General features: G+C 32.7%; 8 protein-coding genes and 2 non-coding genes across 22 annotated transcripts; 7 read left to right on the forward strand and 3 right to left on the reverse strand.

Annotated features, from left to right (window-relative positions):
- The first annotated feature begins 1,902 nt into the window (after window positions 1–1,902).
- Window positions 1,903–1,974, forward strand: TRNAH-GUG (transfer RNA histidin (anticodon GUG)). Its single transcript has one exon. It is a non-coding gene; the product is annotated as a tRNA-His (tRNA).
- Window positions 1,975–3,613: 1,639 nt separating this feature from the next.
- LOC112280126 (uncharacterized) lies at window positions 3,614–5,207 on the forward strand. 2 transcript variants are annotated; one of them, XR_016502242.1, is made up of 3 exons: window positions 3,614–3,945; window positions 4,197–4,808; window positions 4,955–5,207. XR_016502242.1 is itself a non-coding variant. In XM_090249123.1 (2 exons), the coding sequence occupies exons 1-2, from the start codon at window positions 3,846–3,848 to the stop codon at window positions 4,649–4,651; spliced, it is 555 nt and encodes a 184-aa protein (XP_090105249.1). In that variant the 5' UTR covers window positions 3,614–3,845; the 3' UTR covers window positions 4,652–5,207. The 2 variants fall into 2 exon arrangements, 1 of the variants encoding a protein (XP_090105249.1); XM_090249123.1 differs by having other exon boundaries at window positions 4,197–5,207.
- Window positions 5,208–7,004: 1,797 nt separating this feature from the next.
- On the reverse strand, window positions 7,005–7,077 carry TRNAR-CCU (transfer RNA arginine (anticodon CCU)). Its single transcript has one exon. It is a non-coding gene; the product is annotated as a tRNA-Arg (tRNA).
- Window positions 7,078–7,575: 498 nt separating this feature from the next.
- Window positions 7,576–8,820, reverse strand: LOC112280127 (uncharacterized). The gene has a single exon (XM_024515218.3). The coding sequence runs from the start codon at window positions 8,229–8,231 to the stop codon at window positions 7,644–7,646; it is 588 nt and encodes a 195-aa protein (XP_024370986.1). The 5' UTR covers window positions 8,232–8,820; the 3' UTR covers window positions 7,576–7,643.
- Window positions 8,821–33,549: 24,729 nt separating this feature from the next.
- Window positions 33,550–37,012, forward strand: LOC112279616 (nudix hydrolase 20, chloroplastic). 3 transcript variants are annotated; one of them, XR_016502241.1, is made up of 10 exons: window positions 33,559–33,980; window positions 34,503–34,567; window positions 34,728–34,917; window positions 35,016–35,096; window positions 35,211–35,336; window positions 35,588–35,667; window positions 35,833–35,948; window positions 36,133–36,253; window positions 36,374–36,591; window positions 36,826–37,012. XR_016502241.1 is itself a non-coding variant. In XM_024514241.3 (9 exons), exons 1-9 carry the CDS (start codon window positions 33,970–33,972, stop codon window positions 36,441–36,443), a joined length of 867 nt encoding a protein of 288 aa, XP_024370009.1. In that variant the 5' UTR covers window positions 33,550–33,969; the 3' UTR covers window positions 36,444–37,012. The 3 variants fall into 3 exon arrangements, 2 of the variants coding, with proteins under 2 accessions (XP_024370009.1, XP_024370007.1); XM_024514241.3 differs by having other exon boundaries at window positions 33,550–33,980; window positions 34,721–34,917; window positions 36,374–37,012; XM_024514239.3 differs by having other exon boundaries at window positions 36,374–37,012.
- A 2,877-nt stretch (window positions 37,013–39,889) lies between these two features.
- Window positions 39,890–47,566, forward strand: LOC112280131 (golgin candidate 6). Of its 4 annotated transcripts, none has more exons than XM_024515224.3 (20): window positions 39,890–40,115; window positions 40,440–40,499; window positions 40,874–40,929; window positions 41,076–41,203; window positions 41,361–41,413; window positions 41,677–41,823; window positions 42,035–42,108; window positions 42,313–42,382; window positions 42,971–43,024; window positions 43,232–43,327; window positions 43,478–43,528; window positions 43,693–43,782; window positions 43,914–44,027; window positions 44,299–44,370; window positions 44,566–44,751; window positions 44,977–45,089; window positions 45,190–45,238; window positions 45,504–45,569; window positions 45,757–46,539; window positions 46,763–47,566. In XM_024515224.3, the coding sequence occupies exons 2-20, from the start codon at window positions 40,455–40,457 to the stop codon at window positions 47,336–47,338; spliced, it is 2,823 nt and encodes a 940-aa protein (XP_024370992.1). In that variant the 5' UTR covers window positions 39,890–40,115; window positions 40,440–40,454; the 3' UTR covers window positions 47,339–47,566. The 4 variants fall into 4 exon arrangements, with proteins under 4 accessions (XP_024370992.1, XP_024370993.1, XP_024370991.1 ...); XM_024515225.3 differs by having other exon boundaries at window positions 39,891–40,115; window positions 41,321–41,413; XM_024515223.3 differs by having other exon boundaries at window positions 40,097–40,324.
- Window positions 47,567–74,129: 26,563 nt separating this feature from the next.
- Window positions 74,130–82,783, forward strand: LOC112280082 (protein ENHANCED DISEASE RESISTANCE 2). 6 transcript variants are annotated; one of them, XM_024515095.3, is made up of 22 exons: window positions 74,168–75,492; window positions 75,873–75,947; window positions 76,109–76,162; window positions 76,334–76,399; window positions 76,528–76,586; window positions 76,739–76,815; window positions 76,991–77,119; window positions 77,526–77,560; window positions 77,672–77,772; window positions 78,114–78,209; window positions 78,544–78,608; window positions 78,806–78,877; window positions 79,053–79,223; window positions 79,355–79,608; window positions 79,979–80,045; window positions 80,302–80,477; window positions 80,620–80,721; window positions 80,871–80,918; window positions 81,157–81,300; window positions 81,549–81,644; window positions 81,816–81,917; window positions 82,089–82,783. In XM_024515095.3, exons 1-22 carry the CDS (start codon window positions 75,094–75,096, stop codon window positions 82,218–82,220), a joined length of 2,520 nt encoding a protein of 839 aa, XP_024370863.1. In that variant the 5' UTR covers window positions 74,168–75,093; the 3' UTR covers window positions 82,221–82,783. The 6 variants fall into 6 exon arrangements, with proteins under 6 accessions (XP_024370867.1, XP_090105253.1, XP_024370863.1 ...); XM_024515098.3 differs by having other exon boundaries at window positions 74,173–75,492; window positions 80,384–80,477; window positions 80,613–80,721; XM_024515097.3 differs by having other exon boundaries at window positions 74,173–75,492; window positions 78,114–78,197.
- A 1,646-nt stretch (window positions 82,784–84,429) lies between these two features.
- Window positions 84,430–85,357, forward strand: LOC112279258 (ubiquitin-like protein 5). Its single transcript, XM_024513505.3, has 2 exons — window positions 84,430–84,517; window positions 84,837–85,357. Exon 2 carries the CDS (start codon window positions 84,863–84,865, stop codon window positions 85,082–85,084), a length of 222 nt encoding a protein of 73 aa, XP_024369273.1. The 5' UTR covers window positions 84,430–84,517; window positions 84,837–84,862; the 3' UTR covers window positions 85,085–85,357.
- Window positions 85,358–88,784: 3,427 nt separating this feature from the next.
- LOC112280326 (putative WD repeat-containing protein C2A9.03) lies at window positions 88,785–94,269 on the reverse strand. Of its 2 annotated transcripts, none has more exons than XM_024515695.3 (10): window positions 94,171–94,269; window positions 92,649–92,794; window positions 92,124–92,291; window positions 91,617–91,703; window positions 91,276–91,413; window positions 90,821–90,931; window positions 90,602–90,693; window positions 90,355–90,460; window positions 90,110–90,196; window positions 88,785–89,880 (listed from the first exon to the last, which is right to left on the reverse strand). In XM_024515695.3, the coding sequence occupies exons 1-10, from the start codon at window positions 94,187–94,189 to the stop codon at window positions 89,467–89,469; spliced, it is 1,368 nt and encodes a 455-aa protein (XP_024371463.1). In that variant the 5' UTR covers window positions 94,190–94,269; the 3' UTR covers window positions 88,785–89,466. The 2 variants fall into 2 exon arrangements, with proteins under 2 accessions (XP_024371463.1, XP_024371464.1); XM_024515696.3 differs by having other exon boundaries at window positions 93,729–94,180.
- A 9,358-nt stretch (window positions 94,270–103,627) lies between these two features.
- LOC112279861 (chloroplast envelope quinone oxidoreductase homolog) lies at window positions 103,628–104,377 on the forward strand. Its single transcript, XM_024514595.2, has one exon. The coding sequence runs from the start codon at window positions 103,628–103,630 to the stop codon at window positions 104,375–104,377; it is 750 nt and encodes a 249-aa protein (XP_024370363.2).
- The last annotated feature ends 6,808 nt before the right edge of the window (window positions 104,378–111,185 follow it).

The following is a 111,185-nucleotide window of genomic DNA, read 5'->3' on the forward strand; positions in this document are numbered from 1 at the left end:
TGGATTGCTGGACGCGTGTAATTTTTTTGTCGTACCTTATCAAACAAATTTTTATTCAAAAAAAGTTAAGAAAACGTATCTAATAGCATTGCTAGTTAGATATGAAGACTTTGAGCTAGAAATTCTTGTGCAATTACATTATATTTATTTTTTCTTGCATTTTCGATTCATGTTTTAAATTTATATATATATATATATATATATATATATATCAGGTTTCATGTTTGATATAATTAACAAATAAAAAATACAAATATATTTAAGACTATAGAAAATACAATGATATACTGGAAAAAGTCTAACAATAAATATGATTTAATAGTATTGCAGATAAATCAATATTAAAAAATACAAAACACATTATACATATTTTTGTAATGGCAGAAACAATGTGGCTGATCATCTTTGAATGGTACAAAACAAATAATCATCTATGATATGATTCTTTAATTAATGAATGAATAATGCTATATTTGATAAGCATAATGAATAAGTAATTTTCTCATGCAATTACATAAATAATATTATGATTATAGAATTACATGAGTAATTAATGAATGAATAATGATATATTTGAAAAACATAAAGTAAAATTTGCATTCAATTGATTTTTTTTCAATTAAGTGGTAATAAGGTAAGTTGCTGAAGGTTTAAAATACAACAAAGTACATACATCAACGGTGGTGGGAGCTTGTCTAAAACTAGTAGACTATACAGATATCATAATTATGAATATTTGAAACAAGCTTAATAATTAGAGTATTGCCATAGAAGCTCTCGAAACTTAATATTTGAACAGCAAGTAAAGGTTTTGGTATTAATGTTTGAACACGACTTCACATCTTTGAATATATTGGAATTTAAAGACATACAATGAATAAAGCTGTACATTGTATGTGAAGTCCATGTATTGGTTAACCATGTAGATGTGAGAACCTTGTTGTTGTGGGAAGGACATGAGGAACGGTTTTGCGATTCCTACATTCACGTGTTTAAAGTTGTCCTATGTTGCCAGATAAAGAATCGGTAAGGATTGGGCATGAAGTATGGAACGATATTTGTTTCATGATTCTACACAAGTAAAGCAAGCGTGCACAGTGATTCCTAACAAGGTCAGGTTATGGTTGGGCTGTCTGGGATGGAGATAAGGCCATCTTAAGAAATCAGTATGATGGTGATCCGGAGACAAATTTGCGAGCGTCGTGTCGCAGACCTTTCCTTGGTGACTCAGATAAAGCTGATGCAAATTAAGCAGTAATGTAGGAAGATACAAATAGGAAGTAGATACAAGGACAGCGGGAGACATACTCTCTAATGAAACTCAGTGCGCTTGGAACAGCACTGGGAACTCAAAAGCAGTACCACTAAGGGCCAAATTCGTAGCCAAGTCCAAAAGAGGCGCCATGGAATTGAACATTCTGTTCTAAAATCCAGTAAGTAATGTCAGAACAGTGGAATTTCCGAGCATTATCCACTCGAGCTTGGATAGAACCAAAGTTCATGCTCGTGAACAGTAATCCATAGACTCAGTTATCCACCTGAAATTTCTGGCGAATGGTGTGGAGACAAGTTTTCTAAGCAAGTGGTAAATTCAACATCTACCCTAGAACTTTGCCTCCCTATCGAAACCTACAACTTGCACAAGTTGCACGACTATTTAAACTAAGATATTCACATCACCAGCGAGATTCAGATCCTGTCTTTATCTGCAATTGTTCGTCAATTCACCAAATACACCTCATGCTGGATAATGTATCGTATTGAGATGATGTCATTCAAAAAGCAAGTCCTAGGTTTTAACAGGTGAGGGTCCAAAGTAAGTCTACTACTACATAAAAAACTGTTATGTCAATCTTTTCTTATAATAAGTAATTTAATTCGAAAGCGAGCCTGCATCTTCATGTGGCTGTAGTTTAGTGGTGAGAATTCCACGTTGTGGCCGTGGAGACCTGGGCTCGAATCCCAGCAGCCACAAGAATTTTTGGAGGGTGCTTTTTCGATATCTACACAGTATGAGAGGTTGGTCATGATAATTCTCCTCTTCCGCTGTGAATAGTGCGGAAGTGCCAGGTAGTTGTGATTGCGGTTATTATTTGTACAACTTTTTATTTTATTTGTTTGTCTTATAACATACTATCAACACACATTTTATAGGAGTCTTATTAATCTGATTGTTGATAAAATTTGCTTGTAGATTTAGCAACGATTGAAAATTATAATTACATATACATACAGAACAGATTTTTAAATATTTGTTGAAAACTTTATTGTCAAACATGCTAGTAAAATAAATTAGATATTGGAGAACAATTATAAAGCGAAAAAAAATAGCAAGACTTTTTGTGAAAATCATTGCAAATCTTTTGATGCGATGTTATTAACGCTTGGAGATCAATATTTGTACACATGCTAAAGAAAAGTGAGTGTGGACAAGAAGTGAATGTAACAAACTATGTTAAAAGAGACAATTATAAAGCAGGAACAGTAAATGGCTTCAGGAATAATTTATTATTTTCCAGAAAATATAGCCAAAAGCAGTTTTAAAAAGTTTATTACTACAGTATCTAAATTTTACATCTAATTATATATTTCGATCGAAGCAATTCAACCTAAAATTGAATGAGAGTTTGCTTTCAACCCTTTGAAGAACTTAAGTCAATATCAGTATTGCCTCTAGTTTCGCAACTTTTCAGATTTTGAAAAGATGTTGAGAAACACTTGCAGTACCATATTAGACGTATGGCCATAAAATTGAATGTTTGCTATTAAGAATTTAATGAATTCCCAAATTTTTGGTTTACTATAATAACGTTTAAATATTGTAGGATACATTTAATCAAAGGTCTTATTTTAAATCATTAAAGTTGTTCATATGAAAATTCCTCATCAAATAAGTCGACAAGTTTTTTTTTATACACGATGAAGAATGTGATGATTGACGCTTCATTATTTATTTATTTCATTTTTTGCTACAAATACCAGGAATAGCACAACCCAACTAATTGATATTTGGAGCCTCTTTCATTCTACTATGCAGATTTCATATACTTCAACAATTGTTCTTTGAACTTTGTCCTCGTTTCCTAAAACATTCTGTGTGGTCACTGAATATGGACATTTCAAATATATTATCTTCCAGTCCACATTCAAGGTCATAACAGATCCAAGAATTATCAAGCATGAGTATCTCGACCCTCAAAACGAAGTCTTCTAGTGAAAGATATTACTTAGAGCAACATAGATTTGCCAAGCCAGTCTGTAATTAAATTATTTAATACAAAGTCAAGTTAAACATCCTCATTAGTTTGTTGCATAGATATTAACAACCGGACCTGAACACGGTTTTCAAATGTAGAATAAATAACCCTAAACCCTAAATCCACAACTTGTGGAACAAGCAAACCAAATCACAAAACAAAGTCACCAGTGGCCGAAAGGTCAAGTGGAACGCGTCAACGATGGATGAATGTATGAATTCGTCGGACGGCACAAGCACCGTCGTCATCGGCATTGCTTCCGTTGCTTCGCGGGAAAGGGTGTTCGGCGGTATCGGTCTAAGCCCGCAGCCTTTTATGCACCTCAGCCGTCTCCGTTACTTTCACTATGTTTTGTCTCTGTGATTGTTGTGGCTGCTGCTGTTGTCGTTGTTGCTGCATTCATGCGTAAGTGTTCTAGTGTTCTTGTGTTCGGGAATATTTAGGGTTTCTGTGGTTGAGTATTTCTCGAGGTGTTGCTTGTGAACGCTGTCATTGGTTAGGTGCTTGGGGCACAAGGGTGTGTGGTGTTTCCTTGGTCCGAAAGGTTCGTATCTTCTGTGGTGGATATAGCCATGGTTGCGAGCATGGATGCTGGATCGCAACACCTCGGATATCTTGTTGCGCCGTTCGGTGCTGCTCTGTTTCAGCGCCAGTGGCGGGGCAAGGGTGCGAAACGCATCGATCAAAGGTATACCGTGAACACTCGTAGTGTAGTGAGAGGGAAGAGTCAGGGTCTCGATTATTCTAGGGTGAAAGATTTGCAAAAAAACAATCGTTTGCATCCCCGAAAGTTCCACAGGAAGAGAAAATCGGTTTTTCGTACCGTTCCTAGGGCCCCTTATAACGACAACTCTTTTCTTATGCGAGTTCGAAGGTCCGGAGGTTTAGACTGTACTATCTCCCCCGCGCCTTCTTCTGACCTTTTATCGTCTCCTGCAGTTTCTTATCATGAATCAAGTCCTGGTGAGGATTATGGCTATGGCTCAATGACAGGCCTTATCCGTCTTCGACCTGCCCCAGATTGTGATCGTACCAGTAGTAGCAGCAGAAGTAATGTTGAAAACAACAGTTCTGCTGATGACATGTGTGTGGAGCCACCTTCAGTCATTCCTTCGGATTCCGCAGATGAAGTGATGCAGCGGATAGGCAACAATCTTAGCCAGTTCGAGATGATTGGCTCTTCGCCCCGGCATTCGGATTACGCGCTCACCGAAGCGCGCCTGACAAGGCAGGATGCTCATATAGAATTTTTAGAGAATGAAAATTTTGTCATGAAAGAGCGTCTTTCCTTGATACAGCAAGAATCCAACGAACTTAGGAAAAGATTTACAGGAGGTCAAACTGGTGAATACGTGGACGAAAGTGATGATTCGCAGTCGTGTATTTGCAGTTAGGCTCAGCATGCGCTATGTGCATGCATGGTTGTGCTCACTTGACCTGCGGTTTGCTTGTGTTGCCTTCGAAAATATGGTAGCATCGAGGAGCTCGCGGATACATATCGGGATTCGTTCGTAAAGAGCAAGCCTGTTTCTTGGTGATGTCTAACATCATGTAAGTCAGAGCTTTGAGTGTTTACTAGTTAGATAGGCATAGTTTTTGGGGGGGTTATCCAAAGCTCATGCAGATGATATCTGTTCCTCGTTCTAGGATTTAGTGATCACTCCTGGAGAAAATCTTGATGTTGGATTCTTGTACAGGTGGACTTCGCTGTCACGTACACGATCTCAAGGTTGCTACTGGTGTGACTGAGCTGGTAAGCCAACACATAAACTTACGCAGGGGATTGTTAGACATCCAGTTTTGTATGTATATGTACAGATGTGGGAATTTCCATAGGTGAAATTGAAGCGTAGTTAGTGATGTAAATTTCTTGAGAACAAGAGCCATTTATCATGTATTGTACTTTCACTTGGATCAATGGAACATATTGACTGCTTTGTTGCAACGAAACGCTGTCCTGTTGTCTCCGATTTCTATGTTTGTCATGCGTTTATTGACAACTTTTTTTGTTCGTGCCATACTGCTTCATCATGAAAGTTCGCGTTACCTGCAGACGTGAAGAATAATTTGACTGTTGATAGTTTAATTGCAAATGGTGTTGCTGGACCAAGATATATTCGTAACTAGATGTCAGGACTCACTGTGACAGTCTCACGCTTGCCTGACACCTCGCAAGCTTGATTAATTCTGTAACTCCTAACAAATCTTACTGCTCCATCGTTATGACAATTGGAAACGCCAACTTGGACGGGCCGATGATGACATGGAGACTTTCTGAATTTTTACATGTCTTAACAAGCAAACATTTATCTTGAGTTACACAAAGTAATTGTGACGTCTTGTTTGACATGAACTGCTGCCTAATGTCTTGTACTGTGTGTTTCATTATTGTAATTGTTGATTGATGAATCTTTGGTTGATCATGGCGAGAAAGACGTAGTGTAGTTTGGTTTAATCCTTTGCCAGCCTTGGAGGCCAAAGCAACAGTTTTATGTTAACGGTGCTTGTTCTTACTTAAAATTTGGCAGTTTCAAAAATTGATAAATGGATTATCATGGTCTTTTGTCAGGACATGATCAGCCGCGCTCACGCGATGGATACCTGCACAACTCAACACTCCCTACTCTTTTGTCTCGTGTACCCCATCAAAACAAGTGAATCCTTGGATAAACACATCTAAAGAGTTTGCTCACGATTTTGCAGAACAGGCACCTAGCTCTCATTCCCACCATTTTACCCCATCCGTCATCCATGTATGTCTACAATCATGATGTCGTGAACTGATCACTATCACGCAACCAATTGTTGGGAGTCTCAAATTTTAGAAGAATCCGTTTTCTTAAACGAAATCAGAAAATCATTTATGAGCAATTAGTGAGGGTCAAATATTAAAATAGGCTAGTGCGGGGATACATTTGGATTTTCTGTTCATCTTGTACCAGGTGGGAACTATTCCGCGACGGCCGCTCGCTCGAACACATTTGTGGCAAAAACGACAGTGATTGGCTCACGTGAAGTCCGATGGATTGCGGAAGCTGTGACTGTAATGGTTATCTGCACCATCGCAGGCAATTGTTGACAAAAGTTCTACTCTCCAGTGTTTGACCTTTTTTTCGTTCGACCTTCATAGTATCGCAGCATCCACACCCTTCAGGGTACCTAACCCGAAGGTGGATAGCCCCTCCTTCAAACCTTCTCGGTGGGGAGCTTCTATCCTTCACGCCCCATCGCATCGTGGATAACGGCGTCGCACCTCCTGAGACAGAATGCTTGACCACAGTTGTGCGGGTTACAGCGCGAACCAGGTGGTATCTCAGAATAGATCTGCCAACAAAACTATTCATTCTAGAAGATTGCAAGCATGTGTCACATGCAAGATACTTGTGTTCTATTTTGTAAAAATACACTTTCAAATCCTAGTTTGCGAAAGCTTTTTTTATGCTTTTTCAATTGCAGTTCAATGTGTGTTCATGTCTTGACAGCTCATTTCAGGACGGCCAAGCTCCATTCTCCGTCTGTGTGATGTAATCCGGATTAGCCACATGGACTTTTCGCACATTAACCGAATCATGAAACAAAAGTTAGAGCAAGAAGGCAATTCTGAAGGGTTATCTAAATATATAATGTAACAAAGGAAATGGAGCCACATCATCTTCAACTAACTGATGAAAGTATATAGCTGTAGATATGAACCTCTGAACGCAGCCACAACTTATATTTTTCCAAAGATTAAGTGATTAGCTGTGTCGCGCCAGGTAGGGGTCGAACCTACGACTTTCTGCTTAGGAAACAGACGCTCTATCCACTGAGCTACAGGCGCCCACTGACAACGGCAATTACATGACTTTATTTGTAGTATACTTCAAAAATTGCAGTGCATGCTACAAGTGCACAATAACTTACTGCAGATATCCGACAGCCACTCCCTCAGCTAACCCCCCAAATCACCTCTTGTCGTGCACACAGGCAACTCTGCAATGACTGGTTTATCTAGTTCCTCCCTTGGGGAAAACTTAAAACTCCACACCATCAACCCACCACGTCAAATCTCTGCATGAAATCTCTCCATTCCATTACCCGTGTCCCAGCCTTCACAGGCAGAGTCTGGACCTACGCAATCATCTTTCCACATTTGGCTATTGCATCGTAACATAAAAAACCAACCCTTCGTCGAAGAAAATTGCACTGTCAACACTTCTGTCCATTCATCGTCAGACATCAAGCTATAGGAAGCAGTCAATTGACAGTAACGTAGCATGAATGGAGAAAGTAGAAAAGAAGGACGAAGAAGAAAGAGCAGAAAAGCTTACATGTGAAATACTGAGATACAGAAAAATTCTTATAAATTGCAACACTTACAAGATGCACCATGGGACCTACCAAAACTCATTCCATTACAACTGTAGCTCCTACTGACTTCAACTTCTCAATAATTTGATCTGCTTCTTCTTTACTAACTCCAGCCTTCAGCACGATTGGTGCCTTTTCAACTAGTTCTTTCGCTTCTTTCAGCCCCAATGCAGTGAATGTGCGCACCTCTTTAATAATTTTGATCTTGGAGGCAGCATCGAATTTTTCTAGCTTCACATCAAAAGAAGTCTTCTCCGGCTTCTTCTCCTCTGCTGCTGCAGCTGCACCACTCGAACCAGGCATCCCCATTCCTGGTGGCATCATGCCCATTGGCATCATTCCCATCCCAGCTGGCAGCCCTAACTTTTTCTTCAACAAAGTGGAAAGATCCACGGCTTCGACCATCGAAAGCGTTGAGATTTCGTCCGCAATCCTCTGGACCTTCTCAGATGGAGGTGTTCTAGCCTCCGAAGGATCATAATCAAGTTCAATTACAGCGGCGCTGCCAAGAAGCCTTACCCTTGATGGTCCAAAATGAGAGCCTTGCAACGAAAGACGCGCTGCAATAATCCGAGAGGATCGCACTAACGGGGACCTCGCAGAACATGACCACAATCGACCCATTGTACTCTTATTCTGCGCGCGCAAATCCTTCTCTCTTTCCCAATACCGAATACACGTATGTATGTCAAGCACACGAAAGCGTACTCTCCTCACGACATCGTCCCCGTCCTCCTCAATGATCCAAAAGCCAGCTTCTACTCAAGTAATCCGCCGCCTAACCTCCTACAGCTCAGGATTCCATGGCCACCCCTTAAACCCTAAACCCTAAAACTCTCTATCCAGCCCAAACCCTTGCTAAAGATCGAACCCACCAAGCACACGCATACGCATCCGCAATTCGCACAACTAATGATATCTCTCTTTCTCCTCAAATGCGAGATGAGATTCCACGAGCACTGCAACAATCTCACGATGATCAAACACTGGACGATGACATAGAAAAGCAGCAGCAGCCACGTAAGGAGATGCAGACAGGACTATTATACATGAGTCCCGAAAAACGGAGCCAGGAAACTGAAATAACAGCAGAGAAATCGGGAGAGGAGTGGGAGAGGGTCACGGTGGCGCCGCAGACACACACAGTCCCCGTGTAGCCCTCCCTGGCCTTGGAAATTTGGCCTCCTTTGCTTCTTGCTCACACTCGGCCTCACTCACTTCACTTGAGGGCAGGAAAGGAAGAAAGAAAAGAAAGGAAAGGAAGGAAAGGGAGAACTCTCTCTATCTCTCTCTCTCTCTCTTGCTCGCTTTCTTTCATTTCATTTCTTTCATCAGCCTTCCTTCCTTCCTTCCCTGTGGTCTCTTCCTGAGTGCCCAGGGGCGCTGCTTCTCCGCAACTACCTGGTGCTCCGCGAATCTACATAAACTGGATGGATGTGGAATCGACTCCGTAGATGATTATGACCTTGGGAAGAGTGCTCCCCATTGAGAACCCTCTTTGTATTGTACCCGTTCCTTGCTCTTCTGATCCAAGCACCATTTATTCTTAAAGGGGGGGGGGGGTGGTTGAATTTTGATTTTGTTACAACATGTGTGGATTGATTTTTGGTTTTTTGAATTTTTTTATTTAACATCTTCAAATCCATTCTATTTAAATTTTTATGACATTAAAATTCTAAAAAAATTATAATTAAAATTTTGCACATTTTATTTTGAAACATGTTAAAATGACCCAACTATTTACTAAATCAATCCACCACAAAATGGATAACAAGAAAGGTTGGGATGAGAGTTGGGAACAAGGAAGGGAGAATGGTGGGGTCACAATGAAGAAGGCTAAGAACAAAGGGAGTATGGGCTGGGAACAAGGGAGGTCATGGTTGTAATAATGGTTTTTGGACATAATCCATTTTTTTAATGATGGTTATGATAGGATTGGTCAATTTAGTCAATGTCTGGGTCATTTTAACATTTTCTATTGTAATAGATATTTGAAATAAAAAGAAGATATGATTTTTTTAGAAGTATATAAAAAAATAAGAAGAAAAAATTAGGATTAAATATATATATATATATACATATATTTTTTAAGATTTTTTTTTATATACTTAAATTATATTTTTTACTATATATATATTTTAAATTTCTTTGTTGTAAAATATCTAAGCCCTTTCTACAATTATATTAAATTCAATTTAGCTCATAGAAAGATAAAAAGAAAAAACAAATACAACCTTAACATTACTTTATTTTTTTTTGTAGTATTCATGAGACTAGTGTTAGACTATTCTCATGAATACTACAAATTTTTAGTACTTATTTATATGATTATTTATATGTAAATAAATCTTTGATTTTTTGAACAAAGACATGGAATGGCAATATAGATACATAATTTAAAAAATATACAAAATTAACATTAAAAAAACATGAATAAAAAAATTAATGATAAGATGGATTATGACTTTTAAAAAAAATCAAGACCTAAAAAATATTTGATAATCAATTTTTAAAAAAAAACAAGACCTAAAAAGTATTTGATAATTAATTTAAACATAAAATCTTTCCTATATTGAATTAATTATAAATATACTGGATAAATAATAAGTAGATTAAATTTATTTTATAATATATTTTTTATTCTTAAATTTGCATTAACAAGAAGTATTAGAACACATTATTATGAAATAATTCAAATTGAAGAAGATAAATTTATTAAATAAAATGATGAAAGTAATATACACATCAAATCATATCATGTATATTATTGACATTTATTAAGGACATGAATTTAAAAAAACCAAAGAATTAATACATTCATGTTTCATTCAAAAAGAATAGATAATTATTCAAAGATAGTATAATACTAAACTAGAATAACCATTGTTTAAGATAAAAAACTACAATCTTTTAAAATAAGATAAGGGATATGAAAGATGTTTAACAAAAATAAAAAAAGGCTTTATTCTTGTCTCTATATATACTACCTAACTTGGAGCTATGTTGCAACATTATATAAGACTTCTAATACTTGATCTACTTGTAAAACATATATCTAATTTACAAGACAAGTTTTACAAATGCGCCACATGACAAACTTCTATGACAAATAGCCAACATATGCCATACATAGTCAACTTGTTGGCCAAGTTTTTTAACCTATTAATTACCTACAAACATGTATAAAGCCATATTGTGTCTATAATACTTTCAAGAAGCTATTTCACAAGATAATATTTAAACTAATTACTTCTATTTATTTCTATTAAATTCTCTTAATCATTATATATATATATATATATATATATATATATATGTAAAATTATTTCTTCTTTTTTTTAGAATCAAGTTCCATAAGGATCAATAATTACAAATTAAAGAAGTCTAAGATGCAATGAATTATATTTTCCACATACTCTAATCTTTGCTCCATTTAAAGGTAGTTAATAAGTCCTCTTAGTCATCAATGATGCCCTATACTAAGGCAAAAAGACCACCATTGTCATATTATGTGTCATCCTATTTGGAAATGCATTGAGCATCTGGTTGTGGAAGGCGGGATTGTATTTTATAAGTATCCAAGTATCTTAACATGTTTTGCCCTTATAAGAAGAATGCAATTTGAATTTTAATTCAAAAGTGCTTAAATCTAATACAAAGTACTCAAAAACACTCTTCTTAGTAATTTTAACCATACATAAACTCCAATTGCTTTATCACTTTCATAATCAAGCAATTTTGATTTTTCTTTGCAAGCTCTAACCTTAATCAAAAAGCTTTAGTGACTTATAGTTCTTAATCTAAATATCCACTTGAAGTAAAATTTTGCACACAAATGCTACTATAAGTCTTTTATATGTTTGAAAAGAACTTATTCCAATCTAATATATAGATTGTGAAAAAATATCCAGAAACCACATTAATATAACTTGGCCACCAACTTAAAAGTTGATGCAAATGTTCTAGTAGTGATTTCTCCTTCTCCAACTATTAATTTCAATTCAAGATTGGTATATAGCTTAATCTTTAAGTCTTCTAAGACTATGGAAAATTTCACTTTGATCTAACTAGTATATCTTAGGATATCATAGAAATCCTATCCAACCCTAATCTACTAACTTCCGATACTTGCTTGTACCAAAATCCAAATATCTCCCAACCGGACTATTAGATTATTATAAAATTTCACATATACTTAACATACCTAATTAACTAAATATTATTAAATTTTGAATCATAGATGTAATACTAATTTCACAAACTAACCAAGAATACTAGCTCTAATTTTATTACATAGATTCGAAGTTGCTAATACAAATCCTGACTTTGAACAACAATTGCCTTATCAAAAAAAATCCTACAAAAATAAGCTTTATGTTTCTAGAATAAATTCCAAGCTAGCTCTTCAATCCTAATCATTGATCTTCAAATGTCCCCATATTTGTCTTGAGTCATCATTTTAGTAGCTAAAGGTTTGATTTTGATTTTATTTCACAAATGGTCAATCCTTAGATATTAATCTAACTTATCCTAGGGGCTTTTTAATCCAACCCTATTTTCAACTTAATTCTAATATCAACTATGCTAATCATTTACCTCTTCTAACTTGATTTTATTAATTTATGGTCTTTCAAAGGTAGTAAAAGAGTCTCTATTGCCTAGAAGGTAAAATTACTAATCAACATTTAACCTACTAACTATCAAGACAAGAAAATAAACTAAGAGGCTTTTATAAAAGCCATGTTTAAATAACTTAAATTATTATTGAATAAAAATAATTAGATATTAATTATAAATTTATTTTTTTATTATATTTTCATTATGTTATCTTGAAGATTGAGACAATTGCAACGTTCCATCAAATAACTCAGCAAATAACAGTTTATGAATTGAATTTGTTAGATATTAGTTCTTAATGTCCATAGTTATAAGTATACAAAAATTACAAAAAATGATAGAAGGTAGAATATAATCTTTCTTAAATCTTGTTTCTTTTATAGCAAAGATTTGTTACTCTTCATCTTGTTTTTGATGGATATTTTTAATAAAAAATATCAAATCTTTTTGCTAAATTTATAATATTTTTGACTAGTTTCTATGTGCATTTATTGATATCATATCTCCATCAATGTAGAAGATATTTGAAGTTGTTTTGAAGCTTTTTTGAGTCTAAAACTTTTTCAACTTCAAACTCTTGATTATTATCAATATACAATTCTTAAATCTTTTGGTGTTGGATTATTAACTTTTGAGAAGCCAAAAATATAAAGTTGTTGATGATAATTATAATTTGCAAAGAAGGATATTTTTTAAATAAAAAATATACCATATTATTATAAAAAAATTCTTTCAAAAACAAAAGAGTTGTCTAATCATCTAAATGATAGTCAATAGTACTTCTTAAATATTATTCCAAAACTTGATTGACTTATTTGGCTTGTCAATAAATTTGATGATAGAAAGCCAAAGATAGTTTTATTTTGATAATTTTGATTGATAATATTTATATAAATTTATTTCAATTATTTTTTTATAATTATCTTATAAAATATTCACCAAAAAAAATAAATAGATATTTTTTTCTTATTTCATAATACGGTTTGATTTTTTTTATATTAATTCTAATAATGATTTTGTCAAGTAATATTATTATTTTTTTTTATTAAAATGATCCAAATTGACTATATAAGGTCCCATATATTTATATTAAATTTTTTTTTTCCTTGTAGAGGTTTTTTTAATCATAAAATTAATTGATATTTTTTATATTTATTAATTTTTTAAAGAATATTTTTATTTTTTTATTGTAAATTGTTCTACCATACATGTTGATCAATATGGTATGGTTTTCTTTCTAAAACCTATCAAATAACTTAGTTACTATCTTTACTAAGACAAAAAATATGCTCATGTTGAAATTATTGTTGTAATTGAATTCATATTATATTTTCTTCAGCTTTTGCTCTTCATAAATCCATCTTACAAACTTGATGAAGTCTATTTTTTTTTTTTTTATTTTTTATTATAGTCACATATTAAAAATTTAAGTTTCTTTTTCAATTTCATTTATGTATTGAATAGGCAAAAGTATTTCTATGCCATAAACTAAGAAATTTATTAATCAATTTAGCTTATCCATTTCTTTAAGGATAATAAGTGGTGGATTTCTAATGTTGAATCATAAATTTTATTGTCAATAATTGAATTGTTTCATTAATAAAATGTACTTGCTGATTATTCATTAATTCAATAGGATATCCATAACATGTTATAATTTCTTCATATAAATTTTTTGCCATTGATTTAGTTGTATTATCCTTTAATATTCTTACCTCTATCTACATGGTGTATAATTAATTATGGTTATAATATATTAATTCCTTGTTAAATTAGCTGGTAAATCTATTGGTCCCACAAAATCAATTTTTCATCTTTAAAATACTTCAAGTGGTAATATTGAATATATAATATTTTTGTATTTATTTGGCATAATTATTTTTCATTGGAAAACATCAATTTTTTTTAATAATTATATATATTTTGTCTTAACATTAGCCACCAAAATAAAGCATTAAGAATTTTATATAAATTTATTATTGCCAAAAAACAACTTCTAACAAGTCTTTCAAGTGCTTCAATAATAATAGTTTTTATGATAGGCCCTACTAAAGAAATTTATTTTATTCTATTTGAACATGTTTTCATTAATTTTTTTGTTTTATTGACTTTGCATCTACTTCATATGTCAATTTTTTATTTGACATTAATTGAATTAGTTGTAGTAAGTCGTCCATTCTTCAAAAAATCAATAAAAAGTGTGCTTCAATTCATGAAAGATAATGGATGCTATTCTTTTTTTGGATTAAGTTGGACCATAATTAAATTTGTGTCTAAAAAAATATCTACTATACTTATAGAAGCTTCTACAATGGTTATTTGAAACTAATGATTTGCTATCACATGTTATTGTCCTAGTTTGTAAAAAGTTTCAAAATCATATTCTTGTAACAGTAACATCCATCTTTCTACTCATCTTGAAACTATTGGTCTATTAATTAAATATAATAATACTAGATGATTGTCAAAAAATATAAAATAACTTGTCAGCAAATAATGAAAAAAAATTTGAACTAAATAAATCATTATCAATGATTCTTTTTTCATGATAGTATAATTTTTAGCTTAATTTAGTAATTATCTTGTACTATTACAAGAATATGATTATGAGTCTAATTGTCTAATAATATTTTGAGCCAAAACACAACCAATTGCTTCATTTGAAGTATCACAATGTACATAGAAAATTTTATCTCAATGTGGTGTGATTAAAATTGATGTATTTAATTTTTTTTCTAGAACATTAAATGCTTATTGACATTCTTTAGTCCATACATTCTTTACACTTGATTTTATTAAGTTTGTCAAAGATTGTGAAAATTGACAAAAGTATTCTTACTTGCTAATTTTCTCTTAATATCTTTAAGTGCATTTGATTCCAAAATTGGAATTTTTCTAAATCTCTTTTGTAATTTTTGTACTTCTTCAATTAAATCTTTGTATATTCACCTTTCATTGGCCCATTCTTCAGATGCTTTTTGCTATAGTTTATTTGAATTTATAAACTCAAGTTGCTTCCTACTTTTGTCTTTCTCGTCTTTGTCACTACTACTATTGCTTGTTATTTTATTCTCTATTTTATTTATTTTTATTTGTTTAGCTTGAATAATTATACAAAATTCTGAAATTATTACATTTGTGGCTACAACCGGTTGTCCTTGTCTTTGTGCCTCACTGACTTCTTTTTGGTGTTTGATCCATAGTAAAAAATCTACTTTTATATGTCCATTCTAATGGCAATAATAACACTTAGGATTACCCTCTTATGCTTGATTTATATAAATTTTTTTTAGTAAATTTGCACTCCTATCTCTTTCATATCTCCCTTCATATCTTGGTTGTAATCTATCTTCATAATAGTTGAGTTTATATCCTTCTCTATAAAGATAAATTTTTCTCCCTTTAAAAGTGTTATTTCTCATAGTATCTTCTTTCTTTTAATATTATTGATTCAAGGATTTCCAACCTCTATCTTAATTTGTAATTTTTATTTTCATAGGTTGTCTTCTTTTTATATTATTTAATTATGGTTGTACTTGATGAATTGCTAAACTTTTATCTCTATATCATTGAATATAAGTACCATCATTAGTTTGATGTATGTATGTATTGCAATTTGTATAAAATTTCATATTAGACTTAAAAGGAAAATGTCCTTCATTATTGCACTTCCTACAAACAACATCTTTTCTAAATTGCTTTCATCCAATGCTTGATTGAACCATCTCTTTTTTTTAATTTTCTTAAATTTTTTTTAGTAGTCTTTTTTTTCTTTCTTCTACTTATTTTTTTTTTTTTTTTTTTTCATCTAAATCTTCATTCAAATCTTCCGATTTTGTATTGTAAGAACTTTCTTCCCTATATATATTTAATTCAACTTTTCTTGCTCATTTTAGAGCTTCTTCTAATATATTTATTGGTAATAAAGCTACATATTTACTTACTTTTCTTTTTAATCTATTTAAAATTTATATTTTTTTAAATAAGTCATAAAATTAAAGAACAAGTTTATTAGCTATATGTATTACTCTTTCAAAGAATTCTTTTACATCTTCACCCTTCTTTGCTTGAAATGAGAAAGTTTATCAATAACTTATCTATCATTTTCTTTTCTCTGAAATAATAAATGCATCTCTAAGATCTTTTCAAGATTTAAAATATCTTGTAGAATACATAGCATATTATTTAAAGTATCTTTTTTAAGTATTACTAAAAAATATGCTAATTTGTCTTCATATGCTATTTCTTTGTTAGCTTGATAAATATTATTAAATTCCTTGATGTTAATATTTAGATCCTCTTTGCTTTTAAATTTAAATAATCTTGCTTTAATATGTCTAATAGTTAATACCATATTAGTTATTGCTCTTTGTTATAATGGTGGAGGTAAATTAAAAAATTTTATTAAAAATTGGATTGATTCTATACTTATAATAGAATTTATTGAATTTAACTGTCTTATAAATTCTTCTATAATTGAAGAACATCTTCTTTTTTCTTTACTATTTGAATTTGAGTTGTTTTGACTATTAGAACATAAATCTTGTATTAAGTTTTTTAACTCAAGTTCTCAAAAAGAATCTTTTTTTCTATCGTAATATTTGTTTTTTCAATGTTTTGCCAATCAACTCATTCCTTTCTTTCTTCTTTTTCTTTTTGCTTATATATTCTATAAATATATTATTCTTTAGTAGTTTATTTTTTTGGAGTTTTTGGACATCTAAGAGATTTAGTTTTTTGATTCATTATCTAATATAATATCTGATTTTTATAATCATTTTGTGATTTCTTGATTGCCAAAATTTTCTTTTATATTACATTCTTTAATATAAATCTTTCTTCAATATGTATCTTATTTTTGTCTTTTTTATATTAAATTTAGATATATATATATATATATATATATATATATATATATATATATATTTTCTTTTGCTCTATTTATTCAATCCTTCTAGTTTGGTGTACACCATAGAATTGTTGTGTACCATCTTTATTTATGGTTCTTCATACTTGTGATAAAATTAATAAGTTCCATTCATAAACATCATTTATTTTTTTAAATAACCTTTTTTAATTCTATAAATTTCATGAACTTAATTAGTAGAGATGGCAATGTATCTCCAATATGGTTACTATATGAACACTTAGAATCTCAATTATCCCTTCTGTGTTTCTAAATAGGAATTATCCTTGTACTTATCTTAAACTTCTACAATTCTTGGTTTTGTCATGGTCAAATAATTCAACCTTAAGAATAGCTTTAATTTATCTTTCAATTTTATCTTATCTTCTTCAACCTAGTCTTTATACATCTTTATCTTCATTAACTTCATCTTCACTTTGTCTTCTTCAACCATCTATATCTTTATTAACTTCTTCTTTTTATCACCTTCTTCAACATAAACTTCAAATATCTATAACTTCATTTTAACTTGCAAATCTTAAAATTCAATATTAAACCAAAAATATATTAAATTTCAAATAAACATATTAATTTTAATCTCTTTAGTATGATTTTTTTTATCCTTAAAATATAACTTTGAATCTATTTATAGATTTTATATACTCAATTATTTTCTTAAATTATTCAAATATAATAAAAATAATTTGTTTTTAACTACCATAACTACCAAAAAAAGATTTCAACCACCTTATCTATTAAATATATAGGCGGCTAACCTCTTTGCATTTTTATACTTTCTTATCTTTCTCTAAAGTTACTTATACTTACTTCTATGATTTTTTTTTCTATACCAAATTTTATTTCTTTTTTATCTTTTATTTCTTTCTTATTTTTTTATATAATATTTTTATTTTATTAATTATAATTTCTATGATTAATAAATATCTTTGATAGTTTGATAAAAGTCCTAACTTATTGTTTTTATTTTATTCTAAAAATGAGTGGATTACTTCACATCTATTGTTGTATATTTAAAGGTTGTGGACCATCCACCTTTAAACTAATTTATAGATTACTAAGATTGATTTTTTCATTAAAGAGAAAAAATTATCTTTTTTTGTGGAAATTTTTATTTGATATTAGAAATTACAAATAATTCTTTTTTATTTAATTTTTTGAATTTATTTGAATTACTTATAGAAAAAACTATAGATACTATTTTTAGTATAAATGAACATAAATTTGTAATTATTACAGATCTTCATGAGCTTATAAATAGTCTTAGGATAAAAATCTCACATATTTTCAACATGAATCATGGATGTACTATTCCTATGCCTATGAAAGGAGTCAATAATGAGGTTCAAAGTTTATAAAAAAATATATATATATAATATAAAGAAGAAAATAGATCAAGTTCACAATTAAATCCAAAAGTCTTTTTATTACAAGTATAAAGGAAGTAAGTATAAGTATATCTAATTTTTTTGATGGAATAAGATCAAAGTTTTGAGGATTTCTACAACAAGTAAAGCTCTATCTAAAGTTATATCCTTCTCAATATCTTGATGGATTTATTCAAATCAAATTTATAGAAGCACTCATCTTTGGAAGTGGTCTTTTTTTATTTGCACCTTTGATGGAAAAAGATTTATAATTACTTTATGATTTAAATTCATTCTTTAAAATATTTATAGCTACATTTGAAAAAAGTAATCAAGAAAGAGTGGCAAAGACCTAATTCATATCTCTATGACAAAGATTATATTTAGCTACCATAAATATGTTGTTGAGTTTCAAAACCTTGCTTGATATGTAGATTGAAATGATAAAATCTTTATTAATCAATTTCAATATAGTTTAAAAGACAATGTCAAAGATTTATTATTGACAATACTTATATACTTATTAGAGTAGTTTATTGCTCAAGCCATTACATGCAAAAATTAACTCTTTGAAAGATGTCAAGGATAAAAATTTGGTTGAAGAGATACAAATTAAGTCATGGCAATACCTTCTAAATTTTTACTAGCATATTCATTTAGGCTACAGCCAATGCAAATTGATATGGTATATTTTAAACCTCTTATTAAGCAAGAAAAGACTTGTTGCTATAAAGAAGATTTATCCCTATATTGATGAGGATTTAAGCACACTGTTTAACATTATCCAAAGAAACAAAATAATCACAGAATGAAGAGTATGGTTGCCAAAAAAGATGTGTCAAAAAATAAAATTTTCCAGCTATAATAAAAATTGTGCAAGTAAAATCTTGTGTTATCATAGTAAAGATCTAATTCTCTCCTAAGATTCTTCACTTTATTTCATAATAAAAGATTGTTTAGGACCATAAATTATAAAGTCTTAGCCTTTTTAGATTCAAGAGCCTCAGCTTGTTTCATAAATAAAGATTTTATTAAAAAAATTAAAAAAACTTTAATTTAAAAAAATCAAATCTATGCATATAGAAGTAATAAATAGTCGTTTGTTATTTTTTTAAGATGTTATTAATTAACCTATTCTTTTAGTTATAATAATTAGTGGCAATAATAGCTAAATAATATATAATGTGATTAGATTTCATTCTAACTTAATTATTTTAGGATTACTTTAGCTAAAAAAGTATAATCCTCAAATAGCATACATTTCTTGAAACCTTGATTTTTTCTATAGTTTAGCCAAAGATTTTGTTAATAAAATTAATAAATCTAAATCCTTATTGGTAGGTGTAAGAGCTTCATGCATGCTACAAAAGAAAATTTAACTTTTGTTGTATATGCTACACATGTTTTTGATAGAAAAAAAACCTCAATTGGCATTTCAAGCCAATACCAAGATTATCAAGATATTTTTGAAAAAAAAATGTAGATATTCTTTTAGAACATTATCTATATGATTTTTGTATTGTTATTTAAGAATAAATTCAATTACCATCTAAATCAATCTATAATATATCACAAAATGAGTTGGTTGCATTTAAAGAGTACATTGATAAGAATATGGTTTAAAACTTCATACACCATTCTTAATCTCTAGTAGGGACTCCCAACTTATTTGTAAAGAAAAAAGATGAATCTTTACAGATATATATAAATTATTGAGGATTCAACAAGATCATTATAAAAATAGGTATTATCTACTTTTGATTTCAAGACTTTTTGATCAAGTCAATCAAATATAAATCTACAAAAAATTAGATCTATGAGATGCATACAACTTAATATGCATTAAAGACAAAGATGAATTAAAAATTACATTTCAAACCGAATATGGATACTTTGAATGTAATTTCATGCCATTTGGATTCATGAATGTATCAATTTTGTTTTAACATCTAATAAATGATATCCTTTGTGAATTTTTTGATGACATTATCATTTGTTATTAAAATGACATCTTAAAATATTCTAAAAATATAGAATATAAATTTTATGTTTATTGTGTATTATAAAAACTAAAAGATTGAGGATTATATGTAAAGATGAAAAAATATGTATTTCACAATATTTAAGTTGATTTCTTAGGATACATCATTTTAAATCATGGCCCTATGATAGATTTTAAAAATATCTAGACTATCATGGATTAGAAGATCTTAAAAATAATTAAAGATGTACAATATTTTTAAAAATTTGTTCATTATTACTAAATCTTCATCAAGAGTTTTTTTTTCAAATTGAGGCTCTTCTTACATGCATGACATATAAAAAAAACTTAAGTAGAATAAAGAAGCTAAGACACCTTTGGAAGTCTTTGAAAAATCATTTATTATCACACTAATTTTATATTGCATTCATTTTTCTAAGGTATTTTTTTATAAAAAAAAACACATAAAATTTTGTTGTGAATGTTATTTTGTTATGAATGTTATTTTGTTATGAATAAAAGTAGATGAAAAACTCCACTCGGTAGCTTTCAATTCCAAAAAACATTTAGCAATTAAGATTAATTACAAGATCTACTACAAAGAATTTTTTGCAATCATGGATTTATTTTAAGAATGGCATTATTATTTGGAATACACTTTAAATCCAATCATCATGTATTCAAATCACAAGAACCTCTAGTACTTCATGTGAGCACATATTTTGAATTATTGCCAAGTCCATTTGAACATGTTCTTATCAAGATTTGTTTTCAAGATTACTTATTAATCTAAAAAATAACAAGGTTTGTTAGATGCTGATTATATACATTTTTATCTTATATGAATAGATGGAGATGCAGCTTTTGATCAACAAAGAATGATTTTTTTAAAGCCAAAGCATTTTTATCTTTGAGCAATGAAATCAATATTAATTGTCAATTTTCAAGCAAGTACAATTGCGTATGTCTTTTCATCTTCTTGTTTATAATATTAAAAATAATTCTTTGAAGTCTCATAATAATTTTAACCTTTAATTTAAAAATAATCTATTATATTTTGAAGGACAATTAATTACTCTAGAAAGCAAAATATAATTAAGTATTCTTTGAATTTGTCACAACTTTCTAGTAGCCAAAAATTTTAGATAAAATAAGACTTTGGAGTTAACATCTAGAGATTTTTGATGGCTTGAAATATAAAAGATATTCAAAGACTTTATACAATCATATAATATTTTTTCAAGATAAAAAATTCCTTGTGATTGACCTTATCGACTTTTTCAACCATTATCTATTTTGAAACAACTATGGTCTTTTGTTTCTATAGATTTTACTATGGATCTTCCAATCTCACGATTATATGATTTTATATTTGTCATAATAGATTATTTTACTAAGATGGCATATTTTGTACTTTGTAAAATATGTGACATTGGTGAAAAATTGGCTAAGCTTTTTCTTGACAATATCTATTGCTATTATAGATTATCCAAGGATATTATATTAGATAAGAGTACTTAATTTGTATCAATATTTTAGAAAAGTATTTTCAACATTCTAAAAGAAGATATAAAGCTCTCTTTTACTTTTCATCCTCAAATTGATAGATAGATAGAGGGCATAAATCAAATTTTCGAATACTATTTAAGATATACCATCAACTTTTAATAAGATGATTAGAAAATATTTTTGCCATTGGTAGAATTTTCTTATGATAATTTGATTTTTTTTACATAATAAATATCTTTTTTTTATTAATTATAATTATCATCTTTAACTTGATACTTTTGACTTCTTAAAAGTTGATAATCTTAGAACATAAGATTTGACAAATTATTTATTTGAGCTCCATATAAAAATGAAGGCATAATTAAAAATATTTCAAGAATAATAAAAAAAACTTGTATAAATATCCACTGCAAGGAGCAACATTAATTTTATTTAAGCAACAAGATATAATTATTTTATTGCAATATCAAGACTAGTTATTTTTGTGACAAGTTGGATTATTGTAGGATTGAATTATTTCTTATTTGTAAATATATTAATTTTATTGTCTATTAATTACATCTACCAAAGTCTAAAAAGATCCAACATGTATTCTCCTTATCTCTTCTTGAGCCATATAAGACAATAAATATATTAAGAAGAAGACAAATGCCACCTCTTCTAATAGAAGTAGATAATAATTAAGAATTTGTATTAGAAAAAGTCTTAGATTCAAGGCAACACCAAAATAGGTTGGAATATCTTGTTCATTAGCATAGATATAGTATTAGTAAACTTACAAAGGAGCTAATAAAGAATCTTGCAAATACAACAAAGAAGGTTGATATTTTTTTTATTAATAATATCCATCAAAATCAAAATAAAGAATAAAAAATCTTTGCTATTAAAGAAACAAGATTGAGAAAAGATTGCATTCTACCTTTTATCATAATTTGTAATTTTTGTATATTTGTAGCACTAAAATAATAGAAAATAAAAAAAATTAATATAAGATCTAGTATTTGCTAACTTACCAAACAAGACATTGTAATTTCCATAGATTTAAGATGACATACTAGAGATAGAGATATTTAAGAATGACATAAGCTTTTTTAAATAGATGATAAAATATAACACATTTGATATCACAACTTTGGAAGAAATTATTGATATTTTGTGATTTTATTAGAAGTAGTGACAACTCTTGATGGTATTATAAATGTATTGTTTAAAAGAAGCTACAAAGGCTTCAATATGGATCAAATAAAAGAGTGGTTATTTTATCTTAGAATAAGATATTAATAATAGCAAACCAGACCTATTAATTATCTTTGAAGGGAACAAAGCTCAAAGTATATAGCCAATATAATTTATTGTATCTTGGACTATATCAATATGTAATCATTGCTCTTCATAGAACTTATCCCCAAAAGAGAGGATAATATCACAAATCAACATATTTATTCCAATAATTACCTATATGATTATATAGAAGTATATAAAAGTAGATTAATTAGATAATATCTTATAGAAAAGCTTTTTAGAAGCTTCATAGATGAGGCTTTGATTTTACACGTGTTTATAATTAATTGATAGATTAAAAATTTGATCAATTAGTTAGCCACGTATTACAAATATTAGTAGCTTATAAAACAATCTAACTATGTGATATACATATAGAAAAATTACTTTGCAAGTTAAGACATGTATCTTGTAATCCGGATACAACTTAGAGATTCTATAAAATGTTGCCACGTAGCTCCTAGTTAGATAATATACATTGAGGCATGAGTGAAGTTTTTTTCACTCTTATCAATGTCTTTCTAGTCCTTAGTCTTGTTTTAAGACTTTCTACTCTTCTTGTCTTTAGTAATATCTATCTTCATTTAACATAATACCAACTTTGAGTGATTATGAAATCTTTTTGAGTCACAAAAGAGTGTCTTGATCTTTCAATTCTTTGAGATTCATGTTCTTGACAAGTAATGATTGAAAACATTTACAAAAATAATGATGAAAATTTTTTGATCTTGAAAAAATATCACATGATTGTACAAGGTCTTTAATTGTCTTCTACATTTGAGATCATTAAAAATCTCTTGATTTTAACTCCAAGATTTTATTTTATTTTAAATGTCTTGCAATTAAAAAGTTGTCACAAGTTTGAAGAGTACATAATTGTCCTTCATCTTTTAAAACATATAAGTATCATTTGAAATAGAATAAATTATTTTTAAAATTATACTTAGAAGTATTACAAGATTTAAAATATTTTTTTTTAAAATTTTGAACAAGAAAATTAGAAAACACATTCTATTGAAATTTCTTAAAAAAATTTAAATCAACAACCTATTTTGATTTTATTTCTCAAAGATGAAATTGCTCTAGCCTCAAAAGAATAGATTGTAATTGATTAAAGTTGTTGTTGTTTTTTCTTTTTTTCTTTTTTTTGTATAATATAAAAATACCTTATAAATAGTGTTATTTTCTTAATTGATAAATAATCTTAAATTAAAATTTTAAAATTAAAAATATTCTCTAATGAATTTGATAATGATTTAAAATATGTATTGATATAAAATACTCAAAATTACTTGAATGAAAAGATATTAGATTAAGTTTATTACTTGCTCTCATTTTTAATAATATTATATCTAAGATAAATTTTGATGTGTTTTTTTTTAATAAAAAATTCCTTAAAAAAGTGAATACAATATAAAATTTGTTTAAAAAAAGTCAACTCAAAAGATTCAAATAGTTTTTTTTTTTTTTTTTTTTTTTTTCCACTCAAATTTGTGTTTCCAAGTCAAATGTAAAAATAGAGATACAATTTGAAAAAATTTCTTGATAAATATCCAATTGTAATTGGAAAATCTCAAAAAATATTCAATCTATGATAGTTTGAAATTTCTTAGGATCTACCATAAGACCATCATTTGAAACAATGTATCTTAAAAAATCAATTTAAAAAGTTAGAAATACAAACTTTTTTATCTTAGCATATAGTCCTATATTTCTAAGTTTTTATAACACAAGACAAACATGAAGTTCATGTTATTTTGTATTCTCAAAATTAATTAAAATATCGACTTCATAATAGATAACAAAAACATGAAGAAATTCTTTAAAATTTTACTTATAAGATATTAAAAGTAACTAATGCATTAATAAATCTAAAAAGAATAATAATATATTTGAAATATTTATATATGATTTGAAATGTAGTCTTCAATTCATCTCTTTTTTTATGCATATTAAATTATAGGTTCCTTATAGATCTATTTTAATGTAGATCTTTGCTTTATTGAATTAATTAAAAAGTCTTAGTATTTAAGATAGAGAGTATATATTTTTTATGATAATTTTATTGAGTTTTATATAATTTATATTTATTTATAATTATCTCTCTTTTTTCTATAAATAAAATAAGATTTTTTATTAGGAATTTTAAATGGCATAAAAAATTATTTGCTAGGTTTTGATTAATATATTCTTTGAGTAAAACCAACTTATTTTGTGATAAGCTATATATTAATTCAAATGGAGATTGAACTCTTTCAATTGAACAATCATATGAACAATGCTTTATAAAAAAATTATTATTCTTTTCTTAAAAATATCTTAATAATCTTTATATTGACTTGGAATGCTATTTGAAGTATATCCACTATCAAAAATGGATGTGGCATAAATAATAAAAGGTGACTATTCTTTTCTTGCATGAATACAAGCTCTTGCATCTATTAATAAAAATTTGGCTGTATTAGACTTATGACTTTTTATTTTGATAACAAAATTCTAAATTATGCGTTTATAAAATCAAGGCTTAAAGAAATCTTATCTATTTGAAGATTATACTTCTTTAGCTATAATAAATCTAAAATAACTAGATTTGAGGGATATTTAATCACACTTCATATTACTAAACTATTATATCTATTAGTTGGTATATTTATAAGGAGTAATTTTATAGATAACATCTTTAGAAGACAACAAATGTCTATCTATTATTTCTACATATATAGGCTTAGTTTTCTTGACTAAAGAAATTTCTTGTTTTTTAACAAGTCTTTGTATATAAAAGAAGTTGAAGCTCTCAAATCTAACAAAACAAAGACTTTGTGATTTTTTTATTCTAAATAAACATCTATTGTAAAGAAAAATAAATCTTAGAAAAAGAATAAATATTAAAAAATAAAAATATTAGATTAATTTGAATATTTATTAATTTTCAAAATATATAAAAAATAAAATAATTAATTCACTTTTAAATATAAGAAAAAAAATGAATTAAGGCTCTTATCAAATCATCAAAGATATGAATGTTAAAAAATCAAAGGATCAATATACTCTTTTGTTATTTAAAGTAATAGATAATCACTCAATGATGATATATTATTGAACTAGAATAGCTATTATCAAAGACAAAGAATAAAAATAAAAGACAAAAAAGACAAAAAAGACATTTAACAAGAATAAAAAAGGCTTCACTCTTGTCTTCATATATACTATCTAACTAAGAACTATGTTACAAAATTCTATAGGACCTTCAACACTTTTCTCACTTACAAGATAAGTATCTAATTTGCAAGATAAGTATCTAATTTACTAGACAAGTTTCACATGTGTACTACATAACAAACTTCTATTACAAATAGCCGACATGTGTGACCTGTAGACAACTTGTGGGCCAAGTTTTCAAACTACTAATCACCACCAAATATGAATAAAGAAAAATTGTACGTATAGAACTTTTAAGAAAATATTTCACAAAATATTATTAAAATTATTTACTTCTAATTATTTTTATTTACTTCTATTTACTTTTATTTACTTCTATTTACTTCTATTGAATTCTTGTAATTTAATTAAACATGCATGTCCACGAAAAAATTTTATATTTATTTGATTGATTTCTTAAATAATTAAGACTAAAAATATTGTATCAAAATTAAATAAATATATACTACTAATTTATTTATTATTAAAATAAATTTAATATTATTCTATTTAAAAATTAAATAAATATTTATAATCAGATTATTTACTATTAATATATTTATTTAATATTAAATTAATCATCATTAAAATACATGTTTATTATTTACATGTATTCACTATTAAAATTTTATTCCATTACTTCTCAATTTACGGTTGTTATTTTTTCTATTTAAGCTTCTTCTAACTTCTTTAAGTTTCTTTAAATTTATTTATATGGTTCTTCAACTTCTTTCTTTTATTTTTTTAATGTTTTCTTTTGACTTTTCAAGTTTTCTTTTAAGCTTCAAGTATGTTTACACTTTTTATTATTATTTTTGTAATGATTATTATTTCTAATTTAAAAATATTAATTAAAATTCAAATTTTATTTTTTATAATTAAAATACTATATGAAATCTAAATATATTAATTCTATGATCTATGATTTACTAAATATTTATTTACTTATTTTAATTTTTTTTAGTATAAGAGGCCTTAATTTTATCATATCATAGATCAAAGTACTATTTGGTATTTATATTTATTGATTCCAATAATTTCAATTATATTGCTAAAGAAGATATTTAGAAAACAAAGTTCTAAAGTTCTTAAGATCAAACTTATAATAGACTACTGAGGAATAATCATATAAAAATTATATTATATGTATTCAAGAAATTAAATTAAAATATATATATTATAAATAAATTCAAAGATATTAAAATAAACAAAACTTTAATAAGTTAATATACTTATTAACGACATTGAAGAAAGAAATATACTGAAGAAGAGATTTATATGCTAAAAGAAAGAACTAAAATAACTTATTATAATTATAAAGAAACTAAAAGGACTTAAAGCAAGATTGAAATAAAAAAATAGAAAATAAATAAAAAATTCTAATCACAATACTAATAGAACAAACATTAAATCATAATTTTTCTATAATACAACTTCTTAAAAATAAGAAAATTTTAGAATGAATATAAATAACCATGTGACATATCTATAGTTATTTAAATATCCAATTTGCATCTAAAAAACCCTCTTAAAGTTTTGAAAGAAGGTATTATCAATCCAAAATATTTCTACTATTTCTATTTACTTCTATTTACTTAAATAATACATATATATATATATATATATATATATATATATATATATATATATATATATATATCACATTAAGTTTTTATATTAGTATATATATATATATATATGAATGATTCACACAAAAAATTGTAGATAATTTATTTTTTATATAATTTATATAAAGATAATATCTAAAAAAAAATCAAATCAGAAAAATATATAATTCTTAATTAAAAATATACAATATATATATATAGATGTCTTTTATAAAATAATATAAATATTCTATATTTTATTTTTTAATTTGACTAATTATTATATCCTAAATCATATTAAGAAAATATTATTAATTTTAAATATTTTAATCATAAAATAATTAAATAAATGTAACGAATTTAGATTAATATGATTTATCACTATCAAATAAAATTTTATTTTAATTTTACTAAGTTTTAACTTTGTAAGAAAGTTAGTAATTATACTTTACAATCATTACATTATAATTTCTTTTTTGAGTATACTATTAAAAATATTTAAGTGATTTAAATTTAATAAAATTTATATAAGTTGTAATAATTTAAATTAATTAAATGTTAAGTCCTTATAATATTTATAAGTCCATCTTGTTTATATATGTTATAAACAAACTTTGATGCTTGAACCAAGATAGTTGTATCTACCATGGCAAAATATTATTAATATAAACCTTGACTTTAGATAATCATTATGATAATTTATAAAAGATATTATAAATATACTTATTTTTCCTTAAAAGATAGGAAAATAAAATTTAAACATAAAAAACACAAAAAAATTGTTATAGAGACATTATTTTATTTTCAAGAATATACAAAAGAATATTATCGATTTAGAAATACAAAAACTTATAGGTGTGTTTAAGAATTAGCATAGAATATTAAAAACTCTAATATTAACTTTGATACTATTTTAAAATATATTGAAATTATTTTTAGATGTTAAGTTAAAATCTTTGTAAATAGAATAGAAGTTTATATTATATTATTTGATAGTATGATAATTTAAAGTCTTTAAGGTATTTTATCTTTATATATATCTATATATACATATATATATTCTTACAAGATGCATTAGTATATGGTTTCTATATACATGTCCTATGTAGGATAATAAAATCAGGTTAATAAATATTTATATTCTTTTTAAAGTTTTTAATTTTATAATCATGACTACATAGGCATAATAAATCATAATTATCTAGTCTATTATGCTAATTACTTGGTTTTCTAAACATTATTGCATACATAGTGTAATTTTTATTTTATTTTTAAAAACTTTGTGTTCTTGATCAGAAATACATACATTTTGTGATTTTAGAATGTAATTAAATTTTTATAACATTGCAAGAGGAAAATATAATACTTGTGGCATTTTAAAACAATTATAGTAATTTATTGATTAAAATAGATATTTAATTTACTATGTGCATTTCTTAGAAGAAGCTATAGTATTATACATAAGAATCTTTAAAATTGACATTTAATATTAATTAATTAAGGACAATTACATAAAAGATTTACAATTGAAGATATTTGTATGATAATTTGAAGTTACTTATATCTTAAATACAAATATTATTGATTTCTAAATTCTATCTTATCAAGATGTTTTTAAAATTAAATGCTCTAAAATTATTGCATAAATATTTTATACTTTAATATCAAATTTTATTAATTTTCTATCTTTATTAAATGATTGAAATGAAGAATGCGACTCTCAACAATATCTAAGTAATTTATCATAATATTATATAAAATTAAATACAAATATGTTAACTTTGTCACAAATAGGACTTCTTAATTCATTATTAGTTTCTTTAAAATGCATAATATTTTCTTCAATTACCAAAAACTTTAACAATATTAAAATTACTATTAAGTTTGTAATTATAATTTTTATACAAAACTCTTAAATTTTTCTTATGAAAAGAATATGAATATATTCTATTCAAAATTAGCAAGTATCAACAATGATTGATTTTAAAATAGCCACTCCTAGTATTTCTTACATCTAGTTATTCTCTAAAGTGTACAACTTCCTTCATTCCTAAATTACTAAACACGAGCCAATATTAATCACTTCTAAAAGACTTCTAAAAATATCTAGGATTTTTTATTATTATTAATAATTTCTTATAATATAATATTGTAATCATGGCTATTAATTTTTATTTTTGAATTGTGTTTACTTTTCAAAAGTTTAATTAATACATTTGTATAATCAAATAATCTTATAACCTAAGGTATTTCATGCCATTCTTTAAAACTAACTTTTATATTTTGAAGTTCTTTTAAGCTCCGCACTTCACAAAAGTTGATCGGTACAATAAAAGTATCTAATAAAAACTCTCCATATGTATACAACAGAGTATATACAATTTCTTTTTAAAAATAATATGTGTTAATTGTATGAATGGCTTTTGATGTATCATTTTAGATATCTCAAATATTGATTTTGTAAAATCACTTGTTCCTAGTAGTAAAAGAAGAAAAAAAAATTGTTTAGAGACATTCAAATAATAACCAACAAAATATTGAAAATTTGATAGATATTTTATTTAAATTTTGGAACTAATAAGTTGTGCAAATAATAAAAAATAGTATTTAAAATCTATGTATGTGGCAAAACTTCTTTGACTTATCAACTAACATAGTTGTAATAAATTAGCTCTACAAAAGATTGAATGTAATTTTATATACCATGACTTCTATTTATGCCATACATATATAATATCTATGTCATCTTATAATCAATTTATCTAGTATTTTTTTATTTTTTTTAAATTAACTTATTAAATATTTTATCTTTAATTTCTATGAATTATAAGTTTTAGACAATCAAGCAATAGATGGAAGATAGAAGATTTTAGAATTAATCACTTTAATTATGATACAAAAATTATAATACTAATAACAAGATTAAATAAATGGAGCTTAAAAATATATATTGAAAAAAATGCTTTCAAAATATTCTTATCTTAAAGAAAGTAGATTTTCTTTTAAATAATAAATATTTTATTTTTACTACAAACTTATGCTTTTTTGAGTTAATATTTATAAGATATTAAATTGATATTTTATGATTTATTTCTTATAATTAGCTACTTGGTGTATGAATTTAGGAGCTTAAAATTAAATCAAATGCCACTAGAAGCATATTACCTAAAAGTTTCAACATAATCCCAAATTCTTCAAATAATATTGTCAACATCTATTGTTTTTTGTACATTATATCATAACTTGAAAACCTTTGCATTCTTATTGTTTTGATTTATCTTTAATCAATGCAACAAATATATCTTAGTTCTACCAAACATATATATATATATAGAAAAAAAAAAAAAAAAAGAAAGAAAGAAAGAAAGAGAAAGAGAGAAAAATAATAAAGTGGTTCAAATTTTTATTAAATCAATTTACATATTTAAACCATCATCGTACCCTTTCAACTCATATCCATTCCCAGCCATTCTCCTATTCCAAACTATTGCCCTTGACATTTTCAACCCTTGTCTCTATTCTTGACATTTCCAACCTCTACCTCCATTCTCAATATTTCCAACCTCCGCCTCCATTCTCAACATTTCCAACTCTTGCCTCCATTTTCAACATTTCCAACTCCTGCCACCATTCTCGACATTTCCAACCCCTACCTCCATTCTCGATATTTCCAACCCCCGCCTCCATTCTCAACATTTCCAATTCTTGCATCTATTCTTAACATTTCCAATTCTTGCTCCCATTCTCGACATTTCCAATCCCTGTTCCCATTCTCGACATTTCCAATCCCTACTCTCATTCTCGACATTTCCAATTCCTGCTCCCAATCTTGACATTTCCAACCCCCGCCTCCATTCTCGACATTTCCAATCCCTGCTCCCATTCTCGACATTTTCAACTCTCGCCCCCATTCTCGACATTTCCAACCCCTACCTCTATTCTCGATATTTCCAATCTTTGCCTCCATTCTCGACATTTCCAACCCCTACCTCTATTCTTGATATTTCCAATCCTTGCCCTCATTCTCAATATTTCCAATCCCTGTCCCTATTCTCGACATTTCCAACCCCCACCTCTATTCTCGACATTTCCAATCCCTGCCTCTACTCTTTACATTTCCAATCCTTGCCCCCATTCTTGACATTTCCAACCCTTGTCTCTATTCTTGATATTTCCAATCTTTGCCGCCATTCTCAACATTTCCAATCCCTATCCCCATTCTCAACATTTCCAACTCTTGTCTCTATTCTTGACATTTCCAATTCTTGCCCCCATTCTCAACATTTCCAATTCTTGCCCCCATTCTCAACATTTCCAATTCCTGCCCCCATTCTCAACATTTCCACCCCCTGCCTCTATTCTTGACATTTCCAATCCTTGCCTCCATTCTCGACATTTCCAACCCCTGCCTCTATTCTTGACATTTCCAATCTTTGCTCCCATTCTCGATATTTCCAACCCCTACCTCTATTCTTGATATTTCCAATCTTTGCCTCCATTCTCAACATTTCCAATCCCTGCCTCCATTCTCGACATTTCCAACCCCCGCCTCCATTCTCAACATTTCCAACCCCCGCTTCCATTCTCGACATTTCCAACCCTTGCCTTCATTCTCAACATTTCCAACCCCCACCTCTATTGTCGACATTTCCAACCCCCACATCTATTCTTGATATTTCCAACTCTTGCCTCCATTCTCGACATTTCCAACCCCTGCCTCTATTCTTGACATTTCCAATCATTACTCCCATTCTCAACATTTCCAATCTTTGCTCCCATTCTCAACATTTCCAACTCCTGTCCCCATTCTCAATATTTCTAACCCTTGCCTCCATTCTCGACATTTCCAACCCCCGCCTCCATTCTCGACATTTCCAACCCCCACCTCCATTCTCGACATTTCCAACCCCCGCCTCCATTCTCGACATTTCTAACCCCCGCCTCCATTCTCGACATTTCCAACCCTTGCCTCTATTCTTGATATTTCCAATCTTTGCCTCCATTCTCAACATTTCCAACCCGTGCCCCCATTCTCTACATTTCCAACCCTTGCCTTTATTCTCAATATTTCCAACCCTCGCCTCCATTCTCAACATTTCCAACCCCTTTATTCTCAATATTTCCAACCCCTTTATTCTCAATATTTCCAACCCCAGCCTCCATTCTCAACATTTCCAACCCCTGCCTCCATTCTAGACATTTCCAACCCATGTTCTCATTCTCAACATTTCCCACGAAATTATTGTACAAACTGCAAAAATCAGCTTCTCAAATAGTGCAGTGCAGTGTAAGTTTGGGAAGTTACAAAATTATTGTACAAACTGCAAAAATCAGCTTTTCAAATAGTGCAGTGCAGTGCTGGAATGAAACTTCATGGATCACTTTAGAGTAATGACACCATTTGCCTCATTGCGAGGTTCTACATTGGATTGCATCTGGCTAGCACTTCCATGGAATTTGCAACTAGAATTAGTTCTTATTGTCCTGTTACGAACCACATGTTGGTTTATCGACCTGAAGTCACGGAGGATGCGCCTCTGGAGCAGTCAGTCACCTGCTTAAGTTTCCTAACATCAGTTTCCTTGCTATTGAACGCTTCCATGCAAACTGAATGGTTACTTTGAAGCCAAGAGGGTGTAATACCTTTTGGGCTCAAAGTGTTTTAGCAAACTGACGGTTCTTCTACCTTACTCTTTGTGCCCTCTTGATCCCCGCTTGATGCGTTCTGGAAGTGAAAATTGAGCCCAGGTGTTTCATTTTAGGGTTTAATCATGGCCCTGTAGAGGTTTGCAATTTTTTTCACAAAGTAAGGAACCTATGGGGGATCCAGCGATTGAAAGCCTCGGGCCTTTCTGGGAAACAGTGGTCAACAACTGTAATGTTGGCCGGGTGAGTCTCATCCTCCCTCAAGCTGCCCATCAGAAGCAGTGTTGATTGTTTCATGAGCTTTTAGTATCACGAGGAATGTTATTAAATAATTCGGACGATGGAATTGACGCATCTCGTTTATTTTTAGTGTGTAATGTTTGCATTCATAGTTTTCACGGAGTTGAACTGTAAGGTGTATTGTCAGCAACGCTAAAGTGATTTCTGATGTCTGCTTAGGTGCCAGAAACTTGTGAATGCTGAAATGAGTGAATAAGAGACTAATCATTCATATCATCAAACCCAGGGAATGGATTTCTGCACTAATGTTGTTAATTTTAGATCAAAACTATTCTCATCCTGGTAGACATTGCTTCTGCTAGTTTTCAAATATTTTCTCCTTCAACGATTGTCTTTGAGATTTGACGCGCTGGTATGACTTGCCCTATATCTTTCCTTCTAGATACACACAATGTGAAACAGGCTGCAATTCAATATTATGGAGACGTAAATGCGAGACTGACGAGTTTGGGAATGACATTGCAGGAACATAAGAAGTCCTTCATTCCTTTCAAGCTCGAAGGCGAAATCCTTGGCTACATACACCCGAGGTATCGGATTGCAGTATCTTCGTTCTTGAGAAGCCACTGATTCCTGAATTACTTTATTTGAGGTCGAGGACAGGCTCTGTGTCAAAAATAAGCATTATATATTTCCATAAATTGATTTGGGTGTGTCTCACGAAGTTCTGTGGCGGCGAGAAGTATACAGGTTTTGGGAACGCATAAAACGGTTCGAGAAAATTTTCTTCCACGATCCAGGGGATTTGAGAATCGGCACTGGGAATGGGTGGATTACTCTGCATCCTACCTGCAATTCGACTGGCGAACGTACCAGACAAATAGACACAATATTGCGTCTTCTCGAAAATGAAAAAAATATTACGGACTGGCGAAATGAGGTTGCATACACGAACATAAACCGTCTTCCATTTTTGCGGTGGAAGTTACCTGCAAGTTGAAATTAACAAGACAATGTTGACGCTCTGTTTGACTGCAGCTCTGTCCAGTTGTAACTAGGTTTGATGGGCATCGTTATTTTTCCATTGAGCGGGCAGCTCTTCCCTTCTTTGGAATTAAGGTGAAACTTTGTTTTATTTTGTTTTTATGTATTAGCCCGATCTTTTTAAACTTCTCTAGTCTATACTGTTTCCTAATGCCACTCCGAACCACTGGGACCGTTTGCCTGTGACAGTGTTATGGACTGCACATGAACGGGTTCGTCAGAATGAACGGAAAAGATTTTCTGTGGATATCCCGGCGGAGTAAGAAAAAGAAATCATTTGCAGGCATCATGGACAATATGGTTGTGGCAGGCCAGGTTTTTGCTTCATTCCTCGGATCAGTTTGTACATTCTTATCATATTAATTACAACTGCTCTAAAAAGTTGAGAAGTTGCACGCACCTGACTAGCGTGTGGCAACAACTCTCATTGACGCAGTGTCTTAGTCGTGGAAAGAGCACGTACATCAATTTGTAAGTTGACAATGTTTGATGCGGTACCATGTATTTGATTCTGATTAGTCAATATTGATACGTGCAAATGCAATTTGACGAGTGGGTGTGTTCAGACCCCAGGAGGGAACTGTAAGGAGAAGCTAATCCAAAAAGCTTTGGCGAAAGCCAACATACCCGTTCACATGGCTCAGAAGTAGGTTACTGACTCAATTCTGTTGTGAAACACACAACTACATGTATCTCTTTTATAAGAAGCCTTTATTGACTACGTTACCTAAACCCTAAACCCTAAACCTGGTCGCTGCCCTGATTGATTGTTCCGCACGATTTTATCAATTGAAGGATTTGGGGTTTGCAGGGCTGTGTCCTGCGGTCATGTGAGCTATGAGCAGTGTAACGGCTTGAAGATGAAGAGGGATGTGATTTACTGCTATGACTTGGAACTGCCTCCTGATTTCCTTCCCTTCAACAATGGTTTGCACTGCACCAATTCCATCTCTATTGCCTTCAACTAACTGGCAATCTCAAATAAAATTTGTGCATGTTGTCATTGACCGCCCTATTTCCTACTTTGCTGTAAATATTGCGAACACAATCTTGTGCACCACGGTTTATCCTGTTCTCTTATTCCTTTTCTCTGTGTTGCCACTATGTTCAGATGGAGACATCGAGGACTTTAAATTAGTGTCCCTTGCAGATGTTGCAAAACTTGTGTGCACACCGGGTCAATACAAGCTCAACTCCGCTTTAGTTGTAATGGATTTTCTGTTCAGACACGGGTATGTCTTTCTTCATGCTTACATTCAAAGTAACAGGTCATTCTGCTTATGATTCTTAATAGAAACTAACATGAATCTGCATTCCACTCGGATCATAATAGTTTTCCATCTCTGGTGCAGACACATCCACCCTCTTCAAGCTGGTTATATCCGTCTGCACGAAAGCTTGCACAGCGGGGATAACCACTAAACATGCAATGATGCTGGATCTCGGACCGAAACATGACGATTGCAAAAGCTATTACGAGGATCTGCAGCCAGTGTCTCCAAATTGCGCATAATACCAATTTCTATCACAGGCCATGACAATCAACGAATGTTAGTGTTTGTAGAACCTGGTGTGGCCATCTCGATCTCTAAACCCTTGGAAGAAGACTAGTTGCGGTTGTAGCTATATCTTTTCTTGCCCTCAGTATGGTTTAGGATTAAATTGAGCTGGCCAATGTATCTAATCTAGAGCAGAATGTTTCGTTCTTGCACTGAACAAGTGTTCTCGTATATAATTATTGAGTAACTTCAGTGTGACCCCAAACCTGAGAAGTTCACTCTGGTCGAGGTTTACGGTGTAACAGGAAGTCCAGACGATGTTAGAAGTGGAGTTATGTACAGCTAAATGGAACTCATAGAAGAAACTTGGAGGAGCCCAATCTAGCTTTCTCAAATGCTCAAATTTCACCTCAACAGTGTTTACTACTACACCCTAGACAAGAAAGATGAAGTCGGGGTTGAATCCAATGAATCACTGGTATTTTTAAGACATCCTCTACTTGTGAGGATGATTTCGTATGGAGCTTCGGTAGGGGTACGGCAAATTCATGGGAGATTCTCATCCTCGAGCAAAATCTCCGATTTCTGCAGCTTTGCCAACTCTTGAATTGGTTGACAGGGTGAGAAGTTCTTTCATTCCGTGCACAATTTTTTTGCGCAAGAAACCTGTCGGGGACTGTCTCGGTGAGCGAGCTATGAATTGAAAAAGTCCTCTCCGGACGATAAGTAATCAATGTTATCTCTGGAGTGGACGATCACGGGGCTATTTACAGACAAAGATCGTACCTCCAAATGTATTTAGTACCCATGAATCCACGATTAGGTGAGCTTCTTGTGGACGATTCCTTGGTTCTGGGAACTGCTGATTCCAAAACGGCCTCAGGGGGGCTTTAATGAAAAGCAGATCTTGACCTAATGTTGCATAACCGAATTCCGAACTTAACACAAAGCACACATGGTTGCGAAATTCGAGAACTTCGCTCTCAGATTTCAGAAGCTCCCGGAATGCAAAGTTTATTTTGGGGAGCTGCAACTCGTCAGAACCTACATATTTTTGTTCATATGTCGCTCGTGACCGACTAGTCCAGACTTAGACGATCTATGGCATCATGCCAGCGAGATATTCCACAAGACGTACACAGATATGTTAACCTTAAGATTACGTCAACTGCATGGAATTTTTTAACGGGAATTCATCACAACGAAACTAGAATGTATGTTGTCCCTGCACTCATTTCCACATCTATTAATGGTCGGCCACCAAAGAAAAATCCTGCAGCAAATGCACTTCTCACACAGCATCGACATTCGCATTACCAACTGCCCACTGAACTCAACAAAACAAGGCTGGATGCTGAAAGAGTACCATTCAGGATGCCAGGCAATCAGCGACCACGACAGCTAATCGAAGGCCAATTTATAGAAATAGAAAATGAATTCTTTCCATTTCTCACTTTGACGTACTCGCTCGTGGTGTAAAGGATATGAAGGCGGGCCTCACCACCTCCTTGTCTGGCGTGCACGAGAGCAACACGCATCCTGACCGTGAGTAACAGTAAAAGCATCTCGGAGATGCGCAAAAGAGGATTCTCTGCGCTCAAGCACGTGAGTGAATGGTATATCCTAGAGCTCCGACGCTCCAGTGTGGCAGAGTGACGCAACTTACGCAGATTGGGTTGTGCTCAAAGCCGTTGGAAATGCAGAATTCAGCCTGTTTCCTCGACGTCGAATGCAAAATTTGACGCGATGAATTCACGCCAGGGGGCTTCGGCCCAACATTCCGCTTCCGGCGGACATTTCGATGCATCCCAGAAGTTTCGATTTCTGATAAAGATAAAAGTAATGTTGGGATGAAAAGTAACGGGAGCGATGAGCCATCGTCCTTTCTCGACATCCTTACTCATCCAAATTATTCATTCGTTCGTCGTTTTGTTGTTCACCTTGTGGTGAAAGAGAAAAGTCAATTTGTATAAACGCTTCACCAATTTCATTTCTTTTTCTTTTAATAGACTCAATTTAGGACATGCCTGATACGCTTCAACACAAAACAAATAATGTAAGTGTAAATAAAATAAATTGTGTGTGGTATTGAACCGTTTCAATTTTAATTATCAGGTTTACTCCTCTAAAGGCATAAAACAAATACACACCTTTAAACATGAATTTTATGATTCGGGTTTAAACTGAAAATATCTTTATTTTGATGTTGTCAAACTACAGTGACAATTTTCTATACTATAAAAAAAATGATCAAAAAAATGGTATAGTTATTTAAGTAATTTAACATAAACAGAACTTAAATTTTGGGAACTGTTAAATTAATCAAAGCATTTACTAAATCAACCCACCCATCCTAACCATCATCAAAGAATTCTCCATTATTGCTAGTTCCACATTGGTTGGATCCGTAACCAATGATGATGGGTGGATCAATTTAGAAAATTCTTGGGTTGATTTAACAATCCCCTAAATTTATATTTTGTTATGTATAACAAAATCATGAATTTTTTTATATTATTAAAACTTGTGTTTTTTAATTTTATTTTGATGTACTTTTAATGTACATTCTCTCCTTAGGTTGAATTCAATTCAAAATCATGAGTGACATATATATATATATATATATATATATTTAATTGTATCTCCTTACAAGTTACAATAACATAAATAAATAAATAAACATATAATAAAACCACATAATATACATTAAATATATTATGGAAAAATTACCCTCTTCATATCAATATGCAATATAGTATTTTTTTGTAGCTATAGTTGTAATCCAACAAATGTTAAACAATAATATTATATTGTTGGCATGGCTAGGGTCTTATTGTATGTACATGTATGCAATGTATTTGAAAATCAGAAAAATAAAATAAAAATAAAAATAATAACAAGAATGCACGTTTTCTTATTTGTTTCGGAAGAAGTAATAGAAGTCTGATGTGTTATTGAAACATATATCATATCAACGATATTCAATTGAAAAAAAAAGGGGAAAAGGAAAAAAAATGAAAGTGTGCCCTAATCACCATTACTCACGCACATCCAAAAAATTTCAGAATTACGAGTTAATTCAAAAATAGATGAATTCTATTTTTCGTTTGGAATACACTTAATTTCAGGACCTATAATTTACTTGTCAAGAGTTAAAAGGAAAAGGTACATCCCCTATGACCAAGCGTCCGAGTCTCTCAAGACCTATCTAAGACCGTGCCGCGGGACCAGGAATCTTGACATGCGACGCGGGAACGATGGGAACATGGGAATGAAAGTAAGATGGATGCTAAACTTGGATGAACGAAGTGAGGCCTCGGAGCCCTCGCTTGAGTCCGAGGAAGAAGTCGTGAGCAGCATTCACGTCACCGGATTCATCGCATTTTGAAGGTGTTGTTAGTTTCATTTTATTTTATTTTGTTTCCGGACCAGGTTCCGATTGTGGCACTCCGTTCATGTGATCGATCATTCAGAGCTCCAGTAACATCATCGTCAACCGAGGCGGGTGCAGATCACAAGGCTACGAGTTTGACTCGGGACTTTCTTGCAATTAGGGTTTTATTTCTTCAGGCACCGAGGAAACAGATTGCAGCAGGTCCGTGTAGTCATCTCAATGTCGCAGTTTGGGGAGAGCGCATCTGAGTTGGCGCCCTCTTTCTGCATCCTTGAACTTTTTAAAGGGTGTGAGTAGGGGCTAGACGTTTCCACTTGGTGATTTGGGGCTGGCAGAGCGAATATCTTTGTAGGTTGGAGGTTCTGGTGCCAGATTGGGGGAAAGTTTCTAGGGTGCAGATGGATTTGTGGGTGAGGTTTTGATTTTTGATTTCGGCTATTTGTTGTCAGGCAGATTGTATGTTTTGCATGGGTTTTGCGAAGTAGGTTCACTTTTGGATAATTTGTGGTTTGACTAACTGAACAGCGAGGTGAGCGGGCCATGGCGTTTAAGTTGGGGTCTTTGAACCTCAACGCAGTAGCTCAGGTATATGGCTATCATGGTCTCCCACGCAAACGACTTGTTCCTGGTCATGGTTTTACGTCTCTACAGAGATCTCGCTTTGTAATGTTTCATATTTTTTAATTACCTCGATTTTCCCAATGTGTTGAATCTGTTTCTTCATTACGTTATTATACTAATGCTCAATATTGTGGAAATAACATAGGTCAACTCGTTACATTTGCAATGTATGTTTGATTTAGGCCAAATGAATATTATTTTATTTTATGTTTTACAAGGATTTTTTTCCCAGCCGGCCATGGTTCATGTTTTCCTAATGTTTATTATGTCACAATTTTAATTCGAGTATAAATGCAACAGTCTCTATCGTTCCAGTATTGATCTACATGAATGTGTAGGGAGTGGGCGGGCTGGTGTTTGGAACCAACAATTATGGTCGTGATGAAGATGATGGGTAAGAACTGAAAGTTTCTTGTTTCTTCTCTTGCACGAATATTTTAAGGTCGAATATGCTCAGAATATTTGAAAAATGAATATTCGAGCGTGGTAAACACATGTCATTGATATGATGGATAATGGACTGCATACGCATTGCTACAGGGGAGTGGAGGAACTTTTGGAGCGGATTAGCAATGGCAAGCTTGCTGACGATCGACGCAATGCCATGCAAGAATTGGAGGCCGCCGTAGCAGAAAATCGAGCCGCAAAGCTTGCATTTGGAGCAATGGGTAAAACTTGAACGGCATGCTCACGCAATCGTTTTTAATGCTGAATTTGAATTTGTGTTAGGATACGTTTGTAGTAGTTCTTTCTTGGGATTTATTAGATGCATGGGGCTGTTTCAGGTGAATGCTGCTTTGCTGAAGACCCTTTCTGTGTAAACAGGGTTTCCTATTCTTATGGAAGTTTTCAGGGAGGATCGTGAAGACTTAGAATTGGTGAGTTTGAGTGCCTCTCTAAACTTGTTGCTGCTGGTTTTTGGGTTTTCGCAGTCTAATTATTGGCTTTCTCTTGCCAATGTCTTTTGTGTTTGATCGTTCCGGACTTGCTGTTGTCCACTTTGAGATCCGTCATGGCATGCATCAAGCACTCATACAAGAGAGGATAATAGTTCGTTTATTGTCATATTATAGTACCAACTTTGTGGAATTTCAGAGTTAGGAACGGATATCTTGCCTATTATTGAAGTGACAATGTGTAGGTGAGGGGGGCACTGGAGACTCTTCTTCATGCGACAACAACAGAAGATATAGGGCAAGAGGAGCCTGGCCAAGTTCAACCGGGCATTGTGAATTCGGAATTATTTGCACGAGAATCTGCCAGTATCGCACTTGTGTTGAGCCTTCTGGTAGGCTCCCTAATTTACATTATGCGGTCCTCATTTTGTGTTTACGTCGTCGTAAATTACCCTTTTGGATTTTTTGCTTTTAACTCTACGTTTTTAACAATATAGTTTGTTTGACTTGTTTTTGTTTTTGTTTTTTTTTTCTTTTGTCTTTTGTTGTTTTTGGGAAGCATTTAGGATTCAGCCTGATAATGTGAGATGCTCTTTTGTGTAGGATGAACCAGACTTTTATGTGCGGTATCACACACTGCAAATTTTAACCGCCCTGCTTACGAATTGCCCTGAGAGGTGTGCGGAGACTCAAGCCTGAATGATTGCTAAGTGATTTTGCAGGCTTGTAGTCACGTAGGTGCAATCTGGTCTACTTAGATTGCACTTTTCCTACTTGATTCTTAAATCTATTACCCCTTTAAAGTTTCCTAATCATTCTCGTTCTTCTGTATTTTGTCTCAATATTTACATGGATTATTGATGGGGTGGTATGTGGCAAAGGCTGCAGGATCTTATACTCTCTATACCCCAGGGTATCACTCGGTTGATGGACATGCTTGCTGAGCGTGAGGTATATTCACTGCCTTATTCTGTTTGCTTGTATGAGGTTGATGAGGGATCAGTGCAATTGACTGCATTTGTATTATCAGATATATTGGTCTAACTTGATACTTCCTGCTCACAGTGCTTATCCGTTTCGGTTTACGTAAGAGGATAATGTTGAGTGTCCCAGTGATGGTGAAACTTTAACAAGTTTATCGTTCCAATTACCGAATCTTGTGTTGGATATGAAGAGACATCTGAGGGACACCCTGATCTTGTCGCTCTACAGCAGTGAAAATCTTTAATGCTTTCTCCTAGTTATGGACCTCATTCTAGATCCCCTTCCCTGGAAACCTGGTTTCATACGAATAGCTTGCTAATATCGTGGGTTAGATCGCTTGGCCTGTTTGTTTTCACTTCTGTTAGTTCATGCGTGACGTTTCATGATTTTTTTTTTTTTTTTTTTTTTTTTTTTTTTTTTTTTTGAAAGCAGTTTTTTTAATATAAATATTATAGGCGGTTGCGAGATTGGTCTGTTTTGATAATTATAAAGAGTCTGGCATACTGAAACATTTTACGCATCACCTTGCTTTCCTTTTCTTTTGTGCTGATGTAGGTTATACGCAATGAAGCATTAATTGTGCTGGCATATCTCACACGATCGGCTGAGGTATGACATCTTTATATGCAAATATCTTCGTCAAGTTGCGCTTTGTTGTATGTAATGTCGTTCCAACGCTAAAATCTAAATTTTGAGTTGAATGCCTTTGTACGTTGCAGCTTATTTTATCTGGAAAGCTACATATTTAATAATTACTGTTTGAATCATCCAAAAATCGTGTAGTATCTGATCATGGACTCGTCTATGTGTGTACAGGAAATTCAGAAAATAGTTGTATTTGAAGGTGCTTTGGATCGCCTATTCAACATAATCAGAGAGGAAGGAGGCTCAGAAGGAGGTATCATCGTGCAGGTACACTCCTTTAAGATGGTTGCGATTCTAACATTGTTGTAAATATCGAACGGATTTCATTGGTAGTTCTTGTATTCATATACGTATACAACTTTTAATCAATTGTAGGGTACATATTCACGGTTGCGTTGTTGTCCACTGATGTCTCAGGACTGTTTGGAGCTGCTCAACAATCTTTTGCGCAATAATCCGTCCAACCAGGTTAGCAGTATTATTTTGTTCGTTATCTTGTTTTGCTTGTTGCCGATGATGTGAACATGATTTTGTGCAACATAATATGTATGATGGGATGGGCGTAAGATAGATCTATTAGTAAAAGATTGAGCTTGAAAAGTATTGCGTTCTTATGTTGAGATGGCTTGCAGATTTTCTTAAGAGAAACTTTAGGGTTACAATGCGTTGCTCAGCTTCTAAAGTTGCGAAAAGGCAGTGCTGATGGCTTCACGCAGCAGAAGGTAGTTCCTACTCTGATTCTAGTTACTGTCTCGTAAAGTTGAACTCATGAGGCTTTTGATTCACTGTGATGCATATTCATTGGCTTTAGCATGATTACTAATTCACTGTTGGGTTGAATTTGAGGGGACAGTCAATTAATCTGTTATGTGCACTGGAGACCGTTGCGCTTTTACTTTCTGGCGGTCCTGATGCAAAACCAGGGAAAGATGCAAATATTGTTGCAAATCAAACGCTGCTGGCACAGGTTCTTCTTACGTTGATGTCTTTGAGGCTGATCTTTTGTAGTTCAAGTTTGGGGGACATAACCGTGAATATTTTGGTCTGCAGAATTCTTGTGTACTTTCTTCCCAAGATCTTTGTTCTCTAGTACCATGTAGATAAACATTATGTGTAAAATACTTGAGGGTCTCTTGTTTGTTTCTATGCTGGGTGTGACGATTGTTTTAGGAAATTTGTGTTTTTTTTTTCTTATTATCTCGCTTTTGCTGAGTGGTCTGACTTTGAATTCTCTGTAGAACAAGCTGCTGGATATTCTTCTCGCTCTCTCTGTGGAAGGGCGAGTATCAGCCGTTGCCATCCGCTGCTCGGTGAGTTAGATCTGTGAGTCAATACTTGTTGGAATTTTGTTAATATAGGCGAATAGATTATTTCAAGGTTAAGGTACTGCATTGGTGCAAGCTGACATGGGTCACTCGGATAACAATCAGAAAACTCAGATACTATCAGCCATAACTTCGTTTTTTTCTTTACATCTCTGTATTGTAAACTTGGATGTTGTGCAGGCCTTAAGATGCATAGGTGATTTGGTAGTGGGACATCCTGCGAATCAGGTTCTTCTTGGAAGCAAAATGATTGGAGAGGAGCCTGATGCGGAGCCAGCCTTACATTGTGTTTTGAGATCTTTGTTAAAAGCTACAAATTTAAGCGAGTGTATTGCAGCTGAGTATGTCGTAAAGTGTTACTGTGAGGTGAATTCGTTTCTAAGATTTTCTCAAAGTTTGCTTACTTAAGATATTCTTGATATGCTCCAAACGTTCTTGTTGCCGTGCCTAGTTATCCCCGGTTTTTGTAATTAAGCATTCGGTTCTAGTATGTATTTTGCGGTTTCCTATTTAAGATCGACGTGATATGTTTATCATTTCGATGTTTGTCATGTCTGTCACATGGCTGAGTATTGGAATTGTTGGTCGCAGGGGAATTCAGATGGGCAGACTATGCTCGCATCCACCATTACCCCTCTTCCCCAGTCTATTGCTCAAGGGAATGATCGATTGGTTGATGATGAAATTCGCCCCTCGTTTGGGAGGTCAGTCTTTTGAGATAAGAGTTTTTTCCGCTTAGACTCGTGCTTCGGTTGCCTTAGTTATGTGGTTGGACATTTCTAATGTTCTTGTTGCGTAGTGCAGTATGCTTGTGGGGGCTCTTATCTCCAGTGATGGACGAAACGATTTAGAGGTTTGTACTTATTATGATAAAACATTTGTGTCCAATCTACCCTAATCCTGGTTTTTTATCTCGCAAAATTTTGTGTTCTACTTCAAATATTAAGGCATGACGTTCGACCTACGTTGTCATTAATTAGTCTCTGCTCCATGTCTGCTTCGCCATGCTGATCTTTTCGTAGGATTTTAGTGCTGCCGGACTTATCAATAAGATTAGTTTTTATGAAGCTGTTTGATGTATTGACATACTTACGTTGTGAGTGCCGTGCCTATTTCAGGCAAGCTGTAGGGCAGCAAGTGTGTTGTCACATATTTTGAAGAACAACGTCCAGTGTAAAGAGCGGGTACGCACTTCACCTTTTTTAGCACGTTGATTCTACTGTTGTTTCCTTGCATTAGATGCCTGATGAAGAATTAACGTGAAACGGTACTAAAAATTTGTCCTTAACGACTCACAAAGTTATGGTAAGTACGGTATTTTATGCTTCCATTTTTAACCTTTCTCTATTTTGTATCTGTGTATGTAACCAGGTGTTGAAGATTCCGCTTAAGATCCCTTCTTCCTCCGCTTCCCCTCCAGAACTTCTGATGCCTTGTTGCATGAAATACCTCGCAGCCGCATCACCTACTAAGTCTCCTAACAATCCTGAGACTATCTGGCTACAGCCTGTGTTTCTAAGGTTGCTGGTCACGTGGGTCGCTGAATGTCCACCGGCTGTAACTGCTCTTTTCGAGCAACCAGCCCATCTCCCATTCTTGATCGAGCTGCTTGGAAGCACTGGATCGCCTGCCAGTGTACATGTGGCAGGCCTTGCAGCTGTTCTTCTAGGCACGTGCATAATCTTCAACTCAGAGGAAAATTCCACAGACTCTTCTGCGGTTGTAGACCTTATCAGCCAGAAAGTTGGTCTTACAAATTTCTTTGCTAAGTGGGAGGACATGGAAAAGAGCTCGCTCTTCGCTTCTGCTCTGTCATCGTCTAGACTTCCCCAGGCTTTAACAAGATCTACGGCTGCAGCTGCTGCAGCAGGAGATGGAATGGTTTCTGTCCCCTTTGATCAGCAGCAGCAGGTCCAGATGTATGGTGGAAGTGACAAGGAGCCTCTGGTTACTACATTTTATGATGCTGAGTTTGTTACGTTCCTGAAGCAACTAGAGCCACTCATAAAGGAGAGGGTAGTGGATTTATTTTCACGCCCTAAGGCCCGTGTCGTTGTGGATTTCAAGGGGTTCGAGCAAAAGAAAGGGGAGAGTGACTCTGAATATATGCATCGCTTAAAGTCGTTGTTGCAGGCACAAGCACAGGAGCTGCAGGTATGGCTTTTGAGTGATCTGATGCCTAGTCTTTTTATTTGTTTTCACACGTTTTTTTTGTTGACGATAGACATCAGTTTCTCCACTGCACTGTTGATCTAGTGGTGGTGATATCAGCCTAGACTTTGAAGTCTTGTTCCCCATTGATTATCGAGTTTTGACCACTCTTTATCTGACTTCAAATCTAGCAATTCCTTATTTATGTATTGTACGTCCTCTCCAGGAACTTCTCGAGAGGAATTCGGCTATCACAAGCGATCTTCTATTACACTCTAAGGGGGATGGGTCGTCACAATTTGAGGATGGTTGCGCCATTGCGTCTGTTATTCGAGGAAGGAATGGAACATCAGCAAACAGGGCTGAAGTGGAGACCCTAAAGCAACAACTTGAAGTTGCTCAACAGTGGGCTGACGCAGTTCGCGACGAGAAGAACGAAATTGAAAAGGAGTATGCTCAATTCAGACAAATGGCTGCGGAGAAGGAAAATGATTTTAAAGGCCTGTCTGATGCGTATAATGCTCTCGAACAGGAGAATTCTCGTCTTGAAGACGACAACATTACTTTAAGAAAAGCTTTGGAAGGTGGTGGCGTGGTTCCTGCGTCGCTTTCCTCGAAGGAGCTTGAGGACGAGCTGAATGAATTGCTAGTATGTCTCGGTCAAGAAGAAACCAAAGTAGAGAGGTTAAGCGCCCGGTTACGAGAACTTGGCGAAGATGTTGACAAACTTCTCGACGGTATAGGGGACCAGGATGGGGAGGCAGATGCCGAAGACGATGATGAGGACGAAGATGATAACTAATCTAACTATTTGCATCGATGCTCATGTAAAGTAGATGCAAAATGTAATGTGCCATCTTTGAGTGTTCATGATTACCGATTTGGAAATTTAGCCTGTGAATATCAGAAGAATCTCCCACATTTGGGGTGTTGGTGATTAATTGGAGTCAACCATCGGCCTACATGTGGGGTGAGGCACATTGTACTTCTGTTTTTACATGTTCTTTTCAAGTTTCAATAATTATTTGTACAGTATGTGGTATAACAGACATGTGCAGAATGGAACCAGGTGCAGTCTCATGTTATTCTTGTAGTCGTGTGATCCACTAAGTTCATGAATGCATCCAATACGCCTGAGCGTTGCAAGTTACCCTTGCTGTGGAGTATCCGGTAAATGTTATATAATTGTTATATTAAAGTTCTCATGGTTCAAAAACCTCGAACTAAGCACTCCATCCACCAAATATTGCCTAGCTTCTTCAAAACCCTCAACCTGCATTTGTTAATAATAATTATGTATGAATTTATAAATGAATTTGCTTAAAATGCAAAGTGTTGAAAGCACATAATTATAGAAGTTAGTGGCTCTTTGATGAAACAAACAAATATTGTAATCATGAACGCATAACATACCTATAAAATCTTGAAAGTCAAACTAATAAATGAATAAATAAAAACTATTTTCAAACATAATTTATGAACTAGAGAAAATTTTGACAATAGATGATTTCAAAAGTTCTCTACATGTTCTGCAACGTTAATGTTAGACTGAAATATGAAGTTGAAACTTGCTACATAGTCAGAACTTTGAGTCTATTCAAACATAATAAGTATTCATGACTAGTATTACAGTCTCTGAGATAAGGATAGAGCTGTATCATAACAAAGACCTTGACAGGCACCATGTTGTACTGTTGTTGAACAACTTGATGCAAGTTGTCCTTAAAAATTTCCATTTGAGGCCATTAATGCTGACCCATTACTGTTCCTGTGAATGTTCTACTTTGGATAACAAGTAAGGATCCCATTAACGGCTTTTTTTTACCAATATCTATAATGATATGGATGAACAAAGTTATTTTGAGAAGAAATGAAATGCAACTTTCATAGAGAATTTGAAGGACAAGACTGAATAGTCATGCTTTTAAAATTGGTTCTGAAGAATCAATAATGGATTTTGTTGGTGCACCATCATTCTTTCATTTTTGTGTGCCATTCTACTCTTCTTTCGCTCCTCCACTTAACCATAGAAGATAACCAACACTTTTGCTTTTCTTTTGTTCTTTCAATCTCTTCTTATTCTCTTCATAGATTTTATTTATTTATTTTTATTTATTTTATCTATATGCTCTTTATTTCTTTCTTTGTTCTCCATATTAAAGCTTTGTAGTTGTAGTTGCTTTGCAAATTATTTACTTTTTTCACTTCTTTGATTATCAAATCAATTCACTTGAATCTTTTTCATTCTTTACATATATAAGTTTGGTGTGACTGTATTTTAAATTGTCTTACAACTTTTCACTTCTTATAGACAATATCACCAATAGAGTATATTTTAACTATATTAAAAGTAACTTTAATTATGATCTTTAATAAGTATATTAGTTTATTGATACAACAAACAAATAATAATTTGGCAAAGATTAACATTCAACTTTTTTACTAGATATAAAACTAATTTGTAGATGATTCAAGAATATTTTTGCTTTGAAATCTAATAAATTATTTTTGGAAATAAGTATTTTTAATAAAATTAAAAAAGTTTTATTTTATTTTATTATAAAAACTAAAAAATATAAAAAATAAGGTTAATTATTTTTTATAGATGTGTTAGTAAGACATCAATCTTGCATTTACAGGACATCATCTTCTACTTTTGACACTGTTTTTATATAAAAGTGCACAAAGATATATATATATATATATATATTTCAAATACAAATATTATTTGATAAATCTATCATTCTTGCATATGTTTCTCTCATATATTCTTTCAATGCTAATTCCATTGCCATTTGCAAGATTTTGCACACTTGCTATAAAGCTCTACAAATAATGCATGTTCACACATTATAAGTAGCAACTTGGTTATAGTTTCTATAATTTTTATACTTAAGATTATTATCCTTGTTTCTTACTTTGAATCCAAAACGGTTCTTTTATACTAAATATTTAAAAGATTTTCTATAATTATAAATTAATATTGGATTAATTTTTTTGTCAATAACATTAGAGATAACATATAAAAAAATGCAATTGTCCAAATAGTAAACAAAAAAGAATTGACTTTATATGAGTCTACAAAAAAAATCCTATTAAAAGATAAAAAAAATGATGAATACAACAAACTCAAGAATGGATTGTTTCTTTCAAATAATCCTTAAATACAACTAAATACCAAACTATTTTTGGAATCTCAAAATTGTGAATACTTGCTACTTTGAATCCAAGAGATAATATTGTGGCTTATTTTGTGGCAAGAAAAATGAAAATAGACTAGAAGAAAATAACAACTATATTTATGAAAGCTATTATTTTTCTCAAAGTCATTACAAAAATCCTCTCCTTGACTATTTGACCAAAGGTATATGGAAATATTTATAATTAATAAATCACATTAAGTGCAAAAAATTCTCATGGATAAGCAACTAATTCAAACTTGCTAAACATCTTCATCAAAAAAGAAGAAAAATGATATGAGAAGAAATAAAAATGAAAAAATTATGCATTTTTTTTATTACCAAAATCTATTATAGAGATTGCTTAAGAGCATTTATCAAATTCTATTAATTTTTTCAATTGCATGCACAAAAAAACAAATAAGATTCCAAAAGATAATATTATACTTATTATCTCACGTACCTTTTAAGTTACTTCCAATTATTATCATAATAAAAAAATATTAGATGTTATTTGTAAATGAAATGAGTTTTTTTCTACTAACTAGTGCTGCTTACTATTATATTGCTTTGAGAGTGTAGAAGAAAAATCTCATTAGAAATAGACCTTTAAATATATGAAGAAATGTTTTGGCAACTATCTTCTTTAGAATTGCTTAAGTTTTTTTACAAATCAAGGATTAGCCTTGATGATTTTATTTCTAAGTATACTTTTGAATGCTAAAGTATTGCTTTGCATTTCACATATGCATAAGAATGTTGTTACAAAGGTAAAGCCTATCAATACAATAAATGATCAATTTGACAAGTTCATTTAGATGTAACAAACAATGTTCATCATTATGACAAGAAATGAATTTAAAGGTATTTGAACCAATACTAAAGCATTTTTGGTGACACCTGTATACATGTTTTTTTATGTATGCTTATATATGACTTTTGTATAAGAATACATAAAAAATATGTATCATTTACTGAAGCTTGGACCAAATACTTTCTTTATTTGAGCCATGTTAAAACATCTTGTATTTAGAGAAGGCATGCAAAATTGAAAGCATGAATAAGAGTTGTCATGAAACATCTTCTTATTGTATATAGAAAACCATAACTTACAAATTCTTAACAAAAACATGACATCACCTAAAAAGTTTTGAAACAAAATCAAACCTCTTAAACAAGCATAAAGTTAATCTATTTTAGAATGAAATATTGCAAATGTATTATTTGCATTAAATTTTATATAGCCATATCTTCTTCTTTATTATGCATTTCCTATCAAAGTACAAGTTTCTAAACATCAAAATGATTCAATAAGCATTCAACCAATATCATTAATTTTGATTTCTTAGCAATATAGATTAATGCATAAGTATATTGTTTGATTGTTATATATATATATATATATATATATATATATATATAAGAATAATATTTTAAATTCTAAAAATATAAGAATTTATGAATATAATAATATATATATATATATATATATATATATATATATGTTTCTGCATTCTATTTAAATTAAAAATCTAAACATGTTATATCAATGTAAAATTTATGTAGATTGTTTAAAAAATATAAAAAATTACATTGTTAAGTTGTTTGATTTTTAAATAAAATAATTTATATTTTAATTTATAATTTATTAAAAAATGGATTTAAGAAATAAATTATTAAAAATATTAAAAATAATCATAATAGTTAATTGCCTGTAGTTGAGTTTCATTGTTTAAGTCTAATTGCATGCACTAGACAAACCAGACTTAATTACATGCATCATTTGCTCCTAACTTGTAGAGTACAAAAATATTTGTTTTTAAATAACATTTTGGAAAGAAAATTACTCAAATTTATGTTAATAAATTTTAAAAACCTAGCCTATTCCAACTCTACATTTATGTTAATAAATTTTAAAAACCTGGCCTATTCCAACTCTACAACCTTATTGAAGATAATAACATATAGGGATGCATGATGGAAGCAAGTCTACTAGAAATGAAATCCCCAATATGCAAAGTTTATGAAATGTTTTTTATATTTACAGAACTACAAAATATCCAAAATCTTTAGGATTCTCATTTTGAAGCCATATTCAAGGATTATAGGCAGTATGGCCTTGTAGACGGCCAATATTGGATTAATATAGTTTTTAGAGATATATGCCATACTATAATAGTCTTAAAAAATATAAATAATCAAGTGAAATATTTTTCAAAAAGATATCAAAAAAAAAAGGAAGATAAATATGTATATTCAAGAAAAAATTAAAAAAACTATTTCTAAATTCTAAATTCTAAAAAAAATCTTAAAATTAGAGTAAATGCAAGAAAAGAATTGACTGGAGTGAGAAAGGTCTTGCTTTTATATATGCTATCATATTAAGAGCTACATTGCAATGTTCTATAGAACCTTCAGTATGTATCCAACTTGCAAGATACATGTTTGACTTGCAAGACAAGTTTCTTATATGTGTGCTACATGTCCAAATTGTATTACAAGTAGCTAATATGTATGATACATGGTCCATCTATTGGCCAAGTTTTCAACCTATTAATCACTTGCAAATATACATAAAGACAAATTTGAATCTATCTAGCTTTTAAGAAGCTTTTCCATGAGATATTATCAAATTTACATACTTTTTTTTTTTTTACTTCTACCTATTCATATTATCTAGATTATTATTGAAATAACTAACATAGACTCTGATCTTCCATTTGATGGAAAATAGGTCATTTTTGGCAATGATTTATGCCAAGTCTTGTTAATGATTCAAATTTAAAGTTATGTGCAAATTATGAATACTTTAATTATTAAAAATATGCTGTAAAGAAGCATTTGAGTCTTTTGCTTATTAATTAATATGCTTATATGAGATAACAAACAAAAGCCGCTATTTTTAAAGACTTTATTTTACAAGTCGGAGTTGACACAAAACTAGTAAAAAATTACCACATCTAAATTTTCAATTAAATAATCATTGCTACCTTATAAAATCTTTTTTTTTTTTTTTTTTTTTTTTTTTTGTCTTCTTTGATATTTAAGTGAATGCTATCAATGTGAATTGTATTTTGATATATACTATTTTTATTACAATAAATGACTATGCAAACATCATTAATAATAAAGTTGCTTTAATATTATTGGAATAAACAATAATATAGAAGAATTTTGACTTAGCTCTTAAAGACATCAAATTTTTTTATTAGTTTAAAATTTAAAATTTGCTTATAATTATTGACTTATCTCTATTCAAACTTAGACTCAAATTTGGTGCTCCAATTATATGTATTGACTATCAAAAAGTCTTAAGGTCAGATAATACATAATATTGTCATGGATATAAATATTTACCTAGATAAAAAGTGCTATGTTGATAGGTACTAGGAATTGCACACGTGAATAGCTTGTGATACAAGGTAATGATGTAGCATACATATAAGAAACTTGCTTAGCAAATTAAGACATGTGTTGGAAGTCCTACAAGACATCGCCAAATAGCTCCTAATAGATAGTATATATGACAGTAAGAGTGAAGCCTTTTTCACTCTTGTCAATGCCTTTCTAATTCATAGTCTTCTTTTAAGACTTTTCAATCTTCTTGTCTTTAGCAATAGCCATTCCAGTTTAATATTATATCATCTTTAAGTGATTATTTAGTCTTTTCAAGTGATGCAAGAGTTTATTGATCTTCTAGTTCTTTGAGGTTCATCTCCTTGACAATTTGATAAGAGTGGTAGCTCATTGTTCTTTTCTTATTTTTAGAAGTGAGTGGATTATCCTACTTCAAAACATATCTCTTTCATATGTTTTGAAGGTTAAGGACTATCCCCTTTTAATCTAGCATTTTAATTTTCTAATAATGGTTTTTTCTTTAAAAAGACTAAATTATCTTTTTTTAGAAATTTTTATTTAATATTAGAAATTACACATTATTCTCTTCTTATAGATTTATTTAAATTTTCTATAGAAGAAAAATTATGGATGCTACCCTTCATGAAAGTGAGAATAGATTTGTAACAATTGCAAATCTTCATGAACTTATCAATATTCTTAGGATCAAAATCTCATATATCTCTAATATCAACCATGGAAGTAGTATTTTGTGAATCACCAAATCAACTTTTGATTTTTTTTAGGATAAAACAAGATAACAGTAGTGCTAAAAGAAAATTGTTACTTGAAGATGAATGTAGAAGGTGCTAAATGAAAAAAAAAATAGATATTGTGGATTATTTTTAATAATTATTAGAAATTTTAATAAAAAATTCCAAATTAAGAAGATATATTTAAAATCATTAATTGATTATTTTTATAATATTTTAGAAAAAATTTAAAATATTTAATTTTTTTAATATTATAGGATATGTATGTAATTGAAAGAAGACATTTATATGGTCTATATAAAGTCTAAATATAATATTAGCTATGTTATATAAAAGATATAATATAGAATTAAATATATAATATAATATAATATATAGCAGTATATAAGATAGATCATATTATAGTATAGATAATAAAATATAAATATAGTATCTATATGGGGGCCATTGTATACTAGATATATAGCAGTGTATTGCATCCATGTATTGGGCTCCTCTAGTATCATGTGATAATATGACTATATAGTGAAAAATAAAAATATAGATTTTATTATAGAAGAGCCTAGTAGAAAGATGTAATAGAAAAATAAGAATAAATTATAGAAAGATAGTGAAAAGTTTAATCTTAATGCTGCTTTTTTATAGAAGGAACTTCTATTTAATTTGTAAAAGCATAAATTAGCCAAAAAAAAGTAAATGGAATAAGAAATTGATATAAGCATTTTAAAGAAAAAATTAACAATAGGTTAAAATAAAATTTATCTCAAATTAGCAAAATCTGATATCCAGAGAAAACAAGTTGTCAACTTAGATCAAAATTAGTCCTTAAGGCATAAAACTGCACATTTATGACAACTCTAAGATTCTTTTGCAAATTATATAAAAAAAAAAGATTAAAGAGGAAATTAAAAAAAATATTTTAAAATATTAGCTTTATAATATTTAGATTAATATTGAGATTTTGAAGAATTTTCAAATTTAATAATGTATTCAATGGATTTAGATTTTAAAAAATAAAAATAGATTTATGAATTTTAAGATTTTGTAAGTTTTGTAGTATGTTTGTGGATAAAAATTTTACAATGTGTTTTTTTCTCTTATGCATAGCAGCGTTGCACCTATTTTTTTTTGTTTTTTGTTTTGTTTTATTTTGTTTTTTCTTTCTTGTACTTGTTTAAGATTTAGAGCTCTCTTTAGTGGTGAAGAATGTGGTAGTACTGCAATGCAACAACTATAGTAAATTGACAGCAAGGCATTGTGTAATCAATATTAAGGACTAGCAATAGAGTGTAGTGTCATATAATAATACAACCATAAGATAGAAAAAAAGGTATTTCATTATAAAATAATCTAATTAAAAAGATAAAATAAAAAATATAAATAAAAGTTAATAAAATCTTATAATATTAAAATTACTTTTTATGAAAATAGATTCTACTTAATTTGTATTACCATAAATAAGACAAAATAAAATAGATTAGAAAAATAAAAGATATAAGCATATGTAAGAGAGATTTGGAAATTTATTTTATAAAAAATTACTTCAAGAAAATAAGAATTGATAGCCAAAGAGGATTGGTTGCCAATCAAGGTCAAAATCAGACTTTGAAGAACAAAACCAAGCATCTATACTATTTCTAGGATTTTTTTGTCAATCAAATAGTAGTACTAAGAAGAAAACTAGTGAAGAGATTTTAAGAGTTGATTTCAAGTTATTTGAAATAATATTGAGATTTTGAAGGATTTTCAAAGTTAGTGATGTCTTTGATAGGTATAGGTTTTCAAAAATAAAAAATAGTTTATAAATTTCAAAATTTTGTGAATTTTTTGGTATTTTTATAAATAAAATTTGATAATTTATTTTTATATTTTTTGTAAATTTTTGTAAAATATTTGAGATCAATCAATTAGTTAAATTGAATAGTACAAGAATTTGTGTGGATTATAGTCTCGGATAATTGAGATTTAGGATCAAAGAGGGATTCCACAATTTGGCAATATTTACTAATTTAATTAAAGAAAAAAATTAATAAGAGAAATTTAGACTTAAATATCTACATAAAATCTAATTTTTTTCACAAATGAATGATTCAACAAGGAGAAATCTTTGTTGAAAGATCAACATTAAAGTTAGAGAAGGAAAGTGGCTAATGACTCAGAGATTTTGGAATCTTTTCTTGCAACTAATAAGTCCAATTCTTCTCAAATTTAAAATTCTTGTTAATTTCTTGTTGATTGAAGTCTTAGTAAAAATTTAGTCAAGATCTACTATTCAATTAATATTTATTGAGATTTCAAACAACTATTATAATTGATTAAAATTTACTTGGAATTTTCTTGAGGTTATTTAAAATTTGGTTAAGATTTAGGATTATTTTAGAGTTTGATTAAGGTTGGTCTTAGGCTTAGAAATTGATTAGGATTTAGGATTTAATTAGGACTTCATTAAGATTTGACTTAGAATTTGATTAAGGTTCATTATAGTTTCAATTAAGATTTCAATTAGAATTTAATTAGAATTTTACTTAAGATTCATTAAGATTCATTAGGATTTATTAAGATTTCAATTAGGATTTTAATTAATATTTAATTAGAATCTGATCTCAGATTTGATTAAGATTTATTAAGATTTTAATTAAGTTTAAATTAATATTTGATTAGTATTAATTTAAGCTTTTTATTTTTAATATTTTAAAAATAATTTATTTTTTAAAGATTTCTATTTATAGTTTTTAAAAAGATTATTAATATTTCTTTAGGATTTTATTTTTTATATATTTTAAGGATTTCTTTATTATAATCCTTTGATATTAATTTATGCCTTCTTTGTGTTTCTTTTTTAATTTCTTTTAAATTTATTTTTTATTGATTAAATTTTGATTAAGATTATTAAAGATTATTTAAAGTTTATTTAAGATTCTATTAGACTTTGTAGAATTTTTTTTGTATTTCTATTTATCTTCTATAATTAAGTACCTAGTACGTTTGTAAATAAGAATGTATATAATGACATATTTGGTGAATTCAACATGAAAAATTTGAGGTAGAAGGTATTTGTAATTTTAAAAATTTATTTGAATTATAGAAAAGAAAAGCAAGAGAATGGATGGACCAACTTTGGTGGTACTTCAATTGGTACTTCAAGTAGAGTTGGAAGTAGAGCTACCAATGGAGGACAAGGTATGTTTTTTGATTGTAACTTTGTAAATATGTTTGAGACTTTTTCTCTATTTATGCAACAACAATATGTCAAAGACTGCAAAGAAGGTATGGTAAATAAGATTTTACAAGTAATTGTTGATAAAATTGATCAATTTGAAGGATAAGATATTACAAGGTATTTAAGATATTATATTAAATAAATAGAGTTGAAGCATGTTATTGAAAAGGAAATGGCTCAATTATTTGTATTAGCTTCTGCTTCAAAAATAAGAAATTATATTAAGTCCATTATAGGACATTCTAGAGCTTCATGGGAGATATTTTTTTAAGCATTGAAGGATAAATATTTTTTAGAAGATAGTAATTGGATTATAAAAAAGTCTTTTTTTGAGTGAATAGAAAGACCTAAGAAGGATCTTCAAGCCATAAAATTATTGAGACAATTTGAAAGGAATATTCTTATTTATCAAAGAAGCAGAGACATTTACTAGATCAAAGTAAAGTAGAGCTATTTCTTCAAGCAATTGATAGAGGGTTGTAAGGGAAGTTAGAAATTTTACTTAAAAATAAAAAAAAGAAGATAAAGGATTAATAACAAATTAGAAGGAAGTAGAAGAAACAATAGGATTCTTTGTAAAAAAGAAAAAAAAAGAAGAAAAAAGGACAAGGTGGATATTGAAAGACTATTGTAAAATTTAAGGTAAAAATGCCTAATTATCATTCTATGTCTATGATTCAATTTTCAATAACTTCATCAAAGAAAGAAAAAATAAAAATTGATGAAATTATATAGAAGATGAGAGATTTGGAAATAAAATTTACAAAACTTAAAGAGAAAGGTCAAACTTCAAGAGTATTAATAAAACCAAAATCTTGACCAATAAAAGCTGTTGTGCATAGGTGCATGTGGTGTGATAGTATGGACCATTTAAGAAGGGAATATGGAGATTATATAGAGGCATTGTACAAAGGAGTTTTTTTTTTTTTTTTTTTTTTTTTTCAAAGATGGTATGATACACTTAAAAGAAAGTAGAAAAAAATTGGAAACAAACTTTGATAAGAGAGAAATGAAGGTACTTATAAAAGAAGGATTTAAAATCTTAAGCAATGAACCATCAACATATTGGATGGAATCAAATCCCAACATACGTTTGTAAATATAAAAGGAAAATTGTGAAAGAAAAAATAAAGGCTCCTATTTATGAATTATAATTGGATATTAAAGAAATTAAAAATTTGAAGAAGATATTAGAAGAATAGATTTTAGATAGAAAGATTGAATTTATAATTTTTGAAATTCAAGGAATTGCAAAGCATGAATTTCATAAAAGAACAAAAAAAATGACAAGTAGTACAGATGAAGAAGACAAAATGTAAAATTTTAGAAATGTTTCTTAAGCTAGATTTATAAAAGAAAATGTGCTTCAAGCCCCTAGTTATTATTTTTTAAACCATTGAGTAATGGATACTACAAAAACTTTAATAAAATTAGGAGAGTTAGAAGAATCAATTGTAGTATTAATAGATCATGATTTTAAAATAAATTTGATTTCAAAAGAATTATATATATATAAATATATATATATATAAATATATATATATATATATATATATATATGTAAAATTAGCCTATTGATATTAAATATGGGTAGATGATAAAATCAGCAAAAAATTCATAGGGAGATTTATATGGAGCTTGTCAAAATATTAAAATGACAATAAAAGATGTTATTCATGAACAAAATTTCTTTGTACCAGATATGTTTATGTATCCTATTACATTAGGACAACCAAATATTATTGCCACACAAATAAAATCAAAGATTATTAATGATGGTTTGGCCTATGAAAAGATAAAAAGTCAAGATAGAAAATAGGTAATATAATTTTTAATGGTTTATAAATATTATAAAAGAATTTGGCATAGTTTGAAGAAGCATCATTTGCCAAAGATATATAATGAATTTAAAGATCTTAATAACTCAAAGGAATTTTTCTAGAAGCCATTGCAAAGCGGGATTGGAATGATAGAAAAAATAATAGCTTCTTGCCAAATAGAAAAAAATAAGGTCATTATAAAATTATCAAGAGATAGATATATTTCATTCAAAAATATAAATAATTTTAGTAGAATTATTGTTTTATTTTTACTTAGTTTCTACAACTAGGTGTCTAATGTATTTTTAAGCAAGAATATACATAAAATAACAATAGAATATTCAATCAAATCTTTTTGGTATTTCTTCAATAACGTAATTGAATTTTGTAGGGAAGGTTTTTATCATATATGAATGAAGTATCTTACTAAAAATTTTGATCTATATTTCCATTAGGTTTTGTCATCAATGAAACCATCTTATGATAATTAAAGACTTTGGTAATGAACAAAGTTAATTAAAGAGGCTTGTTGTTTCAAAGGATCTTATCTTCCTAGTCGTACTTTAACTTGCTTGAATTAGTTCTTTATGCTGTAATTCAGATAACTGATTCTTTGAATATTTTATTCTTAGTGCATAAAAAAATTTGATTTTTGTACTTGAAATGGTTAGGGAATCTTTTTTGTCGACATCTATTAGAAATATATGCTAAATTTTGAGATAATAAAGATAAGGCGTTTGATTGAGCATTGTTGTCATGTAAAATAGCTAATATGTAAAAAAATAAAGATAATATCATATTTTTGAAGATCTTATTTCAAATTTATAGTAACAAATTATCTTGGAAAAATAGATAGTCAAGGGATAGAAAAATTAAAGGTGCTAATGTTGCTTTTTTGCAAAATAGGCTTCTATTCACTTTGTAGGACCACAAATAGAGCAAAATAAAGTAGATTAGAAAAATTAACAATATAAGCACCTTTAGAAAGAAGTTAAGAGTAGTTTGTAGCAAAAATTACATTAGAAATCCAAGAGTTGATATCCGGAGAGGACTAGTTACTAATCAGGGTCGAAATCAGACCTAGAGGTACAAAACTAAGCCATGACGACAATTTTGGAGTTCTTTTGGAGATCAAAGAATAGTATCTGGGAGTTGACTTGATAAGATTTCTTTAAGCATAAATTTGAAGTGATTTGAGTGTGTATTGACTTTGCAAGAGCTTTGCAAAGTCAGAGTTTGTTTTAGATGACTTTGGATTTGTGAAATAAAATATGTGATACTTTTTAGAGAATTTCGTAAGTTTGGCAATAGATCTATAAGTAAAATTTTAAGAATTTGTGGATACATATGTGTTCAATATATACTATAAGTTTGAGCTTGATCAAAAGATTAAATTGAGGATTATTGAAGTTTAAGTGCATTGGGGTCTCACAAAATAGAATTTTAGATTTAGTGAGAATTTCTAAAATTTCTTGCAATCTACTAGTTGGATTGGAATGAAAGTTATGTATGTGAGTAGTAGACTTCATTTGTTATACATATATAAAATTTGAAAATGATTGAATGATTTTAAAGGGAGATTTTGGTAATAGAATTTCATCATTTAGATTGGAGTAGGAGAGCGGCCGATACTTGAGCAGATTTTAGGATTGATCTTCTTTTAGTGAGTTTGATCTTCTTTATTTTTTTTTTGTGCTTGATGTCAACTTAATTTTTAAGAGGTGTGAAAATTTTGGGTTAAAATCAATAGTTCATTCATTAGTTATCAAGATCTAAATCTGTTGTAGGAATTACTTGAAATTGATTAGAGTTTGAATAGGATTTAGTTAGGATTTAGAATTTGGTTAAAAATTTGATTTGGTTTGGTTAAGATTTGGTTAGGATTTGGTTAGGGTTTAAGATTTGATTAGGATTCGGTTTATGATTTGATTAAGATTCACATAGAATTTGACTATGATTTATCTAGTATTTGTTTGAGATTTGATTAAGGCTTATTTAGGATTTGTTTAGGATTTGGTTAGAGTTTAGGATTTGATTTGATTAGATGTCAACGACAAGAATTCGATGAAAAAGAAATTCAAACAAGTGAACCTTCACTCATAGAAAAGTAATAAAATATAAATAAATAAGTATGTATATTGAAAGAGAAATTGGAATGGCTATTGCCAAAAGACAAGAAAACTAGAAACCCTTGAAACTAGATTGGAAGCAAGAAAGGAGTTGACAAAAGTGAAGAAGGCTTCACTCTTGTCTCTATATATACTATCTAATTAGGGGCTACGTGGCGACGTTCTATAGGACCTCCAATATGTGTTGACTTTGTAGGATACATGCCTTGACTTACAAGGCACGTTCTTCTACCATTTTGATACCAAATGTATTGTATCTTGCCATCTATTCAAGAAAAAACATATCATTTTTGAGGATCTTCATCTTGATTGTGTAGTCTTAAAGCTTGTGACAATCTCAATGTCTCATTCGGTAAGTCAGCAAACAAAGGCTCTTCAGTCGAATCCACTAGTTGTTAGTTCTCTATCTCTTTAGTATCACAAATACAAAGAAGCTACAAACAAGAATTGAAAGTAGAATGTTATCTTGCCTAGATCTAGTTTCTTTTATAGAGAATGTCTTTATTTTGATTTTGATGGATGTTGTCAATGAAAAGCCTCTACCTTCTTTGCTACATTTATAAGATTCTTTGTTGGCTCCCATGTGCATTCATTAATATTATATCCACGAGAAAGAATAAGATATTCTAACTTATTTTGGCACCACCTTGAATCTAAAACTTCTTCCATTTTAAATTCTTTATTATTGTCCACTTCTATAAGAAGAGATGGTACTTGTCTTCTTCTTAGTATGTCCACTGTCTTGTATGATTCAAAAAGAGATACATGGAATATTGGATGGATTTTTATTGACTTTGGTAGTTGTAAATGATATGCAATTAGATTGATTTCTACAAAAATAGGAAATGGTCTAAGCTTACGATAGTCCAACTTGTCATAAGGATGAGTAGTCTTGATATTGCAATGAAGTAATCATACTTTGTCACCCATGTGGAATGATGGTTGTTCCTTTTGATAGACATCTACATTGATCTTTTGTTGTTCTTGAGCTTTTTTTAACTGCACCTTCATTGTTGTATGTACCTCTTAGAAATGATTTGCCAAATCTTTTGCTGCAGGATTATTAACATTTGAAAAGTCAAAAGTATCAATTTTTGGATGATAATCATAATTGACAAAAAAATGCGTATGTTTTATAGAAGAATATATTATATTATTATAAGCAAATTCTCCCAATGGCAAAAGAGTTGTCCAATCATCTTGTTAATAGTTGATGGTACATGTTAAATACTACTCCAAAACTTGATTAATATGCTCTATTTATCCATCAGTTTGAAGATAAAATGCCAAAGATAATTTTATATCTACTTTTAAAATCTTAAAAAGAATGCGCCAAAATCTTGATACAAATTGAGTTCACCTATCGGATATAATATCCTTGGATAATCCATGATAGCAATGGATGTTGTCAAGAAAGAGTTTACCTGTTTCTTCACCTCTGATAGATTTTGTACATAGTATAAAATGTGCCATCTTGATAAAAAGATCTATTATCACAAATATAAAGTCATAAGAACTTAAGATTGGAAGATCTATGATAAAATCCATAGAAATAGAAGACAATGGTTGTTCTGAAATAGGTAATGGTTGAAAAAGTCTATAAAGTTGATGACAAGGAATTTTTGATATTGAACAAATATTGCATGACTGAACAAAGTCTTTCACATCCTTTCACATTTGTGGCCACTAAAAATCTCTAGATATAAGCTCCAAAGTCTTGTTGTATCCAAAATGTCATGTTGTTGGAAAGTCATGATATGCTTGAAGAACACGTAATCCTGCTTTTCCTTTTGGAACATATAATCGACCTATAAAATAGAGTAGGTTGCTTTTGAACTCAAATTTAGAAGTATCTTAGGACTTAGAAGAAGGATTCTTGATATTGTGAATAAGAAGATTAGAAGACATACTTGATTGGATTTATTTCACAAGGGTAGAATCAACAGTCAATATTGATTTCATTACTTGAAGATGAAAATCTTTTAGCTTCAAGAGAATTATTCTTTGTTGATCAAAAGATGCATCTTCTTCTTTTAGTGCAAGATAAGAACGTCTAAAAAGAGCATCTCAGAAACCTTGTTGTTTTTTGGGTCAATATGTGATCTTGAAATCAAATCAGGATAAAGACATGCTCTAATAGATTTGGAGATAATTTAAAATACGCGTTGACATAAAATACTCAAGATTCTTATGGTTTGTATACACGGTGATTGAATTGAAAGTACCTTCTAGATAGTAACATCATTCTTGAAATGAATCTATAATTGCAAGAAGCTCTTTGTCATGGATTTCATAATTAATCTCAGCTGCTAAAAATTATTTGGAATGAAAAGCTAGAGGGTGAAGTTTATCATCTGTTCCTATTTGTGATAATACAACTCTCAAAGCAAAGCTGTCAATGCATTTATTAGTCCACAAGACATGAAGTTGTATTCAAAATGTCCATAATTAATTCAAAATAGAATCTTTCATTCATTGTCAATGACGAGAACTCAATAAAAAAGCAATTCAGACAAGTGAGCCTTCACTCAAAGAAAAGTAACAAAATATAAATAAACAAGTATGTATATTGAAAGAGAAACTGAAATGGCTATTGCCAAAAGACAAGAAAATTAGAGACCCTTGAAACTAAACTAGAAGCAAGAAAGGAGTTGACAAGAGTGAAGAAGGCTTCACTCTTGTCTCTATATATACTATCCAACTATGAGCTACGTGGCAATGTTCTATAGGACCTCCAATATGTGTTGACTTTGTAGGACACATGCCTTGACTTACAAGGCAAGTTTTTCTACGTGTGGGCCACATAGTTAGCTTGGTCTTCAAGCTAACAACATGTGTAGCACATGGCCAACTTGTTGACCATGTTTCAAATTCAAAAAATCAATTAAAGATACCTATGAAGTCAAAGCAACGTCTATGAAGCTTCTAAGAAGCTTTCATATCAAATACTATAGAATTAACTTATTTTTACCTACTTTTACTTACTTTTACTTATTTTTACTTATTTTTATTTATTTGTATATGTAATTACTGGCTTACATGAATATGTCCATGATATTATCCCTCCTTCTAGGAACGAGTTCCACAAGGAGCGATCATCATATATTGAAGAAATCTATGATGTGACGAATTGTATTTGCCACATAATTTGATCTTTGTTCTCTTCGAAGATGATTGATAGGGCCTCTCAACCATCAGTAGTGTCCCCTACCACGGCGAGAAGACCATCCAGTTATTTGATCATTATTGAGACCTTCATAACTTCCTTCAAATAAAACATTTGGAACACCATCAGGAGTTGTTCCTACCTCTAGCAAAATCACCAAACATCGAGAGTCTCTTCCCAAGTCGTGATACCAAACGCGTAGTATCTTGCCATCTATTCGACAAAGAACATATCGTTCTTGAAGATCTTCATCTCGATTGCATCGTCTTGAAGGTTGTGACAATTGTAATGTCTTGTTCGACAGGTGAGGAAATGAAGGTCCTTGAGTCGAATCTGCTGGTTGTTAGTTCTCCATCTCTTGAGCATCACAACTACAAAAAAGCTACAAATAAGGATTGAAAATAGAATGTTATCTTGCCTAGATGTTGTTTCTTTTATAAAGAAGGTTTTCAACTTGATTTTGATGGATGTCGTTGATGAAAAGCCTCCACCGCCTTTGCTGTATTTGTAAGATTCTTTACTGGCTCCCATGTGCGTTTACTAATATCATATCCATGCCAATGGACAAGATATTTTAATTTATTTCGGCGCCGCCTTGAATCTAAGACTTCTTCTACTTCAAACTCTTCATTATTGTCCATTTCTATGGGAGGAGGTGGAGCTTGTTGTCTTCTTCATATACCCACTGTCTTGTATGATTCAAGAAGAGACATGTGGAATACTGGATGGATTTTTATTCACTCTGGTAGATGTAAATGATATGTAACTGCATTGATTTGTGCAGAAATAGAAAATGGTCCAAGCCTTCGATAGTCCAACTTGTCACAAGGACAAATGGTCTTGATATTGCAATGAAGTAGCCATACCTTATCACCCAAGTGGAATGGTGGTTGTTCCTTTTGATAGACATCCGCATTGACCTTTTGTTGTTCTTGAGTCTCTTTTAACTGCGCCTTCATCGTTGCATGTAACTTTGACAAATGAATCGCCAAATCTTTTGCAACAATTATTAACTTTTGAAAAGTTAAAAATATCAAGTCGTGGATGATAACCATAATTAACAAAGAAAGGTGTTTGTTTTGTAGAAGAATGTACTGTATTATTATAATCGAACTCTGCCAATGGCAAAAGAGTTGTCCAATCATATTGTTGGTAGTTAATGGTACATCTTAAATATTGCTCCAAAACTTGATTAACATGCTCCGTTTGTCTATCAGTTTGAGGATGGAATGTTGAAGATAGTTTTATATCCACTTTTAGAATCTTGAAAAGAGTCTGCCAAAATCTCGATACAAATTGAGTTCCCCTATTTGATATAATATCCTTGGATAATTCATGATAGCGATAGATATTGTCAAGAAAGAGCTTAGCTATTTCTTCACCTGTGATAGATTTTGTACATGGTACAAAATATGCCATCTTGGTAAAACAATCTACTATCACGAATATAGAGTCATAAGAACATGAGATTAGAAGATCCATGATGAAGTCCATAGAAACAGTAGACTATGGTTGTTATGGAATAGATAATGGCTGTAGAAGTCCAAAAGGTCGATGACGAGGAGTTTTTGATCTTGAGCAAACATCACATGATTGTACAAAATCTTTGACTGCCTTCCACATTTGAGGCCACCAAAAATCCCTAGATATCAGCTCCAAAGTCTTATTGTATCAAAATGTCATGCTGTTGGAAAGTCGTGACGAGCTTGAAGAATACATAATCGTGCTTCTCCTTCTGAAACATATAGGCATCCTTCAAAATAGAGTATGTTGATCTTGAACTCGAATTTAGAGGGATCATGAGATTTAAAAGAATTATTCTTGATATCATGAATAAGAAGGTCTGAAGACATACTTAATTGGACTTGCTTGAGAAAAGTTAAATCAACAATCAAAGTTGATTTTATTGCTCAAAGATGAAATTGCTCCGGCTTCAAGAGAACCGTTTTTTGTTGCTCAAAAGCTAGATCTTCTTTTTTTGGTGCAAGATAAGAATGTCTAGACAAGGCATCAGACAAATCTTGTTGTTTTTTTAGCCAGTAAGTGATGATGAACTCAAATCTTGATAAAGACATGCTCCAACGAGCTTGACGACAATTTAATATGCGTGCTGACATGAAATACTCGAGGTTCTTATGATCCGTATACACGATGACTGGACTGGAAGCGCCTTCTATATAATGATGCTATTCTTGAAAAGAATCCACAATTGCAAGAAGTTCTTTGTCATGGATCTCATAATTGATTTCTGCTGCTGAGAATTTTCTTGAATGAAAGGCTACTAGATAAAGTTTGTCATCTATTTCTATTTGTGACAAAATCACACCCAGAGCAAAGTCTGATGCATGTGTTTCTATAAAGAACGCTTTGGAAAAATCAACACGATATAAGATTGGTGTAGAAACAAACGCTGTCTTCAAAGATTCAAAAGCAACTTCTGCTTCTTGATTCTATTGCACTTTGTCTTTACAAGTCAAATGTGTAAGTGGAGCTGCAACTCGAGAAAAGTCTTTGATGAAGATCTGATAGTAGTTGGCAAATCCCAAAAAGCATCGAACATCTCTTACCGTTTTTGAGATCTATCAATTTATAATAGTTTGAATTTTTTTAGGATCCATCATAAGTCCATCATTTGAAATGATGTAACCTAAGAAATCGACTTGAGTAGTATGGAATACACACTTTTTTATCTTGGCATAGAATCGTGCATCTCTTAATTTTTGTAACACACGACGAATATGAAGTTCATGTTCTTCTAGATTCTTAGAATAGATCAAGATGTCGTCTAGATAACAGACCACAAAATCATCCAAAAACTCTTGAAAAATATCATTCATTAGATGTTGAAAAGCTGTTGGTGTATTTGTAAGTCCAAAAGGCATGACGTTGTATTCAAAATATCCATACCTAGTTCGAAACACAATCTTCCATTCATCTCTTTCTTTGATGCGTACTAGATTGTATGCTCTTTGGAGATCTATTTTTGTATAGATCTTAGCTTGACTCAGCTGATCAAGAAGTCCAGATATTTAAGGTAGTGGATACCTGTTCTTGATAGTAATCTTGTTGAGTCCTCGATAATCAACACACATCCGCAATGATCCATCTTTTTTTTTTCACAAATAGAATTGGAGCTCCTGCCAGAGATTTAGAATGGTGTATGAAATTCTTGGCTAGATTTTCTTCAATATACTCCTTGAGTTCAGTCAACTCATTTTGTAATAAACTGTAGATTGGTCCGAATGGCAGTTGTGCTCCTTCTTGAAGGTCAATTGAGCAATCATAGGAACGATGTTTCGGGAGTGTATCCACATTTTTTTTTTCCAAATACATCTTAAAATTCTTGATATTGGCTTGGAATGCCACTTGAAGTCTTTCCACCAGTAGAAACAAGTATGGCATAAATAATATATGGTGATTCTTTCATAGCAACATGCAAGAAAGCTTTTATACCTATAAACACGGGTTTAATTGAACTAGACTTATGACTCTCTACTTGATTAACTACACTATTAATTATACTTTTAGAGAAAGTAAGAGTTCGAGAAATCCAATCTATTTGAGGGTTATATTTTTCTAACCACGATAAACCTAAAATGATTGGATTAGAGGGAGATCTAATGATATTAAATACTACAAAGCTATTATGACCATTGATTATTACTTCTATAGGAAGGGTTTCGTGAGTAATATCTCCAAAAGTCAATGGACGACCATCTTTGACTTCTACATGAACAGGTTTAGTTTTCTTTAATAAAGTTATGCTATGTCTTTTAGTAAATTCTTCATCTAAGAAACACACTGAGGCTCCTGAATCTAACAAGGCAGAGGCTTTGTAATATTTAGGTCCTAAAATAACATTTAATGTAAAACAAGCAGAGGGCTCTGAAGAGAGAATAGGACCTTTACTACATGTTGTGCAAGGTTCCAGGCGCATGGTCCCTATTGTAGCTGGACAAACTCGTTTTCTAACATATTGTCTTCTTTCACAGCCATACTCCTCATTTTATGGTTGCGTTGTTTCTTTGGACAATGTTGAGCAGTGTATTTTGATTCTCCACAATATAAACATAATCCTTCTTGACGATGACGAGTCTTTTCTTGCTCAGTAAGAGGTTTGAAACGTACTGCATCAGTTTGCATATCCTCTACTTTCAAATATATGTGTTGAAGAGGTGTTGGTGTTGCCTTTGAATTATAGTAACGTTGAGGTCTACTTGTACGGTTCTTAGATCGAAATTCAAAAAGGTGATTATCGCACTTCATAGCAAAGTCAATTGCTTGACTCAATGTTTGAGGATCAGGTAAGTTAAACATTAATTTTTTTACCTCATATTGTAATTCACAAAGAAATTGGCTAATAAGTACAGCATGATCTCACTTGATATCATTTGCAAGTTGTCAAAATTGTGAAGCATATAACGTTACTGATCGATTGCCTTGTCGTAAAATACGGATCTTATTGGTTGGAACACAAATTACATCATATTTTCCATACATGGATCAAAACTTCGCCAAAAAAGCCTCTAGATTATCGAATATTGGATCTTGTCATTCAAGAAAAGATGAAAACCACAATAGTGCTGAACTTGAAAGAAGCGTACCAATGAATCTAACTTGCGATCCTGGAGTTGGATAGCTTAGGGATTGAAGTTCAATCACAAGTTGCACTTGATTGATAAATCCTTGAAACTTGGATCTGGTGCCATCAAACTTCCAGGATAGGACAATTCTCGATTCTTTAACACTGGAAGGGCATTCCACCACAGGAGAAAGGACATGATTTGGTGTAGATGTTGAAGTAGCTCCAATCATTTCTATATCTTTACTTCTTGCCAATCTTGTTGTTCCTTGTAGTGGTAAATTGAGTTGATGCATCGCAAGCATTAACTCCCTCAATTGCTCTTGCATTTGTGCCATTGCACTTTTATTTCAAGAAGTTTTGCCATGATAACACTTAGAAAAGAGAAGATATCTATTATCGCTCAAGACAAATAGAAGACAGGACTTGAGAACAAAGAAAATACTAAGAACAATATCACTTTTGAAGAGGGCAATCCGTAACTTCTAATATGCTTATATCTTACCAAGAAAAAAAGATAATCCACTCTTAATTAAGATTAGACAAAGCTCTGATATTGTAGGTGTACTCTTGTCAATCTATCAAGGACAAGAACTCGATGAAAAAGTAATTCTAATAAGTGAGCCTTCACTCAAAGAAAAGTAACAAAATATAAATAAACAAGTATGTATATTGAAAGAGAAACTGAAATGGCTATTGCCAAAAGACAAGAAAATTAGAGACCCTTGAAACTAGACTAGAAGCAAGAAAGGAGTTGACAAGAGTGAAGAAGGCTTCACTCTTGTCTCTATATATATTATCTAACTACGAGCTACGTGGCAATGTTCTATAGGACCTCCAATATGTGTTGACTTTGTAGGACACATGCCTTGACTTACAAGGCAAGTTTTTCTACGTGTGGGCCACATAGTTAGCTTGGTCTTCAAGCTAACAACATGTGTGGCACATGGCCAACTTGTTGACCACGTTTCAAATCCAAAAAGTCAATTAAAGACACCTATGAAGTCAAAGCAGCATCTATGAAGCTTCTAAGAAGCTTTTATATCAAATACTATAGAATTAATTTACTTTTACCTACTTTTACTTACTTCTACCTATTTATATATATAATTACTAGCTTATATGAGTATGTCCATGACATTCATCTCCTTTTTTAATACGTATTAGTTTGTATGCTCATTGTAAATCTATTTTTGTATAGATCTTAGCTTGATTCTGTTGATTGAGAAGTTCGGATATCAACTGTAGAGGGTAGCTATTCTTGATGGTAATCTTGTTGAGTCTTCAATAATCAATACAAATCTGCAATGATCCATCTTTCTTCTTTACAAATAAGATTGAAGCTCCTATTGGTGATTTGGAATGGTATATGAAATTCTTGGCTAGATTTTCTTCATTATATTCCTTGAATTCAGCTAATTCATTTTGTAATAAACTATAAATTGGTCCAAATGGTGCTTGTACTCCTTCTTGAAGGTCAATTGAGCAGTCATAGGGATGATGTTCTAGAAGAGTATCTGCATTCTTTTTTTCAAATAAATCTTGAAATTCTTCATATTTGTTGGGAATGCCACTTAAATTCTTTGTATCATTAGAAATAGGTGTGGCATAAATGACACAAGGTGATCCTTCTTATGCAACATGTAAGAAAGCTCTTGCACTTACAAACACAAGTTTTATTATACTAGACTTATGACTTTCTACTGGATTAATTTCAGTCTTAGTTATACTTTTAGAAAAGTTAAAGATACTAAAAATTCAATCTATACAAGGATTATACTTTTCTAATCATGATAAACCTAAAATAACTGGATTAGAGGGAGATCTAATTATATTAAAGATTACACAACTACTATGACCATTTATTGCTATATCTATAGGAAGTATTTTATGAGTAACATTTCCAAAAGACAACGGACAACCATCTATGACTTCTACATGAATATATTTGGTTTTTTATATTAGTGATATTTTATGACTTTTAACAAATTCTATGTCTAAAAAATAAGTTGAGGCTCTTGAATCTATTAAGGTGAAGGCTTTATAATTATTAGGTCCTAAATATACATCTATTATAAAACAAGGAGAGGATTCTGAGGAGACAATAGAACCTTCATTAAAAATTATATAAGATTCCAACCGCACAATTCTTATTGTTATTGGACAAATTCATTTTCTGACACATTATCTTCTTTAATAATTGTGCATCTTATTTTGTGATTTTTTTGTTTTTTTGGATAATGTTGAGCATTGTATTTAGATTCTCTACAATATAAGCATAATCCTTCTTGATGGCAACGAGTCTTTTTTTTCTCAATAAGAAGTTTAAAACATACCACATTAATTTACATATCTTCTACTTCTGAATGTATGTATTGAAGAGATGTTGATATTGCCATCGAATTATAATAATGTTGAGGCCTATTTGTATGACTCTTAGATCGAAATTCAAAAAGTTGATTGTTGAATTTCACAACAAAGTCAATTGCTTGATTCAATGTTTGATGATCAGATAAGTTGAGCATCAATTTCTTTACTTCATATTTTAATCCATTGAAAAATTGGCTAATAAGATCAACATCATTCCACTTGATATCACTTAGAAGTTGTCAAAATTATCAAGCATGTAACGTTACAGATTGATTGCCTTGTCGCAAAATATGGATCTTGTTAGTTGCAACAAAAGTTGCATCATGTTCTCCATATATATACTAGAATTTCACCAAAAATATCTCCAAATTATCCAATATTAAATCTTGTTATTCAAGAAAAGATGAAAATTGTAATAGTACTGAAGCGAAAAGAAGTGTACCAATAAATCTAACTTGTGATCGTGAAATTGGATAGTTTTGAAGTTGAAGTTCAATCACAAATTTTACTTGATTCATAAATCTTCAAAATTTAGATCTTGTACCATCAAACTTCTCGAGCATGAAAATTTGTGGTTCTCTAATACTTGAAGGATGTTCTATCGTGGATGGAGGGACATGATTTAGTGTAGATGTTGAAGCAGCTCTAATCATCTCTATATCTTCACTTTCTGCTATTCTTATTGATCCTTGTGGCGGTAAACTAAGTTGATGCATCGCAAGCATCAACTCCTTTAATTAATCTTACATTTGTGCCATTGCACTCTTCATTTCAACAAGCTCTGCCATAATAACATTCAAAAAAATATCTAATATTACTCAAGATAAGTAAAAAAAAGACTTGAAGACAAAGAAAATATTAAGAACAATATCAGTTTAAAAGAGGGTAATCTACAACTTCTAATAGGCTTATGTCTTATCATGAGAAAGAGATAATCTACTCTTAATCAAGACAAGACAAAGCTCTGATATTGTAAGTGTACTCTTGTCAATGTATCAAGCACATGAACTAAAAGATGATGCATAAACCAATGAAATTTGTGTCAAAGAAAAAGTGACAAAATAGAAATAAGAAAGTATGTATATTAAAAAAAAACTAGAATAGCTTATTGCCAAAAGGCAAGACAACTTGAGACTCTTGAAACTAGACTAGAAGCAAGAAAAGAATTGGCAAGAATGAAGAGGGCTTCATTCTTGTCTCTATATATACTATTTAACTAGGAGTTACGTGGCAATATTTTACAGGACCTCCAATATGTGTTGACTTTGTAAGATACATGCCTTGACTTATAAGGCTAGTTTTTTATGTGTGGACCACATAGTTAGCTTGGTCTTTAAGCTAACAACATGTGTGGCATATGGCCAATGTGTTGACCACTTTTTTAATCCAAAAAATTAATTATAGATACTTATAAAGTCAAAGGAACATCTATGAAGCTTTTAAAAAGCTTCCATAGAAGATATGATAGAATTAACTTATTTTTACTTACTTCTACTTACTTCTACCTATTTATACAGATAATTACTAACTTAGATGTCTATGTCCATGACATAGGATTATTTTTGAAAGTTCTAAGATAGTTGGAGAAAGTATGAATAAGACTAGCAGAGGCTTATAATTTGGATATTGGATTAGGGATGGCTTTGGTCCCTTCCTGTTAATAAAGTTTGGTTTGTATTTTTTCTATTCTATTTTATTCTATTATCTTTTGTTATGTTTTGTCTTTCATCATTCTATTTTGTTTTATTCTAGTTTGCTTTGTCCTACATTGTAATGAGATTTATATTATTATAGAATGGAAGAATTTTAGATCTTAGAGAGACTTCAGTTCCATTTCATTATTTGGTAGAAGTTATATTTTGAAGAAATAATTTCACATGTATAGCTTTCTTTTGTTATAATACTAATCTTCTTTCTTTAAAACTCTAATTGATATAATTACTATTTTCAATACATCTATTTATAATAAGACATCATAAAAAGTCAACAACAAAGAATTATATACTAATCATATTGAAAAGAAAAGTAAAAACAATGTCTAGAATGTCAAATACTTTAGAACTCAAAATACAATGATTTCAATTAAATAGTATTAATGTAGCCAATCCATTTTCAACCACCTCTTTATTTCTAATCTATAGGGTGGTGTATTTTTGATCAATTTAACATGATAATAATAATGAGTTCTAACACCTTATGGTTTCATATTACTTAATTCACATTTCACCTCAATTCCATGGTACTATTGGATAAGAAATTAAGAATTTCATAAAAATTGGCTAGAATCTAGCATTCTCAATTTTATCACCAACTACTAGTTGGAATGAGGTTGGTCTAAATATCAATTTCAAGCCAAAGAGAATCTTTTACTAAAATATTAGTATAACTTCTATTATTGGACAAATTGTGTAAAAACACCTAAAATCCTATTAATTTCTATTTCAACAAGGATATTTTTTATTTTTTCATACACTTCTGGCAAATACGCTACAATGCCTAAGTTAATAGAAATGGGTCAGCTACCTTACTCACATTCACAAAACCCACTGTTCTTATTCTTATTATTCTTTATCATCACCTCCAGCACAAATACCGAGTAAAGTTTAAGATAAGAACTTTTCTAAGTTTAAGAACAGCAAAATAAAAACGCGGAGTGGGGGGAGGAGGCACCCTGGTCCACCACCACGCTCCTCCCGCACGCCCGCACACTCCCTCCCTTCCTCCTTCTGCGATGCGGCGTGGCTCTGGTGTCAGTGAGAGATACCCGGATCCTCGGAATAAGGATATTCCATGGCCAGGGAGGGACCTCCCCACCCCAACCCTACCAGTCGGACAAAATTCACACAGCGACAGAGGGAGACAGATGCAGAGACTCGCATCGAGAGAGATCGAGAGAGCAGGGAATATTCCATCGGGCGGAGCTGGCGATAGGGTGCGCTTTTTCCCCACAAAAGGAGGAGGAGGAGTGAGGGACGGAAGGGAAGGAAAGCGAGGAAAGAGTCAATGGAATGGAGGGAGGAAGAGGAGAGGTCCCCGACTTCCCTCCCCTATTCCTTCCTGCGCAGGAAGGTTGCCGAGGTTTCCAGGCCTAGGAATTCGTGCTTCCATTGTGACTGCGCTGGGTTGAGCGCGCATCCCCTCCCCCACCCCCACAGTCCTTGATGATGCGTCTTCCTTCTCACTGTCGCCTTCTGCGATCGATCCCATGCTCCTCCATACCCCAACATCGCCGCGACTCTGCTGTCCCAGTTGTTACCGTCCCTAATTTACGTCGTATTCATTCGCTGTCCTCTTGCTGTTTATTCTGCCTCCTGGATTACACCTGCTGGAGGAGTGGCGTGTGATAGGGCATTTCAGTGTTGGTTTCGAGATTCTTGGATGTTGGCAAGGGTTGGAAGTTGATCGGGGGTCGTCGTTGTGAGAGCTTGTTATTGGATTTCGAATTATTCGCTGACTGGGGTGGTGGTTTCGAATTCAAGCGTAATTTTGATAGTCCCTTGGGTTGGATTGTGAGAACAGGATGTTTTTGGGCAGTGGTAGAGTTATTTTTGCATCCTGATTGTCTCTGGCTTCCGGGGCTACGTGTATGTGCCGTAATTGGCACTGCTGATTCATCGTCGTTATCCGTTGAGTATCCATAGCTCTTGGTATCTTGCAGCTGATTGAGTTGCTGTTGTGGAAACAAACGTTTTTTCGGGGGTTTGTGTTAGGAAGATGAACACGAGGAAGAGATACATTTTGGCTGGAGAGAATTGAGCAGTATATATGGCCACCGACATGTAATTCTCTGGAATGTTTTTGGGGAGGACGTTCTGGTGCGGTTGATAAACAGGATTTTACAGAGAGGAATCGAGGCTTCTCCACATGAAAGGCTTGCAAGTAGGAGTTGTCACCACGTGAGGTTGAAGTTCATGGCAGTAAAGGTAAGGGTAGCGTTGCAGCCATCCGATAGCAGCAACTGTTCCAGTTTGGAGGACTGGTAATGTTAAATATGGAGACCTACGAGCCGCTGGAGGGTTCGTCCTGTCCATCCTCCCCATCTTTGCCCCGTATGAAAAGGAAGGGGTGTGGAGGTTGTAGCAGCATTCCAGTCGCACGGTGGCTGAGCAATTCCTTGAAGGAGAAGCGGAACGGTTTAATGAGACGTAATTCGGGTGAGCATGGACGGAGTTGGAATCGAGGTCGAGAGGTTGAGATGAAAATAGATTCCAGTATAGGGACCGACAGGGAAGGTTGCAGAGGAACTCCTGGCTATTCTGGTTGGATTTATCACGTCGGAACGAGCTCATTAGGTTACCCGTTCTGCATCGATCGGTTTTTGGTTATCAAGGGAAAATATGTGACCATGTTCAAGCGCAACCCTGTTTTGTTTCCCCGAACTGTATGTCTACGCTTCTTTTCTCTTCGTCCGCTTTCTTATGCTGATTACTTGGAAAGCATGGACTTCCAATTGCCGCATCAATTATTCTAGAAAAAAATTATACTCAGGTTTAGTAGTAATGTATTGTCTCTGCCTTGACACATTTACGACGATTGTCATGGGGACACATAATTTGCTATTTCGTTTGTCAGTCGTGTTTTGTAGACGAATTCAAAACTTCATTTGAAGTAATTTCTGATTCAGCAGTGTTGTCTTCATCTCGAGGATTAAGCTTAAGCATTTGAGCTGCTTTGAACAAATGCTGGCCTGTAAAAATGAAAACATGGGCGAATTTCAAGGGTGCATTTATGAACTAATATTCTTGGATTTCTGTTCTGCAGGTGCCTATCAGAAGCGGGATAGCAGGAACCCATTTGATGGTAGAGGCATTGGGTCGTCGAATTTTTCATGGAAGGGTATTATCCAAATTCTTAACTTCTGAGTCGCATTGTAATTCACCTTGTCGTGAGTATGTTTACATGGTCAATGGCAAGGATGTTCGTTCAAATGCCATTTTTCTTCTTTCATCAGTTCTGTCTGGACCCCTTTTTAATTACACGTCAGTGGTTCTTTACAGGCATTGTATGTTTTGCGGATCTTCAATCGCTTGGATCATAGCAGGCAAGGAGAGGTAATTATTGGAACAATTGGCACAGAATCGATAGTAAACCATTGAACTGTGTATATTTTTGGTAACTACTTGGCCATTTTAGGGTGATTTTGGTTATTTAAATAGTTCAAGAATTCGTCGTGAATCATGTTCGATTTCCTATTTAAATGCCCACTGTTTTGTGCTGTACAGTTAGCATGCAATACCTCCGAAGAAGTCGACAAATTGATATGTGCTTTTAAAGATGCTATGGAAGAGGTTTCGCCAGTTCTATCCCTCCATTTTTCCCTATTGCTCTTATTTTGTCAAGATTCTTGGGAGCTTGTGATTCAGCTCTTGGAATTTAGCTGCTTGCATTTGTGGATAATCCTGTTTCCTTCGTCCAGGCTCAGTCCTCTAGTGAGCGAATTGGCAGCGGGCGCCGAATCGCTCATACTGACGAAGAGTAAGTGGATATGGCTTTAGTCGATATATGAATGGAACAATGGTTTTGGATGCAATTACCTGATAATTCATAATTGGTGGACCTTTCGTACTTTCGAAGGAAATGTTGGCAATCATCAAAGATCTGTTCGCTGATTCTTCACGTTTTAACAGATTCGATATAAACGAGCCACGCACGCATTCAAAATCGGTCACAAGAGGCATCGGGAAGCTTATGACACTTAGCAGGGGTAATATTACACTACTATGGCTGTTTTTTCCCATATAATTTGAAAGATTTTCCTGAGGAATACGTGAATGTGTTTAAATAAAGATTTCGTCCAGACTCCTTTTCTCCGACATAATATCCAAATTCACGATAATGGTATGCCTAAATGCACCAACCTGTAATCATTTTGGGAACAGGCCCAAGTTCGCAATCGAGAAGGTCGTCGATAATTTCGTCGCAGGAGCCTGTTTCATGTGTATGTAATGATTATCAAGAGGGAGAAACGTTTGAACAGGCAGGCTGGAGATCCTTCTGTACAGTAAATGGTAATATTTCTGGTCCTTGCGGACCTTATTATTCGCCCTGAACTAAACTGTCGGGGAAAGTGCGGTTCACTGTCGGGGAAAGTGCGGTTCACTAGACTGTCAAAGTTCAATACGGAAATAAATTCACGTTTATTCTACGTGCATGTTGGATCAATCCCTGAATAAGCACGTGGACTGTCTAGCAAGCGTGGTGATTTTGTGAACTAGTCTACCTTAGCCGATTTCTAACTCTGATTATTTCCCCAAGATACAATTTTCTATTGTTAATGGCTTGTCTTTTCACTCGTGGTGGTTTGTTGGTTATGTGCTCGTAAGTTGTCATGCCTTTATCTTTTTGCTTAGTATCAAATTTCATGTTCATTCTCAATCCTTCTTACTAGTATGTTGGTGACTTGTTGGGAAGCAGGTCTCCGAATTTTCAAAGATACCACAGCCTCTAAGGTGCTTTCAGCTTCTCTATATGTATGCATCTTTGTTACATTCTCACATCGGAGTCAAGTTCCAGTTGCATGGATGATCGTCAGCTTGTCTTACACCTGTTCATGGACTTAGGCAGGGAAGGGCTCAAAAATGAAGGCTGTTGGCGTTATTGAAGCCTCCACTGATGCCATATTTGAGCAGATTATGAGCTTGAACTGTGCTCTTCGATACCAGTAAGGCTTTCAGGACTGTCAGTTGACTTTCCTCCGCGGTTATCGTCGAGTGAATAAAAGTTTGCTTGCTATCAGTATAATGTGTGTGGTTTGCGTAGCAAGGATATTAGCAGCAGGTATGGGTTTGACATGGGAATTACTCATTCCTAATTTGTTGGCAGTGTCTTCCCATGGAATGCATGTACTGTGTTAGAGATCTTTTCATGACCCGCTGAGTTGTTCATCGCGTAGGAGGCTGACAGGCTATTAAATCAGTTCGGGCAGTTCTCTCGGTCAAGAAGTGTATTTGTTGCAATCAACCCTTAAAGTTTGTGATCCTTCTCATTGCCTGTGTGCTATAGATGGGATATACTGACCGGCAATTTGGAGCTTGTTGAGCGAATTGATGGGAATGCGGACATTGTCTATGGTGCGTTTGATCCCAGGTATGTCAGGAGGTGAGGTTCTAGAACCTGCCCGGACTTTGAGTATAATATTGTACAATTCTCGTCAAAGCTCTCGTCAAGATGCATGTTGACAGCATAATTATGATCTTCGCTTTGAACATGAAAGCCAATAATAACCCTTCTTCGTCTTATGCATCTTATATGTTATCAGGTATAGTATTATAACTTCTCCAGCTGGGGTTTCAACCTTCTGTGCAAGATCATTTTTTGACTGCACGGTAGTTGATTTATTGTCAATGAAGTTGGGAATCGCATCCTGTCTCAGTTTCATATGTTTCCAGTAACGATGAGCACATCGGGGTGATGATGAGGGTAAATTGTGCAGGTTTCATGGTAAACGGGACTTCCTTTTCTCACGACGTTGGCGACGCGACCAGGATGGATCATATTGTGAGTACCCTTCTGGTGCTTGATTTAAAAATTTGCGCTAGACTTATTTGGTCTATCCAGTTTAGGATTTTCTTGTTTTGCACCTATTAAATCACATTTGGTAGGTTTGAACTGTGTCTTTTTGGGTTGAAGGGTTTCAAACGAACGGTGTGGAAAGTAGATTGGTCCTGATTGAAACAATCATATGTTGGTTGCAGCAATTACACAGGTTTCAACCACGCACGAAAGTCGGCCAGACAAACCATGCTTCCAACGGATTGATTTGAGTCGTAAGTCTTGATTTCGTTAACATTTGCATGTGACTGTTCAAGAGATGTTTGTGACATGGAATTTCTTGTTTTCCATATTTTGTTTGTTCACGAGAATCTATAAGATCAAGATTGTATTGGGAGATCTATTTCGAACACTTTGGGCCTCATCAAGTAACTTCGTTTCTTTATGCAGCGGGTATTTGGGAGATCATACCTTTACCACCTCGGCCTGGTTCGGGAACTCCTCGATCATTGGTTACGCAAGTTATTGAAGCAAAGCCCACGGGATGGAGCCGATGGAAGCGACGTCATTACTCGAACTTTCACAAGACTATTCCTTGCATTTTGCTCTGCCGCATTGCAGGTAGGCTTTTGCTAATATTCGTGAGTTCTGTGATTTAGATTTCAGATTTATCGTTGATCGAATTATTTTGGATGTTGTGTCACTATGAAATACTAAGGTATACTCATTTTTGTTTGGTGTCGGTAGTTTAGGCCTGAGAGAGCTTCTTGAAGCAAGTCCCGAGCTTATTGTTGTGGAAGCTCAAGATGGAGAAAGAGTGAGCAAAGTGGTGAAAAAGATGTTAGAAACAGCTCACCCATTGCCGGAAGTAACATCCCCGACCTTGATGAAATCCTCTGAGGAATTATCTGTGCTCGAGGCACAGGAAGAGTTTTATGATGCAATTATGTTTGATGATGAAGAGGAAAATGAAGGAGAAGAGAATGGGCTGGTTAATAAGAATCAGGTGTGCTTTAGTAGTTATTCTTTAATGTGATGATATTAAAACTTTGTGTATTGCAAATGCTTGAAGTCTTCGGGAATATTCGACTTGTTAAAGCATAACATTTAAAAAATCTATAGATTTCATAACTTTCAAAGATATCAGTAACATACAACAGATAAGAAGTAGCACCTGTAAATCCACCTTATTCTTAGGACTGAATTTGTCAGTTGGAAGTTGAATGCAACTTGCTGGCCTGTCTGTGTCCTTGAATTGCAATGTCCTTTGTTAAGAATCAATCTAATTAGTTGATCACCAAGCGTCAAATTCTTGCATTCACATCGTTTGTCTCATATCTCATGACTCATAAAGTTTTGTATTCATGTGTTCACAGACCTCATACCTGGAGTGTGAGGGACCTTGGGGTGTTGTGCTCAGTTTACCCTCTAAAATGGTTTCAGGTAATTTCTTCCTAAAATAATCATTTTCGAACATTTAAACATTTTATGAATGTGAATTAGTGGTGCAGAAAAGTTTTCCATCTTATTCTTGGTCGAATTAATGCCTATCTTGGTTGTCCTTTACTCAATCCTTTAGTACCTGAAAGCGTGATATATGCTTTCCTAGTTAGTGCACTTTGCATTAAATCTCTAGGTTGAGATTTTCTACTGCCAGTGTTCTATTCGTGAAAGTCTTACATTTTAACCCATATTACAGCACCTAGAGCTGGCCGAGAGCTTGACTGGAATATACTGCCTTACGAACTAGATCCTAATACCTTCTATTCATCATTGAGAAGAACCACTAGTGATGAAGACTGTGATGGATGGTCTTCTCCTGGAGACGGCGGATTCATGGTTCGTAGTGAGACTTACAATGAGAACAATCTCAAGGTTTGAAATACTCTGTATTTTCTTCACATCAAGCCTTTCAGTCAAAATCTATTCTTTAATGTTCTTGAAGCAACGAGAATGCGTCGATTTGGCGAGTAGCTTGTAATTACAAGTCTCATTGAAAATCGTGTGTAGTGATCAGATATCAGGTGGAGATCCGCTTTTGAAACTAGTGGCTGTGGATTGGCTTAAGTCAGATCAAAAGATCGACCAGATTGCTCTGCACTCAAGCTGCTGCGTGCAGGTGATTGAATGAGTGATATGTTTCATTGAGGACAGAATTGACGAATATTTTACTTACTTTATGTTTTGATAATTTAGTATGATTTCTCTTGATAGAAAAGTGACGAGGGGATGCTTACCGATGCTGCGTTTTTTCCCGTTGTGTATCAGTCAGCAGTAGGGAGGAAAGCACCTTTTATTCTTGTAATCAACCTACAGGTAACTTGAACTCAATCATTTACTATGGGTCTCAGTTTATTTCTCCTTTGATTGCTCGAGATGTCATGCTAATGTGCCCACTTACTTCTTGCTACACTTGCGCTTCTGAACTTGAAGCTTTGTCAGAATTTTTTCGTGAAGTTTGACATTGAGTTGTCTCTTGTAATTTTTGGTTTCCGGTGCTCTACTTTTTCGCTTTTGCCGTGGGAAACCTAAGATAATATGGGTGGTTGGGCAGGTTTGTGCCAAGCCTAAATTTAGCTTGGTGTTGTATTTTGTCGCTGACAAGCCAATCCAACCAGGATCATTGCTTGATCAATTTGCTAACGGACACGACGCATTTAGAAATTCTCGGTTTAAGCTCATCCCAAATATTGTCGAGGTATGTACTGACGTGCATGCAAACTAGTTGTGTAATAACATATCGTTGCTTTGAAGACCAAGATGCTTTGGCAAATTATTTTATCCTCTATGCTCTACTTCAATATAGATCTCAATTTATCACGTTCTTTAATTTGCTTGTATACACATGTTTATTATGGCACGTTTGATTATGTTTTCTCTTTCAAGACGAATAGGTAATACCTACTGCCTTGTGAATCAGTTTCTAACATTACATTGATTTCTTAGGGTTATTGGATGGTGAAGCGTGCTGTTGGTACAAAAGCATGCCTACTGGGCAAAGCTGTCACTTGTAATTACTTGCGTAGAGATAATTTTCTTGAGGTATTTCAATCTACCAATTTGTGGAAGTTGGGTTGACAACATAGATTCTTTTATCAAACACTTGTATTACCCTCGGATATTATTTTATTAAAAACCTATGATTTCAATGCCTTGAGTCCCTAAGAATTCTCAAATTGCTCGTTTGACCTATTAGAAATATCTTATTTTCAGATTGACGTAGATATTGGTTCGTCATCAGTTGCACGGAGTGTAGTGGGCTTGGCTCTGGGTTATGTTACAAGTGTCATAGTGGATCTTGCGATTTTGATCGAGGTATGTTTACTCCTTCATGCAGTCCCACCTCTAATTTTCAACCCATCATTTCTATTTATGTAAATTTCCCCCGCTTGTCACTTTTCTCAATCTCCTAGGAGCTCCTAATTCGTTAGTCTTTTTTGTCATGTTTTCAACTGGCCATAATACGTCAGTGTTTCCTCGTCACAGGCAAAGCATGCGCATGAGCTTCCAGAATATCTATTAGGAACTGTAAGGATAAATCGAATAAAGGTCGACTCAGCGGTTCAATTTGAGGGAGATGCTCAGGGAAGCTCAGGTTATCAGCATCACCAAAGATAGGATTTACAAAGAACACATCTATTAGACCATGTAGGTTTCTGTACCATAGTCTATTTTCATTGGGGAACCAGTTTTTGGGTAGCTCTGTTTTCAAAGCATGATCTGATTTGGGGCTCCTAGATCTTGTACGTGATCTGGAAGCATCTTCCTGATATCCATATGCCACTCTTTGGCATGGTGTTGGTGCATGACCAGCTTGTTATAAACACAACACAATTCACTTTCCTCCTAGAATGTTGCAGGGTTTCTTAGAGCATGCCCAGCAGCAACTTGTCACACAGGTACAGGTTATTTGAAGCTGGCGAGCCATTTGAGGGACATTTTTACCATTGGTGCATGACCAGCTTGTCGTTAACAGTTAATTGACCCAGCAGCACCCACATGTTTGGGTTGGTTGAAGTTGGAACTTTTTTAGTCAAGGTACAATCCAGGTATCCCATGTTGAATTAGACCATGATATTATTAATAGTCTTTTTGTTTAATCAAATTCCGTGCAGGTTTAGAGAAAGATGATCTGAGGCTCTTGTAAATGGCATCGCATTAGTATATCCATTATTATGTTATTTATTGCATTTTATTCCAAACACTCCTTAGCTAACATTACCAATTATCATGATGCACTAACCTTTCACATACAACAGACACCCAAAATTGGCATACCATTCATGACACAATGCCATGAATTGTGATAAGTTTTTTTGCAATGTGTTGATTTGATTGCTCAAGCGTACAAACAAACTGTCCCTCATGTTTAAATTTTATTGCAGTTGCACTTCTATTTCTTATCTTTACTAGGCCTTACTAGTTCTGTTAACCTCTTGTTTCTTTAACATCTATTAAAAGTATTTCAATATTTTTTATTTTAAAAGAAAATTGATTGTTAAATATATTCATGAATATTTGGGAAGCTTTGTAAGAAAAATCCAACATAATTATTTTTGAAAACATGCATTAAATTTTATCTCCTCTATTGACAGATGCAATTAGGTTTTCTTGGTTGTATTATTTTAAGATATATTAAATAAATTATGCCCATGTCAATATCCCTCATTTAAATAAGAAAATGTCTTTGCATTTGTTGCTAAAGTTTTTTAAAACATAATTTTAATGTGTTCTTTTATAAGATTTTTGGAACAATAATTATTTTTTAAGATTTGTGTTTTATGATTGGTGTTTAAATTGTGTAGACATTTTTTAAATTTACCACAAATTGAAGATTTTATGTGGAATTGTTGAAAGACAATGCAAGATAATGATATAAACCTTGTGTAGGGAGAGATTATTATCATTTTTATTTTATCTTAAGTTTTTAACGTAACGGCTATGCACTTATAATGTTAAATAAGGAATAATTTTAATTAAAATAGTATTATCATATTTAAAGTACAAAATTCCAAGAAAAATAAAATAAAATTTCATACAAATTGTTTTTAAATTATCATTTTGATCACTGTTTTCAAATATACAAGATTAGATGAAAATATGATTATTAATAGAATGCAATTAATGCCATTTTAAATATAGAAAGGTTAGCCACAAAATAGCTTTTGATTGTGCATTATAAATTAAATATTAGAAAGCAACTATAGATTTCTACTAATTAATTGACCAATATATATATATATATATATATAGGAATGTTAAATAGATCTAGATTTTTATTAAATTAAACTATCCATGATAAAGAATATGGTAATCACGATAAATGTGGTTGGTCTTCATTGGTTTGAGATCCAGTAGTGAAAAAATAAATCTAAAGGTCATTTTTTGTTTTCATGATGGTTAAGATGAGTGGATCAATTTAATAAAAATCTGAATCTATTTAACATTCCTATAAAATTTAACATATGTATAGATATGTGTATATATATATATATATATATATATAATTGTGAAAATTGAGTATGTGTCATAATAACTAGTGAATGATTTTTTTATTTTTTATTTTTATTTATATTTTCCTCTCAACAATGCCGAGTCAATGGATCAGCTCACTCTTGCAGAAGGAGCCAACCACGAAACTTCACATGGTAGGGGACGGACATCGAGGACCTAATCGAGATCTTCAAATAGGCCCGTCTCATGATTGGCTGATTCGAGGTGTTTATATAATACGAGACCTGGAAGGGGAGGCTTGTAGAAAGTTCTGGACCTCGGGAGCTGTGGCCACTTTGCCGTGCGAGAGGGGGTTTGTTGCAGTTCTGTTTTTGCTTAATAAGGGTTTCGTTTCGATTGTAATTGTGGTGCGTTCTAGTTGCGGATTCTGGTCTCGGGCACTTGCATAACACCTGTTTCAGGTATGTATGATCGCTCCTCGATCTCGCTTTCAACGGCTGCTTATTACTATGGTTTTCGTGGAGAATTTGTTGGGATTATTGTTGATTGTTTGTTGTCTTTAGTTTGGTGAAAGATTGAAAGATATGGAGAGTGAGGTTCCTGGAGGGTTTCGATTTTGGTGAGTGGATTTCTCGCGTACAAGTTAACTATTTTAATTTTGTGACAAGCAGTTGTGGTGGTTTCTGTTGAACTGTTTGGAGCTCTGATTGGCATTGTTACTATTTCAGCGCTCTAATTGTTTTACGAAACTGCCTTGTCGGTGACGGAATTGCGGTACAGGTTAGTGAGAGCAAGCGGCAGGAACGATGATTGAGGTGGTGCTTAACGATAGGTTGGGGAAGAAGGTACGTGTGAAGTGCAACGAAGATGATACAATTGGGGATCTCAAGAAGCTGGTAGCTGCTCAAACAGGAACGCGACCTGAGAAGATTCGCATCCAGAAGTGGTATACCATATATAAGGATCACATCACTTTGAGTGATTACGAAATTCATGATGGCATGGGACTGGAGCTCTACTACAATTAAGGAGCAGTATATGATATAGCGTTTCGGCTGAGATGGGTTGAAAATGTTAACCTTATAACTGTTTAAAGTCTAGACGGAGGAAAGACCAGGGGGTTAGGGTTCGAGATTACTTATCGTATTTGTGTGTTCTGCGTAGACCGATGTGCACGTAAAGCTTTAAATCCGGAGGGGTTTTTGTCTGGCACGTTGTTGTTTGTGGATCTTAACCCGCTGAACTTCTCCTTGTACAACATCGATATATGTGAAAGTTAATCCTTCCACGTGCATTGTTAACTTTATGCGTATATATCACTATACGTCGAAGGTGTGCTGGCAGGTATATGCTCTGCAGCACGCTGGACTAGGTGACAGTCTTTGTGAACTTTGTGTCCAGGGCAGATATTTCAAACGTGTCATTCACGTTCACAACTCAGTTAACCATTTCCTTGGATCTATTTTTTAATTATTTTTTGTTTGAGATGATGAAATATATTTGAGAACAGTTGCTACATATTTGTAGTTGCACCGTCATGTGTATTGTGTTGTGACGTTGAGCAAAGATGATGAAGATTATTGCTGTCCACCTCTTCAGCAAAGCCTGCAGTTGGCATCAGCTGAGTTATGAACGTTCTATTTTATTATTCATTTTAAGGTGATTGTTGCACGAAATTTGGAGGTTCGTGGATTTGTAGTTCAACCGGGAACTTGTCACTCATAGCTTGTGGCTAAAATGTACACGTATCAAGTACAATTATATTCAAATTATTCATCCTAATATTACCTTCTATTTCATATGACAAGTTAATTTCACTAGAAGAAAGGTCGGATGATGATTTAAGTCCTCTTTCATACTTCTTATACACTAAAATTTATCATGACTTTCAAAGGGGGTCAATATGTTCAGTAGAGATGATGAGAAGCCACAATTTTTGAGTTCATTAATTGGATGAAATCATATAGCCTTACTCAACCAGTTTTTGGATTTAGATTAGATCTTTCAAATTCCTTTAGATATGTCATATAGCCATTAAAATTTGTTTGTTTGTTTGTTAAAAGATTTTTACTTTGATAATGTTGCATTCAAAGCAATCTATAAGGTATCACCTAAGACACATGTCTTATGGTCTTTTGAATGTTTCTACAAAGCCTTCTTTCTAAATAGTATATGTAGAGATAAGAGTGAGGTTATCTTTAGCCTTATCAACATCTTTTGTGTTCTTTTCTATCTTATATTTATATTTTTTCTTTTTATTATTTCTTCTTCAAGAATACATGAGAGTATTATCTTTTGAGATATATCCAGATTCATATCCTTGACTATACAAGATTTGTGCTAAGTTTGTGATAATCTTATTATTATAAATAATTCAAAAAAAAACCATCATTTATTTTCTATGATTTATCATCAAGACCATAAAAGATATTAAAATATTAAAAAATATAATTAACTTTTGATAAGTACTATTAAAGTATTATATAAATAATTGATTAACTATGATTTGTTTTGGTATTATTTTTATGATTATACCATAAAATTTATATTTAGAATTTTATATGTTAAAAACTTTAATAACTTTTATTTCATAATGATTAAAAAATACTTATATATGATAACTTATTTTGATTTTGAATAATTTAATTATTAGTTTAAAATAATCAATCTTGAATATATATATATATATATATATATATACATATATATATAATCTTATTAGTAAAGAAATGGCTCAATCTATAAGCACACTCCAAGTTGTTGTATCTACACCTAGTAGGGCTGTACACACATCGAAGGCCTTTGATTGGTTCATCTAGATCTCTTTTCTCTTCTCTTGGTGTGGATTCCAATCTCCTTCTCTTCCTTGCTTTGGTAGAAGTCTTAGTTTCCTCCTTTTTTTCCTTGTCTCAATGTAGATCTTACTGCCTCTTTTTTTTAACTGACATAGGCCTCAACTTCTTCTCTTTCTTCCCTACCTCTTGGTGGAGGTCCTATGGCCTTTCTGGCCTTTCTGCTTTTAACAACCACAAGTCTCGGCCCTCTTCCCTCTTAATTTTTGTTTCAATTTAATGCTCATTGATAACATTTGTTTCTTTGACATATTTAGTTTGAAATGATAAAGATTCAACTTTTTCCTATTTATTTGTATTATTGTCTCTATAGTCTCAAATATCCAAGGAAGGTTTGGAAGATGCATTAGTTTTCTAGTGCCATAAGATAAAAGCTTTAGATAGCCATTGAAAATGTTTGAAAATCAAGTCTAAGATTTTTTATCACCAATTCCCACTCTGTCTCTCTATCCAAGGAATTTGCTCAGATCAACAGATTAACTATCATATAGGATACAAAGGTATATTTTTGTTCCTATATCAAGTCTGTTAAGTTTGACAAAATTTTCTTGTCATTACTACAAATCATTCCTTATAGTTCTCCTATATAATAACTTCTAGGCTTAGTTTATCACAAGTTTTTTATTCATATGTTCTCAATAGCAAAACTAGCTTATACTCGTATTTGGATCATCACTACTTTGATACTCTACTCCCAAATCCACCCCCAAAACAAGCATTGATATATACAAGTCAATGATTGATTGTTAGTGGATGTGCATATAGCAACTTGGAGTGTGCTTGTAGCTTGAGCCTAAAGTTATATATATACATATATATTTAGTTACTTAATTAATTAGTATATAGTTAACTAATATATCAATTATGACATAAAGTTTTTTTTTATCTTCCATATAGTTATTAAAATTTTCTAAATTAATAAAATATATTTTGATTTTTTATTAAAAAAAACGTCATTTTTTATGATATTTAATAAATTTAATTTGTTAATGAATTTAATTAGATTATTTATATACTTTGAAATATTTAATTTCTTATTTTTTATGTTTTATAATTATGAATTGGATTAAAATAAACAAATTACCTACATAGAAGATAATAATAGATCATCTTTATATAAAAAGTTACAAAATTTTATAAAAATCATTTTATAAAATAACATCTTTTTGTAATAAGATGTTACAAAAAATAGATGGCTATTGGAACCCAATAAATTTATTTTTAAAATTTAAATATTGTTTTAAAATAAACAAATAAATAAATTTCAAGTTGCTAAATCAACCACAGCCTACAAAAAACTTAATGTGTAAAATTAGGGTTTCCAAGATTAAATATTATATCACTGTTGCTTCTTTTTCGATTGCAAGCATTACTGATATTCGGACGTGACGTGACTTTCATCAGACTTAGAACTTGTGTTTTACTTGTGGAAACATTCTTCTGGCAATAAATTTTCTTCAATTATCTTTGTTTGAGTGGTGAACTTGTATGAAATTTTTGTCACTAGGATTTTACCGTACTGTGTAATAATGCACACTCATATTTTCTCGCACTTTTCACATATCTGTAAGTGCTATAAAAAATGCGACTATAAGTTCTTGGTAACTCATAACTACCACATCACGCAAATCTTGATGCTACACATCTTTTAGGTCTACAAAAAAAAGACTAAATCTACAAAAGAGGTCTACGATGTCTAAGATCTTTACGAAGAATAAACATCGCCAGATGGCAAGAATCGCCTTGCTTGAAATACTCTGCAGAATTGTGCGTTCAGAGAATAAGATTGGGCCAATAGAACAAAGAAGAACCGACAAATGTTGCTATCAACCAGATGATAATTCCACTGTCACTAGCACCAGCAGCAGTCAAGATGTACAAATCAGCACCAAAATAATTTGGAACTACTTTAGATTAACACTCAGTTATTTACAAAAGGTGATTCCAAAAGTCACCAGCTGAGGCCTTCCCACCCAAACCATGACAGTCTTGACAAATAATTGACGGACACATCTAACAACTGGAGCCTGAGCAACCGAACATATATCCACATTGACCCAGCTACATAACTCTAAACGTAACATACTCTCTTTTCCTGTTCTCAGAAATAGCCATGTGCAGCTTCACTGATAGGCACTGCGAGGCGTGTCATGCTTTTTTCCCTTCACCTTTCCGCATTGTAAGTTTTGTTTATATTCGATATCATTGATGTCTCCAACTCGGCTTTTCATTTCAATTTACACGTCCTTGCCATCTTTTCACAGAGAAAAACTCTGACGAAACAGTAGGTGCACTGAGTTTGCGGCTTCCCTAGCTGCCATCTGCACTCCTGCTGCGATTGTAGGCGTTGGCAGCACACATGTTTTCACATCTACGGTAAAATCTACGACTAAACATGTAATCCAAAAGCCTTGATTCTCTGATAATACTTGTAACTTCCAACTATCGCACATGAGCTCCCAATGAAGTCGTGACCATCCACGAGACTTCACAATCAATCCACTCATGCGGCTATGTGACAAAAGATCGGCTTCATATACCGAGTTTGCAAGTAGTGTCTAAATGATGCAATCAAAATATGTGTAAGCGTGACTCCGGTTGAATTCAAGCAGGCTTCCATAGGTACGATCTGCCACACCTACAAAAAGAGATTCTGAATCGGGACTGAAGGAGACTCCAGCTACTTCTCCAAAAATATCGATCTCCTGACAATGAGAATAATCCTGCTTTGTGTCAAAAACATGCACAAAATCAGCAGGCTCTGCCATAACCATGAAGCGTCCGTCTGCCGTGAATCGTATGGAACGTATTGCACCAATGCGACCTTTAAGCACTGCCAAAGAGGATCCCAGATAGCGATTATCCCAAAGGCGGCAAGTTGTATCTTGATTTCCGGTGGCAAAGACACGTCCATCAGGGTGCCAAGCTGATGCAAATGAGTAATCCAAATGACCTCTCAAAGTTGATATAATCTGACACCATGTGGATAATACAACGTTAGATGGTGTTAAAACAAGCTATTTACTTCAATTCCGTTGATATTTTAACCTTACCAAAAACCTCACACAAAACCTCACACACACACACACACATATATATATATATATATATATATATATATAGTATTTTGTAAAAAACTATGATAAAACGAAAGCGAAAACGACAGGAAAAGAAAAACAGACAAGAACACGCAAATTTTACCTTGCCGCTTTGACTGTCGGCCAAAATTCCATCAGCATTATCTCCCACGACTATTACAGATTTGCTGTCGGGACTCACAGAAGTGTGCTGCATCCAGAATCAGCGATAATCGGAAGTTAATGCGCATTACAAACAACCTGGTGGAATTTGATAAACAACACTCCATGCAAGTCACATTGAAGAAAGCCCAAGAGAAACACACAGAATAACACTGGAATATTGGAACGACGAGAGAGAATGCATACATTTACAGCCCATGGGAAGTAAAATCGGCTCAATACAGAGAAATTGTTGCAGTCGAAAACGCGGACAACCGAATCATTGTTGGAACTCATCAACCGCACAGCGCCACTGTAAATCACAACAAACGCCCAAAGTTTCATGAAATCGAACTCAAAAACCAAACAAACACATGTTCAAATTCAAACATTCCTGATATATTGATATCCTGGTTACACAAATCTCAATTCATCGTGATTTCTTCATTAATACCTGCAATTATCGTAGATGTCGATAGCGTTGGTGATGGCATTATCATCGTGGGTGATTTTGGCACAATACGACACTCCAGGACGGTCAAGGTTCTGTCCAAACAAAGAGAAGCCGCAAGTATTTAATGGTTTTGGCGTTAACATAGTTGAATGTTCTATGCCCAGAATATGGAATGAATTGTGTTGGAACTCGCAGATCAACTGAGTCAGTTCATCTTACCTTGCAAATCATCTCGCCTTGAAATCCACCGGCAACAAGGAGATTACGCTTCACACACATAGTGCTAATCTGAACACGTCCCAACCCATGTTGAAAAGGCCTGCTCTGAGCCTGCTCAAATAAATGTAGTGGATCGTGAGAAGATAAAAAGAAAAAGGTGCGAGCCCTACCTACTAGAATATGCACATTTAAGCCTACTAGAATATACGTAGAACGATACTACTCGTGATATATACTTTCAGCTACATAACACATGACGACTACCGGGTAGCATGTGGCATGTGGGAGGCGGTGGGAGGAGATAAAAGCACCCCATATATGATTCATCACAACGCAAAACAGTTTTTAACCCTACACAGAAAATTTGGTAAAGTTGTATTTAAAATACATCACAGACTAACTGAACAGAATACGATATAGTAACAACGGATCTGTGAGTTGGTTAAAATGTTCACCTCCAAAGATGGAATAACAGGGCCTGCGACATTGAGCACTTCAGTTCCTTTCTTGGTAATAGGCGACCAGTGCATCACGGAATAGCTGTGCATAAGATACACGTCGTGCTTGGAAGTGGCCCATACTAGATTTCGCAACTGATCAGCATCCACCCATCAATAAAAACGATTTAAAAACAACAAATAATCCAGATTCCTACATAATATCCGTGTAAAATGTCAGGAAGTCATCAATGGTACGAACCTCCGCATGATGACGTCGAGTTTCACAAAAGCCAAAAGCTACACCCATGAGAAATCAGAGCAAATAGCAAGGGAACATGAGCCCAAAAAGGACTTACCTGAAAATGAACAATGGTGGATTTAACCGATCTAGTGTTGTGCCGGAAACGGTAAAAATCTCCTCCCTTCTCTACAACTTTGCACTCCTACAATCAAGAAATCAAGAGTGTAAGAGAGTAGGTGGTATATATAGCCAAAGCATATAGAAGAAACATCTTTCAAGGCACAAAGACAGCAATGAAAATCACATATGCTCAGCAGAGGGAAAATCTGTGCATCTCAAATCTCATCATCAGATAAGACACATCCTACTAATGTAAGTAGTCAAAGGACTAAGTAAAGTATTCTTCAATAAGTAAAAAGACACGCAACATCAATTCAGACAGATCATTTCTGAGGATCACAACTTCTCTGGACGATCCATAGATCCCAATACTTTCACGAATCTCAGGGACTAATGAGGGTCGAAACATGTCCTGGACATGCTCAGAATTGAACACAGCACAAGTGTGTGCACAGTATGACCGAAAATGTACCAACGAGAAAGAATTTCAGAGACCATTCACCTTCTCTAGTTCATCATGCGGTAACTGCAAATTCACGTAATTCTTGTACTGACGTAGCCGGGTTTCTCTGTATTTCTCCCTTGTGAATGTCAGCCGGTCCCATGGAATGCCTTGGATATCCTTACCTCGCCGAGCTTGTGCAGCAGTCGTGTCCGAAACTTTATTCCTCTACAAGCGTACAAAACGAATCTTTCAACTCAGACCCTTTGATTCTAGACAAATAAAATAATAATACAAATACAAATACAAATCTAATGCTGCCGAAAAAACTGACAACTTCATTACTGATATCGTCGTAACTGACGATCAGTTCCTGATCAATTGCGCATGCAACTGAAACGTAGTCTAGGAACAATTCTGACAGGCTACAGTGCAATTTTTCACGTCATATCTGCAAACTGAAGCCGCACCATGAAAAGTAACGATTGCACAGATAAGCATCCGCACAACATGAGATCACATTCACACAACACAAACTTCCATAAGTTTATACGCAATTCAAGTAACTCGCAAAAGTATCCTCACAACATCATTGTCATCATCTGAATCTGAGTCGAGCGAGTTCCTCTCACGGGCCGCCTGCAACTGATCTTCAGCATCATCTTCGAAATCCACCATATATTCGTCACCCATGTACTGCCCGTCATCTTGAAGTTGTGCCATTCCGTCCACTGTTATACCGCATGCGCGTAATCATGCACTTACATTAGTAAGCACACATAATAAATTACGGACATCAAACACATCGATAGTACACGCATCGGATAGACAAGGGGAAAAAGAAAAGTGGTGACCAGCACTCCGAAGAATGTAACAAGACTCTTCAAGAGTGCCCCTCGTGTTCACATGAAAAGGCCACACAAGTCCATCAAGGGCAAATACAAAAAAACTCCAAAAAGTAATGATAACGGAGAAGCCGAGCACAAAAGTAAAGTATGATTCCTTGACAACACAACTCTTACAGAAAAGAATAATTAATAATCGATCCGATGAATACAGAAGCTCGCAGTCGAATGACTTGAATAAATCCAATAATTGCCCAACCGCTAAACTCACTTGGCAGAGAAGCAGAATTTTCAAGCATACTTCTTGCCCCTCACTCCAAACACTACAACACATAATCACTAAAACTCAGCAATAGACGATTCTCCATCCGTAAGTACCATATTCCATAAGCACGCAAGTGCAAGACTTTCTGCGAAACACTATTGCGAATTTCAACTTTTTAAAGCAGTTTCCATACAAACAATTTCGGACGTCGACATCAGGAAAGCATAACATGCTCACAAGACACACATCTCTTAGTCCATCCTTATTTTCATATTACACACTGGCACGGAGATTATTGCATGAACCAACTAACCAGCAATTTTCCAATTATGTGCAGTGCCCTAACTTGTGAGTGTAAATCGAGGAATTAACCTGTAAACGAACTCATAGACCTAAAGTCCTCGCCTACGCGGGCATCCCACGGCACAGGTGTGGCAAAAGCACAACAACGAAGCCATCACATTCACAGAAAATTAGGTCAAAGGACAAAAAAAACCAGACTCCATCAAAACCAAAATAATATCAGTTTCATCGAAACCGTCTACGTCCACGCACCTCACAAACGAAGCCGACGATGCACCTAAAGGCACCACCGACCGAAAATCGCGCCTTCCTCTCCAACGACCCAGGCTCGGTCACAAATTAGCCCGTCCACAGCTGACCGCTTCCAGCACCCAGTATCGTTCCCCTTCCTATCGAATCAACACCTAAACTTCCAACATCCGGTCCCTCCAACTCCCTAACCAAAATAAATTTATCTCCCGGACAACCACCTTTTCGATATCCCAACTCTTGAGGAAACGATCCGGAACAGACACCCCCTCCTCTAAGAGACGAAATCAGACCCCGAGACAATTCAAAGAAATTATGATCGGCAGCAGCAATTTGCGCTACTACAGCGGCGTTGTGAAATAAATCCCTTCGCACTCTTCTGCTGCTGCGGCGACGAAGAAGAATACTCCAACCATCCCCGGCTTGGAGGCCTGACCTGACTGACCTTGTGGCGTTCTCGGCATCTGCTTCGCAACTCCTCGCTTCTTCTATATACCGCCCTCACTCCCCGTCTCTTGCAGAAGCAGCAGCAGCAGCTTGCCATAATTATTCTAGATTTTGCGATCGGATGTGGAGGATATGGAGGGTCCGATCTACGATTTCTATGGGAGGTTATATAAATACATACATACACGACGCCGGCACTTCTGGATATGAATCAAAATCATGGGTGCGCTGATGTGGCCGCTGGGCGTTGGTACCACTGCTCTGTTTCTGTCGGAGCTGACCCTGGAGATGTGGCACATCGACCGTTCTGCTCCGGAATGTTTTGTAGAACGTGTCCCCTTTTCAGAAGCAGCAATCACCGAGAGCATCTTCCAGATATGTTTTCGACCCTGCTGAGTGAAACACCCGGCGGGTATAAAATCTTCCAGTTATGTCATCGACTCGGACTGGACATAACACCCGGCGGGTATACAACCTTCCAGTTATGTCATCGACTCGGTCTGGGCACAACACCCGGCTGGTATCGTATTTTCGGCACTGGTTCCCCGATTGACCTACTACAGATGTTGATCTTCCTGTGTCGACTAAAACATACTCATGGTAATAAGAAAAAAAATAAAATATAAGCCTAAAAATGGACGCTGAACATAAATCTATAATTTTAAAAAAAAATCACATAAATATGAGTATATTGTGGGTAAGTATATTATGAGTATATAGTAGGAGAATAGAATTGAGAATCTGTTTTTGGGCAAATCCATGTTAACTAATGGTCAAAGAATAAATCCAATAGATGTGAATGCCACTAGTAGTCCTTCCATTAAAGTGAAAATGTTTCTTTCATTTGCAACATACTCTTGTCTTCATAATCTTTTATTATAGTCAAAATAGATTTGTATTTCTTTAGAGCAAGCTCAAGTTGCTTAATTGTCAAAGAATAAGTTCAAGAGATGTTAATGCCCCTAGTAGTTCCTAGATGTTAATGCTCCTAGATGTTAATGTTATAGTAAAAACTATTTCTTTTATTTGCAACACATACTTGTTTTTATGATCTTTTGTTTTAGTTATGATAGATTTGAATTCGTGTTGAACAAATTCATCTTGTCTAATAGCCAACAAAAAAAATTTGAGTTTTATGCAAAATCAAAAGAGTTTTGGAAGCTAAGACAAGATTTACATAGATGTTTAAGCTAAACTCTCTATAGCTAGATATCCAGTGTATTCTCAGATAGCAAATCACGCCATATGACCTACCTGGTGAACCCGAGGTGATTATTTCTAGGGTAGAGAATTTTGAAGAAATATTTTGGCTTTCTAATATAGAAGGGGGGCAAGAAAGTAGTAGTAGGGATTGCACTGGGGTATCTCCATTGCAACTTAATCCTGTTACAACTCAAATATTTCTAGCATTTGTACTTTTTATGCAACAACAAGAAGAAGTAGAGTGCAAGGAAGTAATGGCTACTAAAGCCTTGCAATCTATTGTTGGTTTATTGCATCAATTTGATGGAAGAAATATTTCGAAGTATCTTAAGTATTATTCACAGGAGATGGAGCTCAATAAAGTACAAAAAAAAAGTATGATCTTAACATTTGAGCTTCCAATTGTACCAGAGCTTCGTAAGCATATAAGAAGGATTATTCAAACTCATGGAGAAAAATGGGAGGATTTTATCTTTCAGCTAAAAGAAGAGTATTCTTTGGAAGATACAGAAAGGGTGATAAGAAAATTGTTTATAGAATCGATTAATATATTCAATAAGAGGTTAGTTGCAACAAAGTTATTTCGAGAATTTGAAAGACAATTTCTTTAATTATCTCGAGTAAAAAAGCTTATACTTGAAAATGATAAGGTGGAGTTATTTCTTCAATTAGCTAGCAATGATTTACAAAGGGAGTTGAAATTACTATTAGAAGAAAATACACAGAACAATGGACTTACTATTAATTGGAAGAAAGTCTCTGAAGCTGTGGGCATACTTGCTAAAAGAGAGTATCGGAGGGATAAGGTGGTAGTAAGGCAAGAGACTAGACCTCCACCATTTATCATACCTCATAGGCAATTATCAGAACCTACTATACCAGTAAGTACTATTCCAATTCCTATGTCTATAGTTGTACCATAGAAAGATGCAATTGATGAGTTGATAAAAGAAATGAAATACTTACAAATCAAACTAACAAAGCTAGAGGAGAAAGAATGATTACTTGAGATCAAACCTGCATCAAAACAAGGATATATACAAAGATGTATTTGATGTGATAGTATTAAGCATCTTCACAAGGAATGTGGAGATTTTGTTGATATTTTGTGATAGTGAGTAATTTTATGGAAAGATGGAAAAATTGTATTGCGAGATATAGGTGAGTTTTTCAAAACCAATTTTGGAAAGGGACGGATGAAGAAGGTTTTGGAAGACCATTTATTTCAATAGGCTATGGCATCAAGAGAAGCTATTATTTATCGCATTGAGGCTGTAAGAAAGAAGGAGGATGTTTTTGACAAGCATGTAAACACAAGAAATCTATACAATCATGCTATTATCAACATGAATAAAGAAAAAATAACAAGGTAAAATTTACTTAATATAGCTACAATAATTAGAAATACCTTTAGGATGGGATGGCCCTATAGATACTATGTTTGTACATGCTTATTTGATAAAATCCCAACATGAAGCTCTAATGGAGGTAAAAATGGAAAAAAATAAAACAAAAGAAAATTTTGAAGAGCCAACTAACAAAAAGAGATTTCAAAGGCATACAGAAACAACACAAAATAAAGAAATACCTATACCATAGGCTAATAGACCATCCAGGGCTGGGCCATCGAAATCGAAATGTACCACTGCCAAAAAAAATGGAAAGAAAAGATGGAAGTTGATAAAGAAAAAAAGAAGAATAAGCATGTTACATGTAAGTTACAATCAGATATTGAGGTAGCCATAGATTTAAAAGGAGTGTTGGAAGAAAGAATATTAAATGCCAAAATTGAATTTACTTTACAAGAAATTTTGGACATTACAAAGAGAGAGTTTCATGATATGATCATTGAGACCATTAAGCGAAAGAGGCAGTTGACAGGAGAATCTACTGTATTTAATGCTTTGGATACAATCTTGACTGACAAAGAGGAACATGAATTGGCAGAATGTTGTACCAATAAAAAGATACAATTTGATTTGGATGAATATAAGGATGATGACAAGGACCTTGGACACTATACCAAGGACATTGGGCCAGAGCCACCACAAAGACTTTAGTAAAAATGGAAGACTTGGTAGAACTAGTAATTGCTTTTATTGACCATAGATCTGAAATTAATATTATGTCAAAAGAAATCTACAAACGTGGAAGGTGGCCCATTGATATTAACCATGGTTGGATCATTCGGGCAACAAATAATACACAAGGAGATCTTTATGGTGCTTGTCCAAATGTGAAGGTAAAGGTTGGAGATGTGACCACAGAACAAATTTATTTTGTTCAAGACACTACTTCATACCCAATGATTCTTTGTCAACCATATATTATAGCTGTGAAGATGGAGACCAAGGTTTTGGATGATGGATCAGCATATGCATGTATTAGAAGTCAAGATGAAAAGAGGGCAATGTAATTTCTAATAGTACATATAAACCATGAGCACAATTGGGATTATTTACGAAGTAATTTATTACCAAGGATTAGTGAGGAGTTTACGAATTTTTGCAGGGTACCACTATAGAGCGGAAATGTAGTGGTACATCAAAGAAGGTACTCTCGCATGAAAAAGAAAGTATCTTTTGTACAGATGTTGTAGAATTATCTAAGAATGAATTTGCTATCTATACACAACTTAATGATCTATCAAAGTGGGAGAAAAAAGTTGTGCAAAAATCTGAAAAGGACCTAAAAAGAGTGCGTGTGCTTGATGGAGTTGATAAAATAGTAGGTATATATATGGAGACTAGTTTAGAAGATTTTGTAGAAGAAATTTTAGAAGTTGAAGAACGAAATGAAGATCAAGTGGTGCAAGTACATTCAAGAGAGTTCTACTCAGTTATACAAGCATTTCAAGATTATGAAGTCAAAGTTGAAACTAGATACAAAACTGTGGAGAGGAAAATAAAACCTATAGCTATACCATTACCTAGTGATTCCAATCATCAAGTTCAACAAGCTTTGAAGGAAAAGGGCTTATGGGATCCTAAACAAATTGGCCACAAGTTTATCAAGAATACACATAATGAGTTGAAAATAGGATATACGAATTTTCTATTACCTGTTGAAGAAATAGAATTTAGAAATATGTTAAGTATGCATGGAAAGACTTTTGCTTTTGAACCCTTTGAAATTGGGTGTGTCGATCTAAGTGTTATTGCACCAATGATTATATTTATAGTTTTGCATGTTCTTTGGGATTTAAGACCAATTTTGGTATGTGAAGTGCATCTACCCAAATTTATGGAGCTTTTAAAAGAAAAGATGCAAATGAAGATCCTAGAACCATCATTTGCATCATATTCTGGTCGTTGGTTTACAGTACTGAAGAAAAATGGAATACTACGGTTCATTCAAGATATGCAATTAGTGAATCAAGTAACCATTAGAAATACTAGAGTTGGACCAATTATTGGAGAATTTATTGAGGTATTTGCTGGTAGAGCTATTTACTCTATTGGAGATCTCTATTCTAGATATGATTAATTTCAACTAGCTGAAAGAAGCAAAGATATCACTACTATGAGGACACCTTTAGGATCGGTTAAGATGTGTACATTACCACAAGGAGTAACAAACTCGGTAGCTCACATGATGAATGGGATGAATAAGGTTCTTTGTGATTTCATTCCAGAAAAAACTATGCTCTTCTTGGATGATATTCCAATAAAAGGGTGTGTGGAAGAAGAGAAAAATAAAACAATGGATCAGAAGAGGTGTCGTAAATTTGTATCTAATCATATTTCAGACTGTGATAAAATTTTATCTCGACTTGAAGATGTTTACTTGACACTATTAAGAGCAAAATCTACCTTTGGAGTTCAAGAAGTTATTATTATGGGGCATTTGTGTGGATGGTTTGGTTGCAAACATGATCCTAATAAGGTGGATGCTATACAACAGATGAAGGATATTTGTAGCTTACAAACAGAGGTACAGAGGATTTTAGGAGCTTGCATATTTTATTGTGTATGGATTCCTCATTATGCACATGTAGCTGATCCTCTTTATAGTTTGCTACAAAAAAAAAAAAAAAAAAAAAAGAGAAGAAGCACACAAAAACAATTCAAAAGCTAAAGCAATTATTATCTTCTCCACTTGTATTGCAAAGAATAAGTTATGAGGATAGCAAATCAGTGATACTTATAGTTGATACTAGTCCAATAGCTATTGGTTGAGCTTTAGAGTAAAACGATGAAGAAGGTAACATGTTTGCTATTAGATTTGGAGCTAAAGTATTAAGTGAACAACAAAGAAACTATCCACAAGTGAAATGAGAGCTATGGAGAATAGTTACAGTTATGAAAAATGAAAGAGACTATTTAATTAGAGCACTAGTTATAGTGGAAACAGATTGTTTGCCACTATTGGGAATGATTACCAACTGTAACACCTTTGATATTGCTATGCTAAGATGGATTGCATATATTAAATATTTGAATCCTGAATTTTGGCATATAGCAGGCAAAAATAATGTTGTAGCAAATATGCTATTCTAAGGTAGATATATACAAGAAAAAGATTTGATTGAAGATACTAAAGATATAGGTACTACCTTTTATCCTAGGGCACAAAAAGGAGAGGATGAATATCCAAGACCATTTACAGAAGAATTATATAAAGAAAAATGGATTGATATTGGACGCTATTTAAGCACATTATCAAGACAATCATAATGGATTGATATTCATTTCAAACAGATTAGATGGAAGGCTTACAACTACCTCTTACAAGGTGGTTACGTATAGAAGCGATGCAAACGGGATAGTGGAATGCATAGAGAGTAGTTTGCAAGAAAGAGATGCAAAAATAATTAATCCATGAATTCCATGATAGTTTGTGGGCTGGACATAGAGGTATTTATGCCACCTTTAACAAGCTCAAAGAAAAATATTGATGGTATAACATATATAGAGATGTGGTGAAGTTTGTAGAATCATGTTAGACTTGTCAAATATACTCGGAGATTCTATATAGAGATGGATTGCATCCTACATATCTACTTACAGTACATTATAAATGGATTATAGATCTAGTTATTATGCCTACGGAGATATGGCAAATGCGATATTTGGCTCTAGCAAGAGAAGATTTATCTAACCAAGTAGAACGAAGAGCTCTACAAACAAAATCCATTGAAGGAGTTTGTAGATTTTTACTAGAAGATGTGAGTTGTAGATATGGATGTATTGGGAGACTTATTGCTGATTGTGGTGAATTGGATGCACATGAGGCTAGACATTTCTTTGAGAGATGCGGAGTCAAGCTAGCACTTACTATATTTTATAATCCGGAAGGCAATGCTAAGAGTGAACAAGGTCATCCTCCTATTGTAAGGGCCATTGTTAAAGCTTGCAAAAGAAGAGCAAAAAAATGGCAAAGGTTATTACCATTTGCTCTTTGGATTGATTGTACTACTCATAGTTCAGTGACAAGATATATGCCGGTAGAATTAATGTAAGGACAGAAGCCCATTATGCCAATTCAAGAGTAAATATCTACTTGAAGTATCTCGCCTTGACTAGACAATATATCTAAAGAAGAACTTCTTGTACATTGAATTTGTCAACTAGAGAAAAGACCTGAAGATGTAGAAAAAGTAATTATAAGGCTGAGGGAGTCACGCTTGAAGAATAAAGATAGATTTAGTAAGTGACATAGATTGAAGCCAAAAGATATTCAAGAAGGTGATTGGATTTTGGTATATGACAACAGCTTGGATAACCAACATAGTGCTCTTAAAAAGTTCTCTAAGCATTGGTTAGGACCTTATATGGTTGTACATGTTTGGATAATGCTACATATGCGTTAAAAGAACCAGATGGAATAAGATTCAAAATTCCAATTGCAAGAAAATGTATAAAACTTTTCAAACAATAGGATCAAGAACTAGTCCTTGAAGATGTTGGAAAAGAGTTTGATCTATCTAGGTATGAGGCAGAAGAATTGGATTTTGAAGAAAATATTATTGAGGAAGTAATATGATGCCAACCACAACTTTGGTTCTTCTTGGTGCATACCAAAGGATGCACAAATTTAGAAGAGATGGATGTCGTTTTGTGGTTCGATTACTTCATGAAAATAATGTAATTATGTACTTAATATATAATTTATTAAGTAACATGATGAGAGCCATATTAGTAGATTTTAGTTGGTTATAGAATATAATTTGATTATTACCTTGAAAAGAAAATGTTTAAAAAGTTTACTATAGAATTTACATAACTTTAATTTCTTTTGATAGTGGCTTTTAAGATTGGTTTTGATTGATAGTAACTTCTAAATATTTAGAGTCACTTTTGTTAGACATTGCTGACCTTTGAAAAGTTATTTTGGTTCTTTTATTTGGTGTTTAGAGCATAAATTATGTAAAACTTATAAGAAAAAAGTTTGAAGAAGGGTTTTGGTAGCAAAGAGAGTAATTAGGGCACCAATATAGATGAATGGAGATGAATGATAAAAATCTCTATTCCTATTGGTCAAAAATCATGACCAATAGGCTTTGAGGAGGCTACCAAAGGCCATATTAGGAATTAGGGTTAGTTTTTTACACCCATTTGAGCTTTGAAGGCTAGGATCAGCAAGTTTAGGTTTTTGGCTATGGTTTTGGTATAAATTTTGTATAATTTGGAGTTTATATGAAGGACGTATAGGCACTCAAAAATAAGGTGTTGATTTGGGAGCTACTGTCACTCTTTTTGATATAACGCACGGGTACATAAGGCAATTGAAGATCGGCAACTGCGACTAGAGAGAGCACTTTTGTGGCTACACTTTTTGTATACTGCTTGCTGGATTCTAAGTTGGGATAAAGAAGTTATTGGATTTTGAAGTCAGTGCATACAATCTAAGGGTAGTAAGTGACCTGATTTACTAGTGGTTGTGTCTTGAGCTATATCTTGAGCAATTTGATAAGGTTTTGGCTCAAAATTTCAAGAAAAGTGTAATTTCATGTTAGTAAACTTTTTACATAAGTTTGATGACATTTGAATATTGGGTTCTTGAAATATTAAGAAAATAGTGTTTAGATGCTTATAAATTAGGGTTTAAAGCATCTGCTAGGGTTTCTTAAATGCCAGAAGATTGGGAGTGAATTTATGGTTGGTTTTTTTTTTTTTTTTTTTTTTTTTTTGTGGTCAAAGTTAAGGGTGAATTCTACCTATTCTATAAATTTGAAACAAATTAAATGGCTAGATCAAGAATTATGAATTTCTAAAATTTGGAATAAGAAAATCCTTCATGGGAAAAATATGTTTTGAAGGGATTTTGTTATATTTTGAGTTTTATGCAAAATCAAAGGAGTTTTGGAAGCTAAGACAAGATTCACATAGATGTTTAAGCTAAACTCTCTATAGCTAGATATCCAGTGTATTCTCAAATAGCAAATCACGTCATATCACAACGCCCTCATATGAGTGTAATGTTTTTGGTTGTCTATCCTATTCTACCAACTTTAGTAAAGACAACAAGGTTTGTTCAATCGAGAATGTCCTTGGAAGCCAAAAAGTAAATATAATCCTATCCCTCCTTCTTATATGAACATATGCTTCATGTCTTCTAGCTTAACTCTGTTTTTCTTATCTTGTCACATTTAAGAATAAATTTGCTATTATCACAAAAGTAAGGATTATGTTTGCTATTATAAAAAATACAAGGGCATTTTTGGTATTTCAACATATTTTAGGGGTATGCATGATATTTTTCCAATAAAGTATTTACAAAAATATTTTATGCATTGTATCTTAGAGAAATGTCAAATATTATATCGACAAATCACTAGTATCTCTGTATTTTAGAAGTTGCATGTAAACACAAAAAAATCATTCAGTATGCCAAAATAAAAATGAATTTAAAACAATCAGTGGGAAGTTTGATGAAAGGTTCTTAAAAAATGATATTTGCTTGATTGTGAGGCACTTCATCAAACGAATTAAACACAGAATTACATCACAAGAAGCATGGAAACAGATGAAATATGTCAGAAACATATACTTCATGACAACAGATTGGAGGTGAATTTTGTTTATTAAGAAGACATTGAATGAAACCCAGTCAACTTTTTTAAGAGACATCGTTCCTTTTCTGACAGGTTCAGTTCATGCAGAACACTCTCCGAACAGAAGCCTTCTGCTGCATGTTGTTAGGGAGATCCATCGTCGGAGCCCTTGCCGAGAGGGTGCGTGGTTGCAGGAAGCGCTGAAGCATTCGAACTTGCGGCCACAGTGTAGACATCCTGCATGGAGGTGCTAGTCATGGACGAGACATTGCTTGCTGTTCAGTATTCCAAGTACCACGGCGGTCCATCAGCCCTTGAGTATATGATATCATGCCCGATGCCGACGCCGAATGTGTTCGAGATGTTGGTGAAGGTGGAAGCCTGCGGTGTCAACGTTGTGGACTGGAGGTTCCAAGATGACTTGCGTAAGTATGTTGTTCCTTGCAAATTCCCTCACGTCCCAGGCTGTGATTTAAGCGGTGAGGTGGTGATGCTTGGACCTTGGGTCGTGGGTTTTGAACCAGGTGAAAAAATCATCAGTTGGATCAGCCCAGTGAAAGGAGGCGGATATGCGGAGTATGCTGTGACTGCATCAGCAACGACCATGAAGAGACCCCCAGGCGTTTCAGTGGTGGAGGCAGCGTCGTTACCCCGTCTGCCAATGACCGCTCTCCGGAGCGCTGTCCAAGTAGCTGGCCTCAAGCTTGATGGATCAGGCCCAAAACTGAACGTTCTCATCACTGCCGCTTCTGGGGAGGTTGGCCCGTTCTGGACCCAGATTGCCAAACTATGCGGCTGTCACGTGACAGCCACATGCGGATCTCACAACACGGAGCTTGTGAGAAGCCTGGGAGCTGATGAAGTGCTGGACTACAAGAGCACCGAGGGTGCGAAGTACACTAGCCCTTCTGGGAAGAAATCCGATGTCGTGGTGCACCTCGCACCCTATAAGCCAGAACAGCCTTCACGGCGCAACTCACAAAACGCGGTGCAGTCATCTACATGAAGCTGACTCTCAAGACTTACCTCAAAAACTGGTACCTGAAGCTCAGACTCTCGAAACTCAGTTTTGTGCCGTTAGTGCTGGATGGGAGTGATGGCGGCAACTTGCAGTGCATCACAGACCTATTGGAGGAGGGCAAACTGAGAGTGATAATAGACTCCACTTTCTCCCCTGGCCAAGGCCAAGGAAGCATGGACTCCAAGCATAGAAGGTCACAGCACGGGGAAACTTGGTCTTACCATTGCAATGCCACATGAAAATGCATGCTTCTAATTGCTTCTAATACAATTTACCAATTACTTATTTATAAGTTCACTTGAATCAAAACCTATCTGAATCAAAATACTTTCTCATATGCAAATCAATGCTGAACAAGCTTTCTTGGACAAAGCTTTAATTAGTTGGAAGTATTGAAGTCACAACACTTAGCATCAACAAGGTTGCACACAAAAGGGAGTATGGAATAAGATGACTCTTACTTCCAACACTTGTTACTTATAAGTGGTAGTTGCCAACCAACAAAGCAACTTCCATCAACGTTACATCCATTTCTATTTCATCCAACTAAACCTTAGGTTTTTTTTTAACCTAGCCGCCACCTAAAAATCCTAGCCACCACCTACAAATCCTATAAGCTACCATAGTAACTTCCTTATATTCTTTTATTGCCTATTGACCTCTAGCAACTTACTTAAGATAATAACTTTTACTAAGTGACTTACTTCAATATTCCTATTTTGCTATTGATCAAAGGGCTTTCAATCCTAAAGCCTTTGTCAACATGTGATGTCTATCCTTTACTAATGCCTTTGTCAAAAAATCAGCAAGCATGTCTTTCATTGCACAATACTTCATATCAATCACTCTCATTTCAATCTTCTCTCTTATAAAGTGATGTTGAATGTCAATATATTTTTTCCTTGAATAATACTTGGGATTCTTTGCAAATGCAAGACATCCTTGATTGTGACACTCCATTAGAGTTGCTTCAATTTGCACATCTTCAATGTCATCTAAAAGTTGTCTTAGCCATATTGCCTCTATTGCACCATGGCTTGCTACCATGTACTCTGCCTCTATTGTTGACCTTGCAATTGTTGGTTGTCTCTTACAATTCCATGATATAATTCCTACTCCAACAAAGAACACATATCCCGTTGTTGATCTTCTATCATTTGCATGTCCAGCCCAATCCACATCACAATAATCATGCAAAGTAATGTTATCACTTCCAAGGCACAATTTGAAGTTCAAAGTACCTTTTAAGTACTTCATGATCTTTTTTATGGTTGCCCAATGGATTGGTCCATCCTTTGACATGTGTTGGCTCACAACACTTATTGCATATGGAAGATCTACTTTTGTGCCAATCATTGCATACATTAGTTAGTCTACTACTGCCTTGTATAGAATTCCTTATATTTGACCTTCAACTTCAGCAAATTCTTCATATGTGAGCTTGATCAACTTCAAATTGACCTCCAAAGGTGTTTCAATAGGCTTACATTCCTCCATATTGAATCGTTTCTACACCTCTTCAATATACTTGCTTTGGCTCATTGTAATGGTCTTTTTAGCATGATCTCTTACAAACTCCACTCCTAAACAATAGTGAAGCTCTTCCAAATTACTCATCTCATACTCTCTTTTTAATTTTGCCTTCAACCAATCCATCATCTTCATAGTATTGTTTAAGATAATTAGATCATCAACATATAAGATGACAATCAATATGAACTCATTTGATTGCATCACATTCAAAGAATGATTAGCCTCACTCCTTATAAATCCTTCAGTCACAAAGAAAGTATCAATGTCTTGGTACCATGCCCTTGGAGATTGCTTTAGTCCATACAAAGATTTCTTCAACTTACAAACAAGATGTTGATTGCCTTCTTATACAAATCCTTAAGGTTGATCCATGTAGATGTCTTCTTTCAAGCTTCCATTCAAGAATGCCATCTTTACATCCATTTCATGCATCTCCAAGTCTATTGTTGCCTCAATTGCCACAGTGGTTCTAATGGTAGTGAATTTGGCCACATGAACAAATGTCTCATTAAAATCAACACCAGCAACTTATGAGTAGCCTTTGACAACTAATCTAGCCTTCTATCTCACAATATTATCCATTGCATCCCTTTTTATTCTAAACACCCACTTATAACCAATTGAAGATTAATTTGGTGGAAGTTGAGTTAATTCTCATGTTCCATTGTCTATGAGTGATTTGTATTCTTCTTCCATAGCATTCTCCCACTTCATAGCATCCGTGGACTTCATTGCATCATACAAATTCAATGGATCAGCAAGAATAATAACATTAGCATGTTCTTCATTTACTTGAGGAAATATATAGTCTTTCTATCATTCACCACATGGTTTTCTTTCTTTCATAGGATATCATCTTTCATTTAGAAAGGCTTCATCTTCTACACTTCATGCTCTCTTCCAAGCTTCTTCTTCCTTAAAGCTTGTCTTTTCTCACTTAAAATTTAATACTCCTCATCATTATCATTATCATCAATATTTTTATTATATTCATTGTTGGTTCTAACAATCGAAGGCACACTATGGTCTATCTTCTTTAGCACTTCACCTTGATTTGCATTTCTTCCATCTTCATTGTCACTATCATCTTTTTCTTCTTTCGTTGCTGAAATTGATGATGTATCCATAAACACACCATTACTCCCACTTAGATACATCTCTAAGTGTTCAAAAGCACTCTTATGCTCCAAAATTCAAAATCATGACTTTTGATGATCTTTTTGGTTTCTAAATACATTAGCCTATATGCCTTTGTACCTTCATAATATCTAACAAATACACATTTTGTACTCTTTGCATTAAGTTTAGACGTCATGCAACCTGGTACCTTTGTATAAGCAATGCATCCAAAGATCTTCATGTATGAAACACAAGGTTTATTGCTACTCCAAGTTTCTTGTAGAATCATTGATGTGAGTGTACTTGTAAAGCATCTATTCTTTATGTACATTGAAGTAACCATGGCTTCAGCCCAATATTCATGCCCAAGGTATTATGCATGAAGCATACTTCTTGCCATCTCCACAATGGTGCGATTTGCTCTTTCAGTAATTTCATTTTATAGTAGAGTGTAGAGAGTAAAGGTTTGTCTTGCAACATGTTGAATCTTCAAAAATTCATCAAAATGCTTTGACATGTATTCACCTCCATTGTCCATGCGTAATACTTTGATCTTGCACTCATATTGTTTCTCTACAAGAGCTTTAAATTCCTTAAATCTTGAAAAGCACTCACTCTTAGCTTTAATGATATAAATCCACACTTTTCTTGAAAAATCATCAATGAATGTGATAAAGTACCTTGCTCCTCCAATTGATGGTGTCTTCATTGGTCCACAAACATCAAAATGCACAATTTCTAATAATTTGATTGCACGTGTTGTAACTCCATTTAGAAATAAACTCTTTTATTGTTTGTCTTATATACAACCTTCTTAAGCAAGTGTCATGGCATTGTAGCTGAAATGACCAAGATCCAAGCCACTTACCATAGATTGAAGCTCTTTCATGCATTTGGAATTTAAATGACCAAGTCGTAGATGCCAGATTTCAAACTTGTCTTGGTCTTGTGGAAAATGAGCAAATCCAGTCACTTCAACTCCATTCACCTTCTTATAATTGATGAAGTAGAAATTTCCATCTCTAAGGCCTTTGGCAACATGTTGTCCATCCATTGTCTTCACAAAGCATCCATTCATGTCAAATTGAATCTTATAACCATGTGATACAAGTTTACTCATCGAAAAGAAGTTCTTTTTCATCTTTGGTACATGGAAGACTTCTTTCAATTTGATCCACTTGATTTGGTCCTTCACAACGATCTCCACAATAATTGAGCGAATTCCAATGGCTTCTACCATGCCATTGTCTCCCAACCAAATTTTGATTGCTAGAATTTCTTCATAACTATCAAATGAACACTAATATGGTGTGATGTACTTAGTAGCATTTGAATCTATAATCCACTTAGATATTGCAGCCATAGAGATTCTTTCGCTTGCCATGAAAGCATAGTCATTTTTACCAAAGTTATCACAAGCATTGTTTGCATTCTTTCTATCTCCTTTCTTGGCTTTGTAGCAATTCCTAGCAAAGTAACCTAATTTCTTATATTGCTCTTTAAACTATCACATTGGTGAAAATAGCTACCTTTGCATTGTCTTGAGAATAGAGCCAAATCTTCACTTTGATACTCTTTTTCTTTTTTCTTAGTTACTTCATCGACAAGTCTTAATGTGACATAATTCATAGTAAGCTCCTTTATGTTGATGGACTCCAATGCCACAATGAGCTAGTTGTAAGATTCGGGAAAGCTCATGAGTAATGTCAACACAATTTTTCTATCATCAACTGGTGTGTCAACAACCACTAGTTGGTTTATAAGTACTTTTATCTTGTTGATATAAGCCATGAGGTCACCTCCTTCTTCTATCTTTATTGTTAAGAACTTCCTTCTTGTCCATAGAATGTTGGCAAGGTTTCTACTCTCATAAATGTTGCAAAGAGTCTTTCATGCTACCGTTGGTCCAAAGCAAGTAATTATATGTGAAAAGTTGGCATCATCAAGATTTGTTGCAATCATGTCAAAAGCCTTCCTTTTACATCATTTATACTTCTTCTTCACCTTCACATTAGCATCATCACTTGAAGGGTCTTCACTTTCATCAACAATGTCCCAAAGGTCTAATGAAGTCAACAAGAGCTCCATTTTCTTCTTCCAATAGTAGAAGTTGTGACCTTTAAACTTCTCAATTACTCTCAAACCCTCACCTTCACTTACAGCCATGTTTAAAGAAGGGGTGTATCAAAAAAAATCAAAAAAATAAAAGAATGAACTCTCAAAATCAACAAGAAGATGTTGTTCTCTTAGAAACCCAGAATGTCCTCTTAATGGGTAAACTATTGTTTATACTCTTCAATCACTCTCAACTTTACTTATAAGACTTTTTACAAGTCTGATGACCTCTTGAATAAGCTTTATCTTTCTTTAATTACCTCTTTTCTTTCACAAAACACTTCTAACCTCACAAAGCACCTCTAATCACAATAAGTAGGTCTCTTAAATAGATTAATACACAAAAGCACAAAATTAGAGCACCAATGATGAAACTCAGTAAGGAAATACAACATAAGTATCTTTAAACATCAATCTAAGGTATCTAACAACCTCCAAGATTATGAATGCACTTAACAACAAGTAAAAGTATAACTACATCAATAACTAGATATAAAAGGAGATTTAGAAGATACTAAACCTTAACATCAGCAACAACCATAAGATCTACTCTTAACACCAACAAAGACTTCAAAGAACTTCAAAATTCACAACTAAAGATGTGTGGGGCCATAACCTATTGAAGAACAAGCACTTTCAAGTCACAACACTTAGCATCAGTAAGGTTATACACAATAGAGAGTATAGAATAAGATGACTCTTATTTCCAATACTTGTTACTTATAGGTGGTGGTTGCCAACCAACGAGGCAACTTCCATCAATGTTACATCCATTTCTACTTCATCCAACTAAATCCTAAATTCTTTCTTAACCTAACTGCCACCTATAAATCCTACAAGCCACCATAGTAACTTCCTTATACTATTTTGCTACCTTTTGACCACTAGCAACTTATCTAAGTTAATACCTTTTACTAAGTGACTTACTTCAACAAGAAGACAAGGTCAAAGAATTCCATTTGAAACATCAAGATTCTAAATCAAACATTCTTAGTAAATAGTGTGCAAGAAACCATACATTTATAAGTATTGTACTAATTGTAATATAATAAAATAAATATTACAAATATTTTAATAAAATTTTAATTATAAAACATAGAGATTATAAATGAAACATTGCCACTAAATAATATATAAAATACCATGAATTTTTACTTATTAAACTTATTGTATTATGATAATGTTTTGAGTGCCTGTGATTGTGATAATAAATTTAACATATTTTATATGTATATTGATTAAATTATATATTAAATTATTTTTATAGTAATAAATATAATAATATATATTTATTATTTTTATATAACTACAAAATTATTGTAAAAAATTAAAAATTAATTTTTTTAAAAAAAATAAATGATGTATAAGATATAACAAATTTTTGCTTATTACATTGATTTTAGGGTGATAATATTTTAATTGATTATAATTATAATAATAATTTTTAAATATATTATATGATTATCTATTTAAGTATTTATTCCAATTTTTCTATTTAAATCATCAAAAAATTAAATAAATCACAATAAATCTATTAAATTATTATAATTATTTATTTAATTATTTATATTATTATTATGATTTTTAAAAAATAAAATTTTGATATTAATCTAAGATTTTTCTTTTATATGTATGTCTTATAGACATAATTGACACTTCTATTTACATAGATTAAAAGATGTAAATTGAAGTCAATAAAGTAAGTAAATTTAAAAATATCTTGTAGAAAAGCTTTTAAAAAGCTTTATAAATATAGATTTGACTTTATACTTGTTTACATATGATTGGTAGTTTAAAAACTTAGCCAATAAATTTGCCATATGTTATACATATTGGTGACAATTGATATAAGTTGGCCATGTAGCGCATATGTAATAAACTAGTGTTGTAAGTTATACACATATTTTGGAAGTTGGACACAAGTTGGAAGTCCTATAGAACATGACCACGTAGTTCTTAATTAGATAATATGTATGGAGATAAGAATGAAGTATTATTCATTCTTATCAACACCTTTTTTTATTGT

Source organism: Physcomitrium patens, chromosome 3, assembly GCF_059467195.1.
Source record: "Physcomitrium patens ecotype Gransden chromosome 3, ASM5946719v1, whole genome shotgun sequence".
In the NCBI taxonomy this organism is placed as follows: Eukaryota; Viridiplantae; Streptophyta; class Bryopsida; order Funariales; family Funariaceae; genus Physcomitrium; species Physcomitrium patens.

What these genes read in the sequence shown, in the direction of transcription:
- LOC112280082 (XM_024515095.3), top strand. Translation starts at nt 75,094, where the DNA reads ATGTTAAATATGGAGACCTACGAGCCGCTGGAGGGTTCGTCCTGTCCA. An exon ending in GCTTATGACACTTAGCAGGG is followed by an intron (nt 76,816 to 76,990) that starts GTAATATTACAC and finishes TTTTGGGAACAG; the next exon opens with GCCCAAGTTCGCAATCGAGA. An exon ending in GTAGAGATAATTTTCTTGAG is followed by an intron (nt 81,645 to 81,815) that starts GTATTTCAATCT and finishes TCTTATTTTCAG; the next exon opens with ATTGACGTAGATATTGGTTC.
- LOC112279861 (XM_024514595.2), top strand. Translation starts at nt 103,628, where the DNA reads ATGGACGAGACATTGCTTGCTGTTCAGTATTCCAAGTACCACGGCGGT.
- LOC112280126 (XM_090249123.1), top strand. Translation starts at nt 3,846, where the DNA reads ATGCTGGATCGCAACACCTCGGATATCTTGTTGCGCCGTTCGGTGCTG. An exon ending in GCGAAACGCATCGATCAAAG is followed by an intron (nt 3,946 to 4,196) that starts GTATACCGTGAA and finishes CGTCTCCTGCAG; the next exon opens with TTTCTTATCATGAATCAAGT.
- LOC112279616 (XM_024514239.3), top strand. Translation starts at nt 33,909, where the DNA reads ATGGGGGATCCAGCGATTGAAAGCCTCGGGCCTTTCTGGGAAACAGTG. An exon ending in ACAACTGTAATGTTGGCCGG is followed by an intron (nt 33,981 to 34,502) that starts GTGAGTCTCATC and finishes ATGACATTGCAG; the next exon opens with GAACATAAGAAGTCCTTCAT. An exon ending in CTTGGCTACATACACCCGAG is followed by an intron (nt 34,568 to 34,727) that starts GTATCGGATTGC and finishes AGAAGTATACAG; the next exon opens with GTTTTGGGAACGCATAAAAC.
- LOC112280131 (XM_024515223.3), top strand. An exon ending in GCTTGCATTTGGAGCAATGG is followed by an intron (nt 41,204 to 41,360) that starts GTAAAACTTGAA and finishes CTGTGTAAACAG; the next exon opens with GGTTTCCTATTCTTATGGAA. An exon ending in ATCAAACGCTGCTGGCACAG is followed by an intron (nt 44,028 to 44,298) that starts GTTCTTCTTACG and finishes AATTCTCTGTAG; the next exon opens with AACAAGCTGCTGGATATTCT.
- LOC112280326 (XM_024515695.3), bottom strand. An exon ending in AAGGCGAGATGATTTGCAAG is followed by an intron (nt 90,694 to 90,820) that starts GTAAGATGAACT and finishes TTGTTTGGACAG; the next exon opens with AACCTTGACCGTCCTGGAGT. An exon ending in CCGACAGTCAAAGCGGCAAG is followed by an intron (nt 89,881 to 90,109) that starts GTAAAATTTGCG and finishes ACATGGTGTCAG; the next exon opens with ATTATATCAACTTTGAGAGG.
- LOC112280127 (XM_024515218.3), bottom strand. Translation starts at nt 8,231, where the DNA reads ATGGGTCGATTGTGGTCATGTTCTGCGAGGTCCCCGTTAGTGCGATCC.
- LOC112279258 (XM_024513505.3), top strand. Translation starts at nt 84,863, where the DNA reads ATGATTGAGGTGGTGCTTAACGATAGGTTGGGGAAGAAGGTACGTGTG.